At 46.2% G+C, this 144,179-nt stretch overlaps 1 protein-coding gene across 1 annotated transcript; it reads right to left on the bottom strand.

Moving 5' to 3' along the window:
• Positions 1 to 65,313: 65,313 nt before the first annotated feature.
• On the bottom strand, positions 65,314 to 114,205 carry LOC138248745 (putative gastrointestinal growth factor xP4). Its single transcript, XM_069202605.1, has 4 exons — positions 114,080 to 114,205; positions 71,615 to 71,755; positions 70,636 to 70,782; positions 65,314 to 67,166 (listed from the first exon to the last, which is right to left on the bottom strand). The coding sequence occupies exons 1-4, from the start codon at positions 114,168 to 114,170 to the stop codon at positions 67,153 to 67,155; spliced, it is 393 nt and encodes a 130-aa protein (XP_069058706.1). The 5' UTR covers positions 114,171 to 114,205; the 3' UTR covers positions 65,314 to 67,152.
• Positions 114,206 to 144,179: the final 29,974 nt, after the last annotated feature.

The following is a 144,179-nucleotide window of genomic DNA, read 5'->3' on the forward strand; positions in this document are numbered from 1 at the left end:
CACCTTGTGGACAATGTGGAAATATTTTCCAGTGGGCTCACTCCAACATTTCGAGTAGATTTACCACTTTCAAAGATTGACAAAGAATCAGAGGAGCCCTCCACAGAATCTGAGCCAGTTGTACTGAGGTACTCAAATGCATAAATTGACATAAGCATAATTTAATTCACAAATACACAAGGTATAAATAATGGTAAATAATTATTTTCAAATATATTGCTTTCCCCATATGAATCACCTTTTTCCTGTATAAGTCTTCCTTTACTGTCATCTTCAAATGCCAGGGATCTGTCTCTCCTTACCTATCAAGGAAAAGGGCGTACTCCGAGAGTACCTTTACATGAAACCTATGTGTAAAAAAGTGTTTGTTACTCCAAGCCATTATATCGGCAATAATATGCATTCTACACTTGGTCAGCACTTCATCATTTAATTTGTGTTTTCCTAAAACATTTCATTGTTAATACTTATCTCAACGTCTTCTCACTTCTCATCAGATTGCCGGATGACAATAGATCGATCTTTTTTTAAATCTTGAAGAGCTTTCCACTGTGCTTTTGATAAATTATTTTTACCATCCCTCCCCTTGTATCTCATTTTTTTCAAATGATTAATGACCTCACGTTCAAATACATTAATTGCATCACATTGAATCGCCGGTAAGAATGTGGACTTTGGCTTCAAATTACTAGGACAAGGATCATCTAAAGCAATGCCTAGTCCCTCCAAATTCAGAATGGCATCCTCATGTATTGTCATCCGGCAATCTGATAAGGGTGGCAATGTAGTAGTTCAGGAAGTCAGCAAATATGTTGCGGAAGGTTTAAGGCAGTTAAGTTCGTGTGAATGTTATAAACTAATTGGACATGAGGACATTAAAATGATGAACGATAAGTACCATGGCATGTTGGTTGACTGGAGGGAGAAAGGTTTAATAGATTGGGATGAAGTTTTGTTCCTCAAATGTGACCACCCCAGGATTCCAATATTATACCTCCTACCTAAGGTCCACAAGGATAAAAAGAACCCCCCGGGTAGACCGATAGTTTCGGCCATGGTTACTCTTTTGGAAAAAACATCAAAGCATATAGACCACTTTCCACGTCCTTTTGTTGAGGCATTACCATCTTATTTGAAGACACAATGCACTTTCTTAAGATCATTGAAGGCATCCAGTGGGAGGATGATTACCTCTTGTTAACGTTAGATTTTACCAGCTTATACACCTGTAAAGATCACGATTTAGGGGTGAATGCCACCAAACATTTCTTATGAGCAAGATCATTGTCATTATTTTTCGATTCAGAAATGCTGTGCGATATGATGAAGTTCTGCCTTCGGAATAATATATTTATCTTTGATAACAAGTTATATAAACAGTTGCAGGGCACAGCGATGGGTACATGTTTTGCCCCCAGCTATGCAAATTTATTCATGGGCTGGTGGGAGGAACAGGTATCTGTAACATTAACAGAATTTTATAAGAATGTAATTTTATGGTGTTGTTTTATAGATGACACCTTTGTGATCTGGAAGGGGGATGAGAAATCAGCAGAGCAGTTTGTACAGAAATTAAATGAAAATGAGTACAATTTGAGATTTTCAAAACAGTTACATCCTAAACATGCAGAGTTTTTAGATGTGGAAATTACAGCAACCACAGGAGGTCTGATTTCAAAATTACATAGAAAGGAAACAGCTGGTAACAGTCTGCTGGATGCTCGTAGTGCACATCCGAGGAGCCTGATAGAAAGTATTCCCAATGGGGAGTTACTTAGAGCCCGTAAGAACTGTGGTGATGAGTTGGATTTTCAACAAGTAGGTGATAAGATGTGAGAGAGATTCAACGAAAGGGGTTATGGGCCCAAGTCCATTGATTCAGCTAGACGTAAAGTGGAGAGTTTAAGAAGGGAAAATCTACTTTACCATGTTGATAAGCATGGAAATAGAAGTGAGGATAAGGTTAGATTTATAATTACTTTCAGCAATCTAGCCTATGAGGTACGGAAGGTATTGAATAAGAGCTGGCATATTCTACAAACCGATCCATTACTGGTCAATTGTATTGGAGATAAACCACAAATAACATTCAGGAGAAGTAGGTCCCTTAGGGATGATCTATGTAGAAATGAAATAGTAAGAGATAATGACACTAGGGGTAACCTTGGAAATGGTTTTTCATGTTGTATGAGGTGTAAAGCCTGTAGGACGAGTAACAACTGCAGTAAGTTACAAATACCAGGGAGAGATGAGGCCTTCATGATCAAAGGAAGTTACAGTTGTATGACAAGTTACTGTGTGTATTGCCTTATGTGTCCATGCAACAAATTATATGTAGGAAGTACGATACACACTGCTAAGAAATGTGTGCTGGAGCATAGGAGGGCAATCAAAAATGTAGATAAAAGATATCCAGTAGCAAAGCATTTCTTTAGTGATCATGAGGGCAATGAGAACCTCCTGAAGTTTGTGGTTATTGACCAGGTTAATCAGAGTAAAAGGGGAGGCAACAGAGAACGGAGTTTGAGGACATTGGAGTCTTGCTACATTATAGATTTTGAGACATTGGACCCTATGGGGTTGAACTCCAGCGAAGAATTAAGTATACATTTGGGATGATTAATGTAGTTTGAAGGGGGATATACATTCCTCTACTTTCAGATGTGGGTTGAACTTTTTCCATTTGTATTGTATTAAATTAGGAATATACATTTTCTTTGGTTCATATATTTTGTTAAATAAATTTTGAATTCATAAGAGATGAGGACTATATTAGTTCTGGAAAGGAGAGAAAGGTGTGAAGAAAATTTAAATGAAAGGAGGAAGAAAAGAAAAACTAGGTAGAAAACAGCGACATGGTAAAGTAATTTTGCCCACTTGGGCAGAACTCGTGTATAGATTCAATAAGTATGTATTGAGGATCAACACTAGTAATGATATTGGAAGTTCTTGAGCATTAGGTATTATATCATGTATTGCATTGTTAGGAATAGAAACTTTCTTTGATAATAATGGTTGAGTAAATTATTGAATTACCATTGTACATTTACATGTACATTTCTTTGAAGAAGCGCTCCATTAGGTAAAGGTACATCAAAATGGCTGCCATGGATATGAATTGATCTAGTCCTCTTTTTATTTTTATGGATCAGGATATTTAAATGAGGTGGAGGAATGTTGCTTCGTCTGTGATCAAGGCTTATTGCCGAAACGCGTTGGATTTAATTTGATTGATGTGAATAAATGTTTGGAACAGTGTACAGAGGTGTTCTGGCCCTCTTTGGAATCAACAAAGAATTTTGTGATTAATATTTGGGCGTCCCCTGCGCCAGACCGGGACCGCTGTGTTGAGCTGACACATTCTGGGGATTAATTTTGGAGAACATATATATATATATAATGGTGGTTCCATAAACTAAATAAAGCATATGACTATATTACATCGTAAAGGGCAATAAGTTCCATAGAAGGATGATAGAGATGTACAAGACAAGCAATATATCACAAATTACAGTTTTATTGTGTTCTTAATGTTAAAACAACTAGCAATGGATCTATGCAACTTGATTGTAAATGCTCCTGCTACTACAAGTTTAAAAAAAACTATGTTCTAGTGCCTGAATAGAATTGTGGTATAAACGCCATAATTAAGAGTTCAATATTTAACTTAGTTCTTTTTGGAACATTTGCTTCTTTCCTAAAATACTTTTCATATCTACTAAATCTAATTCAACAAGGGATATAAGGAATACATTCAGTACGATATTGTGATTCAGCAAAGTCATCTCCATGTTCTGGGATGTTAGAAAATCATTTGATTGCCTTGTAAGTTACACACCTTTGAGATTACAGCGGATATATTGCCTTAGTTCCAAAAGTAAACAAGCCCTGTTTAGATAAAAGGACAATTAGCAGATGACTCTCGCTTTTTCCACTGACTGATGCTTATATGGTTAAGAGTGTTATTAGCTAGACAATATCTGCCAGAGAATGCTTTGTCTTCATGGGATATATAATAGTGCTCTAGTCTGATCCCTAAAATCAGTATACATACACACAAGTATTGGTATTTTACAGTATTTAGATATTTATTATTCTCTATTCTTCTACGCATAATGTGAATGAGAAAGATTGTACAAGTTATGAAAAACAACGTGTAATATTCAGGTTAGGACAGAGACCGGATACTGTCAGGTTTCAAGATATGCTCCCCCGCTGACCTGATCTCCAGTGTTGTGATCTTACATGAAGCACATGTTGTAACCTTAAACTTTCCACTGACACTGACCGTCAGACATCTAGAAACTCTTAATAGGTGGAAGTGGATTGGTATGGGGCATAATAGGGATGAGAGAAAGAAACTGTGTCTTCTGTCACTATGTGCACTGCCATTCTTTTGGCACCTAGGCACTTCTGTCCAGTGTCCAGGGTGTGACCTGTTGTGTAGCACCACTGATGGTGTGCCCATAAAGTTGCAGCTGCCTAGCGCATTAAATAATGCACCATTACATGTGAGTTTGCTGGTGGTCTACACAGATGGGTCCCACTTCGCCTCCCCGACCATGCCTGGCAAGCAACAGTATTTATTTGGCTGGTCGTGTGGTCCTATTGGCTATTTCTAAATGGGACAAAACCCCGGGGGTATGTCCTAATTTTCCCTTTGGGATGATCACCTGGTCGTAGCTTCCGCTCTACAGTTGCTTTACTGGGTGCAACACTACATTCCTCCCCAAATTGAACAAAACATAATAAAATAACACACAGTCACTGCAGAGCACAGTGTTCTCTGGTAGAACATGGAAAAACACAATACGCTGGTGGGAAACTGGTGTGAGGCATCATAACAGGGGTGAGTCAGTTGTCAACGGGACAGAATCACAAATATAAAAGGCCTAGCGGTTGAAGTATGATCAAGTCACCTGCCCACTTCACACTAGGTAATCCTTTAGCCTGGTGGGTGGTGTAGGATTTTCCTCACAGTCCATACCTGATTCTGGTGGTGCAATCCACTTGAGATTCGGGTGGCATGACTATGGACTCCTTTGTAGGTTCCTCAGACGGGGACGCTGGGACCCTTGCTTGGCTCAGTAATAGGGACTGCATGGGAGATGCATACTCATTCTCCATCGAAGGCTCTGGCTTATCTGTCCAAGGGTTGACTTTTTATGGAGTGGTTGGCTGAGACAAGCTGGGGTAGTACCTCTTCTAATGGCAACCTAAATGTGCTCCCAGGAGATCGATCCTTTATGAGTACAAGATCTCTGGCTCTCGAGTCAGACACTTTAGCTCGCCAAAGACAGCAACTGGCCTTGTCATTTGATTTCCTCTGTTTTTCATATACCTCTTGGTCATAGATGGGAGTGGAAATCCAGACTGGGTGATGGGGACTGTCTACAACTACTCGTCCCATAGATAAGTGCCCAGGGGCATGCCCAGTAGTGACGGGGGAGTCTGGTGGTAGCTGCACAGGAATGAGTAGATAGCAAGTTACGGAGCCTGTTGGCAGGTTGTGGAGATGCTGATGAATTTGTTCTCATTAAAGTCTCAACCTCTTCATTCACTTGAGGCTAGTTACAAAGCTATCTCTTGACCTTGAAAGGGAGGTCAGTTGTCGGTCTTTATTTCTTGATCAACCCATAGGTGGCTTTTTGTTCAGTCTTGGAGATTACTTCGCTGACCATCAGAGACAATAGAATCTCTACTTCAAGATACTTTGTGTAGTTGTCTATCAGAACCATGGTGTGTCTGCCGTTGACAAGACTCCCGAAATCCAAACAGGCTGATATCTACAGCTGGTGCAGTCCTCGCTTGGTTTCAACTTGAGCAGGGGGGCTGGACTCTCCTGATGCTTGAACCAGGTGCACGACCTCAATATGGTCACCACTTTCTCATCCATCAAGGGGAACCACACTTTGGTCCTGAGCCTACTTTATGTCTTTACCATGCCTTGATGTCCAGCATGGGCAAGTTGGACTGCTCAATCAGTGAGATTGAACGGATTGACCGGTTGGTGAACATAATGTAGACTTTCCAAAAGGAACCTGGCATCTGGGGTGAGTTAATGCCATTGTTTCTTGAGCATGTGCCATTGGTTGTTCTGCTCAGCACTTAACGCCTTCTGGAGACAGTCGTCTTGGTTAGAGGCTTGGCAAATGGTCTCAGTGGAGAGTGGTAGGGGTCATGACCAATCAGCTACATATCTCACATACTTTTCTTTCTCCTGGGCTTCACCTTCTCATCTTCTTTTTCCACTGAGGCTTCTCGTGAGTACCAGGATAGCAAGACTGGGGGATTGTTGGAATAGGGGTGATATTCAACCTGGCAGTTAAATTCCTGAAGTTGGAGCATTCATTTTTCAATCCACTGAGGTGATTTCGATGCAGTCACTCTGAAGAGAGGTATCAGGGGTTTATGGTCAATCATGACGGTGAAAGGGTGACCATATACATAGAGATGGAAATGTTTGCACCCCGAGTGGGATGCAATCACTTCTTTTTCTATTTTGGTATACCTCTGTTCTTTGCTGTAAGGGACCTACTGGCGTACACAACTGAAGTCCACTCTTCTCCTTCCCTCAGTTGCATTAACACTGCCCCTAGCCCCTTTGGACCAGCATCCAGTGATATGGTGTTCTCCTTGTGCGGATCGAGGTATTTGAGGGTCGTGTCTGTAGACAATGCATTCTTGGTGGCCTTGAACGCAGCTTCTTGTTCTGGCCCTCATGTCCACGGTACTGCTGCTGCTACTGCTGCTACTGCTTCGTAAGTTTTCCGATCTGTTGTTTCAACAGTGTGAGATTTTTAATGAACCATCCACAGTAGTTGACCATCCCTAAAAAGCTGCGGACCTCTGTCACCATTGTTGGGGGAGGTGCTTCTTTGATGTTCTGAACTTTGGCGGCTTCTGAGGTGACCCCTTTAGAGGAGAACACATACTCTAAGAAATGGAGCCTTTGTTTCAGGAATTCTGGATCCATTACAGGACTTTCCTTAACCAAAGATTGTGCTCCGCTATGGTCTTGGCGTGAATGAGAATGCCATCCCTGATGTTTACGACACCAGGGAGGTCGATAAGGAGCACATTGGTCATGTTTTGGAACACCTCCACAGCACTGGAGATGGCAAAGTTTAGCCTGTGGTATTTCTGGAGCCCCATGTGTGTCGTAAAGGTGGCAATATAGTTGGACTCTTTCGTAATGATCAGCTGATGGTAGCCAGACCTGAGGTCTAACTTTGAGAACCAGCAGGCCCCACTTAGCTCGCCAATTAGGTCATCTATAGTGGGGGTGAGATGTTGTTCACTCCGGGTAGCAGCATTGTGCAACCTCATATCGACACAGATCCGCACCTCCCGAGGTTGTTTGGGCTTCTTGGATACTACAGTCGGGGATACCCAAGGTGTGGGTCCCATCACCTTTTCGATTATGCCTGCCGCTTCAAGCTTGTCCAGCTCTTTCTCAACTTGGGGACTCAGATGAAATGCAGTGCAATGATGCAGGAGGGCCACAGGTTGTACTGACTTGTCTCTTTATTCTTCAGACAGCCAGTGCCACTGAAAACATCAGGGAATTCTTCCAGCATGTCAGTTATGGACTCATGGTGAATTCTGAACACAAAAGTCACTATTGCAAGAGCATGTGTGGCTCAGCACTCTAATAGCATGTCATGGCCATCCTTAGTGACATAAACTTGAGACTCTATAGACTGCAGCCTGTATGCAATAGTTGTCTTGATTTTTATCGCATGGCAGGTGGCATGTTTTGACCATACACAAATACTTTAACCTACGTGGGGCTTAGGGCCGGGGGTGATGTCATCATCTCGTATGTGTCAGAGGACATAATGTTGTTGGAGGCTCCTGTGTTTACCATTGCAAGGGTCGAGTGCTCCCCACTCTTATCTGGCATTTGGGTAATCGATTTGCTGCTTGGGCTGCAGTTCCAATGGTGAAGATGGAGTGATGGTGTGTTCATCGTCGTCCATATCACTGCCTCTGTTGTGTGCCTCTAGAGTGACGTTCACGGCAGAGTTTGGGACTCATCCCTTCATTGTACGGTATACCTGTAGGAAGTGATTATCTTCCTGCACCATGCACATCTCCTCCCTCTTGCAAGGCACTATGTCAGGCGATGGGCTGGCCCTCCACAGTAGCTGCACATTCTGGGCGCTGTGTTAACTTTTCTGGGTTTGGGCTTGCCGGTCGTCAGTGCAACCAAGTTGACCTGTTCTACTTTCACTCGCATGTGCAATGCTGCTTCCTTGTAGGACATCCAGGCTTTCAGCAGCTCCTTTGTCCTCCCCATTGTTAGGATTTTGCCTGCGACCGCCAAGTCTCTTCCAGAATGTATTCATGCAGTTTTGCTCAGGCACAACCTTTGATAATTTGTCCTCTAATTTCTTCATTCTTGTTAGTGAACTAGCATGTGCTAGGCAGTTCTAGCAGTCCCATGTAGAAGATATTAATGGATTACTGTTTGTTGTGTCACTTGGTGAACCACAAATGTTTCGGAATCAGTGTTCGTCATTGGCTCAAAGTTGACATTAAGGGCAGAGATCAAGCTCTGGTGCATTTTGAGGGTGGCTTCTGTGATGTTTCTGTGCATTTTCTACCTTTGTAGTTTAAAAAAATAACAGCTCTCTTTCAACCCAGTCCTTCTACCTGGACGCTTAAGCTGATGGGGCACCGTCAACAATGAAAGGCTCTATGAATGGATTGGTGGCCATTGTATCACTGTGTACATTATTATTAGGGTGATCCTATGGAGTAGGTGTCAGGACTTGGCTGTGTCCTCTGTTTTCATGTGTTGTGTGTGCATGTGGCTTGCAGTCTCAGGCAGTGGCACTGCTTATTTTCTGTAGACCTTTCTTTTCTTTCCTTTTTTTAAATTTTAAACTGTCTCAGTCACTCTTTACCCCTACCTCTTAGGAGTAGCTGACTTTCCTGACCTGTGCGTGAGTATAAATTTTGGCATACCGCTAGTTGGGACAGCTACATCACAGTCTTCTTTCCAGGGCATACGCGCTCTGAGCGGTGCTCACCAGTAGAGGTCTCTCTTCTCAGATGGAGGCACACAAGTGGCAGCGCACCAGCCGTGAGTACCTGCTGCATCCCTGCAGCTCGGGTGACCCACACAGCTTTCTCTTATCAGTTGGAGATGCCGCTCGCCTGGGTCGGGTGGCTCTGCATGTAGCTCCAGGGCACTGCATAGGTGTGGTGGGGATTTAGGCCCGTATTTATACTTTTTTTAGCGCCGCATTTGCGCCGCTTTTTTACGCAAAACGGCGCAAACCTACAAAATACAATGGCATTTTGCAAGTTTGCGCCATTTTTGCGTCAAAAAACGACGCAAATGCGGCGCAAAAAAAGTATAAATACGGGCTTTAATGCCCACGTCATGAGCACTGCGCCTCTGTGGGAGAGAGGCGCGGCCGCCATGGCACGTTGCACAAAGTGGGCATCCCTTGTCACCAGTATTGTGTAGCACCACTGATGGTGTGCAAATAAAGCTGCTGCAGCCAAGCGCATTAAATAATGCACCATGACACAGAGTATGAGTTTGCTGGTGGTCTACATAGACAGGTCCCACATGCCTCCTTGATTACACCCGGCAGCCACCAGTATTTCTAGGCTGGTCACGGTGTCTTACCGCTATTTCTAAATCAGACAAAGCCCCAGGGGTACGTCTTGCTTTCCCCTCCGGTGCGATCACCTGGTGGTAGCACCCGACCTACAGTTCCTCCACTGGGCACAACACTACATAACCAATGGTAGCAATGGAGAACTTCTTATCACACAAGGATACAAGTTGAATTTTGAGTTACTTTGTAGCACTGACCTTTGCTTCTCGCAGTGCAGTAAATCACATTTTTGCTATTAAGAACTTTTACCTTATCACTTTAATGCCCTAATATTCCTGACAGCTGTTGATCGCTGGGTAGAGATGAGGAATGTTTTGCAGTTTTGCATCACGCATTTAACCTGGATTTTCTATCACTCCTAACCCAAATTAACTGGTATAAATCGAAGCAAATGTAGTAGAAATACTATACATATTAAATCTTCTTCAAAGACGTATACCGTGAAATACTGTGTCACGCCATCATAATTTCTTTTCACTGGGATGCAACATTCTTTCAAAATATTGAGTCAACTTAGCTCTACTTAAGGGTTACATCTCAGTGTCCTGGAGCACTTGGAAGTTTCAGGCATTGCAAAAAATCTTTCATGTTCATCCTGCACACTTTCTTTTAGCTCAAGAGAAACTGAAATATTACAGTTCATATTGCACAGCAAACACACAGTAAATACTCTTAGAATTTCCCTCCACCTGATGCTTGAAACATAATTATAAAGCCTTGCATTTTGCTTACATTTTGCCTTCTTATTTTCTTTGCATAGTCTCTCTGTGGAAAATAGCTAGGTGCATTACTGACAATTGCTTTTCAGACTTGAAGAATGCTCTTCAAGAATTCCTTACCATTAGGTCGGAAGAATATACCAAGCTAATAGACAAAGCAGAAAACCTCTGGCAATGTTAATCAGACCTCTTGAAACTTTTTGGTGCTCCCAGGTGCAAGTAAGGATGGATCTTCTCAGTTCAGTAGGGAAAGAACTGTGCAACACTCAGATGTGATTTATATAGGAGACCATGTCCAAGATGGTCACCGGCTCTCTTGAGGCCTTGACTTTCAGAGAGATCTTGCATCAAGCACATTTTTGCTGGAAGACAAAAGCCTGCTAGGATGTGGCTTGGTTGACTGGAGAGATGTTCTCTGGAGCTAAGTTTAAAGTAATTTTCCCCTAGGAGAAAGAAATTATTCAAATAAATACAGTACAATAGTCACTTTAATCATACATTTAGTCAGTTAATACCTGCAGGGAGATATATTATGAAACCCCTCTGAATACAACCAAATCTTATCCTTTTTAAGCAAATTCTTAATAAAAATTTATTCTTATGAAAATAAATCATCTAGCAGTTTTAAACAATCTGATAAGAATAATCAGTATATATAATAGGAAGAAATATTATAAACAAGCTCATACAATCAGCTAATATAATAATGCATATGTATCAATTGAGTCACTGTGTAATCATGAATTAATCAGACATACTTGGATACTCAGTGCTAGTGGATTATGGGCCAGATGTACAAATGTTTTTTAGTGGTTGCAAATGGAGAACCGGGCCATTTGCAGCCACCAAAAAGCAGTTCCCCATGTACCAAATCCTATTTTGTGATTTGGTATCCTATTACCGAATCACAATATGGTTTAGCAATTTGGTATTAGGAAGGGGTGTTAGGGGCATCCCTTCCTAATAGCGACTCGCAGTGGTATGTGTGAATGCTTTGCGACTGAAATGCAGTCGCAAAACTTTCACATTTTACTGACTCCTTGAAGCAGGTGGTAATCCATTTGCCTACGGAAAAGGTCCAGAGGGGTTCCCCTTTGTGAAGGTGGGTGCAAACATTTTTAAGAGCAGACAGTGGTCCCATGCACCATTGCCTACTCTTAAAAAATGAAAGAAAGACCTTTGATTTTTGTATTTGAAATGCATCCTATTTTCCTTTAAGGAAAACGGGCTGAATTAAAAAGAAATGCCTTATTTAAAAAGCAATCACAGACATGGTGGTCTGCTGAGCCCAGCAGACCACCATCCATGTGATTTCTGGCCATTTCCAATGGGTTGCAAATTGCTACCTACCTCATGAATATTGATCAGGCAGGTTCATTTGTGACCCTTTGGGAATGGCAAACAGTGTGAAACACTTTGGTACATCAGAGTTTGCGATTTCATAATAGCGAATCACCAACATATATCTGGCCCTAAGTCGCTTGTGCTCATTGACTCATTTCAGTGGCCAAAATCTTATTTCTTGAAAACCATCTTGTTCAGGACAATAAACAATAATATTCTTCAGTAGGAAACTATTGTTGGAAACACATAGCATAATCATGACAATCTACAAAAAAAACAATTTTACCAATAATACAAAATTATAATTATTTTTAAACATTAAACCATGCACTTGCTTACTTGTGTTAAAATACATATGTATTGACAAACTATTATATTTACAATGTTCAGAATAAACAACCTGTGGCCGTGTCTTCTACCATAGAGTCTCTTTTTGAATTTAGAAATCTTGATACAAAGGGCTATAGCTGAAGACAGATCCACAAGGCCTCATACCCTTTTGGTAAAAGACCACTAAAAAGGAATTGCAGCTACAGAGAAAAATGTAGTGAGAGAAGCCAATAATTCAGTGCCACAGGCAATGTACCTTGGGCAGAAAGGCACGCAAGTTGGCCCCGGTCTCTTCCTTTTTCTCAGAGAAGTTTTTGGCCCAAAAATGTCCCCAAGTTTCGGATTTGGGCATCTTTGGCCGTTTAGTATCACAGCCAATTATCCAAGACTGGACTGATTTAGCATTACTTGGGGGTTCAGGACCTGCTCAGGTTGTGTCCAGGTGTGGGTTCAAGATGGTGGGAGACTTTTTATCCCATTGGCCTGAACTGAAGGCCAGAAAGCTGTGGTAAAATGCACAGCGTTTTAAGGCCATCAAAAATAGATGCAGCAAAATGGAGGGGGAGAGGCAACAATTTCGGGGGAAGACCACTCTGAGGTTGACATGTCTAACAAGAGGTATTTCTCTACCCATCTGCTGTATGGCCAACAAAGGAAGACCCAGAAACTTTAATAACTTGAAAGGGCAACTGCCCTTTCACAAACAAATGTGAGGGGAGACCTTGAGAAATCCTTTGTCCCCATAGTCAGGTGAGCACAAGATCCAGTCGCAAGGAAGAACCCCCCACATAACTGGTTTACATAGGCAAAGGGACTGCTCATTTTCCTGACCACATCTCTGGGTGGCCACACAATCCCAGCAGAAAGAGACAGTTTACCATTCTCTGATTTTGAGAATGAGGTGCATGTTGGCATTGTTTGCAGGAGGGCAAATAGGAACTTCCCAAAAAGTAAATAGGCTTTCACCTAGGAACTTCAATTCCATTGATTAGGGAAGTGCTATTAGTCATTACCACCCACTAATTGGTACCAGGGATACATGTGGAACCCCAAAGTATAATCCTTAGAGCACTTTCTGCACCCCTGGAAGAATTTAGGCTAAAAGGTACAGGACTAATAGTGATTTCAGGGTTAAGCCTCAGTAATTAGGAATTACTGGGAAAGTATTATCTCTGGGCTTGATTCACCCAAGTAATAACTGCTTCTCCCCTTCCATAATTTCCACAATCTTCAGGATTTCCAAAGGCTTTGAAATTGCTGTTGAGAATCCCAAATGTGGACAGTAATTCTTATTGGCCCGAATTGGAAATTATGGGACACTTCAGTGCTTCAAGTGAAAGTGTCAAAGTTTAAGTACTTATCCCATAGTAACTGTTTGCTCCTGAGATCTGATGGTACTCTATCAATAAGAACTGTGGCAGTTTCCTGAAGGACTCAGTACCTGACTCTATCGGCACTTATACAAAGTCCCTTATCACATCATTGGCAGAAACGTTGAAACACTCTGAATGCAACTGTTATTTAAATCTGTACAGATCTTCCACGGGAAACATCCTGAACAACTAGGTCTAAACCACTACTTAACATACAAAAAGGTGTACACTGTTCCACACGTAAAAATAATAACTAGGGGAACATTAAAGTTCAGGAGCAAGAGCCCTCACACATCTAGGAGGATGTCATGCTTCATCATCGGGTAGTTCCTCGTCAGACCAGCACTGCAATGTCTGACGGGCTCCCCGTTAGGGGGCTCTTTGCCGGAGATCTTTTTAGGTAGCAGCCGTAGTAGCGGATGCTACAAGACCTAGTGTTGCGTCAGTTGCTACTCCTGGCAGGAGAGTGAATGATAAAATTGGTTCCCAGTCCTAATGAAGCAAATGAATTCAATTAATCAAAAGAATAAGACTGGGACCAAGATTAAAAACATAAGGAAAGTGTAAAATGAGAAATAATGCTCAACCACTTTCTGCATGGTGCTGGAGCTGGGGGAAATTATCGCAAGGCTCCTAGGACATGGTCAACATGTTTCACGTACAGTGGTCTAACAAGATCCTATGACGCTTCTTCAGGACCAATACATAACAAGACTTCTCCTGTCTATATTACAGAAAGTTTACAAAAATGTCAAACAAATCATGTAGTCACTTACATTGAAGTTCACTAATTGGCAAAAAGCTATAATGGTCGCCCTAGAAAAACAAATAAATCATTTTAATCAAAACACACGAAAAAAAAAAGAAGGACACCCGTGGCACAACAGTGTGTGGTAACCAGTCGTGTAAAAACATAATAAGACAATATGCTTACCATCCCTTGTTACATGGGGGGCCCTTTGGGAAGTTACATGCCGAAAGCGGTCACTACTAATAGAGTGGTAAAGCAAACCCAATGAATTCAACAAAATCAATGAAAACCAAGATAGTCACATTCACTGCTAGAGGTCAGATGATTAAAGTGATTGTAAACACAAAAAATCATTATTGGTCTATGTAACTCGGTAATACAAACAAAGTCTCGTCACTAGCATTTGTGACATTGTTGAGAGAAATCTGGGAGGAATATAACAATTTACCAAACAGGAGTTCCCATAAAGAGGCTTGGTAGATACTGTGGCTATGTGTGATTATCAGCGGAGTGATTTAAAAAGGGAAAATCACCCTGGCAAAGTACAGTAATCCATAGAACATTGTAGAATTACCCAAACCTACATCTGTTAGTTCATTATGAATTGACATTAATTGAGCTTGTTATCCGTCCCCAAAGCAAATAGGTAAAGGATAAATAAAACAAAAAAACGAGGCCACTTACTTAGTGGATGCCGGCAGTCTGCAGGGAAACCTACCCTGACGTGCTCTCCCGTATATGCGTCTGCCCGACTCGGTACGAGTCTTTTAAAGGGAAATTCCCAGGAAGAGCTGGGAGAGAGTAGTAAAAACTGTAGAAGGACTCTGCTCAGGGAACTATATCGGAGTGAGTCTTCGAAATAGAAGAAGGACGCAGAGAGAGTTGCGGCGGCCATCTTTGGAAGCTGAAATATGGAAAACTAGAAAAAGCTCTACTTCAACAGCATCGTGGAGGGAGTAGTAAAAATAGACAAGGGACTAGAGATTCCGGAGGCCATCTTGGAATGGCTAATGGTGGGGTAAACAGTATAGTGAGTGATGTCAGTTGATAAAAAATGGTCTCAAAATAATGATTTGAAGAGGGGAGTCACAAGTAACCGCCCTAGTAGACAAAGCAATGATATGGGCCACGATTGGGTCTACCAAATAATACAAAAGTAGGGCCCCCTAAAATCGTAGTCTGTTACAGTCAGTCCAAATAAAATTAAAAATAAAAATAAATAGGAGGCACTGGATACCAAGTGATATGTCCTCTTACAGGAGTAGGACGATAGTTAGAAGGCATTGAATGAGTCCTTAACAAATGTTGTTTAGGCGGACAATATTGTCCAGGGAATGGCATCATTCAACCCATCCGTGTCAGTATGTAGCTTGAAAACCCACCGTTGTTCCAGTCTGAACATGGAGTGTGGAGAGTCAGTCGTGATTCTTGGGGCATCAAGTACGACCCAACTTAGATCATCAGGACTATGGGGGGCGTCCAAAAAGTGTGCGCATAATTTTGTTGTGATTCGTCCACACCTAATGTTGCTCCTATGTTCGTTAATTCGTATTTTAACTGGTCTAGAGGTCATGCCTACATAGCGTAGCCCGCACGGACAAGTGATCATATAAATGCAATTTTTAGTGTTGCAATTCGTGTGTTTTGTCAGGTGCCATTGACCTATAGGTACCAAATCTAAAGTTTTTTTGGGGCTAGTCAATTGACAGACATTGCAGTGTCCACAGGGATAATGTCCAATTACAGGTGGAAGATTCCAAAGTGTAGTTTGTGTCTGTGTTCGCGGTGTATCTTTTGGACGGGTGTGGACTGTCAGGTCTTTAATGTTTTTAGATCGTTTAAATGCAAATAGGGGCCTAGGAATTGTATTGCCCCCGCTGTTAAGGATAGGCCAGCTCTGATTAATCAGTTTTTTATCTGGTTAGATAGAGGGGTGAAAGTACACATACAAGTCAACCGTCTATTAGAGACTTAAGTGTTAGTTTGAAGTAGAGAATCACGATTATTATTCCTTGCTCTCTTATGAGCTCGGTTGATGACATGTTGGGGATAATGTCGATCAAGAAGTTTTGTTTGAAGATCATCTGCTTGGGTACTGTATTCCTGTATTGAGGAGCAGTTTCGTCGTAGCCGCAAAAATTGGCCAAATGGTAGGTTGTCACGTAGAGATTTAGGATGATGACTCTTGTACATAAGCAAACTATTGTGATCTGTTGGTTTGTGGTAAGTACAGGTTAATAGTTTACCCTGTTCGATTGTAATCAGCAGATCCAAGAAATGTACCTCCTTATCCGACACCATAGAAGTGAATTTCAAATACGGATTGAGTGTGTTTACCCACTCAGTCAGTGAACCAGCTGTAGCCAAAGGGCCTTGCCATACAACCAAGATGTCATCAATGTACTGACGCCACAGTTTTATATTATCGGTGAAAGGATTAGTAGCTGGCAAAATGAATTGTTGTTCATAGTTATACATATAGAGGCATGCCAAGCTAGGAGCAAAGGTGCTTCCCATGCTAGTGCCTCTGATCTGATGTTAAAATTGATCTTCAAATCGAAATAAATTTTCTTTCATTGCTAATGTTGCGCACTGCATGATGAATGCAATGGGTGATGTCATATTGTCACTATTGTTCTGTAGTATAGATTCCACTACCTGTAAAATTGTGTCTTGGGGTATATTAGTATAGAGAGCCTCCACGTCCACGGTAATTAGTGCTTGGACATCTAGTATGTTATTAATAGTCTCAATCAAATTTAATACGTCTTTGGTGTCTTGTAAATATGTGGAGGAGCCCTTTACAAGTGGTTGTAGAAAGTGATCGCAAAAGATCGATAGGGGCTCGAGGATCGAGTAGTGAACCTTTCCACAATACCCCTCACGGACATTGAGACAACAGCACTCAATCGAGGATTAGGGTTTGTCCCAACTCCATCTGAGGATTTATTTCGACTCAATTGCAAACTTTCACAATTTTTTCGCAAAATCCAGCTACAATTCTACTTTGACGATCGTCCAGTGAAAAGCACACAGGGGGACTTTGGGCTGAGACCCAAGTCAACATTTGTCCCCCCACTGTCGCTGTCCCCTGCGAAGTTCAAACATTTGAAAAAGCTGTTCTCGCGGACCTCACATCCATACGCCCGCAACGTCCCTTTATTAACATCTCAACTAACGAGAGGAAGGCTCTTGAGGGACTGTCCAACGACAATTCTGTTGTTATAAAACAAGCTGACAAGGGAGGCGCTATTGTTATAATGAATACCGATGACTATCGTAAGGAATGTTTGCGCTTGTTAGAGGATGAGAACTATTACGCCTTGATTCCGCATCACCCTACCCCGAGACTTCAAACTCAGATAAGGGTTATGATCTCAGAGGCATCCAACAATGCATGGCTCACCCCTAAAGAAGCTTCTTTCCTAGATATAACCAATCCTGTAACTCCCTATATCTACTGCTTACCTCAAATCCACAAGGGAACACAACCCCCCCGGGGCGACCAATTGTGTCTGGGATTGGCTCGATCCTCGAGCCCCTATCGATGTTTTGCGATCACTTTCTACAACCACTTGTAAAGGGCTCCTCCACATATTTACAAGACACCAAAGACGTATTAAATTTGATTGAGACTATTAATAACACAGGAGATGTCCAAGCACTAATTACCATGGACGTGGAGGCTCTCTATACTAATATACCCCAAGATGCAACTTTACAGGTAGTGGAATCTATACTACAGCACAATAGTGACAATTTGACATCACCCATTGCATTCATCATGCAGTGCGCAACATTAGCAATGAAAGAAAATTTATTTCGATTTGAAGATCAATTTTATCATCAGATCAGAGGCACTAGCATGGGAAGCACCTTTGCTCCTAGCTTGGCATGCCTCTATATGTATAACTTTGAACAACAATTCATTTTGCCAGCTACTAATCCTTTCACCGATAATATAAAACTGTGGCGTCGGTACATTGATGACATCTTGGTTGTATGGCAAGGCCCTTTGGCAACAGCTAGTTCACTGACTGAGTGGGTAAACACATTCAATCCGTATTTGAAATTCACTTCTACGGTGTCGGATAAGGAGGTACATTTCTTGGACCTACTGATCACAATTGAACAGGGTAAACTATTAACCTGTACTTACCACAAACCAATAGATCGCAATAGTTTGCTTATGTACGAGAGTCATCATCCTAAATTTCTACGTGACAACCTACCGTTTGGCCAATTTTTGCGGGCACGACGAAACTGCTCCTCAATACAGGAATACCGTACCCAAGCAGATGATCTTCAAACAAAACTTCTTGATCGACATTATCCCCAACATGTCATCAACCAAGCTCGTAAGAGAGCAAGGAATAATAATCGTGATTCTCTACTTCAAACTAACACTAAAGTCACTAATAGACGGTTGACTTGTGTGTCTACTTTCACCCCTCTATCTAACCAGATAAAAAAGCTGATTAATCAGAGGTGGCCTATCCTTAACTGCCTATCCTTAAATACCATTCCTAGGCCCCTATTTGCATTTAAACGATCTAAAAACATTAAAGACCTGATAGTCCACACCCGTCCAAAAGACACACCGCGAACACAGACACAAACTACACTTTGGAATCTTCCACCTGTAATTGGACATTATCCCTGTGGACACTGCAATGTCTGTCAATTGACTAGCCCCCAAAAAACTTTAGATTTAGTACCTATAGGTCAATGGCACCTGACAAAACACACGAATCGCAACACTAAAAATTGCATTTATATGATCACTTGTCCGTGTGGGCTACGCTATGTAGGCATGACCTCTAGACCAGTTAAAATACGAATTAACGAACATAGGAGCAACATTAGGTGTGGACGCATCACAACAAAACTATGCGCACACTTTTTGGACGCCCCCCATAGTCCTGATGATCTAAGTTGGGTCGTACTTGATGCCCCAAGAATCACGACTGACTCTCCACACTCCTTGTTCAGACTGGAACAACGGTGGGTTTTCAAGCTACATACTGACACCCATGGGTTGAATGATGCCATTCCCTGGACAATTTGTCCGCCTAAAAAACATTTGTTAAGGACTCATTCAATGCCTTCTAACTATCGTCCTACTCCTGTAAGAGGACATATCACTTGGTATCCAGTGCCTCCTATTTATTTTTATTTTTAATTTTATTTGGACTGACTGTGACAGACTACGATTTTAGGTGGCCCTACTTTTGTATTATTTGGTAGACCCAATCGTGGCCCATACCATTACTTTGTCTACTAGGGCGGTCACTTGTGACTCCCCTCTTCAAATCATTATTTTGAGACCATTTTCTATCAACTGACATCACTCACTATACTGTTTACCCCACCATTAGCTATTCCAAGATGGCCTCTGGAATCTCTAGTCCCTTGTCTATTTTTACTACTCCCTCCACGATGCTGTTGGAGTAGAGCTTTTTCTAGTTTTCCATATTTCAGCTTCCAAAGATGGCCGTCGCAACACTCTCTGCTTCCTTCTTCTATTTCGAAGACTCACTCCGATGTAGTTCCCGGAGCGGAGTCCTTCTACAGTTTTTACTACCCTCTCCCAGCCCTGCCCGGGAATTTCCCTTTAAAAGACTCGTACCGAGTCGGGCAGACGCATATACGGGAGAGCACGTCAGGGTAGGTTTCCCTGCAGACTGCCGGCATCCACTAAGTAAGAGGCCTTGTTTTTTCGTTTTATTTATCCTTTACCTATTTGCTTTGGGGACGGACAATGAGCTCAGTTAATGTCAATTCATAATGAACTAACAGATGTAGGTTTGGGTAATTCTACAATGTTCTATGGATTACCGTACTTTGCCAGGGTGATTTTCCCTTTTTAAATCACTCCGCTGATAATCACACATAGCCACAGTATCTACCAAGCCTCTTTATGGGAACTCCTGTTTGGTAAATTGTTATATTCCTCCCAGATTTCTCTCAACAATGTCACAAATGCTAGTGACGAGGCTTTGTTTGTATTACCGAGTTACATAGACCAATAATGATTTTTTGTGTTTACAATCACTTTAATCATCTGACCTCTAGCAGTGAATGTGACTGTCTTGGTTTTCATTGATTGTGTTCAATTCATTGTGTTTGCTTTACCACTCTATTAGTAGTGACCACTTTCGGCATGCTACTTCCCAAGGGGCCCCCCCATGTAACAAGGGATGGTAAGCATATTGTCTTATTATGTTTTTACTCGACTGGTTACCACACACTGTTGTGCTACGGGTGTCCTTCCTTATTTTTCCGTGTGTTTTGATTAAAATGATTTATTAGTTTTTCTAGGGCGACCATTATAGCTTTTTGACAATTAGTGAACTTCAATGTAAGTGACTACATGATTTGTTTGACATTTTTGTAAACTTTCTGTAATATAGACAGGAGAAGTCTTGTTATGTATTGGTCCTGAAGAAGAGTCATAGGATCTTGTTAGACCACTGTACGTGAAACATGTTGACCATGTCCTAGGAGCCTTGCGATAATTTCCCCCAGCTCCAGCACCATGCAGAAAGTGGTTGAGCATTATTTCTCATTTTACACTTTCCTTATGTTTTTAATCTTGGTGCCAGTCTTATTCTTTTGATTAATTAAATTCATTTGCTTCATTAGGACTGGGAACCAATTTTATCATTCACTCTCCTGCCAGGAATAGCGCCTGACCACAACACTGGGTCTTGTAGCGTCCGCTACTACGGCTGCTACCTAAAAAGATCTCCGGCAAAGAGCCCCCTAACGGGGAGCCCGTCAGACATTGCAATGCCGGTCTGACGAGGAGCTACCCGATGATGAAGCATGACATCCTCCTGAATGTGTGAGGGCTCTTGCTCCTGAACTTTAATGTTCCCCTAGTTATTATTTTTCCGTTTGGAACAGTGTACACCTTTTTGTATGTTCAGTTATTTGGGAGACCGTACACTGGACCAACTAATCTCCCAGTCCCTCTCTTTGTTGATACTTTAGTACAGCGGGTTCGCTGTGGGACTTATAAACTAACGCGGGATTCCCCCGCATTAGTCTTGGAGATCATGTATACTTTCCAAGGTCTCAGCTTCGATGACGATGTGGTAGCAGCAATTCTGCAGACACCGTCCATTTTGAGAATTGATGGATCAGCACCCTCGGGCAGCTTGAAAGAGGATTGGGACAAATTGTCCACTCTGAAACGCGATTTCATCAAGACTATCATGCACGGAACCATAATGACTGAATACCTGAGAGCCAATATCGCCTCTAATGGCTTATTAGTTTCCAACATGCCCAGGATCTTTCTTCAAGACTTAGCATTTAGAAAAGACAGGGACCAGATTGCTTGGAAGTGTACCAGGGACTGGCTAGTCCTTATCATTAACACTTCCAAGCGTCTAGCAGACTCTATCGCTATTCAAATCAATCTTCTTGAAGGCACCTTAAAAACCACTGTGACCCTGGCTGCCTTCAAGAGCCGTTTAGCGGAGGTAAATGTGGATTTAAATAAAACCATAGAATTCTTGACTAATCAGAAAATCTCTAAACTCCAAAAGGATATCACTAGATTTAGTAGGGAAAAGATATATCCCTATATTCAAGACGACTTTAATTTTGACACACAATCACGTTCTTCAGATGAGTCACAGTCCTACCCCAGAAAGCCCCGCAATAACAGCAACAGTTCGTCCTCAGATGGATAGAGTACAGATGAGAGTACTTTCCCTCAACCCTTCTATAATTACCCTCAGTTCCCTGGTAGCCACCAAATGCCTTGGCAACCACCTTACCCATTCTATCAACCCCGCCCCATGATGCCATATATGCCTTTTTTAGGCCAAGGCCGGGGCAGAGGTAGAGGCAGAAGAAGAGGCAGAGGCAAACGTGTGCAATGGTCCAGAGAAGAACCACAAATGGTTACCAAGAGCCAGGGCAAGCACCAGCCCCCGAAAACTTAGTAGTGAACCTTTCCACAAGACCCCTCACGGACATTGAGACAACAGCACTCAATCGAGGATTAGGGTTTGTCCCAACTCCATCTGAGGATTTATTTCAACTCAATTGCGAAGTTTCACAATTTTTTCGCAAAATCCGGCTACAATTGTACTTTGACGATTGTCCAGTGAATAGCACACAGGGGGACTCTGGGCTTAGACCCAAGTCAACATTTGTCCCCCCCTGTCTGCTGTCCCCTGCGAAGTTCAAACATTTGAAAAAGCTGTTCTTGCGGACCTCACATCCATACGCCCGCAACGTCCCTTTATTAACATCTCAACTAACGAGAGGAAGGCTCTTGAGGGACTGTCCAACGACAATTCCGTCGTTATAAAACAAGCTGACAAGGGAGGCGCTATTGTTATAATGAATACCGATGACTATTGTAAGGAATGTTTGCGCTTGTTAGGGGATGAGGCCTATTACGCCTTCATTCCGCGTGACCCTACCCCGAGACTTCAAACTCAGATAAGGGTTATGATCTCAGAGGCATCCAACAATGCATGGATCACCCCTAAAGAAGCTTCCTTCCTAGATATAACCAATCCTGTAACTCCCTATTTCTACTGCTTACCTAAAATCCACAAGGGAACACCCCCCCCCCCCCGGGGCGACCAATTGTGTCTGGGATTGGCTCGATCCTCGACCCCCTATCGATCTTTTGCGATCACTTTCTACAACCACTTGTAAAGGGCTCCTCCACATATTTACAAGACACCAAAGATGTATTAAATTTGATTGAGACTATTAATAACACAGGAGATGTCCAAGCACTAATTACCATGGACGTGGAGGCTCTCTATACTAATACACCCCAAGACGCAACTTTACAGGTAGTGGAATCTATACTACAGCACAATAGTGCCAATTTGACATCACCCATTGCATTCATCCTGCAGTGCGCAACATTAGCAATGAAAGAAAAATTTGACCGCAACACTAGGTCTTGTAGCGTCCTCTACTACGGCTGCTACCTAAAAAGATCTCTGGCAAAGAGCCCCCTAACGGGGAGCCCGTCAGACATTGCAGTGCCGGTCTGACGAGGAGCTACCCGATGATGAAGCATGACATCCTCCTGGATGTGTGAGGGCTCTTGCTCCTGAACCTTTCAAACTGGAATCATTTCTGTCACGGCTGTTGTCATTGCTGTGCAACATGTGGGCTTGCAGCATAGGATTTTGAGGATTATCGGGAGTGAAAGAATGAAATGTAATGATTTTGAACAACATATGCTATAACTTTGTGGATCAGTACAGCATTATAAACATTTTCACAGAGCCGCGCTATGCTGCAATTGTGTACGAACTTCTAAATCCATAATGCAGCATATGAAGCATGATGAAAGGCGGTTGAATTAGGCCTCTGTCATCTGGTCTTGGCATACGTATGCGCGGATTTCGTGGATCGGTACATCATTGTAAACATTTTAAATCAACTTTTTTCAGAGGCGCGCCATGCTGCAATAACATATGGACTTTCAAACTCGGAATGCAGCATATGACATACAATGGAGGATGGTTGAATTAGACCTCTGTTATCTATTTCTGGCATACGTGTGCAGTGACTTTTCGAATACTAGTCGGCATGATCTGCTATTTATATAACTACGAACAGCAATAGATGAAGGCTGTGTAGAGAAAACGAAGTCTCTCGAGTATTGTTTAAATGTTGAAATGTTAAAATGTTTATATTTTTTGCGGTACAGGCAAGTGTGAATATTGACTTAATTTCAATCACATGCCTCTGGAAAGGGGGGAGTTTCCCTCACCAGCTGAAATCATTCATAATTGACTTTAAATTAATTATGCAGCTTATAAAATCTGACGTGGGGAGTAAATTTGTGGGACAGATGTAATCACTTGATAAAGACGTTATGTCGAAACGCGTTGTGATAGCTGCATATCGGATGCCCTCTGAGGAAATAAATAGATGACACTTTATTTGACAAGACCCCAGGAGTGCCACCTCTATTTGTTTGTTGGATATATATATATATATAGTAGTTGTTCAGGCGATTGTTATTCAGGCACAATTGTTTAGACAGTAGCTGTTCAGTGCTTAGTTGTAGAGACTTTTTAGTTGTTTGGCAGCAGTGGCTTAGGCTATAGTTGTTTAGGACCTGGTTGTTCTGTCACATATTCATCTTCCACATCTGTGTCGCTGGGACACAAAATGCCAGTTATTGTATGAGGAGCACACAATGCACACTGTAACGTAGGGTACCCACCATTTTCAGTGTACCCCTTTGTAATTTTAAATGAAAAATACATCTGTCTACCAAGAGCAAAACATGGTGGATAGTGTGAGTTATGGCATGCTTTGTGTGCATGACTTGTTTCAATTGGCAAACTTGAGGTATTTTAAGGGTTTCCATTTGTGGAACCATAACTAAATTGAACTGTATTTTGCCATTGAATGCCTGTGTTTTTTGTGTGTGTTTTTTTGCAATACACTTCGTTCACCTGCCCTTTACCCATTCAGCACTGTACACAGCACTTAGCTTTACATTGTAGGGATTGGGCACTGGACCTGGCCTTCGGGCAGGCTCCACCCATTATGCCACATGCAGCCACCTCCAGGGTGGATCTAAAATGTGAAAACACATCTTTTTTTGTCTCATTGCTCCCTTTTTTCCCCACATTGAAGAACCCCATATAATTTGGTATACTGAAAATGATCTAACCATGCTAAGCAAGTGCCAACCATTGGGGCATTAGCTATAGGAAAAGTATAACAAAATTATTTTTGAATGGAAAGTGTGGCTGGACCTTAATTACACCCTAATTACACAGCATATTATATATATATATATATATATGTCCTTACGTTCAGTCCCCTTCATGGACCTCCCATACGGTGGCACAACAGACTCCATCCAGACAAGATACCATGTTCAACGGATATTAAATTCTTTATTGAATGAATAATACTGAATTAAAAGACATTCGAAGTGCAAAAATTGTTAAAACACAACAAAGATATTTTCACTTGAAAAAAAAGTTTTTTTCGTCAAAACCTTTACTGCAACTCTTACATTGATGATATCAAAGATGTCCTGAGAGCTGTAATTTGTGGGATATTAGAAGTGCATGGCAATGGCGTGAGTTATAGTTACCTTAGGACGTGAGTTATAGTTACTTGAGAAAACTCAAACTATAACAGGTGAATTTCAATGGTTTGGTATGTTTATAATGTGAGCCTAACTACAACGCCCCTGCAACCTTTGTTTTTTTAATTGAATTTCTTTTTTTTTAAATTCTATTTCCTAATTAGAATGTCTCTGTAACCTCAGCTTTTTTCAGTGAATTTCTATGATTTTTTTAACGTGTAGTAATTTTCATTACTATACATAAATCCAACCACCCTGCACACGGCCTCCAGCCCTTAGTGTCATATTGGGTGCATCAGTGTCTCTGTGGGTCTGTGAGTGGGTGTGTGAGGGTTTCAGTGGGTCTGTGAGTGGGTGCATGAGGGTCTAAATGGGGCTGCGAGTGGATGAATGAGGGTCTGAGTGGGTCTGTGAATTGATGCATGAGTGTCTGAGTGGGTCTGTGATGGGTGCTTATGGGTCTGAGTGGGTGAGTGGTAGAAATAGACTGAAAAAGAGAAATTGAGAGAGAGAGTGAAAGCGAGTTAGAGGGCGAGAGATAGAGAGCTTTTTAGACTTTGATTAATGATATACTTACTTACCAGGTCTGCGTGTGGCATGTTAGTTTCGAATCGCTTTTAACATAGACGATGTTAAAACGTTTTTAACATAGACGATGAATAAATGAAATTTGTGAAATGAAGCATCTGGGAGTGCAGCGTTTTCTTTCATTGGCAGTTAATAGGGTCGGTGGTCTTTACCCCTACACTGGCACCAGCAGTTAGAACGCCCCGCTTTTGGACCACGTTTTTTTGGGATTTAATATATAGCGGAGAGCGCTCGGTATTGGAGATGACAAACTGCGCACTGTAAAGGAGTCGCGAGGAAATACTTATCTCCTGTGTTTGTATTTTACAATTGAAGATTATATGACTATGTAGTCAGAACTTCAATATCACCTTGCGCTATCTGGTGGTTGATGTGACAGTTTTTCACTATTAATACCGATGCGGCCCTTGAATGGAATATTTATTCGGTGATAGAAAGGGCCCGGAGGAGTGGTGCAATATTAATCGTCTATGTTAAAAGCGATTCAAAACTGGGATTATATTATCAATACTGAGTTGTTGTGAGAAGGTGGCTGGTTCAATAGAATAACTCACAGATTGCTGTGTAATCAATTAATTATGCCACAGCTTCAAGAACGGTCTCCAGGTGAGCCACATTTTGAACTGAAACTTCGAGGATGCTTTGGTGTTGGCAATAAGCGAATGAATAGTAGCAACGCATGATTGATTAAAACCACTTGAGACTGGGATTATAATTTAATTACTGTGTTACTGTGGGATTGTGGCTGTTTTGTAGTAATATTGTACAGACTGCTGCATTTAAAATTTTTGGAATATCTTAGTGAAGAACTGCATATGAATAACACTGAATTTGCACAGCTATAACAACGGTCTCCAGGTGAGCCATATATCAAATTGTAATTCCGAGAATGCTTTGATGCTGATAAAACAGCGAACAAGGAGTAACAACAGATGATCATGACCAAAACCACTTGAGAAAGACATAAGTCGAAACGCGTCGTGGAGTTTGATGGATTGATGGTTGACGAATAATTGAAATTTGCAAAATGAAGCCTCCGGGAGTGCAGCGTTTTCTAATTTTAGGAACTGTGGTGTGTTCTAAATTGATTTTACACTCAGAAAAAGTTTGCTGCTGGCATTTCATGGATCATGTCTGATATAAAACTGTCATCTCATGACTTTCCCTTAGAGGTTATGGAAGGTGCTATAATAGCTGAAATTAAATCATATTTTCTATAAATTCACAACACCTTTCTCAGCCATATGAGAATGAAGTCTGACATTCTCAGCAAAACATGTACTTCCAACAGGAGCAGCATGTCAGTTGATTCCCTTGTTTTCTACTGCAGCCTGTCAGAGTGTTCTAAAGAACAACTAGAGGTCTAACAGTCTTACTTATGACAAACTTGTGCCACACCCAAAGCCATCTTGATTCAATCAAACTGATAAAATGTAAAACATTTAATTTAGAAGGGAACAATTTGAAGGGGGGCATGGTCAAGGCAAAGCAAGTGTTTTTTTCTTTGCATTTCTACTTTGAAAAGTTATCTGTAATCCTCCATGGAGGTGTTTCCATCTTTGCTTTTTTCAAGCACAATATCTCATGTAGTGACTGTGATGAGAGGGTTCTTTCTTTTCAACTGCTGCAGAGACCCAACCCTCACGGTGCAAAGGTCGTGCAAGACGCATGGTTGGGTGGTGTTAGGGGGTTGGCCACAAGGCCAAACTACAGACCGGGCCCTGCAACTAACCCCGGCCATGCAGCAGTGGTTGGAAAAAAGCCCTAGAAATTCACTGAAAACCTAAGGTTACAGGGACGTTACGGTTAGGAAATAGTTAAAGAAAACATTGAAATTCCCTTAAAAAACAAAAGGTTACAGGGATGTTATAGTTAGGCTTACCTTTTAAATGTACAAACCCATGGAAATTCGCCTGTTATAGTCAGAGTTATTTCAAGCAATGATTGCTTATGCCCTAGGGTAACTATATCTCATGCTGTCACCATGCACTGCTAATTACCCTAGATATTACGGCACACATGACATATTTTATAACTTCATTGATAATATCACTGTACTGTAACATTTGTTGTAAAGTTATGAATGAAAAACAGTGTATTTCCTATTTGCGGTCACCAATGGGTAGTTATAGTTTAGGTCCATGTTTCCATAAGAAAAGCGTTTTTTGACTTGCCTGTATCTTTGGCACCGTTTGACGGATCCTCATGAGGTATTCCAAAAAAAGTGTGCTGGTAATTCTTATTGCACTTGGAAAGTTTTTTGGTGATCCATCAACTGGGGGATGTGAAAAGGGGAGGTCAAAGAAAGTCTGTTTCCCATGTTAATTCCCTTATGAGATTTGAACACAATTACAGCCCGAAACACTTGATGGAATTACACTAAATTTGGGGGAAAAGTAGATTCTGTTCTGCAGATTGTGCTCTCTGCTATTTGGTGTAATTCTGTTTAGTAGTTGTTGAAAAATGTAAGGAAATCCAAAATTGTATATCTAGGGCCGTGGCTCCTCCACAATGTCTTTGCAAAGAATAACAAGCTTGTGCAGGGAAATGCAGAGCTCTGATTGGCTGCCAACACTTCAACCAGGAAGTGTTGGTAGCCATCTTGGGACTCAGCTTCAGCCGAGTCCAAAAAAAAAAGAAATGTGAAAAAACAGAAAAGGGAGCAGGGCAGGAATACTCTGACCCCCAAGCCTTGGTCTTGAGGCACCAGAGGAACCCTAGTAGGGCAAAAAAGCATTAAAAAAAAAATATTGTGAATTCGCAAAAATCGCTGTTTGATGACAAAAATGAAAAAAAAAAAAATGTGGTCTCCTGCGCTTGTTTTTGATGTAGGAAGAATAGGAATACATCACATACAAACAAGCATAAATTCCCGAATCCCAATACAAGCATTTTAGGCTAGATAGTTGTAAACCAATGTAAGTAGTGAAAGGCTTAATACATGACATGTTAAAAAAAGACAGACTGTGGGTTCAATAGAAAAGGCAGGTCATATTTAGGACAAACAAACACTTATTAGTTAGGAAACATATATACATGCTGCATTGTTAAGTTAGCTGTGCTGAAACACACAAGAGGCCCCAGCCACATTAGAATGAGAGTTTTTCTTTAAAGCTGCACCAACTGTTGCTTTCATAATGTTCACTCAGCATGAACAGGGTGGAACAGAAGGGTGTATCCTTCCTTAGCACAGGGGTCCTAAAAAACACAAGTCATTCATATCGTGTTAAGGGGAATTGGGTAAAGGGTCAGATAAGTATTTGCAAGGCAGGGCTACCATGAGCAGCACGCAACATATAATCTCTTGTTGTGCAGAAAGATAGATATGGTGAATGACGTCAGTGTAACTTACCCACCCATGAGGCCAACAAGTGCATGTGCTTCTTTCCAGAGGCACCTCATTATCTTATCTGTACTGCTTGTAGTTGCTTACGTCAATGGTGAACTCTTCACCACAGTTTTTTGTGTTTTTTACAGTATAAATGCTACTGGTGTTTGAACCAGAACTTTGAACTTCAGTCATGGCCTCTATGTTGAGACTGCCTGTTGTTCCCAGCTGAAAATCGATTAAACCTATATTATTGTGTCAAATTGATCTGTCTCATTTTGTTAACAGATTTCCCTCTAACATTTTTAACTAAGCCCCTGGGTAAGCCAGGTCCCAGGGGCATTCCCCCTTAATTAGACGACTAAAGCAAAGGGCACACATGACCCCCTCCATGGGCATTTTTATGTACTGGGAACCACCACCTCCCCAGGGCTCTTGGTAATTATACTCGGGGGGCCTTGTAGACCCCCCCCAACCGCTGGGACCACCACCTTCTTGTGGCCACAATGTAAAAAATACCTGGAGGGTCATGCTGACCCCCAGGGCCCAAGGGACCACGACCTCCCTGGGGCCAAAGTAAAAAAAAAAACATTAGGGGGGCCAGGCAGATCCCCCCCACCTTTCCCACGCCCTGGGGACCACCGCCTCTCCTGGGACATTTCTATTTTTTTTTAAATGAGGGAGGGGGCCTGCACAGCCCCCCTTCTGGGCCACATACCTCCCCAGGGACCACCACCTCCCTGGGGACTGCCACCCCGCAGGGCCGACTTCTGCTATGTGCTTTGGTGCCCACCCCCAGGACATAGCTGTGACAGCTTCCACCATGCAAAAGCAAACACTCTGGTTTCAGTGGGCGAGAGCTGTCAAAGTGCTCCTACTTGCTGGAAGGTGACATTGCGTCTTTTTCCCTGCATGAAGACATGGTTAGCAGCTCCCTGTGTGCAATAGCAATGCTGGATCCCGTAGGAGGCAAAGAGCCGGCTGGGACCACAGGGTCCTTGAGGCTCCTCCGCAGTCCCATTGCACACTGGGTGCCTGGGGGACACCCAGGAGACATAGCCGGGCCCCAGGGGATGTGGTTCCAGGCACAGAAATTGGCCCGGGGAGGGGGGCCAGGTGGCCCTCCTTCCCCATTAATAAATAATATGTTTTAAGGACAGGCCCTGGGGGGTGATGTCCCCAGAGTCGAAAATAGCCCAGGGAGGGGAGGGGAGGAGCGCAGCCCCCCTCTATTGAATGAAGGCCGGGCCCCAGGGGATTACATAAATTAGCCATGTCCACACCCAGTCTCATAAGTCTGAAAGAAAAGAGAGATGGCCTAGGCTGTCCAATTGCATGTTATCCAGTAATTCTTGAATTCAACAAAAAAAAAAACTTTTAAGAAACATATGTATTCACATGCAGCAGCGAGAAGACAGAACAGTACCTCACTAAGGGCCACATGTAAAAACTTTTGGATTTGCGACCCGCAAATTGTGAGTCAGAGCGACTCGCAATTTGCGAATCTCAAATTCCGAATGTTGGATGGGGTCCCTGACGCCATCTGCGATTCGCAAGGGGCTCGCAAATGTCCACCTCATGAATAATCATGAGGAGGGTCGCAATTTGCAACCCCCTTGCGAATGGCGGCCCTCCAGGGATGGTGGCTTGCTGCGGACAGCAGACCACCATGTCTGTGACTGCTTTTCAATAAAGCATTTTTTTTTTTGTAATGCAGCCCGTTTTCCTTAAAGGAAAACGAGATGCATTACAAAAACAAAAATTGAAACGTTTTCATTTAATTTTTTCAGAGTATGCAGTGGTCCGAAATTTTTTTACAGTGACATTCACAACGGGGAAGGGGTCCCCTGGGGACCCCTTCCCTTTTGCGAATGTGTTAGCACCCATTTGAAATGGGTGCAAACTGCGATTGGTTTGCGACCGCATTCTCTGTCACAAAACAATCCTACATTGCACTGTGAGTCGCAATTAGGAAGGGAACAACCCTTCCTAATTGCGAGTCGCAAACCCGTTTTGCGATTTGGTAACCAGGTTACCGAATCGCAAAACTGGGTTTGAGCATCACAATGTGCTTTTTGCACGTTGCAAACAGTGAAATTCGCTGTTTGCGACGTGCAAAAAGCTACCTACATGTGGCCCTAAGTTCACTAAGGATGTATGCCCATGTTTCCGCTCCCCCAGTGTGGGGGGTGGAGGGTGCATTTTTGCAGAATGGGGGTGGTAACACAGAATGCTAGAAAACAAAAAAGCATGTTGGTTAGGTTCTAGGTGGGCGTGAGTCACAGGATGCGGAGCCCAGACCCCCCAACTACATTGCAACTGAAGCTGCATCTCCATCTTACCCTTAATATGCTGCGTATACTTAGTTGCTCTCAATCTTGGTATTATCCCTCTCTTCTACCCCTTTGGGGGTCTCATTCACCCGACCCCAGGAGGTGTCAGTGGACTCTCTCTCCACCGGGTCCATGTCGAACAGGGTCTCCGGCATGGTGCCCCATACTTCTAAGTCGTGGTCCTCATTCTCATCTGTTCACATAGCGAACAGTCAACGTTCTTGTGCCTTGTCCCATTCAGGCAAGTCTGGTGTCCATTTATCAACCACCGGGGCAGTGCTCTGCAGCCAATAAATGGCCACCCACCTATTTGCAGGACTAGCCCCTATGAACCTGGTATTCATTTTGCTGCAAAGGAGGTACCCCTGATAAACAGTGGTTGATGGACATCTTCACATGCACACGTGTTACCTCCGGTATGACCTGCATTATCTCACACCAAAACCCCAAAGTTCGCTACAAGTCCATGTGATATCAAGGAACGAGGCCGATGGGGTCCCGCACCTGAGGCAGTGCTCCAAGCGGGCTCTATCAATTCTGTGCAACACTGTGGGTTTATATAAGATTGGTGCAGGAAATAAAATTGTGGAAAACAACATGAGTGACTGCCCCCACTTCGATGCCCCATCTGACCCTGTTGTATTCTCAAATTTGGGGTCTCCCAGCTATCAGACAGCACACAGGACAGCATCCTTGCCTCTGTAGTTAAGTATTTTTGCTATCACAGTCCAAAGGAGCACCCCTACAGGAGACATTGGCACCAAGCCGTGATGAGCTCTCTTGACCCCAAATACTGGTGACAGTTGGGCCGATGGGATCATCTCTTTCACCAAGTGCTCAAGAAACAGCTCCAGGTCTCACCCCTCCACCGACTCCGGGAAGCCAATGAAGCAGAGATTACAACAGCGGGGCCAACCTTCTGAGTCTTCGGTTCTCGCTTCGATCTGTTTGTCCTAGTCACAAGGGCATTTAGTTCAGCCAACATCAAGGCCACTTCCCTCTACATCTTGGAGACATCCTCCTCTGTGGCCAGTGAGTGCCGCACCACCTTACGGAGGTCCACTCTCAAAAGGTCAATATTGTGGGAGACAGCTTCTCTCTTGGCCTGTACAGTTGTGCTCGAGGCCTCTATTGCTGCCAATATCTGTAACCCAATGGACTCCTGTAGGCCCTGTGCAGTGTCTGGACAGTCCTATGGAGGGGGGTTCATCGCTACGGTCAACCCTGGTGCCGTAAATCGATCTATCTTAGTCTGCTTTGCCCCTCTGTGGTCTCTTCTTCCCAATGATGGCCCTGACTCAGCAAATACAATCAGTCAAGGTAAACCACCACAGCATCCACAGACATCCACTATCCCCGTCTGCAGGTCACAGTCCAGGGGAAACAAGGTACCGTCCACATGTTCAATGTGAAGTGGGCTCCCCCTTAAATCCAGCCACTGTCAACTGAGCTCTGCCAGGATCAGTAGTTTATTGCAGATGCTCATTGGATGCAGTCAGACAAGGGGGCACCAGCTGCCTCTCGAGGGTGGTATTCCCCAGAGGGCCAGGTCTGTAGGCAAACAGTCCAGCTAATACAGTTGGGTCTCAATCCATGGGCCCACTTTGTCATCTGTCAGTACACAGGAGGAGGAGATAATAATCCACTAACCAAATCAGCTTCCAAGGGCCGCATGTCCCTGGCAAAAGTGGAGCCCTAGGCATCCCAGGGAATTCTAAAGTAAGACCAGTACAGAACAAAAGGGAGAGGATTCCCAGGTCAGTTAATCCATCCGCAGGAGGGTTGAAGTCCTCAGACAGTGTGCATCTGCCCTGCGGTGCAACACCCCTCAGGTCCCTTCAATAGTAGCAAGGGGCAATAAGGCTGTCAATGAGCTGAAGCCAGGCAGTTGTATCGTGGGCTGAGAGTCAGGGAATGCAAGCATGCATTACCTATGTAGGTGCTGTTAGTGTCAATGAAAAGGGCTGATGCATGTGTGTGCGATGAGCTCACCCACATCTCTTCCCCATATTAGTTCCCCGTAGTGGGTTCGTACCCTGCTGAGTCCAAGGAAGGGTGTTACAGACCACAGAAGTACATCAGACTGTCAGGGAAGTCCCCAGTCAGCAGCAACCTCTCCCGCTCCTCATCAAAGGCTACTGGATGACCAGCACTAAGTTGGAAAGGTGCTGTCTGCATAGTGGTGGTCCATACAGCTTTTAGCAGGAAGGGAGGGCTTATCCATTGTTTTGTAAATATGGGGCAACATGGAGCAGAAATGTGCCACCAATGTTTAAAATAAAATGATGCAATGGCGGTCCAAGCTCCTTTTTTATTTTATTTAATAAATACGGTGCATTCCTGCCTTCTCCCTGTAACATGCACAAAACACATGAGTTGGGAGTTGTGGAGCGCCAGCCTAGATAGAGAGCAATGGTGCACTGCAAGGGGTATAAATGGTATCATTCTGCACTTTTTCCTTATTGTTGGTCTGGGTTTTTGGCTATATGTTATTGCTTTAATTGTTGTGGTGATATCTTGACAAAATCAATTGACCTGACTTTTAGTAGCTGCATCCCAAAGTATTGTGTTTGGAATATGTGGCGGAAAATGTAGTTTTAAGGTTCAGGGCCCACTAGGGGGGCTAACTGTTATGAGTGGCTGCCATAGGTATTATAACCTGCCATCATGTACATATTTGCAAATAATGTGTAGAATTGATACGCTGTGCATAGCAATTCATGTTTCCTTTTTATAGGCACTGGCTGGAGAATTAAGTGTGGTTTGTTTTATGTTTTACGACTACATCGCTAGCCCACACTACCTCCCTGAGTAGGACTTGGACGGCCCTGCCTTGCTACAATGAAACAGTCAGGTACTGTAAAGGGATTCTTAGTTACTAGTAGAAAGACGGCTGTAGATATATTACTTATTAAGGACACACATCCTCCCTACCTAATAACCTACTTTCCTAAATTGCTGCATTTGTCCACTGAAGTATTGACTGTTGGTTCTGGGATTGGATAGGTGAAGTGACAGCATTGAAAAGGGATTTGCTTCTACTGGTTGCCACACTTTCAGATAGGGAGGTCTTTTAATTAAACAAGCTAATCACTCAGTGTTACTATGTCTTAAAAAGAACAATAATACACGAATAAAATTAAGGCACTAATAATGCAAAACTACTGTACAGTATAAAATAGGTTAAGTGTTAGTTAAGAAAATGAATGAAGCAGATCAGTTTACCTCAAAAAATCCTATTCAAATGTTGAAATTCAGAGGCACATAGAGATTACGGTAGTGTCACATACGCCATGAGGCAAAAGGTTTGATTGATATTAATGTATCTACAGGGAGTGCAGAATTATTAGGCAAATGAGTATTTTGACCACATCATCCTCTTTATGCATGTTGTCTTACTCCAAGCTGTATAGGCTCGAAAGCCTACTACCAATTAAGCATATTAGGTGATGTGCATCTCTGTAATGAGAAGGGGTGTGGTCTAATGACATCAACACCCTATATCAGGTGTGCATAATTATTAGGCAACTTCCTTTCCTTTGGCAAAATGGGTCAAAAGAAGGACTTGACAGGCTCAGAAAAGTCAAAAATAGTGAGATATCTTGCAGAGGGATGCAGCACTCTTAAAATTGCAAAGCTTCTGAAGCGCGATCATCGAACAATCAAGCGTTTCATTCAAAATAGTCAACAGGGTCGCAAGAAGCGTGTGGAAAAACCAAGGCGCAAAATAACTGCCCATGAACTGAGAAAAGTCAAGCATGCAGCTGCCACTATGCCACTTGCCACCAGTTTGGCCATATTTCAGAGCTGCAACATCACTGGAGTGCCCAAAAGCACAAGGTGTGCAATACTCAGAGACATGGCCAAGGTAAGAAAGGCTGAAAGACGACCACCACTGAACAAGACACACAAGCTGAAACGTCAAGACTGGGCCAAGAAATATCTCAAGACTGATTTTTCTAAGGTTTTATGGACTGATGAAATGAGAGTGAGTCTTGATGGGTCAGATGGATGGGCCCGTGGCTGGATTGGTAAAGGGCAGAGAGCTCCAGTCCGACTCAGACGCCAGCAAGGTGGAGGTGGAGTACTGGTTTGGGCTGGTATCATCAAAGATGAGCTTGTGGGGCCTTTTCGGGTTGAGGATGGAGTCAAGCTCAACTCCCAGTCCTACTGCCAGTTCCTGGAAGACACCTTCTTCAAGCATTGGTACAGGAAGAAGTGTGCATCCTTCAAGAAAAACATGATTTTCATGCAGGACAATGCTCCATCACACGCGTCCAAGTACTCCACAGCGTGGCTGGCAAGAAAGGGTATAAAAGAAGGAAATCTAATGACATGGCCTCCTTGTTCACCTGATCTGAACCCCATTGAGAACCTGTGGTCCATCATCAAATGTGAGATTTACAAGGAGGGAAAACAGTACACCTCTCTGAACAGTGTCTGGGAGGCTGTGGTTGCTGCTGCACGCAATGTTGATGGTGAACAGATCAAAACACTGACAGAATCCATGGATGGCAGGCTTTTGAGTGTCCTTGCAAAGATAGGTGGCTATATTGGTCACTGATTTGTTTTTTTGTTTTGTTTTTGAATGTCAGAAATGTATATTTGTGAATGTTGAGATGTTATATTGGTTTCACTGGTAATGATAAATAATTGAAATGGGTATATATTTTTTTTTGTTAAGTTGCCTAATAATTATGCACAGTGATAGTCACCTGCACACACAGATATCCCCCTAACATAGCTAAAACTAAAAACAAACTAAAAACTACTTCCAAAAATATTCAGTTTTGATATGAATGAGTTTTTTGGGTTCATTGAGAACATGGTTGTTGTTCAATAATAAAATTAATCCTCAAAAATACAACTTGCCTAATAATTCTGCACTCCCTGTAGTCTAAAGCCTCAACAGGTGGGCACAGACACCCTAACACATATGACTGACCTTTTTCCAAGTGCCTAGGATCATGCGTTTACAACAATGGGTTTATAAGTATGAGTTTATAGGGAATCATAAATATTTATGAATTGGCCCCAGTGTATCTAAAATGAGAATACTCAGTGAATAGGCATATACGAATAGTACAAAAAGAAAGGTCTAGCCCCCTTTTTGCACTTTTGGTAGAGGGACGTTTGACACTAAGAGGCCCGTTCATGAAAGTACATAGGAGTATGTAAGGTTGTATTTCTATAGTACCTGTTTGCTTACTCCTAGATGGCTTTGCGACTTGGCCCAGAGACTCTACTAGAAAGGTACCAAATGGACAATTACATTGAAGTCATAAGAGGTTGAGTGGATATTTGCAAGGAGCTTGCGCTGCTGCTGCATCATTTTTTTTGTAACACATCAAAGGCTCATTCTCTGTTCCATGTTGCCCCATATTTACAATATGATTAATTGGGCCCAATGGACTGTGCCAAAACAACTTGTGCTGGAACCAGCTGCCCCACTCAGTTTATAATGTTTGCAGGGTAGGCGTTACGCTGTAAAAACTCACCTAGGACTGACGCAGTGATATTATCAAGTTTTCCAATGTGTGACGCAGCTTTGAGATGCGTCACTTCAAGCCTGGAATGTGTCAAAACTCCTACACCTCCTTAATGCAGGTGTAGGAATTGACAAAGTGGTTTTCAATAGGAATCTGACCAGTTGAAGTCAGTTTATACACTGAAAATGTCTGTATTTCACTTCCTCTCTACTAGTAGTGGGTCTACACATGTGGCAATCATGTTGTAGGACCCCTTGACCAAACTGGGATAATGGCACCTGTGATTTCATCATCCACTGCAGCAAGGCAATGTGACTTTGTGTACTTTTTGTAAGAGACAGACCAGGATTGCCACTTTTCCATGGAGGAAGGGGTCTTCAAGTTCAGGCCTGCATTCTGCAAAGGACAACAGGTAAATACACACATAAGGTAGGTAATAAATGTAATGTCACTTGACATTCCAACATATACTTGTATTCACTGACCTTAAACTGTCACTCGCTATGTCACACATACTTAGGTCTGTACATACACATAGGTAGAGTATGCCCACTGTAATGTGACATATAGACATACTGCATACATTATTGCTTACATCCAGGACCAATGTAAAAGTGTAGAAGGTGATATTCAACTACTTTACAGTCTTTCCTATTGGTCCTCACACATTAGGCTCCTTGCAATAAACTGTACTGACACATAACCTCAGATTTTGACGCATTGCCGAAGCTGCGTCACATCTGACACCAACTTCAGCAATGTGCCACTTTTTGAGTGGATGCGGTGCGGCATTCTTCCTTTGGATGCATCAGAATTTCTGATGCATCCTGGGACCCAACGCTATGGTGTGCCGTATTGTAAATACAATGCATCCATGGCATAGTATTCTGTTGTACCGAAGCACAAGATATTTAGATGCATCACTGACACAACACAGCGATGCGTCATTTTTTGTAAATATGCTCCTTAATCTGTAGGGTGAATTTAAGTGTGATAGAAACTGCACCCTCCTAATGTATTACTTTAGAGATAAAGGGTACGGCATATGTGAGTATTTTGTAACAATCAGGCTTTGGCCTGATGGTGTAAAATGTGCTTGAAAAAATTGATTGCACCCACGGAGAAAGCCTCAAATTGCAATTTTGGAGACCAAGTCAAGGTACAAAATAGGAATCAGGTACAACACTACCTATAGCTGTAAAAACATCTTATGTGTAGTGAATTGCCATTAGTTTAGAATAAAACACACTATTGATTATGTATTGTACACATTGAGCCAGGAAGTTGGCCAAAGAGAAAGATATGGGAAAGACTGGAATGCACACATGTAGAACTTCACAATGCAGGTAGAATACCACAGTGAGGATTGTTAAACCTTGCAATAAAGGGGGTGTTGTGTGAGGTGATTCTACATGAAGGTTTGAGGTATGCTAGACTCTGTTAGTGTGCACCTGTCAAAGACTATTCAGTAACTAAAATATGATGGTGAATATGTCTTGGTTGTGCTTATTTATAGATAAAATGTGTCTCTTAATATAGCATCTTAGAATGCTAAACATAAATCTTCAGAATAGAACAATTGTAGTTGTGGCCAGGGGGTTCCACCTGCGCTGCTTGATTCACACAGGATGGAAAACCATCTCTGAGATGGGAGTTCAGTAGGAAATGTACCTTCCTATACTACCCACCTTACTGAAAAGAGAGCACACACTGCTCCAATGTATTTATCCAAAACAGAGACTCATTTTCGCCACAAAGGCCTTTCTCACTTTGAGAAAAGACATCACAAAACACTATGGCCTTTATTGACAAAAGTAGCTTACACTTTTGAGTAAATGTACTTCTTTTTGGCTATTCACAAAATCTGAGAGTAAACTTATGCTCAAAGTGTAACTTAGCCAATTACTTTGTGAATAGTTAAAAAGTGGTGAATTTACTCTGAAGTGTAAGTTAACCATCGCATGCAGCACAAATCCAGAGGGGGACCTTGTAGTGGTAAGCAAGCATGGGAATAGTGAGTACTTATTGAAACGTGTAGCTCTCATCTATCATTTTAATTGGGCCCCTTTCAATTAGCCTCATCATTCACCCCTCAAGCAGCAACACCTAGATATAACTCAAGGTATGCCAGCTCAGTACTGATTATACAGTGTTCCAACAATCTTAGGCCCTCATTATGACCCTGGCGGATGGCGATATTTTGGAGAAAAGTAAGGCCAACAGGCTGGCAGTACCTTTCCCCAAAATATTACATTGGCGGTTTGGGTCATGCCAAACCGCAAATGTACCACTCCGTCCGCAAGGGTGATAACAGCTGCCGGGCTGGAGACTTCATTCTCCAGCCAGGCGGCCATCACTGTCCCACCCGCAGGATTATGACCCCGCCTACGGCATGGTTTTCGTGGCTTCCGTACCGCCACGAAAACCATGGCTGTAGGTACTATCAGTGACAGGGAATTCCTTCCCTGTCACTGATAGATGTCTTCCCTGCCCTCCTCCCCCTCCCCAGAGTACTTTCCAACCCTCACCCTCTCTCTCCCGACCCCCCGACATACATGCACATTCACGCACTATCATGCACACACATACACACACTCATAGCAACATTCACCCACGCATACATCCATTAACACACACATCCAGACACACTTACATTCATACAAGCACCCATGCATTCACACAACACAAGACACGCACACTCACATCTACACATGCACACACATACCACACGCAACGCACACCAACATTCATGCACACACAAACATACAAACAGACTTACCTGATTTCAGGGGGTCCTCCGGCAGGAGACAGGGCGGGGCACTGCTGTCAGCAGCAGTGTCCGCCAGCAGAACACCGCCAAGCCGTATCATGGGTCATGATACGGTCTGCTGCGGTCTACTGGCGTGGGGCTGCTGCTGGAAGCAGCGCCACCATACCGCCATCTGCCGCCATGACCGTCATCGGAATTCCGCCAACCTTCTGGCGGAATTCCGGCTACGGTCATAATATGGCGGTCAGCTGGTAGCCACGGCGATAGTGTATTGGCGGCCGTTGCCATCGCGGTAGGCGGTTTTACCACCACTGTCATAATCAGGGCCTTAACATCTTAGTGGTTATAATGATATGCAAACCTTCATACAAAGGCCTGTTAGACTTGGCATCCTTGGCGTGGTCTCCCCTAACCTTGTGCCTCTGCTTTCTCTGCTGGAATATGTTTTTGCTGTTTTTGATGCTCTGGGCACTTTACCAGTGCTAACCAGTGCTAAAGTGGAGGTGTTTGTAGGAAGTTGGCTCTGTATGTACTATTTCAAAGTAAAAAATAGCATGCACAGAGTCCAAGGGTTCCCCTTAGAGGTAAGATAGTGGCAAAAAGAGATAATTCTAATGCTCTATTTTGTGGTAGTGTGGTCGAGCTTATCAGAGGGTAGTGTTAAGCATTTGTTGTACACACACAGGCAATAAATGAGGAACACACACTCAAAGACAATTCCAGGCCAATAGGTTTTTATATTAAAAAATATATATTTTCTTAGTTTATTTTAAGAACCACAGGTTCAAGATTTACAAGTAATACTTCAAATGAAAGGTATTCCACTCAGGTATCTTAGGAACTTTAATGAACACCATATCATGTACAGTTGTGACAAAAATGTCAATAAGCTATTTTAAAACTAGACACAGTGCAATTTTCAACAGTTCCTGGGGGAGGTAAGTATTGGTTAGTTTTTCAGGTAAGTAAAGCACTTACAGGGTTCAAAGTTGGGTCCAAGGTATCCCACCGTCAGGGGTTTAGGGCAACCTCAAAGTTACCACACCAGTAGCTCAGGGGCAGTCAGGTGCAGAGGTCAAAGTGGTGCCCAAAACGCATAGGCTTCAAAGGAGGGGTGTGCCCCAGTTCCAGTCTGGCAGCAGGTAAGTACCCGCGACTTCGGAGGGCAGACCAGGGGGGTTTTGTAGGGCACCGGGGGGGACACAAGTCAGCACAAAAAGTACACCCACAGAGCCACAGGGGCGGCCGGGTGCAGAGTGCAAACAGGTATCAGGTTTGTAATAGGTTTCAATGGGAGACCCAGGGGTCTCTTCAGCGAAGCAGGCAGGCAAGGGGGGGGGCTTCTCGGGGTAGTCACCACCTGGGCAAGGGAGATGGCCACCTGGGGATCGCTTCTGCACTGGAGGTCGGATCCTTCAGGTCCTGGGGGCTGCGGTTGCAGTGTCTTTACCAGGCGTCGGGTTCTTTGAAGCAGGCAATCGCGGTCAGGGGGAGCCTCGGGATTCCCTCTGCAGGCGTCGCTGTGGGGGCCCAGGGTGGTCAACTCTGGCTACTCACGGGCTCGTAGTCGCCGGGGAGTCCTCTCTGTAGTGTTGTTTCTCCGCAGGTCGATCCGGGGGCGTCGGGTACAGAGTGGAAAGTCTCACGCTTCCGGCGGGAAACGTGCAGTCCTTTAAAAGTTGTTTCTTTGTTGCAAGTTTCAGTCTTTATGGAACAGGGCCGCTGTCCTCAGGAGTTCTTGGTCCTTTTAGATGCAGGGTAGTCCTCTGAGGCTTCAGAGGTCGCTGGACCCTGGGGGACATGTCGCTGTTGCAGTTTTTCTTGAAGTGGGGAGACAGGCCAGTAAGGCTGGGGCCAAAGCAGTTGGTGTCTCCGTCTTCTCTGCAGGGCTTCAGGTCAGCAGTCCTTCTTCATCTTCAGGTTGCAGGAATCTAGTTTCCTAGGCTCTTGGGAACCCCTAAATACTGAATTTAGGGGTGTGTTTAGGTCTGGGAGGTTAGTAGCCAATGGCTACTAGCCCTGAGGGTGGCTACACCCTCTTTGTGCTTCCTCCTTGAGGGGAGGGGCCACATCCCTAATCTTATTGGGGGAATCCTCCATCTGCAAGATGGAGGATTTCTAAAAGTCAGAGTCACCTCAGCTCAGGGCACCTTAGGGGTTGTCCTGACTGGCCAGTGAGTCCTCCTTGTTTTTCTCATTATCTCCTCCTGCCTTGCCGCCAAAAGTGGGGCCGTGGCCGGAGGGGGCAGGCATCTCCACTAGCTGGGATGCCCTGAGGCCCTGTAACAAAGGGTATGAGCCTTTGAGGCTCACCGCCAGGTGTTATAGCTCCTGCAGGTGGAGGTGAGAAGCACCTCCACCCAGTACAGGCTTTGTTACTAGCCACAGGGTGACAAAGGCACTCTCCCCATGTGGCCAGCAACATGTCTGGTGTGTGGCAGGCTGGTAAAACTAGTCAGCCCACACTGGAAGTCGGGTATGTTTTCAGGGGGCATCTCTAAGATGCCCTCTGGGTGTATTTCACAATAAAATGTACACTGGCATCAGTGTGCATTTATTGTGCTGAGAAGTTTGATACCAAACTTCCCAGTTTTCAGTGTAGCCATTATGGTGCTGTGGAGTTCGTGTATGACAGACTCCAAGACCATATTCTCTTATGGCTACCCTGCACTTACAATGTCTAAGGTTTTGCTTAGACACTGTAGGGGCATAGTGCTCATGCACCTATGCCCTCACCTATTGTATAGTGCACCCTGTCTTAGGGCTGTAAGGCCTGCTAGAGGGGTGACTTATCTATGCCATGGGCAGTGTGAGATTGGCATGGCTCCCTGAGGGGAGTGCCATGTCGATTTAGTAATTTTCTCCCCACCTGCACACACAAGCTGGCAAGCAGTGTGTCTGTGCTGAGTGAGGGGTCCCCAGGGTGGCATAAGACATGCTGCAGCCCTTAGAGACCTTTCCTGGCATCAGGGCCCTTGGTACTAGGGGTAACAGTTAAGAGGGACTTACCTGGATGCCAGGGTGTGCCAATTGTGGAGACAAAGGTACAGTTTTAGGGAAAGAACACTTGTGCTGGGGCCTGGTTAGCAGGCCTCATCACACTTTCAAATCATAACTTGGCATCAGCAAAGGCAAAACGTCAGGGGGTAACCATGCCAAGGAGGCATTTCCTTACAGTGCTCCTGTTTAAAATGTATGTGTATTTGGCTATCCATGATTGACATATTCAATTTACTGGTAAATCCCTAGTAGATTGCACTAGAGGTGCCCAGGACCTGTAAATCAAATGCTACTAGTGGGCCTGCAGCACTGGTTGTGCCAGACTTCTCTTCGAAGTTGGGCAACTTCAAAGGCAGAAAGGGGTATTGGCCCCAAAACCCCTGAAAATGAGATCCCTTCTGGTACCAAGAGGAACCTCTGCTGAGGAGAAGAGCTGAAGAGCTGGGGAGAAGTGCTGCCCCTGCTGGTGACTGTGCTTTGTTGGGCTATCCTGTAGTTGCTGCTTCTGCCTTTGAAAGGGGACAAAGACTGGACTTTGTGGTATATTCCTTCTTGTGAAGAATCTCCAAGGGCTTGAACTGTTCTTGCCTCCTATTTTATAGTCTCAGGGCCATCAAGGACTTTCTCTGCCAGCACCTGGCCTCTCTTCTGAAACTCCTTCCCTGCCAAGTGGTGCCCTATCCAGTTCCTGGGCCCTTGAAAGGTGAAGTTGGCAGAACAAGAGCTGAAATTCCACACACAGAATGCGTGCGGGGAAATTTTTGAAGCACTATCTGCAATGCGGCTGATAAATTACGCACCGTCGGCTAAAATCGCCGGTCCACCTGCATCGCGGCTGGGAGATCGACGCATTGCAGCTGGAGAAACAATTCACAACCCCTGCTTGTGGCTGCTGATAATGATGCAAACTCATGCAGCGTGGTTTCTGTAACACTGGATTTGCCATGCATCGTCCTTGGGCATCAAAGTCATCCCAACTCTGTGCGGATCCAAGGTGCCCTGTCCGGAAATTGACACATCGCTCTCTTGCAAGTGAGAAAAATTATGCTTCGCCGACCCGACCAGAAAAGAAATGACACACGCCCTCCCTTGCAACGAAGGAATCCACGCATCACTGACTTTTCCCACCCACGCTCGGCCGTGCAACTTAATTTTTTTATGTTAACCAGATACTTTGTGTAAAATCAATGTTTCCATTGTTTTCTATGTTTTCTAACTTGTGTATGTTGGATTTCTGTCGTTTCATACTTGTTTGATTTAGATAAATTTTGCCTATTTTTCTAAACTGGTTTGGTGTCCATTTTGTAGTGTTTTCACTGTATTACTGTGTGTGGTGGTACAAATACTTTACACATTGCTTCTGAGTTAAGCCTGCCTGCTCGTGCCAAGCTACCAAGGGGGTCAGTGAGGGTTAACCAAGAGTCTTTCTCCTTTGCCCTGACTAGAGTGAGAGTCCTTGCTTGGACGGGGGTAAACTGACTTCCAACCAAATACCCCATTTCTAGCAAGGCCTAGCATAAAAAGGGTAGGAAGTAAGAGATTGTAAGTTCATGGATGGCACGAACATTTGTTAAAGGGTGGGAGTTATAGAGCATTATTTTTATAACCAACTAAGCAACAGACTAATCAGCTCATTTTGAGTCCTGTTAAACTCAAATCCTGTTTAAACATTGCTCGCTTTCAATTTGACAATTCAGCTCAGACATAAACTGTGTTGTAATATTTTCCGTTTGATATCCCTTCAGTTTATTCTTGTAGAATAATGCCCAAGGGAAACAAATTTGAAAGATGAAAATCATGCTAGAAAACCAAAACTACATGTTTTCCCTAATTCGACCTTTGATACCCATAGTTTTTGGGTAAAAACATCGAGGGTAATACAGCAAAACCAAGGATTATACAAGGGAATGTGTCCATGCAACTCACCAGGAGGGGCCAGCTTGTGACATTCATTCTGCCATGATAGCGTTATTCTAATGTTTCACTCTCCTCGTGACTATATCAATCCTACTGTGTTGTATGGTTCTGGTTATTGCGGCTCCCGCCTTAATATCTAAAATGCAGTCGTTTTATTAAAACAATCTATAAAACTCAAACTGCCTTTGTCATTTGTATATGAGATTTGTTGGAAAATGGGTTATTGGTAGGGCAGGTAGGTACCTACACCTAGCAACAAGCCACTAACCTCCACATAGGTACAGTTAGGTCTCAGTAAATTAATCCCAGCTCAACCCTTAGTAGCTTGGCAACGAGCGTCAAGGCTTAACTTAGGAGACAAAGTGTAAAGCATTCAAATATCACAAAACAGTAATTAAATAAAACACAGGAAACAGTTTAAAAATCCAAAACCAATTTATAAAAATAGTTTATATTTATATCTTTAAAATTACACAAAAACGATTAATATCGGTTCAGGGGAACCGGAGATATGAATTTTTAAAGAATTATTACTTTTCTAGCGCTTAGAAACAAAAAGCGCCAATCGGGTCATCTGGTTGCACCTCGACCGGGGCAAAGTCAAACTTTCAGGCCGACCGCGATGGAGCCCTGCTCGGCTACAGGTCGCGGGAGGCCTCGGTTAAAAAGTTACCTTCTGACTTAGTCTTTATTTTGAAGTTTTTCTTTACCGGGACGAACCACGAAGTCAGGCCGGGTCGCGGTTGAGGCAAGCCGGCTAGAATTTCCGCGGCGGGTCGGTCCCTCTCTGGAGCTTTTTTCCAAAAATTCTCAAATCTTTTCCAAACTTCTGGGGCTTCACCCAGATGTTCTTTTAAGGTTCTTTTAGGGTCCACAGCTCACCCCAAGGGTCCAGAAGTTCTGTGATGGTCCTTGGGGGGTGCGGACTTCAACTCCTAGAATGCACCTGGCGCAAACTCCTTTTTGGCCACTGGACAGTGGTCAGCTGGTCGCTTTCTTCAGGAGTTGGTGCAGGGGACTCTGGTTTAGCAATTTTTCACCTGTAGCAAACAGGGAGTCCCTCCTTGAACCAGTTGAAGCCAGGCAAAGTCCTTCTTGTGGTGAAGCCCAAGTGTGCAGCTGGTGCAGTCCTTCTGAGTGCAGGGTCCAGGTGCAGGCCAGGGGTCCAGCAGGGCAGTCCTTCTTCTTCTTTAGTTCCTTTCTTGTTGAATTCTGGAGGGGATCTGAGGCGTGGGTGCAGGTCTGCCAGTTTTATCCTTGCTCCTGGGTGAAAAGCAGGGGGGCCCTGGTTCTCCAATCAGGGACAGGGTCGTCTCCCTGTGATGACCACTTCCTGGGAAGTGTGGCAAAAATCCATCCCAGAAGGCAACAGTCTCTAAAAATCCAACATGGATGAATCTGATTTTTGGAGGTTACATCTGGCTGAGCCCACCCACTGGTGTGGCTAAAAATCATAAACACACCCCTCTCCTGCCCTCTCCTAATCTAATCAAGGGGGCACCTAATTGTCTGGGGTTGCAGGATGTGGGGGTGTTGCTGGGTGCTCCAAATGTCCTTCTCTGCCTTTGAAGACCAGTTTGGCCGCCCTCCCCCTTCCTGCCTCACCATCTGCTGAGGGGAGATTTCTCTCCCCCAAGCACATTCCTTTGTGTGAAGTCAGGCCACTTCACACCTCATCAAGGTAGCCTGGCAGAAGCTGCTGCAGGCTGGCCAATCAGAGCACAGCAGCAAAAACAATGCAGAGCTGAAATTGGCAACTTTTTAGGTAAAGTCTAAACTTTTTACCTGGACAAGTTATATTAAATCCAACAACTGGAAGTTGTGGGATTTATTACAACAATCAATTTGATACCAAATTCTTGGTATGTAACATTTAAGGAGACTTTAAAATTTAAAATAAAGTCTGCCCATTCTAGCCTATGAAGGCCATTTACTTCAATGAGGGAAAAACGAATTTGGCTGTTTTTACCTCACCAGGGCTTATAAATCTATTTTTATAAAGTCCCTGCTTATAGTTACATGGCACCCAGCCCTAGGGGCACATAGGGCACACCTTAGGGGTGACTTATATGTAAAAATAAGGTAGTTTAAGACTTTGGAAGTACCTTTAATTCCAAAGTCGAATTTGCATATAACTTTAATTTAAAAGCAGCCAGCAAGGCAGGCTTGCTTTTAAAATGACACTGGGCACCTCAGCAGTGCACCTAGGTGTGCACCACCTATGCTGTGGTCCCTAAACCTACATGCCGTACCATATACTAGGGACTTATAGGTAGGTTAACTTAGCCAATTATAATTAGCCTAATTTGCATATCCATTTTACACAGAGCACAGGCCCTGGGACTGGTTAGCAGTACCCAGGGTTCCATCAAAGTCAGGAAAACACCAGCAAAAAGAGGAAAATGGGGGCAAAAAGTTATGGGGCCTCTGCAATCAGCCCTGTTTTCTCACACAACCCCCCCCAGCCCACACGCCCAGGAGACTCAGCCCAACCCTGGGAGAGTCTTCCTGGCTTGTTAGGCGAGGAAGACAGTGAAGAAAACTGGCTGTCCCTTTGCGGGGCCTACTCTGCCTTATATCCTCCTGTCAGGGTCACTCCCTATGGGTAGTGAAGCCATCCCAACAGTAAAAGGACCCAACTCAAACTGAAACTTTCCTCTAGGGGGGTCTTCCTCCTTTCTCTCTGCCAACTTGGGTAGTGAGGTGCCCACCTCCCCTACTCCAAACTTTGCTAGGGCAACACCTAGCTTACCCAAAGAGGTCACCCAACACTTGAGCAACCCCACCATGACCAATAGGGTCAGGGGGCCTACTTTGCTATTGGCCCTGGGGTCTGCCTCCCAGGCCAAGTACAGTGCTGCCAGGAAGGCTAGCACCCAGCAGAGGCTACTGACAGCTGTCAGTACCCAGAACCACACCCTAAGCTCTCCACTGACAGGTGGCTGAGCTGCTTTAGGGGCATCTTTGGGGTCCTGGCACCCCTCTTGCTGTCTAGAGTGGGGGGCTACCACCTCCTGTGGCAGACACCCTCCTTCCACTCTCCCTTCTGTCAGTGCAGGGGCAACACCTTGCATCTGGACAGCTGCCTGACTACTCAGGACTTCCTTGGGGTCAGGTGAGGCCTCACCAGTGCCAACTCTGGGCTCCCCCCCTACTGGGGCAGAAGGTCTTTGGCTCCCTGGAACTCTCTTTAAGAGTGGCCTACCCTTCCTTTTAAAAGTGAATTGGCTCGGGGCTCCCCCTCCCTGAGAAGTTTTTGGGGACTCTTGTGAGGACTCTTTGGGCTTTTTATCATCTTTCCCCTGGTTCTTCCCCTGAGAAGAACCATGTCCTCCCTTTTTCTGATCACCCCCTGGGGGTTTCTGGTTAACCCTAGTTCTTAACCAGTCATCTGCTGCCTCCCCCAGCTCTCTGGGGTTGGTCAACCTAGAGTCTACTAGATACTGGCGAAGCCTCTCTTGGACACAATTAGTTAGAAGGTGCTCCCTCATAATCAAATTGTACAGCCCCTCAAAGGTACTTACCCTGTTGCCCTGTATCCAGCCCTCCAGTGCCTTTACTGAAATGTCCACAAAGTCCACCCAGGACTGGGTGCTTGTCTTTTGGGTGTCCCTAAACTTGAGCCTATACTGCTCTGGGGTCAGACCAAACTTTTTAGTCAAGCAACTCTTCATACTGGGGTATGAGTCTGCATCATCCCCACTCATGGTTAGGAGCCGATCCCAGAGTTGGGAACTAACTCCCAAAGAAGTGAACCCCAGTACTGAGGCTTGACTTTCCTCATCTGGAGGGCCCTCTCAAAGGCCCCCAGCCACTTATCTATGTCATCCCCCTCTACATAGGCAGGAACCACCCCTTTGGGTAATCTGGGGGCAAAACCCCCACCCAGGGACACCTCAGCCTCTTTATCGCTGCCACCATCTCTTTTCTCTTTGCTTGCCCACTTTTTCTTTTCTAGGGCCAGCTTCTCTGCTTCCAAAGCTATGTATGCTAGCTGGGCCTCCAGCTCTCTTTCTCTGATGGATGGGTTCTCTCCTCCTGAAGGGACCCCCTTCCTACCACTAGCTTTGGGCCTGCCCCTAGTGACTGTATCTACTGAGGACCGTTCTTCCTCTTCCTCACTTAGGCTCGGATGCCTTCCCTCCCCTGAGTGGTTAGAGTTAGCATCTTCCCCTTTTTCTTCCTCCTCTGGAGCTTCCTCTGTCTCTACCTCTTGGGCCTCAGCCCATGCTGTCAGGGATTTAATCAGGATTTGCTTCCTGAGATCAGTGGTTGCAGGCAACCCTCTTTCAATACACAACCCCCTAAGCTGGACTACTGTCAGTGTGGGTAGGCTAGCCAGATCAAGCTCCATGGTTCCCTAGTTTTGTGTCAACAAAAACTTTTTGCAAAAATTGGAAACAAGAATTTAGAAAAATTACAAAAATTCAATAATTGAAATTAATCCAAATTAAAAATTACAATTTTTTTTTGCACTAGGACAATTTAAAGGATTTTTAATTTGTTTTACCTAAAACTGTAACGTGATATTGAACACAAGTACAGGATCCCGTCGCTGCTTCCAATTATGTTGGAAAATGGGTTATTGGTAGGGCAGGTAGGTACCTACACCTAGCAACAAGCCACTAACCTCCACATAGGTACAGTTAGGTCTCAGTAAATTAATCCCAGCTCAACCCTTGGTAGCTTGGCAACGAGCGTCAAGGCTTAACTTAGGAGACAAAGTGTAAAGCATTCAAATATCACAAAACAGTAATTAAATAAAACACAGGAAACAGTTTAAAAATCCAAAACCAATTTATAAAAATAGTTTATATTTTTATCTTTAAAATGACACAAAAACGATTAAAATCGGTTCAGGGGAACCGGAGATATGAATTTTTAAAGAATTATTACTTTTCTAGCGCTTAGAAACAAAAAGCGCCAATCGGGTCATCTGGTTGCACCTCGACCGGGGCAAAGTCAAACTTTCAGGCCGACCGCGATGGAGCCCTGCTCGGCTACAGGTCGCGGGAGGCCTCGGTTAAAAAGTTACCTTCTGACTTAGTCTTTATTTTGAAGTTTTTCTTTACCGGGACGAACCACGAAGTCAGGCCGGGTCGCGGTTGAGGCAAGCCGGCTAGAATTTCCGCGGCGGGTCGGTCCCTCTCTGGAGCTTTTTTCCAAAAATTCTCAAATCTTTTCCAAACTTCTGGGGCTTCACCCAGATGTTCTTTTAAGGTTCTTTTGGGGTCCACAGCTCACCCCAAGGGTCCAGAAGTTCTGTGATGGTCCTTGGGGGGTGTGGACTTCAACTCCCAGAATGCACCTGGCGCAAACTCCTTTTTGGCCACTGGACAGGGGTCAGCTGGTCGCTTTCTTCAGGAGTTGGTGCAGGGGACTCTGGTTTAGCAATTTTTCACCTGTAGCAAACAGGGAGTCCCTCCTTGAACCAGTTGAAGCCAGGCAAAGTCCTTCTTGTGGTGAAGCCCAAGTGTGCAGCTGGTGCAGTCCTTCTGAGTGCAGGGTCCAGGTGCAGGCCAGGGGTCCAGCAGGGCAGTCCTTCTTCTTCTTTAGTTCCTTTCTTGTTGAATTCTGGAGGGGATCTGAGGCGTGGGTGCAGGTCTGCCAGTTTTATCCTTGCTCCTGGGTGAAAAGCAGGGGGGCCCTGGTTCTCCAATCAGGGACAGGGTTGTCCCCCTGTGATGACCACTTCCTGGGAAGTGTGGCAAAAATCCATCCCAGAAGGCAACAGTCTCTAAAAATCCAACATGGATGAATCTGATTTTTGGAGGTTACATCTGGCTGAGCCCACCCACTGGTGTGGCTAAAAATCATAAACACACCCCTCTCCTGTCCTCTCCTAATCTAATCAAGGGGGCACCTAATTGTCTGGGGTTGCAGGATGCGGGGGTGTTGCTGGGTGCTCCAAATGTCCTACTTTTTACCTGGACAAGTTATATTAAATCCAACAACTGGAAGTTGTGGGATTTATTACAACAATCAATTTGATACCAAATTCTTGGTATGTAACATTTAAGGAGACTTTAAAATTTAAAATAAAGTCTGCCCATTCTAGCCTATGAAGGCCATTTACTTCAATGAGGGAAAAACAAATTTGGCTGTTTTTACCTCACCAGGGCTTATAAATCTATTTTTATAAAGTCCCTGCTTATAGTTACATGGCACCCAGCCCTAGGGGCACATAGGGCACACCTTAGGGGTGACTTATATGTAAAAATAAGGTAGTTTAAGACTTTGGAAGTACCTTTAATTCCAAAGTCGAATTTGCATATAACTTTAATTTAAAAGCAGCCAGCAAGGCAGGCTTGCTTTTAAAATGACACTGGGCACCTCAGCAGTGCACCTAGGTGTGCACCACCTATGCTGTGGTCCCTAAACCTACATGCCCTACCATATACTAGGGACTTATAGGTAGGTTAACTTAGCCAATTATAATTAGCCTAATTTGCATATCCATTTTACACAGAGCACAGGGCCTGGGACTGGTTAGCAGTACCCAGGGCACCATCAAAGTCAGGAAAACACCAGCAAAAAGAGGAAAATGGGGGCAAAAAGTTATGGGGCCTCTGCAATCAGCCCTGTTTTCTCACAAGATTATACTGTAAATGAGAGAGCTGGTTTGTATCTGAGTGACCACGACTTCCCTGAGAAGTTCCAAATATGTCATGCGCTCGGCTGCCCAATCATCTCTTCCCCTTGGGAGAGATGAGGCACTGCTAGTTAGCCGGAGCAAAACCGGATTTGGGGTGACAGTGGTCCTTCCAAGTGGGTAAGACTTAGTCCCCCACACTAGGAACAACCCTGCTACCTAGAAATCCAGTAGTCTCATCTAGGATGATGAGAGCCCACGCGACATGGCGCCCTAAGTGTGGTCAGTTTTATGTATCCTTTGCGCGTTAGCTTCAGGCGTTAGGCCTTTGTACACTTTGCCCTGGATGTATTTTATTCCTTTCCTCGCAGCATAGAGCCTCTGTGCACTTTGCTCTAAATGCTTGTTATTCAGCTTCATACTGTTATTTTTCAAATAGCCAGTTCTACGGTCTTGTTTTATTTTTTATATCACACTGTTTAGCCTACTTCAGCACTGGGGTTTTCAATAACACATTCTTGTTCACTCTGTGCTTCAGTCAAGGATACAGTCTGGTTCTTTGCCGATAGACGTGATAGGAGTTTAGTCTTTGGCATTTCTTGCTTAGGGACATTTTGTGATCACACTGACATGTTAGTTATAAAACACTTCCTTGTCCTAATACAGGCAAGAGGGAGATTCCAACCAGGGAACCACAACTAGACACGGACTGCCTCGTTGCAGATGCTGAACCAGATCACAGGCCTTTGCTCAGGTATGAGGGTTGATGGCTTCCCAGGGAATCTAAAAGGCAAGTTAGAAGCTTAAAATGCTGTGTTCGAAATAGAACTATCTGAGAGAGAGTAGAATTTATTAACACCATGATAGCGTTATTCTTATGTTTCACTCTCCTCGTGACTATTTCAATCCTACTGTGTTGTATGGTTCTGGTTATTGCGGCTCACGCCTTAATATCTAAAATGCAGTCGCTTTATTAAAACAATCTATAAAACTCAAACTGCCTTTGTCATTTGTATATGAGATTATACTGTAAATGAGAGAGCTGGTTTGGATCTTAGTGACCACGACTTCCCTGAGAAGTTCCAAAGATGTCATGCGCTCGGCTGCCCAATCATCTCTTCCCCTTGGGAGAGGTGAGGCACTGCTATTTAGCCGGAGCAAAACCGGATTTGGGGTGACAGTGGTCCTTCCAAGTGGGTAAGACTTAGTCCCCCACACTAGGAACAACCCTGCTACCTAGAAATCCAGTAGTCTCATCTAGGATGATGAGAGCCCACGCGACACTAGCATCCATGCATCAAAACTTTTATACAAATATATGTAGTGTTTTCAAACCTAGGGATGTGCCAAATATTGGGAATTGGGAACATTTGGTATCTGTCAGTCAAAGCAACAAGTTCATCTTAAAACTACACCCACTATTCCGACTTACTGAAAGCATCCTCTGAAGCGATACTGAATACATACATAAGTATATATAGATATGAAAAGACTCTTTGGAAACATAGAACGTTTGTAATCTAGAAGCTCTCCAGTGGTTGGAGGAGTCATTCCAGCTAGTGTGAAAAACGAAAATGTGTGGGATTCTGGACCCAGAAGACAGGTGAACTAGATGAGTGCTGATAGAGCGGTCCGTAGTAATAATTTACCTGTGTTCGGATGCTCTTTAGGCCGATGAATCTTTTGACTAAGTGGGAACACTCCGTACTCTTATATCGATCAGTTGCATCGAATCAATAATCAATAACGAACATAAGCAATACCCTGTTCAACATAACACTTAACAATTAGTCCAGAATACATTTCGGCGAACCCTGACCTTTCAGTCAGGAATAACCACACCAGTTTATTGCAAAGTTAGTGAATTTATTTCCCTATATTAACAAAGCTAGCACAATATAAATGTGTCTCAACACCAAATGATAAACGTAAATGAACATTAATAGCTGTCCATAACGGCGAAACAAGTGTAATCTATGTAGCATTTGAATCACAAGGCATTCGATAATAGCAATGCAAATCACTAATACGATAATCTGTAAAGAGCTAATTGCGTACATTTAGTCAGCATAACAAGATCTCAAATTGCATCGTGCGACATATAGAATCCTCGTCTAACCTCAAATTAGCATCGGCATGTGGGACTTCATGCAAAAACAATTTAGCAACATAAATTTAGAAAAACTCCTAACTAGGGCTCTTATCAAAATCAGCAGTTGGTTACCTAAAAGAAACACAATGCAATTTTACAATTTCCTTTCATATTTACCAATTACGATCAGCATACAAGGAAGTCTTCGTCTCACAGGTACTGTTTCTCGATCAGCATTGATACCGTTTCGATCGGCATGGGACGGGGCAAAGGGGCAGGGGTGGACGGGGCAATTGCCTCACGGCGGCAAGGTAAACTACTACTTCATGCAAAGGGACAAATCAAAGTTAAAGTCTCTAGGGCAAGAATCGTTAAAGTCTCTTTCTCCCGATCAGAGAAAGCATCAAAGTCTCTTTCAAAATGGCGTCGCAGCAAAGTGGGCCATAATAGCTACGAAATAACGCAATGTCGGGCAATAGCTGGTAATGGCTGTAATGATCTAATTTCTTCTCGTGCACCTGGTTTTTATAGACAACAGTTCGAATCCAGTAGGGTCTTCCATTGGAGGGTTCATAGGTTAGCTCCAAATTGTCCAATCAAAAACACCAGTTCTCAAGCTTTTACTTAAGCATACATTATCCTTGGAGATGGGTACGCAAGTTGCAACATAGTATACCAATTAGCTCACTTTCAGAGCCTCCATTGTCCGCACCTGCAAATCGACCTTGGAGTAAAAGAGAAAATATGCCAGGCTGGCACGAAACTTTAAGATAAGCATGTGAACGGTTTCAGTGGAAAAGTACAGCTTCAAGCAAAAATACACGTTTAATAGCTCATTGGAAAAATACGAACATCTAAACCGTGAGACCAGGCCACTAGGCCAAAGCCTCCGCTAAAGTTATGCTAAGCTAAAACATTTCAAGCAGGCAAATCATAGCACACGTTTACGATTATGTCGGATATAAAGCACGCTTATAAATGTTGGCAACTACTCTAAGGGCACATTTTGTCCCCGTACAATCTTTATTAGTTCGGTTAAGTCACACACGATTATTTCAACACTACGTTTAAGCGCAAATAAATGTAAAACCTCCATTTTCTGCTTCATCAATCCCTCCTCTGATGACTACTTGTCATCACACCAAATCATGCCCACAAATTTTATTCCATTAAAATTCTGTCAGTTCTCTTTTGCTTTTAGTTCCCCTAGTTTGCGCTTTGTATTCTTCTGCCATTCTTTTCATAATTTTCTCTTCTTTTCTTCTTTTAATTCTTTCCATGATCATTATTATTCCCCTTTTTATTCCCCAAATTCCAAATACACAAATTATCACTATTAAAATTCCCTCTATTATTTTTAACAATATTCCATTCCAAATTCCCCCAATCCAATGTCCCACTGAAGCAAGTCCTTTTCCAACCCTCTCCCACACTCCTTGTTCTTTCAGTTCCTTCAAATCTGCACTTTCTTTTGTTAGATTAGCAAGCATAGTTTTAATTTTCACACTATTGTCGGGAATATAAGTACAACAGTGTCGTGCACCAAGCATTTTGCAAACGCCACCATCCTTTGCTAAAAGAATGTCTAAAGCAAGCCTATTTTGAAGAGTCATAGCTCTTTCCGCTGCAAGTTCAGCATCTATCAGGATTATAGCACCTGAAAACTTTGTCAACATGTTATCCACTATAGTAGACAACTTTCTTATTTTGATGGAATTCAGCACAACTCCCAATGAAGGAATCATGGCTCCAAATATATCTCCTACCACAGCAGCTGCGGTCTCTCTTTTCTGGATACGATGGGATCCAGATGTCTTTTGAATCATCGATAGGTCATCCAGTTGATAAACCTTTGGGAACACTATACCCAAATAACATCTCCCCCACCATCCCTTTGGAAGACGATAATAGGCATTATACCCACAAATGTAATATACACCTGGAATGACAGGGTCAAGTCCGTTCATCATGAATGTCCATTTGGCCTTAAAGATAAACGTATGTTTACATTCACTTGCTCCTACAAAAATATTGTCATAATAGGATTCTCCTCGATATATACAAAATTTCCCTACATGCCAAGCATCTAAAGCAATTCTCCCTTGTGTCTTTATTGCAGCAAAATCATAATTATCTACTGAAGTCCTCTTATGTAACTCCTTTTCTAATTTCGCCTTCATTTGTGCCCTTCTATCATCTGTGCGATCTAAAAAGCTTATCTCTACTGCAGAGAGCGAGCAGGTAAGATTTTCCCTATGAGCGTGAGCCGTTTCAAAAGGTAGCATTGGCTCGAAAAATTCCCTCATTATTTTAGCATCCCAATCTTTAGCAATCTGGCTTAGCTGCGCTATTATAGGAACATAAGCAAAGGTAACATCATAATTTGAGTAAAAATACTGTATGTTAGTTTGACCATAGAACCTAGACATTACTATACTACATGTAATCCCGTATGTAAGAGGCATGTGGTGATATGTCACCCCTTCCTTCACTGATGTCGGTATCTGTGTACACACATAACAATCTTTCGCATCCATAGTCTCAACATATTCTGTTAGCAAGCGATAGAAAACATTATACGAAAGCTCTTTCTTATCATGCAAGTGTCTCTCATCTAATTCTAGTATTTTCAATGCAGTTAGTTCAGTGACAGTGACAGGAGCAAAAGTAGAAGCAGCAATTCTCTCATTCTCACCCTTTCCATGCATTGCAAGCACTATTGCCATTATTATTAATACACATGCAATTATCAAGCCTATACACACATATTTACAATATTTCTTTCTATTGTTTTGCGTCATGATCTGTATAGAATCAGAGAGCTAGAAGCACTTGTAAAAGAAACTATTTAGCGATTCGGTTACAAAGCTGAGCGAGCGCAATGTTCACACCGTCTTCTTCAAGAGGCCAGTCACTTATCGGTTAGCAGCATTTGTCTCAATTCGGCAATAACTCAGTCTTTATTGGTTTAGCAAATGTCTCATCCGGTTTAGCAATATGTCTCAGCTGGTTGTTTGTATCACGTTAGATTGTAGCAAGCAATATCATTTATTACCCTTTCAATCGACAGAGTCCATAAAACTTTTCTTTTCTATTGGTATCTCTTCCTCTTCTTCGTTCTCGATGCTTAGAGATACAAATTCGTCAGTCCAATCGTCATTGGCTACATATGCCCATTCAGGACCGGAATACCTCCTGTTTGGTATCCTTTTCCTTTTCAATTTTGCTTCTCTTTTCGATTCTGCTTCGCTGGTACTCTCCTCTTTTGTCAAGTCCTTTTCTTCACTTGAGGATTGTTCCACAACAGTCACTTCCTTTCTTTTCTCTTTCACTTTTGGCCTTTCTCCGTCGTTCAGACTTTCTTTAGCCCTTTCTTTTATTGGTGATATACTTAGTCTCCTCTTTGCACCGTGACCATTTGATGGACCTGCGATCTTTTCTGAGGAAGCTTGAACTTTTTCGTTCTGTTCTGCCTTGTCCCCTCCTTCTGGGGAATCAATCACGTTCTCTTTTTCTTTTTCTGTACCGTCTGCCTCTGGGAAAGCCCTCCTCTGATCAGGATCTCCTGCTTTTTCACCTCTTTCGAGCCCTTCGTCACCGTTACTTTCGTCAGGCTCTTTATCACTTTCAGCTGCTTCAGGTTCTTTGTCACCTTCAGCTGCTTCAGGCTCTTTGCTACCCTCAGCTGCTTCAGGTTCTCTGTCACCTTCAGCTGCTTCGTCGCTGTCTGAACTTTCTCCTTGGTCTTCCCCAAGTGAGTTGGTCTCTTCGTCCTCAGAGAATATCTCTCTCTCTTCCGTTCCTGCCTTTTCGCCTTCAGTTCGGTTTTGCTCTGTCTCAGCACTCAGCACTGCTTTGTCAGGCACTGGTAGTTTCAGCGCTTCAACTTCCTCATCTGTGGGACACAACACCTTCTTTGTGTGACTGGCGTGAATCCAGTTGGGAACCCCCGCACACTTCACAGCGGTAGTTGTCGTCAGGATCACTTGGAAAGGGCCTTTCCAACGGGGTTCCAGACACGACTTCCTCACGTGCTTCTTTACCACGACCCAGTCACCTGCTTTCAGTGCGTGTCCTGGACCTTGGATCGGTGGCAAGGTGGTTGCTTCCACCTGGTGAGAGAAAGAGCGAACCACGTCAGCCAGACTCTTGCAGTAGTCTAACACCATATCATCTGTAATATTCAAAAGCGCGTTTGCGGGAACTGCAGGAAGTCTCATAGCCCTGCCCATGAGAATTTCGTGCGGAGACAATCCAGTCTTTCTATCAGGGGTGTTTCTCATTGACATTAGCACTAAGGGCAATGCGTCAGGCCATTTCAAATTTGTTGATGCACATATTTTCGCCATTCTTGATTTCAGTGTACCATTCATCTGCTCCACCAGTCCTGATGCTTCAGGGCGATAGCTACAATGCAGTTTTTGCTCAATGTTCAGCGCTTCGCAAAGTAACTTTATCACCTCGTTATTGAAGTGACTTCCCCTATCTGATTCTAAAGAGATCGGGAATCCGAAACGTGGTATTAATTCTCTCAACAGTAGCTTTGCAACTGTAAGGCTGTCATTTCTACGTGTGGGGTATGCCTCAATCCAGTGACTAAAAATGCACACAATCACCAACACATACTTTAGACCTCCATGCACAGGCATCTCAATGAAGTCCATCTGCATTCGGCTAAAAGGACCGCTTGCCCTACCAATGTGGCTCGCGTTCACAACTGTTCCCTTTCCTGGGTTCATCTGCTGGCAAGTGACTCATCGATGGCAAACTGCTTCTGCAGCTTGACGAAATCTGGGGTTAAACCAATCAGTTTTGAACAATCTTATCATGGCATCTCTCCCTAGGTGAGCTTGCCCATGATAGAACCGCGCAAGCTGTGATAAGAGACTGTTTGGCAAAACAAATTTTCCCTCATTTGAAACCCATAACTCGTCTGGTCTCTTTATACATTGTGATTTAATCCAGGAATCTCTCTCATCCTCCCTGACGTTATTCTGCAATGCTTTTAGTTCATCTATTGTATCTACAACCTTTAAGGCAAATGCTTCAGCTGGTTCGAGTTCTGGCTCAGTTATCGAATTCCATTCATCCCTGAGTAATATACAGTTCAAGGCACAAAATCTTGCGACTTGATCTGCATATGCATTTCCCAGAGAAACATAGTCCTGTCCTTTTGTATGAGCACTGCACTTTACCACTGCAACTTCAGCTGGCACTTGAATGGCGTGTAACAATTCCCTTATCCTTTCCCCGTTCTTCACTGGGGATCCTGAAGAAGTCAGGAAACCTCTCTGTGACCATAGTTGTCCAAAGTCATGCACAATCCCAAACCCATATTGACTATCAGTGTAAATGGTGACTTTCATCAATGCAGACAGTTGACATGCTCTGGTAAGGGCTACAAGTTCTGCTACTTGTGCAGAATAGACTCCTTGAAGCCATCCCGCTTCCAAGACACCTGTTACAGTACATACAGCGTATCCTGCTTTCAAAATCCCCATCCCGTCTCTTAGACATGAACCATCAACAAAAAGAATTTGGTCATTTTCATCAAGCTTAGTATCCTTAATGTCCGGTCGGGGTTTTGTGCAAAATTCAGTCACCGGAAGGCAGTCATGCTCGACGTCTTCAGCGTTCTCAATTTCAGCATTTTCTCCAGGGAGCAAGGTTGCTGGATTCAGCGTAGTGCACCTTTTCAGCTGCACATTCGGTGAGCCCAGAATTATCGTTTCATACCTTGTGAGTCTTGCTCCGGTCATGTGCTGTGTTCGGGAGCGGGTCAAAAGTATCTCAACTGAGTGAGGGACCATGACTGTTACTGGGTGTCCCATCACTATTCCTTCACTCTGAGTGAGGCTGATACCAACTGCTGCTACGGCGCGCAAACACCCTGGGAGTGCTGCTGCGACCGGATCCAAAGTAGCTGAAAAATACGCTACTGGTCTGTTTACGCCACCATGGGCTTGAGTCAAGACAGACAAAGAATATGCATCACGTTCGTGGCAAAACAATGTGAAAGGCTTTGTGTAATCAGGCATACCTAAAGCCGGAGCCCTGCACATGCACTCTTTCAATTCAACAAAAGCATCCATCTCATCTCCTTTCAGTTCAATTTGATCCAAGGCATCCTTCTGGGTCAGTTTCAGTAAAGGCTTTGCTAGAGTCGAGAAGTTGGGAATCCACTGGCGACAGTAGCCCACCATTCCCAAAAACTTCCTCACCTCCTTTCTCGTCTTGGGTGGACTCATTTGAAGTACACTCGTTATTCTTTCCTTCATTATTCTCCGTGACCCTTTCTCTATCTGGTGACCCAAGTATTTCACTTTCTTCTGACAAAACTGCAATTTGGAAGGAGACACCTTGTGTCCATTCCTTCCCAAATGGTTCAACAGAGCAATGGTATCGGCCGTGCAGCCACTTTCTGTCTTTGATGCAACCAGTAAGTCGTCAATGTACTGTACTAGGGTTGACTCGAATGGCAATTCTAATGCTTCCAAATCTTTCTTTAGAATCTGATTGAAGATTGACGGTGACTCAGAAAACCCTTGAGGAATTCGACACCAACTGTACACTCTGTCTAGGAATTTGAAACAAAAGAGAAATTGGCTGTCCTCATGAAGAGGCACAGAAAAGAATGCTTGTGACAAATCGATGACTGAGAACCATTCGGCATCGCAAGGGACCTGAAACATTATCACAGCTGGATTCGGTACTACTGGGCAACATTTGACTATGATGTCATTTATTTTCCTCAAGTCCTGCACAAGTCGGACCTTTCCACTTGGCTTTATTAGTCCCATTATTGGTGAGTTACATGGGCTGCTTAACACTTCTTTCAGTACCCCCTGTTTTACAAATTCATCAATAAGTTGAGCAACTTTCATGAGGGTGTCTTGTGCCATGTGGTATTGTGGGGTCTGGGGAAAGATTGCATTGGGCTTTACAGTCACTTTCACTGGTTCCACTCCTTTCATCAATCCCACCTCTTTCCCTGTCATATCCCACACTTCCTTTCCGACTGTCTCCCGTAATTCAGCTGGAATATCTTCTTCAGTTATCATCGGGAAGAGACAAATCAGAGGATACTCTTCATCGACAGTTTCCATCTCATCCCCCTCTACACTGTCCTCTTCTTCCCCATCACTGCTCGTCTGGATTGTTATTCCTTCGTTCGAACACATGATCGAACAACCCAATTTGCACAACAAGTCTCTCCCTAACAGTGCTATCGGGCTTGAGTCACATACCACGAACTGATGTACCCCTTGATAGTTACCGATGCTGACTGGTACCGGATCTGTTATTGGGTTCGTCAGGTGCCTGTTTGCTACTCCCACCACTTGAACTGTCCTCCCTGAGAGTGGCAAATTTGGTACTTCACTGCTCTTAACAGTTGAACGTGTGGCTCCTGTGTCAACCAAGAACGAGACACGATGACCCATTACTCTTCCCTCTACGTACGGACCCTTTTGATCAACTTCCAAGGATGCTGCAAGCACACAATCTCCTTCTTCTTCTGAGCTTTCACTCTCCCATACATTGTTTATTCCACTCTCACTGTGTAGTGGGAACTGTTGTACGGTGCCATTTGTACTCATTACCTGACCCGAGACCTGTGGAGGAACCATCACTTGCTGCTGACTCATTGGTGCCAAAGGTATTTGCATTTGCTGATTAGGTACCATGGGTAACTGCTGTTGCATTGGCTGCATTTGCGTCATCTGCATACGAGGCATCTGCATCTGCTGCGGCTGCATAGGTTGTAATCCCTGCAATTGATTTACGGTCTGAAAATTTGGGTTTGGACCTCTCATTTTCGGTCCCCTCATTGTCTGAAATGCATTGACATCATTGTTTTGCTGACCAATGCCTGCACCTGCACCTGCACCTTCCTGCACCACCATCGGGCACTCGCGTTTCCAATGACCGACAATTCCGCACACGTGACACGGCATCACCTTCTTCATTGCCTGCACACCCGTTACAACAGTGTTCAAATCCGGACCATTATTCGCAAAACCTCCTCTGCCTCTGCCTCTAGGCTGTGACTGAAACGCCATGTTTCCCTGCAACTGCGGCTGCGGTTGCGGTACCTGCTGTTGGAACCCTTGCATCCCTTGCAAACCTTGCAGACCTGTCTGAGCTGCTTTAAGTTGCATCATCATCACCTTCTCTTTCAACCTTTTCTGCTTCACTTCAATTTCGTCGCTACAGTATTTCGCATAAGTCAAGACCTCGTCAATCGGTTTAGACTGCCAACAAATCAAATGCGACTTTATCATCTGACTTATCTCCGGTCTCAGCCCTTCCACAAATCTGAACACAAAATGAAGCATGTCCTTCGCCTCTATTGTTTCTGTGCCACTGTAGTTCTTAAACGCCTTCAACAACCTCTCATAGTAACTATGAATCGACTCTTTAGCCTCTTGGGCAGTTCGATCGATCTTCTGCCAGTCTACATTTTTCGCGGCAACCTTCGTCTTCAAATGCTCAATCACCTTGTAGTACAAGCTCATCACCATAGGTCATGGTGCACCCGTCTCCCTGTCTCTTTCTGGTTCACTTGTTGGCCAACCTACAGCACTTTTGCAATCCTCCCACAAATCTGCTGGAACCACAATCTCAAAGAGAGTGTTCAGATCTTCCCAGAGACATTTTGCAAGCTTCACAAACCTATCAGTCTGCTGATACCATTCAATCGGCTTCTCTCTCAGTTTGGGAAAATCGTCCGTAAAAGACTGAATATCGCTTCTGTGCCATGGTACATGTATTAATTTTCCCCCTGCTGTCTCCCTCATTGGTAACATGGTTACTGTCTCACTGCTTTGTGGTCTTTTCTCATTATGCTCTGTAGCACTATCCCTCCTCTTTTCCTTTCTCTTTACCCACCTGCTTTCCCACTTGTCTAAGCACCTCCACACTTGTGCACTCTGCAGCAATTCTCTAAGGTGCGCCTTCATGCCTGCTGACCTTATATGTTCAAAATCTGTGGCCCCAAAATCCAACCTGTAGCTTCTGCTCAAGTGTTTCATCTTGTCTATGTCAATCCCGTTTCTGTCCGCTACTTCCCGCAAACTTTTATGTACCTTGTTCACTTCTTTCGTAATCTTTGGACATAGGTATCTCAGCTCTTCTTCCGTGTAGGACTCTAACCTATTCACACCCATAGTCCCTTCCACCAATTCTTGTGCTTCCATGTTCAGCCTCATCCTATTCAGGTAATCTTCTCCTTTCCCACTGTCTGAACTTTGTGTGGAATTCAAACTGTTGAACCACTGTGTCAGCTGTTGCGCATTTACCCCCATCAGTGTAGCATTCACATCGACTGCCATTGATGGTTGCGGCAACTTTTCAGTGTTCGATGTTAGAGGTATTATCAGTGGGGGGCTCGACCTCACCAGTGTCGACTGAGCACATATGGGACTAAACTCCATCAGGGTCCCAGATCCATTTGGCTGAGCCGCTATAGGAGTTATCCCTGGAGTGTTTTCTATGCACCTCCTCTCTGTCCCATTCTGCAGCATTGATCCCTGACCGCTCATACCTAAATTAGGCTGACTATACAAAGGTACCGGTGGACCTACAGTAATGGGTAGCGATATCGCATCTGGGTTCTGTCCATTTCCCATGTTCTGAGGCACGTTCATTCCCACACTATGGGTCATCATTGCCGGCATGCCCATCTGACTCCCCGTCATCTGAGCATGTGCTGTTCCCCCCTGCATCTGCTTCTGAGGCATCAAAAACTGAGTTGATTCAGCTTGTGTCATTGTTGGATTGTGACCATTCTGTACTCCCCTTACGGTTGGATCTAGAATCATTCCTGCACCGTTGTCACTGCTGTAGTACCCTGGGATCTGCGGCTGATAATTTTCTGCTGGTTTCAACATGGGCACATCTGGATATATTCTCCTAACCTGCGGTATCTGCGGGGTAAACAGTAAACTCGGGTCCTTAGATCCCGATGACGCTCCTGAACTCTGAGTTTCACTGTTCCGTACCGATGCCGGAGGGGCAGAACTGGTACTTGGACCTTGTCCATTCTCCGCATAAGGTGGTGGACGGTCGTTCAGCAATTGCATGATTAACTCCTCATCCTCTAGCTCCTCTTCTCTTCTCAACTTTTCCTCATCCTCTTTATCCTTGGAACACTTTCTGTCTGTCTTACAGGTAGCTTTCTTACCTGTCTCCTCTTCTTCCTTAGTAATTGCCGGAAACAATTTTATCCCCTGCAGTACATCTGACCTCCACACCTTCTGTGCATTATCCCACCTAGCGTCCGCTAGTGTCTTTTCTACCTTCCTTATCCTGTTCTCGAACTTATTTTGCTGTTGCTGTCTAGCCATCAGTTCCCAAATTGCTAGAGCCTCAAACTGTGCTGGCCTTGGAGGTACCTTCATGTCGTACATCGTGAATCTCAAATTCTCTAGGATCCTTATATTGAATGTCCCATGTATCGGGAACGCTACGCTCCCATGTTTCTCTGTCAGTTTGTGCCATTGCTTTAGCCAAAGACACGGAGCTACCCCCTTCTCTTCCATTACAATGTAAGCTGGTGTACCTTTGGGCGGCGTCTCCTCTCCTACGCTCGCTTTAATGTAAGACTCCCCCTTCATCGCACTCCTGAATGCTTTAAAGAATTTCATTTTCTCGTCTTTTATTTCACAAAGTTTGTAATCAATAGGTGACTTTAATTCCCGGAATACTCTTCGTTTGCCTTTCCCCTTCCAATCGAGCCCCACGGACTGCGTCCAATCCGTGCGCGACCCTTCTCTGCAACCAACCTATCCCAGCGCGGTTCCTAGTGACGTCACACTCACACACACTGCGGCTGACAAAGCCTCACGGCAAGTCCTCCTTCGCTCACCTCTTTTCGTGACAACTTTTTGCATGTATCGCGAGCTACCAAAAATAAAACAGATCTGTCGGTTTACTACAGGAAGGGTAACACAGTCGCTTCAGGACCTTAGGGACCTTTCACTAGCCTCGGCCGCTATTCCGTCTTTCTCGGTCCCCATGTTCGCAAGCAAATCTGACCCGCAGACCTACTCTCAACTTGTCAATGATCTATTCTAGTGCACTTAGAATCTTGTCAAAGCCCGAAGTCGAAGTTCCTTTCACTCCCTAACACACGTATCGACTTGTTGACTACGCCCGATCAACCTACTAAACCGCCCAGACCACAACATGGATCAACATACTCCGGAGTCTCTTGACCTCGCAGGGCCCGTCTCAACAACAACAACCACGTGGACCTTTTTATGCACAAAGTGCCACACGCACATGAAGTTCGACGACTTCCCTACTCTCACACTCGGAGCTGCACCTCCGCTATTTCTATGAAGTTCGACGACTTCTCTACTTCTACACTCGGAGTCGCACCTCCGCTATCCTCTATAAAGAAAAAAATCCTCGCAACCTTTTCACACACCCTGCGGCAATAAGCTGTGCAAGCGCAAAACCCTAACTTCACTCATACCATCACTAGTACCGCCAACGCTGTTTCCACACCTCCGTTCTCTCCATTCGCAAGCTCCGAGATCCCGGGAAAGTCGCGGTGGACCTAGCCCATCATCATTCTGTCAATCAGTTTTATCCAAGAAAAATCTAATTCAACTCCTCGAATGGGGGTCTCAAAAATGCGTAACCGTTAATTCAACACCATGTACTTTAAGAGTACAGGGTCCCAAAAGACGAAACCGTCCTCTGCTACCATCTACTGATAGAGCGGTCCGTAGTAATAATTTACCTGTGTTCGGACGCTCTTTAGGCCGATGAATCTTTTGACTAAGTGGGAACACTCCGTACTCTTATATCGATCAGTTGCATCGAATCAATAATCAATAACGAACATAAGCAATACCCTGTTCAACATAACACTTAACAATTAGTCCAGAATACATTTCGGCGAACCCTGACCTTTCAGTCAGGAATAACCACACCAGTTTATTGCAAAGTTAGTGAATTTATTTCCCTATATTAACAAAGCTAGCACAATATAAATGTGTCTCAACACCAAATGATAAACGTAAATGAACATTAATAGCTGTCCATAACGGCGAAACAAGTGTAATCTATGTAGCATTTGAATCACAAGGCATTCGATAATAGCAATGCAAATCACTAATACGATAATCTGTAAAGAGCTAATTGCGTACATTTAGTCAGCATAACAAGATCTCAAATTGCATTGTGCGACGTATAGAATCCTCGTCTAACCTCAAATTAGCATCGGCATGTGGGACTTCATGCAAAAACAATTTAGCAACATAAATTTAGAAAAACTCCTAACTAGGGCTCTTATCAAAATCAGCAGTTGGTTACCTAAAAGAAACACAATGCAATTTTACAATTTCCTTTCATATTTACCAATTACGATCAGCATACAAGGAAGTCTTCGTCTCACAGGTACCGTTTCTCGATCAGCATTGATACCGTTTCGATCGGCATGGGACGGGGCAAAGGGGCAGGGGTGGACGGGGCAATTGCCTCACGGCGGCAAGGTAAACTACTACTTCATGCAAAGGGACAAATCAAAGTTAAAGTCTCTAGGGCAAGAATCGTTAAAGTCTCTTTCTCCCGATCAGAGAAAGCATCAAAGTCTCTTTCAAAATGGCGTCGCAGCAAAGTGGGCCATAATAGCTACGAAATGACGCAATGTCGGGCAATAGCTGGTAATGGCTGTAATGATCTAATTTCTTCTCGTGCACCTGGTTTTTATAGACAACAGTTCGAATCCAGTAGGGTCTTCCATTGGAGGGTTCATAGGTTAGCTCCAAATTGTCCAATCAAAAACACAAGTTCTCAAGCTTTTACTTAAGCATACATTATCCTTGGAGATGGGTACGCAAGTTGCAACATAGTATACCAATTAGCTCACTTTCAGAGCCTCCATTGTCTGCACCTGCAAATCGACCTTGGAGTAAAAGAGAAAATATGCCAGGCTGGCACGAAACTTTAAGATAAGCATGTGAACGGTTTCAGTGGAAAAGTACAGCTTCAAGCAAAAATACACGTTTAATAGCACATTGGAAAAATACGAACATCTAAACTGTGAGACCAGGCCACTAGGCCAAAGCCTCCGCTAAAGTTATGCTAAGCTAAAACATTTCAAGCAGGCAAATCATAGCACACGTTTACGATTATGTCGGATTAGTGCAATTCTAATACATCACGTTATATAAAGCACGCTTATAAATGTTGGCAACTACTCTAAGGGCACATTTTGTCCCCGTACAATCTTTATTAGTTTGGTTAAGTCACACACGATTATTTCAACACTACGTTTAAGCGCAAATAAATGTACAACCTTCATTTTCTGCTTCATCAGTGCCTCGCTTTAATTCCAAAAAACAATACAGCTCTGAGGACGTTACATACACAGTTTGCCCTTAATGTTGGTAGTAGGTGAATTAAAAGATTAAGAATGTGAAAAGAACATTCATTACCCTTTAGTCAGTTCTTTTTCATAACTGTGATTGTCAAGACACGTTTTTTGTCGGCAGAAAGAAATTGCACTTTCAGCTCAATGTACGTTTATTGGCTTTATTTTGATGCAAACATTGTGAAGTTCAAGTAGATATTAGGAAATATTTACCTAGTAAAAGCATTAGAATAACCGATGGACTGACTAGTGGAAAGACAGCAAGACATTTGGCAGAAAAGAGCAGTGTCACCATCCACTGCTTTCTGAAAAGCAATGTTGAGATAAAGTAACTGTAGCTTGACGAGGTGGTGCCCCCTGAGAGATCCTGGGCTTTCAAGGTCCTTCAGGAATGTCGCGATTAGAAGGAGACCACTAAAACAAGAGGACAGAATAGTAAATACAACTGCCTTCCTCATAGAAAAAGTAACAATTCTAGCTCTTGAATATTAGGAATGTTGAAAGTTCATCATATATATGCCTTCATTGGGCAAAGGTCTTATCATTAGTAAACTCAGGCATATAGCTCCTACACAATAAATACCTATCCACCAGAGTTGTAGGAGTAAAATCTGAGTGGTTTATTTACATGCATGCTAGTTATTGTCTTCATGTCCTCCATAGGACCACCGGGGTAAAATGTTTTTTTCCTGGTGGAAAAATCTGCCCACTGATAAAGATCCCGTGTTGTATGGAGCAGCGCTCTGCATTGATAAGGGGTCTTTCACACACCAGAGGACTCAATCTCCCAGCTGTCAGGGCACCAGGAGCTGGTCCCTGCACCAGCTGTTCCCCTTCTCAAGAGCACTACATAGCGGAAGGAGTACACCCGCAGCCGGGTATTCCATGCACCTGAGGACTCAATCTCCCAGCATTCACGGCCCCAGGAGGTGGTACATGCACTAGCTGGTCCCCATGTCAACAGCACTACATACTGCAAGGAGCACTCCTGCAGCGCGTGTATTCCACGCACTAGAGGACTGCATCTTCCAGCATTCAGGGCCCTAGGAAGTGGTCCCTGCACCAGCTGTTCCCCATGTCAACAGCACTACATAGCGCAAGCAGTGTTTGGCAGCACGGGATGCAGGCATGCCAAGCCCGAGCCAAGGGGTGGCCCGTTCTGTACCCACCACTGACAGGAAGAGGCAGGGCAGGGCCACCCCCCTTGGTTCTGCTTTTGCGCCCTGGCTTGTCCTCTGAAGTCACAATTTGTAAACTCATACTTCCTTGGACATTGTGGTGATAAGGTCAATAACTTATTATCCCTACCTTATTTATAGCCCAGTGTCCATACATATTACATATCTGACTCAAATGAGAACAAACCTTAGAACTAACTTTTTCACCAATATTTTTTAATAGGTTTAAGATAAGGGCTGGTCGAGTTGACGCTGCCTCCCCTCACATATGTTTTGTAACAATCATTGTCAGATCTCAAAATATTAGCTTGTTTTAACATTCTGGTACCCTATGATGTGGTGCATACACATACCCTGAGACACATCACCTCTACTCTCTTGAGCTGCCTGTTTGCATCTTGAGTTTGCAGTGTTACTGCTTGTGTTGGGGTGCAGAGGGGTATTTGAAGAGGTCTTGCTTTTTTTGCATTTTGTTATCTTATATTCTGAGCTACTCATTCTCCCTGTTGTTTGTCTTGCACAAGAGCTGTGGGACCCAGGAGTACTTTCCAGTAGGAAGCAAGCAATACAAAAAATGAGCAAAAGGAAGGCCACTGAAACCGCAACAGGCAAGGGGAAATGCCAAAAATAAGAAAAAGTGTGGGGGAGAATTGTACTCTAGATGCAATTGATGACCTAATCAAAGAGCTTAAGTCAATTTTAAGTACCAAGCGGAAAGTGTAAAATCACAACTTTTTACAAGAAACATGGTGGCATACATCGCCCAGATGTATAATGTAGACATTATACACCAAGCCATCAGCCCCCCAAGATCAGCTGAGTGCAACACTCTAGTAGATTCTACACACCAAGCTTCAGTCCATCCGGGCTTAGGAACTAACCCAAGTGGAATTGAGGGGACAGAATGGCCTTGTTGTCCCAATGCAGCACCCACCTCTAAAAGTACGGGGGGACATTGCAATACCTTGTAAAAATAGATTTGAGCTACTAGCCTCATTGGAAGAACCACAAAAGAGTGAAACCCGAGCACAAGGCCAGAATACTATTGCATAAATAAAAAATGACGGTAGGGTGGCGCTAGGTGGCTCTAGGGGCTTGTAAAGATTCCCCTTAGGTTGATGTAGAAGGAACTCCTAAAGAGTTCAGGAGACTTTAGATAGTCTTGAGATGTAGGCAATCTTTTTTCTTTACAGGGTTGCAATGCATTTCTTACCGTAAACAGTCCCTCACCTCCTTTCTTTGTGGCACCGCGCGCAATATAAATAGTGCCCCTCTTTGTAAGCACAGTCACACAAAAGTTGGAATGTGAGTAGATTCCGGGTGAGAGTGAGGCTACATCGGGGTGTTGTCATTCTGTAAATGTCTGTGTCGGTTATTGGAGACTCATGAAATGAATAGCCTTATGTTATTCCCACTCCAGTACAGATATCTGACTTCTGACAACAGTTGTTTGTTTGATTCATCACCTTCTAGGCACTTTGACAGATTTTTATGAAGTTATGCGAGTCACACGGATACTGGCATTATTACCAGCATCAGGTGCACCATGTGGTAAAGCAATGTTGTGAGGCAAGTATGGTATGCATGATTCAACTTACAAACAAGGCGTCTGCCAGGGAAAACAAAGCTGTGATGTACTTCGCTCTGGCTTTGCTCCATCTTTCTCTTGTACACATCCCTCATCCTGTGGCTTTTCTCTTCATGCTATTTCAAAAGTGTTACTTTCCTCATCTGATTGTTGAAATGTTTTATTTGTATTTTCTCTTTTTCTGCATCACAGTGCTCTTTCTGAGTTGCCAAGTTGCTCTTTCATCTTGTGCCTTCAGAAGATTTGGATAATTTAGCCGAGTCCTTGCATTCTATCCAACAGCCGTTCGCTGCTATAAGGTTTCATTTTTCCACCGGGGCATGGCTTCAACGGGTGCAGCAGGTGCAGTGGTACCGGGACCCTCTGAACCCTGATTTTTGCTGTATTTGACAGTTCAGACAGCAGCCAGGGCGTCCATTTACTTTTTTACACTAGGGCCCCTGACGCTATGGTTATGCCACTGAATTTCCGTTGTGACTGTTCTAACTATGTCCATCAGTCACTATACGTCAGACTGAAGAGAGCTCTTTGAAAAAAAAACAGGAATGACTGAAGGTGCCATACTTGGCACGGACTAGAAGCTTTTCCTGAATATTTAACAGTTCAAAGTCTGCTTCTACGTGATCTCCTGGGGCACGAGTGTTGGGTGTGAAGAATATTGGGCATGTGACCCGTTTGCACTGGACTGAATTCTGTCTTCCCACAACCTCTCCTGTCCTAGACTTAGGGCCCATTACGTGTTATGAATTGATTCTGATGACACTGGTAACTCAGATTACCAGCCTCATTAAAATTACAAGATCCGTGGCTTGACTGCAGACCTGGTACATTTCACACCGAGATTTCAGCTGCTGAGAGCCGCCAACATTGCTGCGAGAAATTCTAGGGAATATGAGAAATTGCTGATGGAATGTGACCCGGAATCGGACCCAAAATTACATATTCTCTTTGTAATTTTTCATTTCTTTCATGTCAAACACAGTTAAGCGTACATTCAAAATCCCTTAACTAGGTATCAGGGTGCACACTTGTCTTAGAGTATTCTGACCACACCAGGTACCCTACTTGTGGAGTGCAAACACACAAAGATGTGATCTTCCATAAGAATATATATTACCCGATTGCATGGTGGGCTGGAAGCACCAGATGACATCAGGAACACTGGAATCGAAGCAGCATCCTTTGACCCTGCAGTCTTCGGTGCTGATGCCTGGATAGCCACAGTTGACCCTTGCGTGTGGGTCCTGCGCCTGGCACTGAAATTCTGTCAACAAAAATAAGGCATAGCTTACATTACATTGCAACAATCGCTTTCTTACTCCAATATTATTTTGCTTTTTGTGCATGTTCCATGTATCATGATGTCATATCGATATTAGAAACAAGACTGTATCCTTTGGAAAGAATAGAGAAAGGGAACAATATTATATCATATCTTAATTTTTGAGGAATTAATCTAATGTTTTCCAACGGAGCCACTCTCATAATTAGTGTGGTGCCTAATTTGATTGCATTTCATATTTATCTAATAAAGAGATGTGTGGAAGAGTATTCAAGATGAAGGCCGTAGTTTCACACAACAGAAATCAGCACTGCTTGGGAAGGAATACTGCTTAAGAGTGGTGAACAAACCCTCTCACCAGACAATTCAATGGACCCGTGAGTAAACCATTAATGAAGCTACCTGAGGATCATCGAGGCTCTAATTCTTATAGCATTTAGCTTCATGCTTGGGCATAGATACACAGCTCCTTTCCCTTATAAGGTTTATCATGGAGAGAGAAGCATTTTGGGAGGAATGAGTTATGTTTTTGTGCCCAGAAAAGGAATCAGATGTTGTTTCAAATTATTCCTAGTCTAAGGAAAAAAAGAAACAACTTCTGGCTCCTTACTGGGTGGGGCATAGGCATGCAACTGTCCTCAACATTGAAAGAAATGAACCAGGAAGAAGGTATAGGAAAGGAAGGATCATGGAACAATCCGAGTTCTTCCAATTCTAATAACCACTTAACCACTTAACCACTAACAGTTCACAAACTCTCTGGGTGCTGTCGTTGCCACAAAAAACTTGAATAACACTTTACATGATACTTTACCTTGGAGCTGGAGAGGGATAAAGCACCAGATACTATAAGGATCACTGGAATCAAAGCAGCAACCTTTGTTAACGCACTCCTCTGCAATGATGCCTGGGTAGCCACAGTCGACTCTTAATTTTGGTTCAATCCCACACCTGTCTGTTGAAGACCAAGTAGATATTTTAATCAATCAGTTTAATTTCGGTAAGCTCTGATAGTTTCTTTCAGGTATTTGAAGTCCCACATGATAGTTCTTGTATTGCCAAAAAGGCTGAGTGCTTAATTAATTGTTAGCTTTATTCTGTATAGTTATTATATTTATTTATGTACTTCAAAGACACAAAGGTAACTTAGACTTTTGAGTGATGTATACTTTTGAGTAAATTAGTACTTTATGGCTATACGCAACATCTGAATTTAAATTTAGTCCAAAAGTGTGAATAGCTTAAAAGTAGTAAACTTATTCAAAGGTGTAAAATACTCAAAAGTGTGTAGTCTCCAGGCCCTTCAGTTTGGTGGATAGATGTAAGTTACACTTTTGGAGCAAATTCACACTTGAATTGTGTCAATAGTCAAAAAGTAGTAACTTACTTAACAGTGTAAACTTATAAAAGTTTAAATTACCTTTGTGAATCAGGACAGATGAACAAGATTCACAAAGGAAACATACACCTTTGTGTATGTTTAAACGTTTGAATAGGAAAACTCCTTTTCTGCATTCATAAAGTCCGACTTTAAGTTACTCCAAACAAAATATTATTAATAGTAAGTCCGAAGCTACACATTGCAAGCCAGTGGTAGAGCAACACCATCCCACAGAAAATAATGGAGCTAGGCACTTTAAACAATACTGCCTAGGAAATAATAATAAATTAAATTATTTATTATAGTTAAAATATAACTAAATACACACTAATGTTGAAAATATATGAACATAGAACATATTTGTTATTTAACTATAAAATATTGTAATTGTAATTGTAAAAGTATTTTGAATTTAAAAAACAATGTAACACATTAAAAAAAATAATTCGATTAATTTTATTTAATTCTATACATTACTTTTAATATTTATTAATCCACATTCAAAACTATGTTTTTCTTTAAGTAGGAATTTGTTTATTTGATTAAAATGTTCAAAACATAATTTTAATTATACTTATTATATTTACAATAATTAAAGTTTGAATTCTAATTAATGGTATAGTGCTGTATCTTTTTGTGTTCTACAAGTAAATATACCAAATGAACTGGTATTAACATTTAACATAAAATATTTTAAATATTATTTTCTAGTTAAATAGCATTTTTTTCACTATACTTTACCCTGCAGAGATCTCCACCCCGTCTGTGAAGTCTCCCTATGGTAAAGCATAGGGAGGCATAAAAATGTTTTTACTCACAAATATTAAAAATATTTTTCGTTTAAATATGCATGTGAATGAAGGCCTTTCTATTTGCGCCTTGGGATTTAGGATGGACCAAATATTCGTTATAGAGGCCTGTTCATCATTGAGGCCCAGCTTGTGTGTGTCTTCTGAAAGTTCAGTCACAGGGCTCTTATTAGCCTCCCTCCCTTAGTATAATACTCCCTGGAGTAAGGTCAAAACACTTTTGTTTATTCCATGGTGCAAAACTAAGGCATTGTGTCGTTATAAAATCCCTGATAATTATGAATGTCCATGCAGTACAAAAGTAGGTTTCTTCATAGTGGAAAATCCATGACATATACTGAGCTGATTGATATGTGTGAATCCAAGTGTTTTATTTAAATTTCATTTTTCCCAACCAGGATAATATTTTTTCCATTAAAAAATGTCATTTACCACCTAAAAAGGCAAGTGCTCCTACGTTTTATAGAAGCAGGTTTAAGTGCATATACTTGGAGGAAAACTATCTGTAACAGTAAATATGCATTAATTGAATGTCATGAGAGCCAATACCTTAAAGTGGCTTTGAGTATTGAAGGCAACAATGTTAAAAGCGTGGCTAGTGGGTTTTTCACTTGCCTATTCAATAAAGTACTACAAACAAGGGCCATATTTTCTATAAAACTTACAAATTAAGGGCAATATGCCTATTGTTTATGGACAAGCGTAAGTTTTTTTTTTACATTTTCACTTAAATATTGTTTTGTTGTTCTGTTTGTTTAATTATACCCAATGGATATGGCCACTAGATTAACTCTGCTCTGGCAACATGTTTAAACTAAAAATCTGCACTGATTCGTATTCATTGCAGATGTAAACATTGTAGAAATGTACCTTTTCCTGTACTCCTGAACGTTGCTTCGTAAAGGACAACCTTAATTACAAAGAATGAATGAAAGACATGGCTATTCTCTTTTGCTGTAGTAAAATGGAATTTCGTAGACAGGTTTCCACTTACCGATGGCTCATTCATTTACTTTGAAAAACTAAGGTGGACTGTAAAATGTGGAAACTTACAGAGATCTGGCTGGCTGCTCCCAGTTGCAGTGGCTTTCCTAAGGTAAGGGCAAGAGCTGCTAAGAACATCTTGGCTGCCATTGCTGTCTTGTCGAAGTCTGCCCACGGCAAAGGATGCTTCGGTGAGACCTGGCTGCCATTTTATACTCTCAGCCGTGTTTGTGGTACAGTTAATCTAGATAGCCTTTTTCAGGTCATGTTTGTGTTTTGAGTGACTGGCGTTTAGATTATCAGTAGTTTATGCAGCCATAACTACGTGGCAACTAATCTAATCCCCTAGGTCATCGTTATCAGCCATAGTCTCTAACAGTAGTGTTAGAAATGGGGTTTTTGGTTGGCAGTTAGGTTACCCCCTGTCCAAGCAAAAGCCCTCACTGTAGTCAGGGTAAGTCACACACAATCCAAGATTATCCTGTGCCCACCCTCTGGTAGCTTGGCACGAGCAGTCAGGCTTAATTTAGAAGGCAATGTGTAAAGTATTTGTGCAATAAATCATGCAAAACCACCATATAGCACCACAAAAATACACCACACAGTGTTTAGAAAAATATATAATATTTATCAGGATAATTGTAGGTCAAAACGAATAAAGTTGCAATGTGAATTTGTAGAGATATCACTGAAAAGTGATATACAGTGTCTTAAGTCTTTAAAAAGCAAACAAAGTCTCTTTCAAGCACAAAGTACCTGGTTTGGAGTGGAAAATCTCCTCAGAGGGCCACAGAAGAAGAGATACGTGGAAAAAGGGTGTGTGCGTCGATTTCTCCCCAGCACACACGGACTTGCGTCGTTATTTTTCACGCGGGGAAGTCCTGCGTCGTTTTCCAGCGCGCGGACAGTCTCTTTCTGTGGATCGCGGGGATTACCAGATGTCCCGGGTCTGTGCGTGGATTTTCCTGCTTGTTTTCCGGCTGCGCGTCGTTCTGCGGGGCTGCGCGTCGAAATTTCGATCTCACAGGAGGCGTCACGTCGATTTCTCCTCTGGAGGTCAGGCGGCGTTGTCCTTGCGAAGCCGTGCGTCGAAGTTCCGATCGTCCCGAAGGCGTCGCGTCGATCAGCATCAGTGTGTGGCGTTTTTCTCGCCGTGGAACAAGCTGTGCGGTGAAAATTTCGGCGCGCGGAGCGTCCAAGTGAAAAAGAGAAGTCTTTTTGGTCCTGAGACTTCATGGAACAGGAGGCAAGCTGTATCCAAGCCCTTGGAGAGCACTTTCACAGCCAGACAAGAGTTCAGCAAGGCAGCAGGCCAACAGCAAGGCAGCAGTCCTTTGTAGAAAGCAGACAGGTGAGTCCTTTGAGCAGCCAGGCAGTTCTTCTTGGCAGGATGTAGTTTCTGGTTCAGGTTTCTTCTCCAGCAAGTGTCTGATGAGGTAGGGCAGAGGCCCTGTTTTATACCCAAATGTGCCTTTGAAGTGGGGGAGACTTCAAAGAGTGGCTAAGAAGTGAACCAGGTCCCCTTTCAGTTCTATCCTGTCTGCTGGGGTCCCAGTAGGGGGTGTGGCAGTCCTTTGTGTGAGAGCAGGCCCTCCACCCTCCCCGCCCAGGAAGACCTATTCAAAATGCAGATGTATGCAAGTGAGGCTGAGTACTCTGTGTTTGGGGTGTGTCTGAGTGAATGCACAAGGAGCTGTCAACTAAGCCCAGCCAGACGTGGATTGTAAGGCACAGAAAGATTTAAGTGCTAAGAAATGCTCACTATCTAAAAGTGGCATTTCTAGAATAGTAATATTAAATCCAACTTCACCAGTCAGCAGGATTTTATATTACCATTCTGGCCATACTAAATATGACCTTCCTACTCCTTTCAGATCAGCAGCTACCACTTCAATACTGTATGAGGGCAGCCCCAATGTTAGCATATGAAGGGAGCAGGCCTCACAATAGTGCAAAAACGAATTTAGGAGTTTTACACTACCAGGACATGTAAACTACACAGGTACATGTCCTGCCTTTCACCCACACAGCACCCTGCTCTAGGGGTTACCTAGGGCACACATTAGAGGTGACTTATATGTGGAGAAAGGGGAGATTTAGGCTTGGCAAGTACTTTTAAATGCCAAGTCGAGGTGACAGTGAAACTGCACACACATGCCTTGCAATGGCAGGCCTGAGACAAGGGAAAGGGGCTACTTAAGTGGGTGGCACAACCAGTGCTGCAGGCCCACTAGTAGCATTTAATCTACCGGCCCTATGCACATAGAGTGCACATTACTAGGGACTTATAAGTAAATTAATAGTCCAATCAGGTATGATTCAAGGTTACCATGTTTTAAGGGAGAGAGCATATACACTTTAGCACTGGTTAGCAGTGGTAAAGTGCGCAGAGTCTAAAAGGAAGCAAAAACAGTGTCCAAAAAGTGGAGGGAGGCAGGCAAAAAGTTAGGGGTGACCACCCTAAGGCTGTCAGGTCTAACATGTGTCCCCCCCACCTGAAAGTGGGGAGAGCTACCCGACCTCCTGGGAGCTCTCATCGCTAAGGCGGAAGTATCTGGAGAGACCATCAGCATTGGCGTGGTCAACCCCTGGGCGATGTTCCACCGTAAAATCCATCCCTTGTAGGGAAATGGACCACCTCAAGAGTTTTGGATTCTCACCCCTCATCTGCATGAGCCATCTGAGGGGCCTGTGGTCTGTCTGAACCCGGAAGTGAGTCCCAAACAGGTAGGGTCTTAGCTTCTTCAGTGCCCAGACCACAGCAAAAGCTTCTCTCTCAATAGCACTCCACCTCTGTTCCCGTGGTAATAGCCTTCTGCTAATAAAGACTACTGGTTGGTCTAGGCCCTCCTCATTTAGCTGTGCTAGGACTGCCCCTATGCCATGCTCTGAAGCGTCTGTCTGCACGATAAATTCCTGGGAGTAGTCAGGGGCCTTGAGCACGGGGGCCGTGCACATGGCTTCCTTCAGGGAGTCAAAGGCTTTTTGACAAGCCTCTGTCCAATTCACCAACCTAGGTTGTTTCTTGGAAGTGAGTTCTGTCAAGGGTGACACAATGGTACCATAGCCCTTGACAAATCTGCGGTAGTATCCTTTGAGGCCTAAAAAGGCTCTCACCTCAGTCTGAGTTCTAGGTGGTTGCCAGGCCTTGATAGTTTCAATCTTGGCCTGGAGTGGCTGCACCTTGCCACCACCCACTAGGTGTCCCAAGTACACCACGGAACCCTGCCCAATCTGGCACTTACTAGCCTTGATGGTAAGGCCTGCCTGTTGCAGGGCCTGAAGCACCTCCTTGAGGTGGAGCAGGTGTTCCTCCCAGCTGGAACTGTAGACAGCTATGTCATCCAGATAGGCTGCACAGAAGGCATCCTTGCCAGCTAGAACCCCGTTAACCAACCGTTGGAAGGTAGCGGGGGCATTTTTCAATCCAAACGGCATCACCCGGAACTGGTAATGGCCATCAGGGGTTGAAAGGGTGGATCTTTCTTTAGCCCCCTCAGTCAGGGCGATCTGCCAGTACCCTGAAGTAAGATCAAACGTACTCAGGAACTTGGCAGCGCCCAGCCTGTCAACGAGCTCATCGGCTCGGGGGATGGGGTGAGCATCAGTCCGTGTGACTGAGTTGAGACCCCGGTAGTCCACACAGAACCGGAGTTCTGGCTTCGCACCTGGGGCAGTAGCCTTAGGGACCAACACCACTGGGCTGGCGCAGGGACTACTGGATTTCTCGATAACCCTTAGAGCTAACATCTTGGAGACCTCCTCCTTGATGCTGGCCTTCACCTTATCCGATAACCTGTAAATTTTGTTCTTCACAGGGAGACTGTCACCGGTGTCAATGTCATGAACACAGAGGTGGGTCAGTCCAGGAGTAAGGGAGAACAGGGGGGAGAACTGCTCCAACAGCTCATAGCAGTCTCCTTTCTGGTTTAGAGTCAGGGAGTCAGAAAGAATGACCCCTTTCACTGACCCATCACCTTCTTGGGCAGAGAGGAGGTAGGGGAGAGGTTCACTCTCCTCTTCCATTCCTTCATCTGTGACCAGAAGCATGTTGACCTCAGACCTCTCAAAATGAGCCTTTAGTCGCTTAACATGGAGCACCCTTAGGGGGTTCCTAGGGGTTTAGAGGTCCACTAGGTAAGTGGCCTCCCCTTTCCGCTCCTTTACTTCAAATGGGCCAGACCAGCGGTCCTGGAGAGCTCTAGGCTCTACTGGCTCCATTACCCACACTTTGTCTCCAGGTTGAAACTCTACCAGGGTGGCCTTCTGGTCATACCAGCGTTTCATTACCTCTTGACTGGCCTCAAGGTTACCTTGGGCCTCTTTCCAGAAGCGGGTCATTTAGTTGGGGAGGGCCAACATGTATCTGACCACATCCTGAGGGGGTGCCTTTGGAGCTTTCTCCAACCCCTCCTTGACAATGCTTAAGGGTCCCCTGACAGGGTACCCATAGAGAAGCTCAAAGGGACTGAACCCCACCCCCCTCTGTGGGACCTCTCTGTAAGCAAAGAGAAGGCATGGTAAGAGGACGTCCCACTTACGCCTCATGGCCTCAGGGAGGCCACCAATCATGCCTTTCAAGGTCTTGTTGAATCTCTCCACAAGACCGCTAGACTGGGGGTGATAGGGTGTGGTGAACTTGTAGGTTACACCACACGCATCCCACAGAGACTTCATGTATGCAGACATGAAGTTAGTGCCTCTGTCAGACACTATCTCCTTTGGGAATCCCACACGGGAAAATATCCCCATCAGAGTTTTGGTCACCACCGGTGCAGTTACTGTCCTCAGAGGGATTGCCTCTGGGTAACGGGTGGCATGGTCCACCAAAACCAGGATGAACCTGTTGCCTAAGGCAGTTTTGGGGTCCAATGGTCCAACAATGTCGATGCCCACCCTTTCAAAGGGGGTGCCAACGACAGGAAGTGGAATCAGGGGGGTTTTAACCCTTTTTCCTGCTTTACCACTGGCCTGGCAGGTAGGACAAGATCTGCAGAACTTATCTGAGTTTGTCCTCATTCTGGGCCAATAAAAGTGGGTGACAAGCCTGTCAAAGGTCTTGCCTTGCCCCAAATGTCCTGCCAGGGGAATGTCGTGAGCCAGACCCAGTAGGAAGGTTCGGTAACACTGGGGGACCACCAGCGTACGCGCTGCCCCAAAGGCCGGAACCTTAGGCTCACTGTAGAGGAGATCATTCTCCCAATATATGTGGTGATCGCCAGAGGCTTCACCTGCCGCCTGGTCTGAGGCTTGCTTCCTCAGACCCTCCAGAGTGGGACATTCTTTCTGCGCCTTGCAGAATTCCTCCCTGGTGGGTCCACCCTCAACTTGCCAGCCAGCAAGCTCAGGTAGGTCACCTAGGGTGGCAATGTCTTCCCCAGTTGGCTCGGGAGCCTCCTCCTCAGGAGGCCCGTCAACCACTGCAGGTTCTTCTGGGGCCGGTTTCCCGCACCCCTTGCCCCTCCTCTTGGCAGCTCTCTGGGCCATTGTTCCAGGCTCCAGACGCCCTTGACTTCCCTCTCGGTCTGCCATTGACCATGTGGTCATGCAGACTCACTCAGGTAACCCTAACATCTATAGGTGAGATCTGAGCTCCACTTCTTTCCAAGCAGTATGCTCAAGATCATTGCCTAGCAGACAATCTACAGGCATGGCAGGACTCACAGCTACTTTCAGAGTACCAGAGACCCCCCCCACTCAAAGGGAACCAGAGCAACCGGTAGGTGACTCTCACGATTGTCAGCGACTATGACCTGGTGGAATGTATTAGGGACTATCTGCTATGATGACACCAGCTGACTCTTGATAGTAGTCATACTGGCTCCTGTGTCACGCAGAGCCTCCACCTTCTGGCAATCAATGGTGACCCACTGCCTGTACTTGGAAGTATTTTGGGCCATGTGTGCTTTGGGCACCATTTCTCCTTCTCCCAGGGACACTAGGGAAATCTCTACCTGTTCCCCAAAGCTATCTGGGTCCATCTCCCCCCCGAGCGCTACACTAGTCAACCCAGGTGTCTGTCCGGTAGTGGACGGTGCTCTCTTGGAGCACTGGGGGTCGCCTTTATAGTGACCATACTGGTAACACTCCATGCATTTGGGGTTGGATTTTCCTGACCTATCATATGCCCCTGGTTTTTTCCCAAATCTGGAAAAGGAATGGTTGCCAACCCCTCCCTGGGAATTCTTTTGGGGGCCTTTGGAGAGTTCCTTATCTGTAAGTTTATCTCCCCCCTCTTTCTTCTGTTGGGAACCCTGACCACCTTTGTGGGTGTCCCCCCCAGGTACCTTCTTGGACACTCTGGTGCTAACCCAGAGGTCTGCCTCCTCAGCAAGCTTCCTGGGATCAGTCAACTTACTATCCACTAAGTGCTGGCGCAACTCTGTAAAAGTAGTATTAAGCATATGCTCTCTCAGAATCAAGTCATATAAACCTTTATAATCATCTACTTTGTTGGCCCGCACCCATCCATTCAGTGCCTTACTGGAGAAGTCAAAGAAATCTACCCATGTTTGTGTGGTTTGTTTGGTGCTGTCCCTGAACCTCTGACGGTATCCCTCAGGGGTCAGCCCAAACTTGGCAAGTAAAGTGGCTTTCTGAAGTGGGTATGTGTTTTGATCAGGTTGATCCAATGTGAGAAGTGTGTCCCTCCCCAATGGCGGTACATAACCCCACATAGCTACCCCCATTGCCCTTCAGGAACCTCATGAGCCCTTAGTGCAACTTCATAAGCTGCTAACCATTTATCTATGTCATCTCCCACCACAAAACTGGGCACCACATTTTTGGGTATACGAACCTTCTTGTCTCCAGCAGGTCCTGTCAGTATGCTGCCACCATTATTGCGGGATTCAGACTGCTTTGCCTTGAGATCCAGCTCCTTGAGACTCAGTTCATGAGCCAATAACAGTTTCTTTTCAGCCAAGGCTCTCTCAGCTGCAGCTTCAGCTCTTTCAGCTTCAATCTGTTTGGCTGTTCTTTCAGCCTCAGCTTGCTTGGCTTCTCTCTCTGCCCTTCTTTCCTCCTGTTGAGCCTCAATTTTCAGTTTTGCCATTTGCAATTGGAACTCCCTTTTCTCTCTCCTTTCCTTTCCCTGGTCTGGAAGGGGGCACAATTGCAGTGGTAACACCATCCACAGATAGTAACAAATCCTCTGAGGGGCCATTTTCTGGCTCCTCTTCCTCATCATCCTTTTCTAAATGGGCTTCTGCCCAGGCCCTCAGCGCCACTTGAAAGTCCTCCTTTTTGGAGGCCCCTTGGGTGGGTACCCTCATTGCCCTGCAGAATCCTTTAAGTTGTTTGACCGTATATGTATCCAACAGGACTAGGTCAAAGTCTCCTATCTGAGACCCAGTCAGAGACATGTTGAGTGAGGATTTAGTTTTTGAAAATTGTCAGGAAAAAACGAATTTCCAAAAAGAGATAAAAATCAAGTTGACCTTCAACTGTGGGTAGGTAGTGAAATACTTAGCTACTGTATGTCACTGCACAAATACAAGTCCTATCTTCACTGCTGATCACCAATGTTAGAAATGGGGTTTTTGGTTGGCAGTCAGGTTACCCCCTGTCCAAGCAAAAGCCCTCACTCTAGTCAGGGTAAGTCACACACAATCCAAGATTATCCTGTGCCCACCCTCTGGTAGCTTTGGCACGAGCAGTCAGGCTTAACTTAGAAGGCAATGTGTAAAGTATTTGTGCAATAAATCATACAATACCACCATATAGCACCACAAAAATACACCACACAGTGTTTAGAAAAATATACAATATTTATCAGGATAATTGTAGGTCAAAACGAATAAAGTTGTGATGTGAATTTGTAGAGATATCACTGAAAAGTGATATAAAGTGTCTTAAGTCTTTAAATAGCAAACAAAGTCTCTTTCAAGCACAAAGTACCTGGTTTGGAGTGGAAAATCTCCTCAGAGGGCCACAGAAGAAGAGATACGTGGAAAAAGGGCGTGTGCGTCGATTTCTCCCCAGCACACACGGACTTGTGTCGTTATTTTTCACGCGGGGAAGTCGTGCGTCGTTTTTCGGCACGCGGACAGTCTCTTTCTGTGGATCGCGGGGATTACCAGATGTCCCGGGTCTGTGCGTGGTTTTCCTGCTTGTTTTCCGGCTGCGCGTCATTCTGCAGGGCTGCGCGTCGAAATTTCGATCTCACAGCAGGCGTCGCATCAATTTCTCCTCTGGAGGTCGGGCGGCGTTGTCCTTGCGAAGCCGTGCGTCGAAGTTCCGGTCGTCCCGAAGGCGTCGCGTCGATCAGCGTCGGTGTGCAGAGTTTTTCTCGCCACGGAACAAGCTGTGCGTCGAAAATTTCGACGCACGGAGCGTCCAAGTGAAAAAGAGAAGTCTTTTTGGTCCTGAGACTTCAGGGAACATGAGGCGAGCTCTATCCAAGCCCTTGGAGAGCACTTTCACAGCCAGACAAGAGTTCAGCAAGGCAGCAGGCCAACAGCAAGGCAGCAGTCCTTTGTAGAAAGCAGACAGGTGAGTCCTTTGAGCAGCCAGGCAGTTCTTCTTGGCAGGATGTAGTTTCTGGTTCAGGTTTCTTCTCCAGCAAGTGTCTGATGAGGTAGGGCAGAGGCCCTGTTCTATACCCAAATGTGCCTTTGAAGTGGGGGAGACTTCAAAGAGTGGCTAAGAAGTGCACCAGGTCCCCTTTCAGTTCAATCCTGTCTGCCAGGGTCCCAGTAGGGGATGTGGCAGTCCTTTGTGTGAGAGCAGGCCCTCCACCCTCCCCGCCCAGGAAGACCCATTCAAAAATGCAGATGTATGCAAGTGAGGCTGAGTACCCTGTGTTTGGGGTGTGTCTGAGTGAATGCACAAGGAGCTGTCAACTAAGCCCAGCCAGACGTGGATTGTAAGGCACAGAAAGATTTAAGTGCAAAGAAATGCTCACTTTCTAAAAGTGGCATTTCTAGAATAGTAATATTAAATCCAACTTCACCAGTCAGCAGGATTTTATATTACCATTCTGGCCATACTAAATATGACCTTCCTACTCTTTTCAGATCAGCAGCTACCACTTCAATACTGTATGAGGGCAGCCCCAATGTTAGCCTATGAAGGAAGCAGGCCTCACAGTAGTGCAAAAACGAATTTAGGAGTTTTACACTACCAGGACATGTAAACTACACAGGTACATGTCCTGCCTTTCACCCACACAGCACCCTGCTCTAGGGGTTACCTAGGGCACACATTAGAGGTGACTTATATGTGGAGAAAGGGGAGATTTAGGCTTGGCAAGTACTTTTAAATGCCAAGTCGAGGTGACAGTGAAACTGCACACACATGCCTTGCAATGGCAGGCCTGAGACAAGGGAAAGGGGCTACTTAAGTGGGTGGCACAACCAGTGCTGCAGGCCCACTAGTAGCATTTAATCTACCGGCCCTATGCACATAGAGTGCACATTACTAGGGACTTATAAGTAAATTAATAGTCCAATCAGGTATGATTCAAGGTTACCATGTTTTAAGGGAGAGAGCATATGCACTTTAGCACTGGTTAGCAGTGGTAAAGTGCGCAGAGTCTAAAAGCCAGCAAAAACAGTGTCCAGAAAGTGGAGGGAGGCAGGCAAAAAGTTAGGGGTGACCACCCTAAGGCTGTCAGGTCTAACAAGTAGCAATCGTTACCTGGAGGCAGTTTCCATAATGCTCATTATTACTGTCGCCTTGCAGCATTCATAGGTAAAATGCTGAAAGCTAAAGTACATATGATGTTGCAAGGGGATTTGAGAGCCTTGCAATTAGTGGAACTACCAGCTTCCTGCTTCAGTAAAGCAGTTTAGCTTCTTTACAACATTCTTCAAAAGGCACCCGCTGTTATCAATTGTTTGGCGCTGCTAGTTTCTTGGTGTTTATACTTTATGGTGATGAATGCTGATGAGCATAGATAGTCTGAGGAAAAAGCCAACTTGTCATCTTCTTCTTAAAAATCTGTTCAGACTTTACAAGGCGCAGGTCAAGGGGAAGTTTATTCCAAGCAGACGTCCCCAGAAAGGAGAAGGAGCGGCCACCTTTTCTAGAGTTATTGACCCAAGTTACCAATGCCATATTAGAGGAGTGTAACTCCCTACAGGGAGAATATTAATGAATTCTTATTGCATGATATTGAGGGCCTACATGATTTAAGACTCTGATGTTAAGTACAAGTGTCTTAAACAAGATCAGCTTCTTCACTAGGAGCCAATGCAAAGATTGGAGATGTGGGATGATGATTGAAAAGCAGCCATGCCGTCACATTTTGTACAACCGGGACCCTATTAATTAAGTAATATAGAAACCCAAATATAGAATATTGGCATAATTCAGCCTCGATCATAGTTTTCCTGGCTGGTAAGAGGAGGACGTACATTTTGTTTAACGCACAGAGGAGGCTAAAACAGGTCCCCACAGGTGCCAAGACTTGAGGCTGAAAAGAGCTGGGGCCAGATGTAGAAACGAAACATTTTGCGACTTGCAAATAGCGAGTCATAGCGACTCGCTATTTGCAACTCGCAAAATGTTATGCAGTACGGTGTCTCAGACACCGACTGCGACTCGCTATGGGGTCGCAATGACCCACCTCATGAATATTCATGAGGTGGGTCGCAAATTGCGGCCCCATAGCGAGTCAAGGCACTCGCAAACATGGAGGCCTGCTGTAGTCAGCAGACCTCCGTGTTCGTGACTGCTTTAAATAAAGCAGTTGTTTTTTTTTTTAAGTGTAGCCCGTTTTCCTTAAAGGAAAACGAGCTGCACTTAAAAAAAAAAACGAAACCTTTAGTTTCGTTTTTTTTTCAGGGCAGGAAGTGGTCCCTTGGACCACTACCTGCCCTGAAAAAAATGTTTGAGGTCCATTCACAAACTGGAAGGGGTCCCATGGGGACCCCTTCCAATTTGCGAGTGGGTTACCATCCACCTCAAGTGGATGGTAACTGCGATACGATTTGCTACCGCGGTATTGCATCCCACTCAGACTCGCAAATAGGAAGGGAACACCCCTTCCTATTTGCGAGTCGGAAATGCATTTTGCGAGTCGGTCCCGACTCGCAAAATGCATTTCTGCATAGGAAACTCACATTTGCGACTCGGAAACGTCAATTTTTGCCGTTTGCGAGTCGCAAATCGTTTCCTACATCTGGCCCCTGGTTATCAAACTTTAACCATTTCAGATTGAGGGAACAAGAGGGGGACACTCTCAGGTCAGCAAGCTGACCAATCCAAAGGTGAAACAAGGCCAAAGAGGAGGGATTCAGTCTTATCTTCAATGCACGTCAGCTGATTCTGACACATCCAGGAGAAAACTGCAGCCAGACATGGCTTAATAAGGTCAGGAGATTTCCTTCAACCTTTATTAAAGTAAAAGATCAGCTGAGTATAATCAGTGTAAGAGATTATCTTTGCTCCGGAGGATTCTGGAAGGTGTGATAGATCTTAAACAGTGAGGGACTTGGAGCAGAGCCTTGTGGCACCCCTACTGTTAAAACCTTTGTACCTGCTGAGAAAGGGGGTTCCAACCCTCTTGGCTGTATTTGCCTGATAATGTATTTGGTATCAGGTGTTGGACTGTGGGAGAAAGAGGCCACAGTCATCATATAAGGTGTGACTGACTACCAAGAAGAGCCATCTATCAGAACCACCAACGTAAACCAGATTTATGAAGAGCCAATGGCTAGTCCTTGATGGCTCGACTCAAAGAGCAGGACGATCACAGAATAAATACATGTGGTATATGTTCAATAACTAGTGAAGCAGTTAACATAAAAGGCTTAAATGAAAATTTTAATGGGAAAATGTTACAAAGAATATGAACATCTTTTATAGAGGTTAAAAGGTTTAAAAAAATCAAAGTTGTTCAATGTTGTGCTATTGCAATGCAAACAAATTGAAGAAAATGTAACTAGTCGGATACAAGGTGGTGGTTGGTCCTGCTAAAATTGAGAAGTTTTCTTAAGAAACTATATTTCACGAGGCAAACCACAATTTAATGCTTGATTTCATAATAACATGCATGATTGGTGTGGTCCCATGATTGATTCATAATTTTCAAGAATCTTCAATAGTGAAAATTCCAAATCTGACCCTACTGCAGTTGCATCCTTTGTTGGCAGGTTGCCCCATGTCCATAAATACTTCTGAAAATGGCCAAAGCTCTTCCACCATTTCTAGTAATTGTGATTATGGTCACATCAACTCAAATTCCAAGTCCACATGAGTTGTCCAGTATGCTCAGTTGGAATTCTTATAGGTAGTTTCCAATATCTCAAACCCATCTTAAATTGTGTATGGCATGCAGCCAGTATTGGTGAGTGCAGTAAAGTTGTTGGTTCTCTTAACATCCAGGTAAATGCTATCCATGCACTGAATAAGCAGGATTTTCAAAACCTACACCAGTCATTCACTGGTTATGAGATCTATGCAGTTGTAATACAATTCTCAGGCTTCCCACTCCCAATTCTGCAGCAGAGTGACGTACTTCCAGTTGTGGAAGGATGCATTGTGGCATCAAAACTATTCTACAGTTCCACACTCCAAAATCTACTTTTGTGATTTCCTGTCCTAAATGCATAGATCTCCTCTGTGTCTCTCAGATCCACCCTGGCTTTACCCAGACAAGGTGTGGCCTAGTGGCTACAGCTGCTGACAATTAAACCTGGAGGTCTATCTTTGCATTCATATCCCAGGTGCATTGATCAACATCATGTGAGTCGTGGCAGTTTACTTAATCCCCCTTTGCCTAAATATTTGAAAAATATTTGGGTAATCTCCACTTGCTATGTGCAATCACATGATTGTTTTCTAATCAGCGCATTACCCCATGTAATGTTTATCAATCTGTTGCTTTCTAGCTAGGTTTGCACAATATAAATACTTTTATATACATACTGCCTTCTGTTCTCTTCAGACATGGACAAAGGTTCTATACCTTCTATACATTCACACAGCCCCTTTTGGCTGATAGAATATTCCCTCCCATCATGGGCTATGCCTGACCAGTCTTCAGGAGAGACATCTAGAGTGTGGTATAATTAAACAGTATGAAGTGAGGTCAAACCGAAATGGAGAGACATAGGCCCTCATTACAACCCTGGTGGTCGGTGTTAAAGTTGCAGTAACACCGCCAACAGGACGGCGGTAAAAAGAATGGAATCATGACCATGGCAGAAACCGCCAACACATACAGCCACTTCAACACTCCGACCGCCACGGCAGTAGCAACAAAACCGCAGCGGTAACCGCCAACAGCCAGGCGGAAGACAAGGTTTTGCCCACTGTATTACAAGAGGCCTATCCGTCACCTTTTCCGGGGCAGTACCAACGCCATCAAAAGCACAGCAGAAACAGTGTTCTGAAGGGAAACGACTCACCTCTCGACACTCAAGGAAGAACCAGGACACCATGGAGCCCGAGCTGCAGGTCTTCCCCATGCTGGTGTATCTGCTCATACACCAGGAGCACCAACGCTGGCGACGACGACCACAGTGAGTACTGCACCAAGTACACAAGGGAGGGGGGGGAGACAGGGACACACACACGCAACACGCAACACGCAACACCCCCACCTTCACCCCCAACACCATACACACAAAGACATTCAACAACATTACATATACACCCCGTAACCCTCTGGAATATCGCAAGGACAAAAGGAATGGAGTCAAATGAGTCTAATATTAGAAATACTTAGAATTACGTTCAGAAATCAAAAACAGTATATAAAATATATACAATATTTACAAAAGGCGGGACAATGCCCACTCAAAATGTCCGTGGCCCACTGGGCCAAAACACATAGGCCAAGCCCACATTTGACTCCTGCCTCAATATGGAGAGAACACTGCAGGGGCATCAGGTTGAAAACACACAGGCACCTCAGGGGGATGGGGAAGGGGGGGCACCTCAGCTGGAAGATGGTACAACGCCACTGCTCCTGGAGGGGGGTCCATGCCCACTGCTTGGTCCTGGGGAGTGCAAGGCCACAGTCTCTCAAGTGGGTGGTTTGCCCACTGCTTGGTCCTGGGGAGTGCAAAGCCACAGTCTCTCAAGTGGGTGGTTTGCCCAGTGCTTTGTCCTGGGGAGTGCAAAGCCACAGTCTCTCAAGTGGGTGCTTTGCCCATTGCTTGGTCCTGGGAGTGCAAACCCACAGACTCTCAAGTAGGTGCTTTGCCCACTGCTTGGTCCTGGGGAGTGCAAGGCCACAGTCTCTGAAGTGGGTGGTTTGCCCACTGCTTGGTCCTGGTGAGTGCAAAGCCACAGTCTCTCAAGTCGGTGCTTTGCCCACTGCTTGCTCCTGGGGAGTGCAAGGCCAAAGTCTCTCTAGTGGATGCCGTCTTCCACTGGTTCTGGAGAGGGCTTTGTGTCCAGTGTGCTTTGTCCTGGCAAGGACAGGGTGAGTGGATGCCTTCTTCCACTGGTTCCGGAGGGGGCCTTGTGCCCAGTGTGCTTCATCCTGGCAAGGATAGGGTGAGTGGATGTCTTCTTCCACTGGTTCTCGAGGGGTCTTTGTGCCCAGTGTGCTTCATCCTGGCAAGGAGGGGCTGAGTGGATGCCTTCTTCCACTTGTTCTGGAGGGGGATTGTGCCCAGTGTGATTCATTCTGGCAAGGAGGGGTCGAGTGGATGCCTTCTTCCACTCGTTCTGGAGGGGGCTTTGTGCCCAGTGTGCTTCATCCTTGCAAGGTGGGGCTGAGTGGATGCCTTCTTCCACTGGTTCTGGAGGGGGCTTTGTGCCCAGTGATGCAGGACATGGGGAGTGCAATGTCACAGACTCTCACCTGGATGTCAGATCCACAAGATGTTCTGTGGGCAGGATGCATGACACTCCTTGGAGGCAGGACTACAGTCCATCTGCCGGTGGGGACGGCTGTACAGTGGTGGCAGTGCCGGTGCTGGTGTCGGTGCTGCCAGTGGTGGGGGGAGGCTCCAGCCCTTCTCCTGCAGCCTTGGACGGGTGCCCACTGGGGCTGCTGCTCCTGGCAGTGGTGCTGCTTGCGGCAGTGCAGGTGGCGGTGCAGGTGGCGGTGCTTGCTGCGGAGCTTGCGGCGGAGCTTGCGACGGTGCAGGTGGCGGTGCTGGCCGCAGTGCAGGTGGTGGTGGTGGCAGTTGTGGTGGTAACCTCCTGACCTTCACCTGCAGCCTCGGATGGCTGGAGTGCCCTGGCTGATGTTCTGTGCCCCTTCCTGCCCTTGGCAGATGGTGGTGCTTCCTTGCTTCTGGCAGCTGGAGTCATTGACTTGGCCTTGCTGGCTGGTTGTGCCTCCTTCTCCTTGCTGGATGCTGTCCCCCTCTTGCCCTTACCAGGTGGCGGAACCTTCTTGGCCTTCGCAGGTGTTGGTGGCACACTGGCTGGGCAGACGGGTGCCTCCTTGGAGCCTCTCACAGCTGCAGAAACCACAGGCGACGTGGACTTGGTGGCTGAGGTGCTGGGCTGGGTTTTGGCCACCCCGGCCCGAGGTGACAGACAAGGGGGGGAGTGGTAGGGAAGAGATCAATGTTGGCTTGGAAAAGCTTCTTAGGGACATTGGGGCGGGAAGAGGGGGACGGTTTGGAATGGAGGAAGAGGGAGTGCTTGTAGGAGGTGTCAGTCTACTGTGTTTTGGTGCAGGTGCATGAGCTGGATGTTGTTGTGAGGTGGATGGCTGTTGGGTGTGTGTGTGCTAGCGTTTGTGTACTTTGAGAGGAAGGGTCACAGACACAGTAGGAGAGGACACAGGGGACGTGTGCATGGATGTGGGGGTGGTGGCTGCCAGTGAGGGGCGTGTAGTGATAGGCGTGCTGGTGATGGAGGTAGTGGATGAGGATGTAGTGTATGCAGGTGTGAGTGGAGACGCAACTGGGAGGGAGGTGGACGAGGAGGAGGAGCGGGGCACAGTGGAGGCAGTGGATATTGGTGTGTCTGCATGTGGATGGTGCTTGTGTGTGTGCCTGTGAGATGAAGTGTGGTGCTTGTGTTTGCCTGAGCCACTTCTGTGTGTTGATTTGGGTGAATGCTGGTCTGAAGGTGTGCTTGGGATAGGTTAGGGTTGAGGGGATTGGGACTGGGTAGAGGAAGTTGAAGGGGGGAGGCTGGAGACAGGGACAATGTCTGCCATCAGTGCAGAGGCCAGAGCCATTAATGCTCTCTGTTTGGCAGCCACGCCAGAGTGAATGCCCTCCAGGTATGCATTTGTTTATTGCAAATGCCTTTCAACACCCTGGATGGCATTCAGAATGGTTGACTGCCCAACAGTGAGGGATCTCAGGAGGTCAATAGCCTCCTCGCTGAGGGCAGCAGGGCTGACTGGGGCAGGGCCTGAGGTGCCTGGGGCGAAGGAGATTCCCACCCTCCTGGGTGAGCCGGCATGGGAAACACACTGAGAGGCTGCTGGGAGGGCAGTGCTGGTACGGGGGTGGCGGCTGTACCTGTTGGGTTGGGCACAGAGGTGTCCGCCACCGCCAGGGAGCTTCCATCGGAGGAGGGGTCGCTGTCTGTAGTGTCCCCTTCTGTCCCCGTCGTGGTGCTCCCCTCACCCTCTGTTCCACTGGTGCCCTCACCGTTGGTGGATTCGGCCTCCAGGCCCATGTGGGATGCAGCTCCCTCCGTCGGCGGTGCCTCTGCTCCTCCGTCAGATGATGCTAATGCACACAAGGACAGAGTGACAAAACAAGAAGGGGGGGGAGACACAGAGGATACACTTGGTCAATGCCAGCAACAACACTACCGTTAGCATACACAACACATAGGGATCAGCCCTATGTAATAGGTCATGCACTACCAGTTACAAAGCTAGTCAACAGCCCATTGGTACATTGCCCAATGCCATTGGCTGCACACCTGAAACCAACAGGACCCTGCCCAGTAGTAGATGCCCACTAACACTATTGGGGTTGAAGTGCTTCAGAGCCTGCCCAACAAGGGTCCTACCCTGCCAGTTCACCCTGGCCTAGGGGCACCCACAGCCCACATCCCCCACCCAGGTACAACCTTAACACGCGCAAAGTCATGATTCTAAATCTGTACTCACCCCCTTGTGGCTGCTGTGATGCCTTCAAGGGTCCATCCAGCTCTGGATAGGCCACCGCCAGGTTGCGGAACATCACGGGGGTCAGGGTACGAAGGCCGCCCCTTCGTCGTTGGGAGGTCAGCCCCGGCTGGGCCTCCTCCATCTTCCTTGCCCAGCGGACAGGTCCACCAACCATTTGCAGCAGTGGGGGCTCTGCCCGTCAAAGACCCCCAAGGTCCGCACCTCCTTCGCGATGGCACGCCAAATACCCTTTTTCTGATTGCCACTGACCTGCAGGAAAATATGCATGGAAAAAAGGGATTAGTCATATCGACCAGACTGTTACACTCAGTCGTCGACCTCCGACCGCAACGGCACACAACGCCAGCAGAATTACCTCATTTCCACTTGTCTCTCCTCACAGGTCAGGCAGCCACCATTTCAGGGGGGCACAGACTAAGGCACCTAACTGCGTCACAGCAGACATTGTCAACTGACTTTCGTATTCACATACTGTTTCTGTAAAGGGAAAAATGCATTTTTAATTCCACATATGTGTGAATATGGCCCTCTGCTCACCATTTTCCACCCTAGAGTTCAACCGGTGAGGATGAATAGGAGATGGAGATATCCCTCGTGTACAGACCCCTTGTGGACCTGGCGACAATGGAGGACAGACACATTGGTGGTCATTACAACCCTGGCGGTCGGTGTTAAAGCGGCGGTAAAACCGCCAACAGGCCGGCGGTAGAAAAAATTGAATCACGACCATGGCGGAAACTGCCAACATAGACAGCCACTTTAACACTCCGACCGCCATGGTGGTACAAACAAACACCGCGGCGGTAACTCCCAACAGACAGGCGGAAGACAATGTACCGCCCACACTATTACAACCCACCAATCCGCCACCTTTTCCGGGGCGGATTCACCACGAACAAAAACACGGCAGAAACAGGACTTTGAAGGGAAAACGCTCACCTCTACACACCCCACGAGGAACCAGGACGCCATAGAACCCGAGCTCCAGATCCTGCCAGCCTTCATCTTCCTGCTCCTCTACCAGGAGCACGAACGCCGGCGGCGAAGACCACGGTGAGTACTGCACCTACGACACAGGGGAGGGAAAAAACAGTGACACACACACGCAACAACCCCACCCCCACCCTCACCCACTACAACACACACTCTAATACATATTGATACATTACAGTTACACCCCCTAAACCCACCTGGAAGAATGCAAGGACAAAAGGAAATGAGTCGAATAATTGTGATATATTCAATTACATACATCAAAAATAATTACAAATATATACATTTATACTATATACAATAATATATACCAAGAACACAAGTCCAAGGGATTCCACCATCATAGTCCGTGGATCACTGGGCCCAAAAGGCATGGGCGAGGCCCACACTCAATACCCGAACAAGAAGGAGAGAACACTGCAGGGGCATCAGATAGAAATAAAACAGGGACCTCAGCGGGAAGGGGGGGCACCTCAGCCGGTTGAGTGCACAACGCCAGATCCACAAGGGGGCTCCATGCCCACTGTTTAATCCTGGGGAGTGCAAAGCCACAGTCTCTCAAGTCTCTACAGTGGGTGAGTTGCCCACTGTTCAATCTTGGGGAGTGCAAAGCCACAGTCTCTCACGTCTCTACAGTGGGTGGGTTGCCCACTGTTCAATCCTGGGGAGTGCAAAGCCACAGTCTCTCAAGTCTCTACAGTGGGTGGGTTGCCCACTGTTCAATCCTGGGGAGTGCAAAGCCACAGTCTCTCAAGTGGATAACAGTCTCCACTGGTTCTGGAGGGGGTTTTGTGCCCAGAGTGCTTCATCCTGCCAAGGACTGAGGTAGTGGATGTGATACTCCACTGGTTCTGGAGGGGGCTTTGTGCCCAGAGTGCTTCATCCTGCCAAGGACTGAGGTAGTAGATGTCTTTCTCCACTGGTTCTGGAGGGGGCTTTGGGCCCAGAGTGCTTCATCCTGCCAAGGACTGAGGTAGTGGATGTGATACTCCACTGGTTCTGGAGGGGGCCTGGTGCCCAGAGTGCTTCATCCTGCCAAGGACTGAGGTAGTGGATGTGATACTCCACTGGTTCTGGAGGGGGCTTTGAGCCCAGAGTGCTTCATCCTGCCAAGGACTGAGGTAGTAGATGTCTTTCTCCACTGTTTCTGGAGGGGGCTTTGTGCCCAGAGTGCTTCATCCTGCCAAGGACTGAGGTAGTGGATGTGATACTCCACTGGTTCTGGAGGGGGCCTGGTGCCCAGAGTGCTTCATCCTGCCAAGGACTGAGGTAGTGGATGTGATACTCCACTGGTTCTGGAGGGGGCTTTGAGCCCAGAGTGCTTCATCCTGCCAAGGAATGAGGTAGTAGATGTCTGTAAGGAAATGCCTCCTTGGCATGATTACCCCCTGACTTTTTGCCTTTGCTAATGCCAAGTTATGATTTGAAAGTATTGCTGAGGCCTACTAACCAGGCCCCAGCACCAGTGTTCTTTCGCGAAACTGTACTTTTGTCTCCACAATTGGCACAACCCTGCCATCCAGGTAAGTCCCTTGTAACTGGTACCCCTGGTATCAAGGGCCCTGATGGCAGGGAAGGTCTCTAAGGGCTGCAGCATGTCTTATGCCACCCTAGGGACCGCTCACTCAGCACAGACACACTGCTTGCCAGCTTGTGTGTGCTGGTGGGGAGAAAATGACTAAGTCGACATTGCACTCCCCTCAGAGTGAACTACCAAGACCCCTTTTTGCTTTCAAACGCACAGCTAATATTAAGGACATTGTAGTACATACCCGACCATGACTATTACGCGAAGTACCAAGTCAACGGACACTCTGGGATCTTCCCCCAGTTGTGGGGAATCATCCTTGTGGCACATGTAATGTATGTCCTTTCACCAGTCACTTGAAAACATTGCAGTTAAACCCTATAGGTACTTGGTACCTTAAGAAACACACTAATTGCCACACAAAAAACTGCATCTTCATGATTCAATGCCCCTGTGACCTGCGCTATATCGGCATGACCACTAGGCCTGTCAAAATACGCATTAGCGAACACAGAAGTAACATTAGGTGCAAGAGAATTACCACAAAACTTTGTGCTCATTTTCTCGAAGCACCCCATACACCTGACGACCTACGGTGGGTGGTTTTGGATGTCCCTAATATCAACTCTAATGACCCAACAGGTCTTTTTAGAATTGAACAAAGATGGATATTTAAATGAGGAACTAACGCCCATGGATTGAACGATGAAATTCCATGGACCTCTTTATCCTAATACCTATGACTTATACTACTACTACTACTACTACTATTACTGTGATTCCCTTCTGTGCAATGTCCAAATAACCGATGAAGTCACCTTGATCTCTTTATAATTTTACAGGTCATGATAGACTCCACTTATTCCACGTATTGACGGTCCAGACACTTCCACATTGGTTTAATATTGGCAATTGTTTACTTTTACCCTGGGCTAAAATAAGCGGATGACTACATATTTTTCTATTTTTCTTTTTCATTTTTTCACCTTGTTGGGCAACAATGACAATGTTAAGTATCCTTGTGGTTCTTTATAACAAGATGCTTTTCGTGTATAATTCACCGTTCGGCTGACAATATTGTTTTTGTATTTTTTCCCCGACTCGAGAGCACGTACTTTTTTAGCTCCGAGTCTTTTTTCTATCTTTTTAGCCGTACAGACGCATGTCCTTCTTTTATTTTTATTGCCCTAGACGCGCACGAGCCGGAAGGAATTCCATCCCGGTTCCCGCGGCGTCTTCTTAAAAGAGACTCTAACAGCGCCCGCTTGTTATTATAAGCGGGACGCCGTCTTGAGGGTAGGTCCACTACGCGGGACCGAAGACATAAATGTAAGTCTACTGCCAATTCCGTTGTTATGCAATTTTGTTAACTACTCCGAACACTTATAAGTACGCCGCAACTCTCTCACTTTGTGTCAATCAGGTGAATGAAACGACCACTGTGGTTTTTTATAATTCTGTGCGTGTATTTTTATTTTTTCTGACATATAGACTTTAGAGTGATTAGCTACTTGGGAAATGTTACCTCATCCGTTTAACTTCAATACTGAAATATACCTTTACGTTTAAGTATCAAATACATATCAACAGCAATTTTTTTACATATAACACAAGGCCTTGTTTATATATCTTCAACTAATTGTGGAACACCATGCATACTTTGCTGATGATTTTGTTTATTTATTGATTATGCACAGTGGTCTTTAGCATCCATAGAACGTGCGTCCAAAGGAGCCTGGTCTCAATTTTGGGGATGGTAAGCCTGATGACCCATGTGTGTCTTATCATTAATTCTTCTTTTTTGACGTTTGACCCATGATAATTTTACAGTCTTTATACTTGAACTACTGTATTACCACGTGATAGTTTTCTCTGGCCTATGCATATGTTTGTTCTTTCTTTTAGGGCGACCTGACTTTCCCAGTTGACTTTAATGTAAGTGACTGTCTTTAAATCTAAAAAGTTAGGATATATAGTATTTTTGGAGAAGAAGTTTAACCCTTTTTTGGTCCTGATGAAGCGTCAATGGATCCGGCTGGACCGTTAGGACGCGAAACATGTTGACCTTGGTATAGAGGTACTATATGAATTATAGTCCCCCAGGTTTTGTTTTTTGAGAGTCACTTGATCATTGTACTTTTGCGTGCCTCTCACTGATACATTATTTTAGTCTTGGTCTTCATCCACCCCATACTTATTAAAATTATGATGTTTTGGCGCGATGAATAACCAATTTTAATTATTTTCTCTGTTCTCTCCAACTCAATATCTACTCCGAGTGTAGGTTTACACACTTAATTAAGTAGAACAGTACAGCTTAAGAGCCCCCTCGGGGAGCCCATTAGGCGTTGCAGTGCCGGCCTGGTGAGGAGCATTTCCCGATGATGATGCTAGTCATCCATTGTGATGCTTGAGGGCTCTTGCTCCTGAGACTACAGGTCCCCCAGGAGGTCAGAGTATTTTGGAACAGTGTACTCTAATTCATAGGACTCCCCTCAGAGTGCCATGCCAACCTCACACTGCCTGTGGCATAAGTAAGTCATCCCTCTAGGAAGCCTTACAGCCCGAAGGCAGGGTGTACTATATCACAGGTGAGGGCATAGGTGTATGAGCACTATGCCCCTACAGTGTCTAAGCAAAACCTTAGACATTGTAAGTGCAGGGCAGCCATAAGAGTATATGGTCTGGGAGTCTGTCATACATGAACTCCACAGCACCATAATGGCTTCACTGGAAAATGGGTAGTTTGGAATCAAACTTCTCAGCACAATAAATGCACATTGATTGTAAAAATACACCCAGTGGGCATCTTAGAGATGCCCCCTGAAAACATACCCGACTTCCAGTGTGGGCTGACTAGTTTTGCCAACCTGCCACACACCAGACATGTTGCTGGCCACATGGGGGTAGTGCCTTTGTCACTCTGTGGCCAGGAACAAAGCCTGTACTGGGTGGAGGTGCTTCTCACCTCCCCGTGCAGGAACTGTAACACCTGGCGGTGAGCCTCAAAGGCTCACCCCCTTTGTTACAGCGCCACAGGGCATCACAGCTAGTGGAGATTCCCGCCCCTCTGGCCACTGTCCCCACTTTTGGTGGCAAGGCTGGGGAAGATAATGAGAAAAACAAAGAGGAGTCACTCCCCAGTCAGGACAGCCCCAAAGATGTCCTGAGCTGAGGTGACTCTAACTTTTAGAAATCCTCCATCTTGCAGATGGAGGATTCCCCCAATAGGATTAGGGATGTGCCTCCCTCCCCACAGGGAGGAGGCACAAAGAGGGTGCAGCCCTCCCAGACCTAAACACACCCCTAAATTGAGTATTTAGCGGCCCCCAGAACAAAGGAAGATAGATTCCTGCAACCTAAGAAGAAGAAGGACTGCTGACCGGAAGCCCTGCAGAGAAGACGGAGACAACAACTGCTTTGGCCCCAGCCCTACTGGCCTGTCTCCCCACTTCGAGAAAAACTGCAACAGCGACGCATCCCCCAGGGTCCAGCAACCTCTGAAGCCTCAGAGGACTACCCTGCATCTAAAAGGACCAAGAAGCTCCCGAGAACAGTGGCCCTGTTCAAGAAACTGCAACAACTTGCAACAAAGAAGCAACTTTTAAAGACCACACATTTTCCACCGGAAGAGTGAGGCTTTCCACTCTGCACCCGACGCCCCCGGCTCGACTTGCAGAAAACTAACACCACAGGGAGATCTCCCGGGCGACTACAAGCCCGTGAGTAGCCAGAGTTGACCCCCCTGAGCCCCCACAGCGACGCCTGCAGAGGGAATCCTGAGGCTCCCCCTGACTGCGACTGCCTTCTTCAAGGAACCTGACACCTGGAAAACACACTGCACCCGCAGCCCCCAGGACCTGAAGGAACCAAACTCCAGTGCAGGAGCGACCCCCAGGCAACCCTCTTCCTAGCCCATGTGGTGGCTACCCCGAGGACCCCCCCCTGTGCCTGCCTGCAACTCTGAAGAGACCCCCAGGTCTCCCCACTGACTCCTATTGGAAACCCGACGCCTGTTTGCTCTGTGCTCCAGGCCGCCCCTGTGCCGCTGAGGGTGTACTTTCTGTGCCTGCTTTTGTCCCCCCGGTGCCCTACAAAACCCCCCTGGTCTGCCCTCCGAAGTCGCGGGTACTTACCTGCTGGCAGACTGGAGCCGGGGCACCCCTATTTCCATTGAAGCCTATGTGTTTTGGGATCCACTTTGACCTCTGCATCTGACCGGCCCTGAGCTGCTGGTGTGGTAACTTTGGGGTTGCCTTGAACCCCCAACGGTGGGCTACCTTGGACCCAACTTTGAACCCTGTAAGTGTTTTACTTACCTGTGAACTTAACATTTACTTACCTCCCCCAGGAACTGTTGATTTTTGCACTGTGTCCACTTTTAAAATGGCTTATTGCCATTTTTGCCAAAACTGTACATGCTAATGTGATAATTCAAAGTTCCTAAGATACCTGAGTGAAATACCTTTCATGTAAAGTATTGTTTATAAATCTTGAACCTGTGGTTCTTAAAATAAACTAAGAAAATATATTTTTCTATATAAAAACCTATTGGCCTGGAATTTGATGAGCTCTAGGTTGAAGCGCCTGCGCACCAGTGAGTGGTACATAAACCTGAGCGGAATTTTGGCAGCATTTCCAGTTACCCAACAGACAAAGCTGCTCTCTGTTGATGAAGAGCTGAACCCAGAAACACGTGTCCAGAAATTTACAGCACTTTCTTCACCTACTAAGGTGAAAAACTACAGTTTACTTTAAGGATATAAAACAAACTTGTACTGCATTTACCAGGATGCATTGGGGCTGACTACATGCTGGAGTGTGAGGCAGAGTGCTCCCTTTTTCCATTTTGCCTGGTTAAGCAGGCTCCCTTGAGCCAACAAGCTGACGAGCTCTAGGTTGAAGCACCTGCACACCAGTGAGTGGTACATAAAACTGAGAGGGTTTTTTACAGCATTTCCGGTTATCCCACAGACGAAGCTGCTCTCTACTGATGAAGGGCTGAACCCAGATACACGTGTCCAGAGATTTACAGCACTTTCTACACCTAATAAAGTGAAAACCTACAGTTTACTTTATGGATATAAAACAAGCTAGTACTGCATTTGCCAGAATGCATTGGGGCTGACTGCATGCTGGAGTGTGAGGCACTTGCTCCCTTTTTCTATTTTGCCTGTTTAAGCAGGCTCCCTTGAGCCAACGAGCTGACGAGCTCAAAGTTGAATCACCTGCGTGCCAGTGAGTGGTACATAAACCTGAGAGGACTTTTGGCAGCATTTCCAGTTACACAACAGACAAAGCTGCTCTCTGCTGATGAAGGGCTAATCCCAGAAGCACATGTCCAGAGATTTACAGCACTTGCTGCTCCTACTGAGGTGAAAAACTACAGTTTACATTAAGGATATAAAACAAACTTGTACTGAATTTACCAGGTGAATTGGGGCTGACTACATGCTGGTGTGTGAGGCAGAGTGCTCCATTTTTCTATTTTGCCTGTTTAAGCAGGCTCACTTGAGCCAATGAGCTCTAGGTTGAAGCACCTGCATGCCAGTGAGTGGTACATAAACCTGAGAGTACTTTTGGCAGCATTTCCAATTACCCAACAGACAAAGCTGCTCTCTGCTGATGAAGGGCTAAACCCAGAAACACGTGTCCAGAGATTTACGCCACTTGCAGTACCTACTAAGGTAAAAAACTACAGTTTGCTTTAAGGATATAAAACAAACCTCTACTGCATTTATCAGGATGCATTTGGGCTGACTACATGCTGGAGTGTGAATCAGAGTACTCCCTTTTTCTATTTTGCCTGTTTATGCAGGCTCCCTTGAGCCAACGAGCTGACGAGCTCTAGGTTGAAGCACCTGCACACCAGTGAGTGGTACATACCCCTAAGAGGACTTTTGGCAGCATTTCCAGTTACCCCACAGACGAAGCTGGTCTCTACTAATGACGGGGTGAACCCAGATACACATTATCAGAGATTTACAGCACTTTCTCCACCTACTAAGGTGAAAAAACACAGTTTACTTTAAGGATATAAAACAAATGTGTACTGCATTTACCAGGATGAACCAGGGCTGACTACATGCTGGAGTGTGAGGCAGAGTTGTCCCTTTTTCTATTTTGCCTGTTTAAGCAGGGTCCCTTGAGCCAACGAGCTGACAAGCTCCAGGTTGAAGCACCTGTGTGCCATTGAGTGGTACATAAACCTGTGAGTCCTTTTGGCAGCATTTCCAGTTACCCCACAGACGAAGCTGCTCTCTGCTGATGAAGGGCTAAACCCAGAAACATGTGTCCATAGATTTACAGCACTTGCTGTACCTACTAAGATGAAAAACTACAGTTTACTTTAATGATATAAAACAAACTTGTACTGCATTTACCAGGATGCATTGGGGCTGACTACATGCTGGAGTGTGAAGCAGAGTGCTCCCTTTTTCCATTTTGCCTGTTTAAGCAGGCTCCCTTGAGCCAACGAGCTGACTAGCTCTAGGTTGAAGCACCTGCACGCCATTGAGTAGTACATAAAACTGAGAGGACTTTTGGCAACATTTCCAGTTACCCCACAGACGAAGCTGCTCTCTACTGATGAAGGGCTGAACCCAGCTACACGTGTCCAGAGATTTACAGCATTTTCTCCACCTACCAAGGAGAAAAACTACAGTTTACATTAAGGATATAAAACAAACTTGTACTGCATTTACCAAAATGCACTGGGGCTGACTGCATGCTGGAGTGTGAGGCAGAGTGTTCCCTTTTTCTATTTTGCCTGTTTAAGCAGTCTCCCTTGAGCCAACGAGCTGATGAACTCTAGGTTGAAGCACCTGCGCGCCAGTGAGCGGTACATAAAAGTGTCAGGACTTTTGGCAGCATTTCCAGTTACCCCACAGATGAATCTGCTCCCTGCTGATGAAGGGCTGAACCCAGATTCACATGTCCAGAGATTTATAGCACTTGCTGCACCTACTAAGGTGAAAAACGACAGTTTACTTTAAGGATATAAAACAAACTTGTATTGCATTTACCAGGATGCATTGTGGCAGACTACATGCTGGAGTGTGAATCAGAGTGCTCCCTTTTTCTATTTTGCCTGTTTATGCAGGCTCCCTTGAGCCAACAAGCTGACACGGTCTAGGTTGAATGACCTGCGTGCCAGTGAGTGGTACATAAACCTGAGAGGACTTTTGGCATCATTTCCAGTTACCTCACAGACAAAGCTGCTCTCTACTGATGAAGGGCTGAACCCAGAAACACGTGTCCAGAGATTTACAGCACTTGCTCCACCTACAAAGGTGAAAATCTACAGTTTACCTTAAGAATATCAAATGAACTTGTACCGCATTGACCAGGATGCATTGGGGCTGACTGCATGATGGAGTGTGAGGCAGGATGCTCCCTTTTTCTATTTTTGCCTGGTTAAGCAGGCTCCTTCAAGCCAACGAGCTGACGAGGTCTAGGTTGAAGCACCTGCGCGCCAGTGAGTGGTAAATAAACCTGAGAGGACTTTTGGCAGCATTTCCAGTTACCCCACATACAAAGCTGCTCTATGCTGATGAAGGGCTGAACCCAGAAACACGTGTGCAGAAATTTACATTACTTGTTGCACCTACTGAGGTGAAAAACTGCAGTTTACTTTAAGGATATAAAACAAACATGTACTGCATCTACCAGTTTGCATTGGGGCTGACTATGTGCTGGAGTATGAGGTAGAGTGCTCCTTTTTTATATTTTATCAATTCACAAGTGTTTCAGGATAATAGTGTTTTCCAGCAGTTACCTATGTTTTAGACGTTTGAGAACTTTGGCTCTGATCAATCAGCCTGACAGCCCCTGAGGGGGGAGGAAGGTTGCATACTTGGAGGTAGACCAGAGTGGTCCATTCTTATATGTTAATGTGAGTGGCCATCGTGTGTCATTTTTGGTTGAAACTAGTACTGCCCGTTCTACTCTGAGAACAGTAGAAGTCCCAAACCTACCCTTCTTGGGGAAAGTGGTAAAAGTTATAGGATTTGCGAATAAACAAATGACTACACAAGAGACAACAAAAGTGCTTGTGAGAATGGGATCCTTTATGGAGAATCACCTTTTTGTGGTGTGTAATCTGTTATTGGTTTGTGTCAGGCTTACTTCTCCATACCCTTGCATGAGGATAGTCAGTTCCTCTTGCATTTCAGTTCGGCAATCGTGTTTTGGCGTGGTGCTGAGTCCCACAAGTGTATATAGAGAGTCTTTCCATTTTAATCAGATTCTGAAGAAAAATCTGGAGTCTTTGCTCATGCCTTGTAACTCAGTTTTGGTCGAATATATCGATGACCTATTGGTGGCATTGAACACAAAAGAATCCTGTAAGCAAGATACTATTGAGCTTTTGAACCACCTAGCAGAGAATGGACATACATTTTCCCCAGGAATGTTGCAATTTCATCAAAAAGAAGTCAATATCTCAGACAACATATTGAGAAAGGAGCGATAAAAGTGTCACAAGAGAAGGTTTCAGCCATTGTGAAAATTAATCCTACAACTACTCAGAGATAAGTCAGAATATGTTTGAGAATGGTGGGGTGCCCAACTTTTCCTTTGTGGCCAAGCCTTGCCAGAGTCTGACACACAAGGACGTGTCTGATCCAGTACCATGGGATAACTATTGCTTGAATGCCTTCCTAGAGCTGAGAGAAAATATCTGTCATGCCCCAGGCACGACAGACATGCACTGTTCTGCATTGAAAGGGAGGGCTGGGTTCTCAGAGTACTTACACAGTTACATGGAAATGCCAGGAGGCCTGTGGCCTACATTTCTGCTACTCTTGATCCCTTAGCTTGAGCACTGCCAGGTTGCCTTAAAGCAGTAGCAGTGGGTAATGTCAGCTTTGCAAAGTGTGAAAACATTATCATGGTTCACCAACTAATGGTTTATGTTCCCCATTCTGTTGAGTTATTGTTGACAAGAACTAGAACCCAGAATCTCACAAGTAGTTGTATTACTAAATACGAAACCCACCAGACCGCTTTGTCTGCAGGAAATGTGACTGATAAACAAATGTTCTGAATCCTGCTACTATTTAGCATTTTCCACCCCTAGTGATGCCCTTTTGTTGGAAAATGCACCTGGCACTCTCCAGAGGCTGGTGAATAAAGTTCTCCAGGGGTTGGGAAGTTTCAGTGCAGCATATCTACATGATATAGCTGTTGTTAGCTCCATCTGGGGGGCACACCTGGTCCGTCTAGGGAATGTTTTGGAGGCTCGGCAAAGGGCAGGCCTCACTATCAAGTCCTCTAAGTTCCAGATAGAGCAGGGGAAAGTGGTATATCTGGGCCACCTGGCAGGTGGAGGCCAGATTCAGCCATTACAGGGTAAAATCCAGACTATTCTATATTGGACAGCCCCTACTACTCATACCTAGGTAAGAGCCTTTTTAGGCCTCACTGGGTACTACAGGATGTTCATTAAGAACTATGACTCCATTGTACCACCTCTTTATGACCTCACCTCCAAACGGATGCCTAGGAAAGGATTGTGGAAAGCTAGCTGTCAAAAAGCTTTTGATGACTTGAAACAAGCCATGTGCTCTGCACCTATCTTAAGAAGCCCTGACTACTCCAAGCAGTTCATAGTACAGAAAGATGCTTTTGTGGTAGAGACTGGGGCAGGTATATCACAACTGAATACAGAGGGCTAGGATCAACCTGTAGCTTTTATCAGCAAAAGGTTGACCCCCTGGGAAAACCGTTGGGCAGCCATAGAAAGGGAGGCCTTTGCTGTGGTCTGGGCTCTGAAGAAGCTGAGGCCCTACCTATTTGGCACTCACTTCCTTGTTCAGACAGACCACAAGCCACTTCTATGGTTAAAACAGATGAAGAGTGGAAATCCCAACCTTTTACAGTGGTCCATATCCCTCTAGGGAATGGACTATACAGTGGAACATAGACCTGGGAGTAACCACTCTATGCAGGTAGACTCTCCAGATATTTCCACTTAGACAATGAAGACCCATCTGGACAAGATTAGCCTCATTGTCCTTTGCTGGGGGAGGGTGGGTTATGTAGGAAAGAACCTCTTTTTGGCATGGTTACCCCCACTTTTTGCCTGATGTCAGTGTGTTTTGGACTGTGTTCACTGGGATCCTGCTAACCAGGACCCCAGTGACTCGGCTCTTTTCCCCAAAATTTAGTTGTTCATGGTTTTACAGTCCACAATTGGCATACTGGTGCCCCCATGTCAGTCCTTAGTATATGGTACCCAGGTACCCATAGCATTGGGGCACCAAGGGTCCCCCATGCGCTGCAGCATGTATTATGCCACCCATGGTAGCCTATGCAAAACATCTCTGCAGGCCTGCCATTGCAGCATGTGTGAAACGTTGTATGCACCCTTTTCACTACAGGTCACTGTACCATTTCAATGTAAGTCACCCCTATGGTAAACCCCTCTACCCCAGAGTGAAGGGTGGGGGTACCCATGTGTGTGGACCCCCATACATGAGCAGAAGTGCCCCCACGAACTCCAGCTCCATTTTCATGGACTTCTTGAGGGCGGGGAAGCCATTTTACATGTGTACTGGACATAGGGCACTACCTATATCCAGCTACATAATGGTAACTCTGAACCTAGGCATGTTTGGTATCAAACATGTCAGAATCATATCCTAATACTGTTGCCATTATTAGTTGTATGATTCCATGTGTTCTGGGAGATCCTTACAGGACCACTAGCATTGCTCCTACCAGCTTTCTGGTTTTTTTGGGGCACCCCACGCTGCTGCCACTCCAAAAGCAGGTTTCGTCCTTCCTGCTGCTTGATCAGCTCAAACCCAGGAAGGCAGAACAAAGGATTTGGGAGAGGGGGGTAACACACACTCCCTCTGCAAATAAGTGTTACATGGCTTGGGAGGTGTACCTCCCCAAGCCACTAGTGTACTTTGAAGGGCAAATTTGGTACCCTCCTTAGATAAACAGTCTGCACCAATTGAGGGACCTCCAGTCCCTGCTCTGGCACGAAACTGGACAATGGGAAGGGGAGTGAGCACTCCCCTGTCCCTCACCACCCTAGGGGCGGTGCCCAGAGCTCCTCCAGAGGGACCGTTGAATCTGCCATCTTGAATCCAAGGTGAGCAGAGGCCTGTGGGAGCATCTGAGTGGCCAGTTCAGGCAGGTGACGGCAGAGCCCCCTCCTGAAATGTGGTCACCTGGCTAGGTGACCAAACCCCTTACAGGGCTATTTAGGGTCTCCCTCTTGGGTGTGTCCTCAGATTCGGCTTCCAAGATTTTAGCAGGACTCATCTGTAACCTCTTCTTAGACTTCTGGCCACTGAAACTGCAACTGGACCCTCCAGGAACTGACAATCTGCACCCACAACAAAGACTCTGCTTGCAACATTGCTTCCACGGCTCCCTCCAGCTTCTGCAACATTTCCCCAGCTGTGCATCCTCTGAGGACAGCAAGTCTTCAGTCTGCATGGGAAAGAAGAAGGAATCTCCCTTGGAGTCACTCCCCTGCAGCTGCAAACACCAACAGCACAGATGACCGGCTGTGTGGATCTCCTCTCACCTTGCTGCATGGATCCTGCATCATGGGTGATCGTCTGGAGTGGTCCCCTTGGTCCTCTCTGCCAGCTGTCCAAATTTGGTGGAAGAAAGCCCTTGACTTCCCATGCAGGTCGGTACCCCGTGCACCGCATCTCTTGCAGCTTCCAAGGATTGTTGGCATCTCCTCCAAGGGATCTTCAGGCTCCGTGTAGCCACTGGTCCCAGCACTCTTCCCAGTGATGCACTGCCCTTTGTGTGCTTTTCCTGCAGCGTGGGACCCTTCTTCATTTGTGCTGTGTGGGCTCCTCTGTGACTCCTGGGTCATCTTCCAGCAACTCTCCTGTGGGCACTGCCATTTCTTCTATTGACTCTCTGCATCACTGAGAGTCCCCTTTGCCTCCCCTCCAATGGTTGAGTCCTCCTGGACCTTTCTGGTCCCTGGCAGCTCCACTTTTCTACCACTGTGACTCTTGCCTTTGCCTAGGCGTGTTGGTGACTTTTCCCCACCAGAGACTGCAATCTTCCCCCCAGCATGGGATGTCAACTTCATCCTCCAGGAACTCTTAATCAACTCCAGGTCTGCGTTGCTGACCATCTTCGTCCTACCATCAACCAACTCCTGCAACCACAGGCGGGTAGGTAGTGGCTCCTGCCACTACCGGGCACTCCTGTGACTTCTGGACTTGGTCTCCTTCTTTTTCTGGTCTTCCTCTTAAGGAATCCACCGCTGGTGTCTTGCAGTCGTGTCTGGGTGTTGCATCATCTTCTTTTTAGTCCTTATGGGTGGTTTGGGGAAAACCCAGTACCTTACTCCCTTCTTCCTGGTCGCTGGCGGTCACTGTGGTACTTACCTTTGAGGTTTTCTCTTTTCCCCAGCTCCCCTCTACACATCCCACTTACCTAGGTGGGGGTTCTGCATTCACATTCCATTTTTTAGTACATGGTTTGGGCTCCCGTAGGGTCAATATTGTCTATTGCTATTTGCAATGTTTTCTACTACTTTTAATGCATATTTCTGTTTACTAGTGTAAAAATCTAGTGTGTTACTTACCTCCTCCTAGTACATTTTGGTAATTGTGTCACTAAAATAAAATACCCTTATTTTTGTAAAACTGAGTGTTTTCTTTCATGTGTTCAAGTGCTGTGTGACTACAGTGGTGTGGCATGATCTTTGCAGGTCTCCTGGATAAGCCTGGGTTGCTCATCCACAGCTACCTCTAGAGAGCCTGGCTTCTAGACAATGCCTACACTACACTAATTGGGAATGCCTGGACCTGGTGTAAGGTGTAAGTACCTTAGGTACCCACCACACACCAGACCACCTTCCTACAAGTGTCTCTAACAGTAACTCTCTTCCTTAAATTCTGAGAAAAAGGTCAGATATGCTGAGTGAAAGATGTTCCTGCTTCAGCTGGTTTTGTTATTTTAATTCAATTATTCTATTGCAAAGGAGTATCCAGGAAAGCATACCCTAACTTTATACACATTCTAAATTGTTTTGAGCTATTAAAGTTATCCTGCAAGATTTTTTTCATAAAAGGGGGCCAAACTTTCATTCAGCTGAGCATCCCAATAGTGAGGCTTTTAATAAGTAACACACAGAGGTGTGCACAGACATTTGCCACAAAAACACTCACACCCTGAGCAATTTACCCCCTTTTCACCATGAGATGTGAAACGTGGTGCACCAGGCACCCTTACTGGACCACATGTTTAATCTAGGTCCACTTCTCCTGTGGCCAATACTTTGTCCCAGAGTTGCCTTGGAACCAGGACCTGTCACCACTCTCAGCCAGTCTCTCATAGAACTCACATTCCCTTGTTGGTTGATGGAAATGTCATATCCTGATGAATGTGGCCCACATAAGCACGCTAAGCTGTATTGGACCATTGGTTCAAATGCCTTAATGCGTGGTGCTCTGAATATCGTTATAAATTTGCAGAAAATATTTTTGTTCCTTTGATTTCAATGGAACATCAAACTCGGAATGTTGGCAAAAATACATCAGTTGTCACAGGCCAGGAAAGAGGTATGCTAGCAAAGGTCTTTCTGTGGTATCAGTACAATTCTAGCATTAAGTCAATTTGTCTACATGTAAGGTCATTTGACAAAGCTTTGCATAGGTGTCCGAAAAGGCAGCATAGTTGAAATTGTTGAAAGAATACTTACTTGTCTGCTCTCATTGCTCCCTCTGACCCATCCTCCCCTCATCCACAAGTTTTTGATCATCTTTGCCTGATTAATTCAAGATATACTACATTTCTTTCAAAACATATGGGAGAAGGGAATATCACAGTTTTAGGTATGGCAATAACTTAACCTCATTAGTGTGGTTGTCGGCCACTGACATCCAGTTTTTCTGTAGTGAGAGAAATGAAGTTTTGATGTCAAAAGCGCATTCGCTGTAGCACTTTACCTTGCACCACCAGCAATTTGGAAGCACACTGGCACCCGTAACTGTGAGTGTTGATGAAAAGGTCAGAGTGCCCCCGGAGCCGAGGTAGAATATATGTATATATATTAACCACCAGTTCTCTTGCAGTTGCAGCTTGTGTCTTCAAAGCAATGCACATACTTCAACTGACGCGTTTCAATTGTAGCTTTCAGGCAGAAATAAAAAAGACAAGTAACTCTTGTGATTATGTTTCTGCTACAAAAGGATTTGACTTTTGTCTAGTGGCACTTTTGATACTATAAAGTAGCGCAGAAGGTTTATATGCCTACTGCAATGATCAAATCTATTTTTTATGTAAATATCTGAGTGGATCAGTAAAGTCAGTCATTAACTGCGCTATAATGCAAATGAAATGTATGTGCAAAAGGGGCTATGGAGAGATGGGCCCTTTTGCTGGGTGGTACTGAGGGAATCCGCGGAGAAGGTCATGGGAGTGGGATCACCAATAATGATTGTTGGACTGGGCGCCAGAAGTATGTGACAAGGTGAAGTAATAGTGTGTCTTTTTAGTTTTTTTACTTTTTGAAATAACATGCTGAATAAGGGAAGAAGTAAAGGTAAGGTGACTGACCTTTACTGCTGCAGGCATCTCGCACACACACCCACCAGCAATTTTGTAACTGTCTACATAGGCTAGTGTTTTAGAGTAAGAGTTTCACCAGTAGCAGAGATGACGTCTCGTTGGGTGACTGCTGCTCAAGCCCTAACTCAGGTTATAGAGGACAGCTCTGACGTAGGATCAGAGCCTGAGACAGCAGATACTGAGATAGCATCTGAGGGATAGGACAATGGTGCAGACTCTAGGAGTGATTTTTCCCACAACTGCTCTTCCAGTGATTCTGAGGGAGGCAATGAGGACAGTCTTGCTGTCCTTTCACAGGCACAGTCTGAGCAGCGGGACAATAGCGGGTTAGCCCAACCCAGAGAGCAGGTGCATGTGGGGGCAAGCACAAGGAGAGAGTGCTCTCTTGGGAGTTCCCCAATTTAGTCTGCCCCAAATTCTACCACCCAAATCGTATTGTGGAGAAATCAAAATTATCTATCAGAAAACAACCTGGTCTTGTAAGGCAGGAACCTGTGTTTTTGGTCCTGGGCTCAGCAGCTATATGGGGAAACCTACCAAACCCAGACATTTCTGGAAACTAGACACCCGTGGGAGTCCACAGAGGTGTAACTTGTCTGGATTCCCCCAAAGTTTTCTTACCCAGAATTCCTGATTCCCCCAGGTGTCTAGTTTTTAAAAATGCACAGGTTTGGTAGGTTTTCCTAGGTACGGGCTGAGCTAGAGACCAAAATCCACAGCTAGCCACTTTCCAAAAAACACGTCAGATTTAAATGTGTTCATTTTGCGTTTTGGGGCATTTCATGTCCAGGGCACTAGACCTACAAACACAAGTGAGGTACCATTTTTATCGGGAGACTTGGGGAAATGCTAAGTGCAAAGAAATGTGTGGCTCCTCTCAGATTTCAGAACTTTCCGTCACTGAAATCTGAGTTTTTTTGCCAGATTTTGAGGTTTGCAAAGGATTATGGGTAACGAACCTGGTGGGACACCCACAAGTCACCCCATTATAAATTTCTGCTTGATGTTTAGTTTTCAAAAATGCACAGGTTTGGTAGGTTTCCCTAGGTGCCGGCTGAGCTAGAGGCCAAAATCCATAGCTATGGACTTTCCAAAAAACACGTCAGATTTCAATGTAAAAATGTGATGTGTCCATGTTCGTTTCCTGTCGCAGTAAGTAGGCCTACGCACACAAGTGAGGTACCATTTTTATTGGGAGAGTTGGGGGAACACAGAATAGAAGAACAAGTGTTATTGCCCCTTGTCTTTCTCTAGATTTGGTCTTTCCTAATGTAAGACAGTGTGTTAAAAAATAAGTCTATTTGAGAAATGCCCTGTAATTCACATGCTAGTATGGGGTCCCCGGAATTCAGAAATGTGCAAGTAATCACTGCTTCTCAACACCTTATCTATTGCCCATTTTGGAAATACAAACGTTTCCTTGATACCTATTTTTGACTTTTTATATTTCACCAAATGAACTGCTGTATACCCGGTATACATAAAAAACAATTGCAAGGTGCAGTTCATTTATAGGCACTGGGTACCTAGGGTTTTTGATAAACCTACAAGTCCTATATATCCCCAGAAGAGTCCAGCAGACGTAACAATTTATTGTTTTAAAAAATCTACCATAGCTGGAAAAAGTTATAGAAGAAAACGTGGACAGAAATGGGTCTTTTTTTCACCTCAATTTCATTTTTTTTTTTATTTAAGCTGTTACTTTCTGCAGGAAAACCTTGAAGGATCTACACAAATGACCACTTGCTGAATTCAGAATTTTGTCTACTTTTAAAAAATGTTAGCTAAGGCAGGGTGCACTATACCACAGGTGAGGGCATAGCTGCATGGTGACTATGCCCTTACAGTGTCTAAGTCAATTCTTAGACATTGTAAGTGCAGGGTTGCCATAAAGAGTATATGGTCTGGGAGTTTGTCAAACACGAACTCTACGTTTCCATAATGGCTACACTGAAAACTGGGAAGTTTGGTATCAAACTTCTCAGCACAATAAATCCACACTGATGCCAGTGTGGGAATTATTGAGAAATGCACACGGAGGGCATCTTAGAGATGCCCCCTGTATGCCAGCCCAGCTGCTAGTCCTAGGCTGACCAGTCTCTGCCAGTCTGCCACATCCAGACTAGTTTCTGGCCACATGGTGTGAGTTCCTTTGTGCACTCTGTGGACAGGAACAAAGCCTGTCCTGGGGGGAGGTGCTCACATCTCCCCCTGCAGGAACTGTTGCACCTGGCAGTGAGCCTCAACGGCTCAAGCCTGGTGTTACAACGCCCCAGGGCATTCCAGCTAGTGGAGCTGGCCACCCCCCGGACACAGCTCCCATTTGTGGCAGCAAGCCCGGAAGAGATAATGAGAAAAACAAGGAGGAGTCACCTTCCAGCCAGGACAGCCCCTAAGGTGTCCTGAGCTGAGGTGAAACCTTCCTTAGAATCCACCTTGCTTTTGAGGATTTCCCCCAATAGGATTTGGAATGTGCCCCCCCCCCTCAAAGGGAGGAGGCACAAGGAGGGTGTAGCCGCCCTCAGGGACAATAGCCATTGGCTACTACCCTCTAGCCCTAAACACACCCCTAAATATAGTGTTTAGGGGCGACCCTGATCCCAAGAAAACAGATTTCCTGACAACAATAAGCAGGACTTCTAAACAAGAAGCTGGACTGCTGACCTGAAAGCTCCACAGAGAATACGGAGATGACAACTGATTTGGCCCCAGCCTTACTGGCCTATCTGTAGACTCAAAGAACTTGCAACAGTGACGCATCCAGCGGGACCAGCAACCTCTGTCAACTTAGAGGAACGCCCTGCAACCCAAAGGACCAAGAAGCTCCAGTGGATAGCGGCTCTGTCCGAGCATCAAGGAAGAAACCATCTTTAAAGCGACTCCAGCCTCACTCATGAAGCATGAGTCCCCAACATTCTGCACCTGATGCCCCTGGCTCGTGTCCAGAGGAACCAACACTGCAGCGAGGATGCCCTGGCGACTCCCATGATGTGTACACCCTGAGACGACCTCCCTGCACCCCCACAGCGACACCTGCAGAGAGAATCCAGAGGCTCCCCCTGACCACGACTGCCTGGTAACAAAGAACACAACGCCTGGAAGAAGCAGTGCACCCGCAGCACCCAGGCCCGAGAGGAAACAACTACTGGTGCAGGAGTGACCAGCTGGAGTCCCTCATCATGGCCCACTCAGTGGCTGGCCCGAGCAGCCCCCCATGCTCTACCTGCATCGCCAGAGTGACCCCCGGGTCCCTCCATTGATTTCTATTCAAAACCCGACACCCAATTTGCACACTGCACCCGGCCGCCCCTGTGCCACTGAGGGTGTATTTTGTATGCCTGTTTGGGACCCCCACAGTGCTCCACAAAACCACCCTGGTCTGCTCCCTGATGAAGCAGGTACTTACCTGCTAGCGAACTGGAACTGGAGCACTCCAAGTCTCCATAGTTATTTGGGCCCCTCTTTGACCTCTGCTCCTGCCGGCCATGTGTTGCTGGTGTTGGGTGTTTAAGGTTGGCTTGAACCCCCAACGGTGGGCTGCCTATACCCCAGAGACTGAACTTGTAAGTTCTTTACTCACCTGCTAAACAAACTTGTACTTTCTTCCCCCAGGAACTGTTCAATTTTGCACTGTCTACTTTTAAAATAGCTTATTGCCATTTTTGCCAAAACTGTGTAGCAAACTTTTTTCTTTCAAAGTTCTATATTTACCTATGCCAAGTACCTCACAATTTACGTACTTACTTAAATTCTGAATCTTGTGGTTCTAAAATAAATTAAGAAAATAATATTTTTCTACATAAAAACCTATTGGCCTGGAGTTAAGTCTTTGAGTGTGTGTTCCCATTTATTGCCTGTGTGTGTACAACAAATGCTTAACACTACCCTCTGATAAGCTTACTGCTCGACCACACTACTACAAATAGAGCATTAGTATTATCTATTATTACCACTAACAACCTCTAAGGCGCACCTTTGGACTTTGCGCACACTATCACTCACTTTGAGATAGTATATACAGAGCCAACATCCTACAGTAGGGTGTTGGTTTAGGGACCCCGGTATAGATAGTTCACCCATAGGTGCACTGCTGAGGTGCCCAGTGTCATTTTGAAAGCAGGTCTGCCTTGCTGGCTGCTTTTAAATTAAAGTTATATGCAAAATCGACTTTGGAATGAAAAGTACTTCCAAAGTCTTAAACTACGTTATTTGTACATGTAAGTCACCCCTAAGGTGTGCCCTATGTGCCCCTAGGGCTGGGTGCCATGTAACTATAAGCAGGGACCTTATAAAAATAGTTGTATGAGCCCTGGTGAGGTAAAACAGCCAAATTTGTTTTTGCCTCATTGTGGTGAATGGTGTCCATAGGCTAGAAGGGGGAGACTTTATTTTAATTTATAAAGTCCCCTTAAGTGCCAGACACCTCAAGTTTGGTATCAATCAATTTATAAATCCCACACTTTACAATTCTTGGATTTAATATGACTTGTTCAGGTAAAGAGTTTTAAACTCTGCCTAAAAAGTTGCCAACTTCAGCCCTGTAGTGCTCTGCTCTGATTTGGCCAGCCTCTGGCAGCCTGGCCAGGCTGCCTTGATTAGGGGGGAAGTAGCCCTGGCTGAACCACACAAATGAATGTGACTGTGGGAGCAGATTTTCCCTCAGCAGATGGAGAAGCAGAAAGGGGGAGGGCTGCCAAACTGGTCTTCAAAGGCTGGGAAGGACATTTGGAGCAACCCAGCACCTCCCTCACATCCTGCAAACCCAGAGAAATCTTTGCCCCCTGATTAGATTAGGAGATGGCAGGAGAAGGGTGTGCTTAACATTTTTAGCCATAATAGTGGGTGGGCTCAGCCAGATGTAACCTCCAAAAATTAGTTTCAGCCATGATGGGTTTTTGAGGAATGCTGCTTTTTGCCCTGTGGTTATCACAGGGAGAAGGACCCTGCACCTGATTGGAGGACCAGGATCCCCCTGATTTTCACCCAGGAGCAAGGGTAAATATAGCAGAGCTGCACCCACACCTCAAATCCCTACCAGATTCCAACAAGGAAGAACTACAGAAGAAGGTCTGCCATGCCGGACCCCTGACGTGCACCTGGACACTGCACTCTGGAGGACTGCACCAGCTGCACACTTGGGCTTCACCACAAGAAGGCTTTTGCCTGGCTTCAGCTAGTTGAAGGATGGACTCCCTGTTTGCTACAGGTACAAAGGAGTTGCCCAGAGTCGCCTGCAGCAAGTCCTGCAAGCAGAGCCTAGCTGACTAGCATCCAGTGGCCATTGGGGGATTCTGACCAGGTGCATTGTGGGAGTTGTAGTCCCAGACCCCAAGAGCAAACCAGAGCCTCTGAACCCATGGCTGGTGTTGTGGACCATTTTCCTGAATCAAGAAACACTTCTGAAAGTAAGTGTGACAGTTTTACCTCGTGGGTGGCTTGAACTCTGGACTTTGGTGTCATTTTAAAGATAAAAAGAGAATCTATTTTTACAGATTGGTGTTGGATTTTTATTGTGTTTTAGAGTTTTGTTTAAAAAAGGCCATGTTGTCAATGCCACATTGCAGAAAATATTTATAAAGTGATGATATAAGTTAGTACTTTTAGAACATGAAAAAGCTTTTAGCGATAAATCAATATTAGAGTGTTCAAAGGTTTTTGTATTTTGCCACATCCCCTGAACATATTTTTTGTTGACTCTTTCAAAGACACATTGCATCAAAGGCCCTCCAGATGTGTCCTACCTTGAAATAAACACCTTTCTACTGTAAGTAAGCTACTCAAATGAGACCCATGTTCTACATGGACAAAAATGAAGGAACACATTATATGAAAATAAAAAACTAAATCTCATTACGTGTTACTCCCCGACAACATTTTTGTTCACTTACTGCCCCAGAAATTATGGGTCAACCTAGAGATTTGCTTTGATGGTAAAACTACTTTTTAGCACTATGAATCGTATTTTTAAGTTGACTGATCTACACAAAATAGATAAAGGAATCATACATTACCCTGGCGAGATTCAGAAGGTTGAATATTCAAAAGTATGACTCCTATGATAAGAGCCAGTGCCAGGCCAAAAAACACCTTGTGAGTCGTCATGGTGTAGTGCAGTCGTAGTTCAATCTGTTTGGTGAATTCTGAATGTGGGTTGCTCTTCGAGGCGTGAACGCCGCTTTTATATCCTCAGATCTGATTGTTTAACTCCTTCGCTGCCAGGCCTTTTCCCCCTCAGGTGCCAGCCCTTTTTTTGGCAATTTGGGGCAGTTCGCGCTTAGGCCCTCATAACTTTTTGTCCACATAAGCTACCCACACCAAATTTGCGTCCTTATTTCCCAACATCCTAGGGATTCTAGAGGTACCCAGACTTTGTGGGTTCCCATGAAGCAGACCAAGAAATTAGCCAAAATACAGTGACAATTTCATTTTTTTAAAACAAATTGGAAAAAAGGGCTGCAGAAGAAGGCTTGTGGTTTTTCCCCTGAAAACGGCATCAACGAAAGGTTTGCGGTGCTAAAATCACCATCTTCCCAGCTTTCAGGAACAGGCAGACTTTAATCAGAAAACCCCATTTTTCAACACAATTTTGGCATTTTACTGGGACATCCCCCATTTTTACTATTTTTTGCGCTTTAAGCCTCCTTCCAGTTAGTGACAGAAATGGTTGTGAAACCAATGCTGGATCTCAGAAAGCTAAACATTTCCGAAAAGTAGATAAAATTCTAAATTCAGCAAGGGGTCACTTGTGTAGATCCTACAAGGGTTTCCTACAGAAAACAACAGCTGAAATAAAAAAATATTGAAATTGAGGTGAAAAAAACAGCCATTTTTCTCCACGTTTTACTCTGTAACTTTTTCCTGCAATGTCAGAGTTTTGAAAGCAATATACAGTTACATCAGCTGGACTCTTCTGGTTGTGGGGATATATAGGGCTCGTAGGTTCATCAAGAACCCTGGGTACCCAGAGCCAATAAATGAGCTGCACCTTGCAATGGGTTTTCATTCTCTACCGGGTATACAGCAATTCATTTGCTGAAATATAAAAAGTGAAAAATAGGTATCAAGAAAACCTTTGTATTTCCAAAAAGGCCACAAGATAAGGTATTGAGAAGCAGTGGTTATTTGCACATCTCTGAATTCTGGGGTCCCCATACTAGCATGTGAATTACAGGGCATTTCTCAAATAGACGTCTTTTTTACACACTGTCTTCCATTTGGAAGGAAAAAATGTAGAGAAAAACAAGGGACAAAAACACTTGTTTTGCTATTCTGTGTTACCCGAAGTCTCCCGATAAAAATGGTACCTCACTTGCGTGGGTAGGCCTAGCGCCCGCGACAGGATATGCCCCAAAACACAACGTGGACACATCACATTTTCAGAAAGAAAACAGAGCTGTTTTTTACAAAGTGCCTAGCTGTGGATTTTGGCCTCTAGCTCAGCTGGTACCAGAGGAAACTTAGCAAACCTGTGCATTTTTGAAAACTAGACACCAAGGGAAATCCAATATGGGGTGACTTGTGCGGCTCAGACCATGTTCTGTTACCCAGAATCCTTTGCAAACCTCAAAATTTGGCCAAAAAAACACTTTTTCCTGTAATTTCGGTGACAGAAAGTTCTGGAATCTGAGAGGAGCCACAAATTTCCTTACACCCAGCATTCCCCCAAGTCTCCCGATAAAAATGGTACCTCACTTGTGTGGGTAGGCCTAGCGCCCGCGACAAGATATGCCCCAAAACACGACGTGGACACATCACATTTTCAGAACGAAAACAGAGCTGTTTTTTACAAAGTGCCTAGCTGTGGATTTTAGCCTCTAGCTCAGCCGGCACCTGGGGAAACCTAGCAAACCTGTGCATTTGTGAAAACTAGACACCTAGGGGAATCCAAGATGGGGTGACTTGTGGGGCTCTGACCATGTTCTGTTACCCAGAATCCTTTGCAAACCTCAAAATTTGGCCAAAAAAACACTTTTTCCTGTCATTTCGGTGACAGAAAGTTCTGGAATCTGAGAGGAGCCACAAATTTCCTTCCACCCAGCGTTCCCCAAGTCTCCCGATAAAAATGGCACTTCACTTGTGTGGGTAGGCATAGCGCCCGCGACAGGATATACCCCAAAACACAAAGTGGACACATCACATTTTCCCAAAGAAAACAGACCTGTTTTTTGCAAAGTGCCTAGCTGCGAATTTTGGCCTCTAGCTCTGCCGGCACCTAGCGAAACCTACCAATCCTGTGCATTTCTGAAAACTAGAGACCTAGGGGAATCCAAGATGGGGTGACTTGTGGGGCTCTGACCAGGTTCTGTTACCCAGAATCCTTTGCAAACCTCAATATTTGGCCAAAAAAACCCTTTTTCCTGTCATTTCGGTGACAGAAAGTTCTGGAATCTGGGAGGAGCCACAAATTACCTTCCACCCAGCGTTCCTCCAAGTCTCCCGTAAAAATGGTACCTCACTTGTGTGGGTAGGCCTAGCGCCCGCGACAGGATGTGCCCAAAAACACAACGTGGACCCATCACATTTTCTGAAAGAAAACAGACCTGTTTTTTCAAAGTGCCTACCTGTGGATTTTGGCCTTTAGCTCAGCCGGCACCTAGGGAAACCTACCAAACCTGCGCATTTTTGAAAACTAGAGACCTAGAGGAATCTAAGATGGGGTGACTTGTGGGGCTCTGACCAGGTTCTGTTACCAGACTGCTTTGCAAACGTCAAAATGTGGCTAAAAAAACACTTTTTCCTCACATTTCGGTGACAGAAAGTTCTGGAAACTGAGAGGAGCCACAAATTTCCTTCCACCCAGCGTTCCCGCAAGTCTCCCGATAAAAATGGCAACTCATTTGTGTGGGTAGGCCTAGCGCCCGCGACAGGATATGCCCCAAAACACGACGTGGACACATCACATTTTCAGAAAGAAAACAGAGCTGTTTTTTACAAAGTGCCTAGCTGTGGATTTTGGCCTCTAGCTCAGCCGGCACCTGGGGAAACCTACAGCTCTGTTTTCTTTCTGAAAATGTGATTTATCCATGTTGTGTTTTGGGGCATATCCTGTCGCGGGCACTAGGCCTACACACACAAGTGAGGTACCATTTTTATCGGGGGACTTGGAGGAACACAGAATAGCAAAACAAGTGTTACTGTCCCTTGTCTTGCTCTACATTTTTTCCTTCCAAATGTAAGACAGTGTATAAAAAAGACGTCTATTTGAGAAATGCCCTGTAATTCACATGCTAGTATGGGGACCCCAGAATTCAGAGATGTGCAAATAACCACTGCTTCTCAACACCTTATCTTGTGGCCTTTTTTGGAAATATCCTGTCGCGGGCGCTAGGCCTAACCACACAAGTGAGGTACCATTTTTATCGGAAGACTTGGGATACGCAGAGAGATACAGGTCTAATTGAACATAACATTTCAATTTTTTTCTTATTCACAAACTTTCCCTATGGTAATCCTGAAAAGCAGTTCCAGGTGCAGGTTTCCCAACTTGGGAATGTTTTGTGACATCTCTGATGGACTCATATTCCCCCTGTGCACAAATATACATATTAGAGACTTTAGCATGAGGGGTGGAGTTGATGTGAAAATGCACATTTTCTGTATTTTTTTTAACTTTGTGGGGAAATTATTTTTCCCAGTAGAGGAACCACTTCTCCTACAGCATCACTAAATATTATGTCATATTGTATGTTGTGTGTTTTTGTCAGCCCACTATCATCAGTGAGGGTATCCTGGCACTGAGCAGGCGTGTGTGTGCTTAGCCCTGCCTATAGCAGATTGGTTAATTGAAAAGCTCGGTTTTCATCTTCTTGCGGAATTCAAAAGAGAGGAGGAGGCCCTGTGGGGAGTGGGAGGTTTTACCATGCTTTAGGAGTGCAGAAGCATTTTAAAATAATGAAAATAAATGCAATAACATGTAGAATTATCATGTAGGCTTTAGACGAAAATGCAGTGCCTTTTAATTCAAGTAAAACAGTAGTCTATCACATTTACACGTATTACGCAATTGACCTAGATTATGAATGTATAATGTTAAACTTCTGACAAGCTAACATGATGTGAAAACGATGATTTAATGTAAAAGAAGTTCGTTTTGACTTTCCCATAGGTATATTTTTAGTAGAATATTATAATTTATTAAAATGTTTTAGCTGAACTCTGCAAAATGTTTCTAATCATACAATAACTTAGTATAAGAAATCAAATAGGTAGATTGTACTTTAGTAAATTAATTCAATGCTTAACCATAAAACTGAAGTTTTCTTAAGCAAAGTAAATGTTGAGAACCCTCATGGAATTATATTAATTGATACAAATGTTTCATTTCAACATTTTTCGATGGACTACTGTTTCTGCAGTGAGACGCTGATGAAATCACCCTTTTCCCAAGAAGACACCAATTGCTGATTGGCTGATGAAAGGAAGAGTAGGCTCAGATACTTTTTCTGAGGCACTCTGCTTGGCACCCTTGCTCAGACATTCTTTCCCAGACTATTCCTGCAGGAGATTTTCTCATTTGGCCCTCACTCACTTTCTTTCCCGAATCTATGCTGCTCCGAAACTGTACTGAGTTTCTTGAGCATCTCTTCTTGGGAAGTTCTGCTTTGAATGCTATGTGCTATTTGAATCTAAAGCTTCATTCTTGAACCTATTTGGAGCTCTTTATGGGTTCTGACACACCTTTTTCTCTTCTTTCCCAAATCCATCCTGAGATTAGTATAGGGATTGTTTCCTTCATGGAACATGCCTTATTGATTGATTATTATGCTAGGTTAGCTATTGATTGATATATTGATGATATTCTATGGTGGGTTAATTAAAGATTGAGCAACTAATGCAATTGATAAATAAAGCTCACACCAAATCTCGTTATTGACTGAGAAATAATAATTAAAACAGTGATGACTGTTTGATTGATGTGCAAGCATAATTAATCTCATATATGTCCAAGGCCTGCTGGTCTGTGATGCAGGGATTTCTTCCCTGATGAGTTGGTAAGCATTAGTTCATAAACCAATATTTAACTGATACTCCCGCTCCTCCAGCAGTGATGTAAGAGAATGCCTGCCTTCCTTATCTGGCTCTGTAAATGCGTGATCTGTGTGCGAAAAGGAGATCTGCAGAGCTTGGGTGTCTGGCTCCTTGGTAGAAGGAGATGCAACTATTCAGGTAGGTGGGGTGAGAGTGAATTGAATTGAGGGCATTTGTGTATCAGGAGCCAGTGTCAAAGATTGAGGATGAGTCTGGCTGTCAAGTTCTGGATTGCTTATAGTCTTCAAGTGAGTTGCTTGATGATCATGGCATGGAGAGTCCAACTTGCTGGTGATGAGAACATGAGTGACAGCTTTCCTAGTGTTGCTTGGGAGCCATTTGAAGATCTTCCTTGGCATCTTCAGGGTGTAGAAGCAGGATTCAGTGATGGTATTGACTTGTGCAGTCAAGTCCAGTTTGCTGTTGATAATTATTCAAAAGGTTCCTGGCATGGGTTATGAGTGTGGGTCTGAGTTTGGATGGCCACCAGTTGGAGTCCCTTGATGAGGTGTTTTTGCAAAAGATCACTACGTCTTTATTGTCAGTGTTGAGCGTGAGACACTTGGCTTTCATCCAGTTAGCGACTTTGGTCTTGCAGGAGGTAAACTTGATTCTTGTTTTGAACTCTTATCCAAGTCCATGGGACAGTATGAGTTGTGGTCATCTGCGTAGGGCAGGATGTTGATGTTGTGTGTGCGAATGACATCGGCCAGAGGGATCGTAAATGTGTTGAAGAAGGAAGAACTGAGCGAAGAGCCTTGAGGCACTCAGCAGATGAGCTTGTGGGCTTCTGAGAAGTAAAGTGCCAAGCTGACAGCTTGTGTTAAATCCATTAAGAACTGGCAGATCCAGCAGAGAGCAGGTCCTTTAATGCCAATCTCGTGCAGCCACCTTATGAGAATGGGGTGTGAGACCATGCCAAATGCTGCAGAGAGGTCCAGGTTTATGAGGACTGCGGTGTCTCTTCTGTCAAGGGCGAGCTGGATCTCAACTTGGGAGGTGATAAGTGCTCTTTCTATACTACGTGGCGTCGAGTAACTGGTGGTTGCAGAGGTGGTCAATGAGACATAATTTGATTAGTTTCTCTAAGAACTTTACCAGGTATGGTAGGAGGGAGATGGGTCTGTAGTTGGAAAGCTTAGCTGGGTCAGCGGATCGTTTCTTGAGTAGGGACATGACGGCGGCATGTGTTCAGGTTTCCTCGAATGTGACCGAGTTGATGGAGGTGTTGAGGATGGGTGCTAGTGTTTCGCTGATTGGTAGGAGTCCTTTGGTGAAGGTGTGATGGGAGCAAGGATAGATGGAGCTTCATCTGGATAGTATTCATTGTAGCGTGGTGGTGATGGAGGGCCATGAGGTCAGGATTCATTTATTGGTCATGATGGGAAGGTGAGCTGAGATGGTGGTGGGGTACATATAAGTGTTGAAATTGTAGTATATGGAGGGATTTTGTTACAGAAGAATTCCAAGAGTGCATTGCAAATGTCTTGTGAGGGGGTGATGTTGCTGAAGGGGGCAGGAAGCGCAGTTAAATATTTGATGATGGTGGAGATTTCCTAGCTGCTGTTAGTGCTGGTATCGATGCAATCTACAAAAGCTGTGCACTTGGTTTTGTGTATCTGCTGGTGATAGTGCCTCAAGATGGATTGGAAGAAGTCATTATCTACAATGTCTGGATTTTGTTCTCTATTTGCGCTCCAGTTGCATGCAATGGCATTTTGTCAACCTGAGTCAGTAGAGTAACAAAACATTAGGGTGCCCTCTTGCAAGAAATGGTGAGAGTGCCCCCCACAATGCTTAAGCCCTTGCAATAATCAACCACTCTGTTCAAGTACTTCACCCTTGACACTTGCACCCACACAACATCATCAGGAATTTGAATGATATATTTAGTGCCAAAGATAAAAAAGTTATCCTTGTTGGATGAGCATGTTTTACATACATAAAGACTGAAAATTGAGTTCTGTTCATTTTTAATTATCTTATTATAGTTATTAACAAAATTTAACTAAAGGGGTTAAGTGTATGTTCTCTCACTGACTCTTAAACAGTGTAGGTTTGTAAGGGATGTGCTGATGCAAATTATATTGTATCACCAAAAAATGAAGATTAAGTGGTTCATTCAAATTTTGGCAGAGTGAGGTAATCTACCATAAATTCATGGAGCTCACATTCTTTGAGACTAGCAGTTCTCCTTTCCATGTAAGACCTCAATCTCAGTTTTCAGGTGTAGCACCTGGTAATTCTGGTGATTCCACATTTTAGCATTCCTAATATGAGAGTTACCAGTAAATCTAGGTGGCAGAGTTAATAGGTACTAAAATTAGAGCCTTAGTCTGCCATAGGAAGTAGTCTACCACAACAGGTTCCCCCGTCAGTATATCAAGGAGGTGTGCCCTATTTTCCGTGACTTTCCTGATGCAGACCCCTGTCAGGGTCTGCCTTGCCAGGGAGGGAAAATCAACATTGACTTTCAGTTACTGGGGAAAAAACTCTCTTTCTGAGGAGACCATTGTTTTTTTTGGTTTTCAGAAACAAGTGGATATCTATTCTAGTCATTGTCTGGGATGGGCTCATCCACCATTGATCGCATACCCATTTTGTATTGTTGAAGGGCAGGGTTAAAAAGTAGGTACTTTGTATGACTGATCCCCAAATGCCATGCTCCTCCTTCTTGGCAAGGAGACAGGAGGAACAGACCAGACAGCTTGTGACTGTGATATCATGGGCAAGAATTGAACCACATAATTTATTTGTATACAATTTCTTCTTTTTTTTAACTGTGTATTTATTTATTATAAATCTGGAAAGCAGACCAAACAATTGTGTTCTGAGTCAGTGGCACCACTAAATCCCTTTCACTGTAGACCTGTAGTAGTGTTTGAAAAAGTGCTAGCAGGGCCTGATGTTGCTTTCGTAAAGTTAGTGAACAATGAATATGAAACATCTCAAGTCTGTTGAAGAGATGTCTGGCATATCTCAAAGTTTGAAGGTATGTTTGCTGTCTGCAGTTGTATTTCACACTATCTCGTAGTGCTACCTAGTCACTCTACAATAGGATTAAAGGACATTGACAGATATGGTATTGCAAAAATGCTGGTATGGCTGAGGCAAAATAAATTACATATAGGAACCGTCTATTATACATGACTTACTCAAGGGCAAGTCCCAACCAAAGAGAACAGCACATAGCTCAGAATGAAGGAGGCAACCTCCATGGCAGTTAAAGGAAAGGTGCAAACTAAGGAGAGCGAGGGAGAGCTCGCACCCTGGAAGCACAAAAAGAAAGTAGAGTAGCGTGCCCTTCACCTGAGGAATGCAAGGGTAGACACAGTAGCCCATTTGAGGAAGAGTCTGGTCTGAATCAGAAGTAGAGGAGATGCTTTAGGATGGGATCCTAGCCTCACCAGTCAATCAATAAATCAACCAAATCTTAGGAAGCGCAACTTCTCGCCCATAAGGGTCTCAAGGCGCTGTGGGGGGTTGGGTCCTCTGTGGTTCAGTTGAAGAGTCAGGTCTTCAGGTCCTCCCTCAATTGTAGTAACAATGCTGACTGTCTAAGGTGAAGAGGCAAGGTGTTCCAGCTTTTTGCTGTGATGTAGGCAAAGGATCTTCCTCCAGCCGTGGTCTTCCGTATGGAGGGTACGGTGGCCAGTGCTTGTTGAGCAGAGATGTCTGGTGGGGGAGTAGAAGGTGATGCGATGATTGAGGTAGGTAGGTCCTAAGTTATGTAGAGCCTTGTGTACGTGGATGAGGAAATTGAAGTTGATTCTTCTCTTGATCGGGAGCCGGTGGAGGTGTTTCAGGTGTTTGGTGAAGTGTTCATGGACAAGGGAAGGGCAGGGTGAGTCTGACAGAGGTGTTCAGGATGTGCTGTAGTTTCTTCACGTTCTTCTGGATGGTGCTGGCATAGAGGGCATTGCCATAGTCGCGCCAGAAGGTGGCCAGGGCGTGGGTTACAGTCTTGTGGCAATCGTTGGGGTTCCATTTGGAGAGTTTCCAGAGAACTCAGATGTGTGTGTGTCAGACCTGACAGTTTTAGGGTGGTCACCCCCAACTTTTTGCCTGTCTCCCTCCACTTTTTAGATACTGTTTTTGCTGGTTTTAAAACTCTGCGCCCTTTACCACTGCTAACCAGTGCTAAAGTGCATATGCTCTCTCCCTTTAAACATGGTAACATTGGATCATTCCCAATTGGATCATTTAAATGACTTATAAGTCCCTAGTAAAGTGCACTATATGTGCCCAGGGCCTGTAGATTAAATGCTACTAGTGGGCCTGTAGCACCGATTGTGCCACCCACTTAAGTAGCTCCTTACCCTTGTCTCAGGCCTGCCATTGCAAGGCCTGTGTGTGCAGTTTCATTGCCAATTCGACTTGACATTTAAGAATAATTGTCAAGCCTGAAACTCTCCTTTTTCTACATATAAGTCACCCCTAAGGTATGCCCTAGGTAACCCCTAGGGCACGGTGCTGTGTAGGCAAAAGGCAGGACATGTGCCTGTGTAGGTTACATGTCCTGGTAGTGTAAAACTCCTAAATTCATTTTTACACTGCTGTGAGGGCTGCTCCCTTCATAGGTTAACATTGGGGCTGCCCTCATATATTGTTTGAGTGATAGCTGCTGATCTGAAAGGAGTAGGAAGGTCATATTTAGTATGGCCAGAATGGTGATACAAAATCCTGCTGACTAGTGAAGTTGAATTTTGCATTACTGTTTTAGAAATGCCACTTTTAGAAAGTGAGCATTTCTCTGCACTTAACTCCTTCAGTGCCTTACAATCCACGTCTGGCTGGGTTTAGTTGACAGCTCCCTTGTGCATTCACTCAGACATACCCCAAACAAAGATATTCAGCCTCATTTGCATACATCTGCATTTTGAGTGGGTCTTCCTGGGCTGGGAGGGTGGATGGTCTGACAATTACATGTCAAAGGACAGTAGCCTGCCCTCACACAAAGGACTGCCACACCTCCTACTGGGACCCTGGCAGACAGAGGACCTGGTGCACTTCTAAGCCACTCTTTCAAGTCTCCCCCACTTCATAGGCACATTTGGGTTTTTAAACAGGGCCTCTGCCCCTACCAACTCAGACACTTCCTGGAGAAGAGAACCTGAACCAGAACCTGCAACCTGCCAAGAAGAACTGCCTGGCTGCCAAAAGGACTCACCTGTCTGCTTTCTGTGAAGGGCTGCTGCCTTGCTGTTGCCCTGCTGCCTTGCAGCTCTGTGGCTTTAGTGAGAAGTGCTCTCCCAGTGTTTGGCTAGAGCTTACCTCCTGTTCCCTGAAGTCTCAGGAGCAAAAATACTTTGGCCCTCATTACAACATTGGTGGTAAATGCCGCTTACCGCCGTGCAGAAGACCGCCAACACACCGCTGCGCCCGCGGAATTCCGCTACAGCTATTACGACCCACAGCACGGAATCCGCCAAAATACAGACACCCACACAAGTCTGCCACACCAAAGGTCAGTGATAAACTGGCGATAACAAATACTCCACCGTCACGCCAACAGGAATACGCCCACACTATCACGACCCACTAGTCCACGCAGCGGTCTTTCAACCGCGGTAAACCATTGATGGTACAAACCACCACGCTCAAAATACACACACATTTACAAAACACAACCACATTGGACAATTCGAAATACACACACCTGATACACATACACACACCACGCCCACACACTCAATACAATATAAAACACCCCCCCACATCACCCACAATCCCTTATGACCAGAATTGCGACAAAAGGCCAGAGAGAGACACCAGGCACTCAACACCATCACTCACACAACACACACAAACACATCCCCTCACACGTCACAACACACACCACCTCATACATCACCCACACCACCCCATGGCACTAAAAAGACACCCCAGGTTTTCTGAGGAGGAGCTCAGGGTCATGGTGGAGGAAATCATCCCGGTAGAGCCACAGCTATTCGGATCACAGGTGCAGCACACCTCCATAGCTAGGAAGATGGAGCTATGGCGCAGAATCGTGGACAGGCTCAACGCAGTGGGACAGCATCCAAGAACACGGGATGACATCAGGAAGAGGTGGAACGACCTACGGGGGAAGGTGCGTTCCGTGGTCTCATGACACCACATTGCAGTTCAGAGGACTGGCGGTGGACCCCCACCTCATCCCCCACATCTAACAAAATGGGAGGAGCAGGTCTTGGCTATGCTGCTTCCTGAGGGCCTCGCAGGAGTAGCAGGAGGAATGGACTCTGGTAAGTCAAATCTTTAACTACCATATCCCCCACCCTACCTACATGATATCACATACCCCCACCATCGCCCTCTCCCCCATTACTCCCACTCCTCACATATGTCCCATTATCACAAACCACACATCCCAACACCAAGCCCTGCATGCAACACCAAAGTATGGACACCCATCACCAAAGCATGTCCACTACAGATAACCACACATACCCCAAAACAATTATCACACAAGGTCCTACACAAGAATGTAAGCACTGGGGTACAGGGTCACCCACCCATTGCACACCATGGCACACACAGATGCAATAATCATGCCTTTACACCCCTGCAGGACCCCTACCCAATGTCACCAGACAGGAGGTTCCAGACATGTCCACCCCCCCACAGTAGAGGCCCACAGTGATGACAGCAGCTCTGTCCATCTGGATCTAGATGACCAGCCCGGCCCATCTGGGACCTCGGGACAGTCGGTTCCCCTGACACATAGGGGGTCATTCTGCCGCCCGCCAAAGTCCCGCTGGCAGAATACCGCTGCGCGGTCAAAAGACCGCCGCGGTTATTCTGGGTTTCCTGCTGGGCTGGCGGGCGACCGCCAGAAGGCCGCCCGCCAGCCCAGCGGGAAACACCCTTCCATGAGGATGCCGGCTCCGAATGGAGCCGGCGGAGTGGAAGGGGTGCGACGGGTGCAGTAGCACCCGTCGCGATTTTCAGTGTCTGCATGGCAGACACTGAAAATCTTGGTGGGGCCCTGTTACGGGGGCCCCTGCAGTGCCCATGCCAATGGCATGGGCACTGCAGGGGCCCCCAGGGGCCCCACGACACCCCATACAGCCATCTTCTGCCTGGCGGCCAAAACCGCCAGGAACAGGATGGCGGTATGGGGGTCGGAATCCCCATGGCGGCGCAGCAAGCTGCGCCGCCATGGAGGATTCCCCAGGGCAGAGGAGAACCGGCAGTACACCGCCGGTTTTCCGTTTCTGACCGTGGCTGTACCGCCGCGGTCAGAATGCCCAAGGGAGCACCGCCAGCCTGTTGGCGGTGCTCCCGCGGTCGTTGGCCCTGGCGGATTTTACCGCCAAGGTCAGAATGACCCCCATAGTCTATAGTTCCAGGGATGAACACCTGCTCTACCTCAAGGATGTGATTCAGGCTCTGCAACAAGAAGGCCTGACCATCAAAGCTATTAAGTGCCAGATTGGGCAGGGTTTAGTGGTGTACTAGGGACACCCAGTAGGTGGTGGCAAGGTGCAGCCACTCCAGGCCAAGATTGAAAAAGTGGTTTATCTGGGACAGCTGGTAGGTGGAGAACAGATTGCACCACTTCAGGGGAAAATCCAAACAATCATGGATTGGTTTCCCCTACAACAGAGACCCAGGTGAGAGCCTTCCTAGGCCTCACTGGGTACGACAGGAGATTCATTAAAAACTATGGCTCCATTGCAGCCCCACTTAATGATCTCACTAGTAAGAAGATGCCTAAAAAGGTATTTTGGACAGCTAGCTGTCAGAAAGCTTTTGAGGAGCTCAAACAGGCCATGTGCACTGCACCTGTCCTAAAAAGCCCATGTTACTCAAAGAAATGCATTGTTCAAACTGATGCATCTGAATTAGGGGTAGGAGCAGTCTTATCACAACTTAACTCTGAGGGCCAGGATCAACCAGTAGCTTTTATCAGCAGAAGGTTGACCTCTAGAGAAAAGCCATGGTCTGCCATTGAGAGAGAGGCCTTTGTTGTGGTCTGGGCACTAAAGAAGTTGAGGCCATACCTGTTTGGCACTCACTTCATTGTTCAGACAGACCACAAACCTCTATTTTGGCTAAAACAAATGAAAGGTGAAAACCCTAAACTGTTGAGATGGTCCATATCTCTACAGGGAATGGACTATACAGTGGAACATAGACCTGGGAGTACCCACTCCAATGCAGATGGACTCTCCAGATATTTCCACTTAGACAATGAAGACTCATCAGGTCATGGCTAATCTTATTGTCCTTCGTTTGGGGGGGTTGTGTAGGAAAGTACCATCTTGCCTGGCATGTTACCCCCAAATTTCACCGTATATATGTTGTTTTAGTCTATGTGTCACTGGGACCCTGCTAGGCAGGACCCCAGTGCTCATAAGTATGTGCCATGTATGTGTTCCCTGTGTGATGACTAACTGTCTCACTGAGGCTCTGCTAACCAGAACCTCAGTGGTTATGCTCTCTCGGCTTTCGAAATTGTCACTAACAGACTAGTGACCAATTTCACCAATTCACATTGGCATACTGGAACACCCTTATAATTCCCTAGTATATGGTACTGAGGTACCCAGGGTATTGGGGTTCCAGGAGATCCCTATGGGCTGCAGCATTTCTTTTGCCACTCATAGGGAGATCTGACAATTCTTACACAGGCCTGCCAGTGCAGCCTGAGTGAAATAACGTCCACGTTATTTCACAGCCTTTTACCACTGCACTTAAGTAACTTATAAGTCACCTATATGTCTAACCTTCACCTGGTGAAGGTTGGGTGCAAAGTTACTTAGTGTGAGGGCACCCTGGCACTAGCCAAGGTGCCCCCACATCGTTCAGGGCAAATTTCACGGACTTTGTGAGTGCAGGGACACCATTACACGCGTGCACTGTACATAGGTCTCTACCTATGTACAGCGTCACAATGGTAACTCCGAACATGGCCATGTACTATGTCTAGGATCATGGAATTGTCACCCCAATGCCATTGTGGCATTGGGGGGACAATTCCATGATCCCCAGGGTCTATAGCATAGAACCCGGGTACTGCCAAACTGCCTTTCCAGAGGCTTCACTGCAGCTGCTGCTGCTGCCAACCCTTCAGACAGGTTTCTGCCCTCCTGGGGTCCAGCCAGGCCTGGCCCAGGAAGGCAGAACAAAGGTCTTCCTCTGAGAGAGGGTGTTACACCCTCTCCCTTTGGAAATAGGTGTCAGGGCTGGGGAGGAGTAGCCTCCCCCAGCCTCGGGAAATGCTTTGCTGGGCACAGATGGTGCTCATCTCTGCATAAGCCAGTCTACACCGATTCAGGGATCCCACAGCCCTGCTCTGGCACGAAACTGGACAAAGGAAAAGGGAGTGACCACTACCCTGACCTGCATCTCCCAGGGGAGGTGCCCAGAGCTCCTCCAGCGTGCCCCAGACCTCTGCCATCTTGGATTCAGAGGTGTGCTGGCACACTGGACTGCTCTGAGTGGCCAGGGCCAGCAGGTGACGTCAGAGACTCCTTCTGACAGGCTCTTACCTTTCTTACTAGCCTGTCCTCCTTCTTAGGTAGCCAAACCTCCTTTTCTGGCTATTTAGGGTCTCTCCTTTGGGGAATTCTTCAGATAACGAATGCAAGAGCTCACCAGAGTTCCTCTGCATCTCTCTCTTCACCTTCTGCCAAAGGTTCGACCGCTGACTGCTCAGGACGCCTGCAAAACCGCAACAAGGTAGCAAAGAAGAATACTGCAACCTTGTTTCGCTTCATCCTCTCGGCTTTCTCACCTGTTTCCTGGTGGTGCATACTCTGGGGGTAGCCTGCCTCCTTCTTGCTCCAGGAGCTCTGAAGAAATCTCCTGTGGGTCGATGGAATCTTCCCCCTGCAACCGCAGGCAACAAAAGACTGCATCACCGGTCCTCTGGGTCCCCTCTCAGCACGATGAGCGTGGTCCCTGGAACTCAGCAACTCTGTCCAAGTGACTCCCACAGTCCAGTGACTCTTCAGTCCAAGTTTGGTGGAGGTAAGTCCCTGCCTCCCCACGCTAGACTGCATTGCTGGGTACCGCGTGATTTGCAGCTGCTCCGGCTCCTGTGCACTCTTCCAGGATTTCCTTCGTGCACAGCCAAGCCTGCGTCCCCGACACTCTAACCTTGTAGTGCACAACCTTCTGAGTTGTCCTCCGGCATCGTGGGACTCCCTTTTCTGACTTTGGATGGACTCCGGTTCACTCCTTTTCTAAGTGCCTGATCCGGTACTTCTGCGGGTACTGCCTGCTTCTGTGAGGGCTCCCTGACTTGCTGGGCACCCCCTCTGTTTCCTCATCCAAGTGGCGACATCCTGGTCACTCCTGGGCCACAGCAGCATCCAAAAACCCTAACCGCTACCCTTGCAGCTAGCAAGGCTTGTTTGTAGTCTTTCTGCGTGGGAACACCTCTGCAAGCTTCTTCACGATGTGGGACATCCATCCTCCAAAGGGGAAGTTCCTAGTCCTCTTCGATCTTGCACAACACCAAGCTTCTTCCATCCGGTGGCAGCTTCCTTGCACCCTCAGCTGGCATTTCCTGGGCTCCTGCCCACTCTCGACACTGTCGCGACTCTTGGACTTGGTCCCCTTGTCTTACAGGTACTCAGGTCCAGAAATCCACTGTTGTTGCATTGCTGGTGTTGGTTTTCCTTGCCGGTTCCCCCTATCACGACTTCTGTGCTCTCTGGGGGTTGTAGGTGCACTTTACACCTACATTTCGGGGTCTTGGGTTGGGCTATTTTTCTAACCCTCACTGTTTTCTTACAGTCCCAGCAACCCTCTATAAGCTCACATAGGTTTGGGGTCCATTTCTGGTTCGCATTCCACTTTTGGAGTATATGGTTTGTATTGCCCCTATACCTATGTGCTCCTATTGCAATCTATTGTAACTTTACACTGCTTGTATTACTTCCTTTTGCTATTACTGCATATTGTTGGTATTGTGTTCATATATCTTGTGTATATTTGTCATCCTCGTACTGAGGGTACTCACTGAGATACTTTTGGCATATTGTCATAAAAATAAAGTACCTTTATTTTTAGTATATCTGTGTATTGTGTTTTCTTATGATATTGTGCATATGACACCAGTGGTATAGTAGGAGCTTTGCATGTCTCCTAGTTCAGCCTAAGCTGCTCTGCTATAGCTACCTTCTATCAGCCTAAGCTGCTAGAAACACCTCTTCTACACTAATAAGGGATAACTGGACCCTGGCACAAGGTGTAAGTAACCCTGGTACCCACTACAAGCCAGGCCAGCCTCCTACATTGGTTGCGCAGCCGTGGGATAAGTAGTTGTAACTACTTACCACTTTGTCATTTTGTACTTTTCAAAAGAGAAAAATATACACAAAATGTTCAGTGTATGTACACCTAACCAAAAAGTTTTGCTTTTCTTCTCTTACACTATCTGCTAAGTGCTGAAAAGTACGTCTAAACTTTCTAAAAGTTTGAAAAAGGTTTTTTTCTGTTCTTTAAAAAGTCCTGACATTTTTTCTCTCTTCTATCTGTCTCTAAACCTCCTTCTATCATTTCTGATGTAGGTACTGCTCTTACATTAGTCAATACAACTTATGACAATTTAAATTTCAAGAGCTTAAGGAGTCTCTGCATTGATAGAGGTTTAGTGGTAGGAAAGAACCCTTCTAGAGAATTTCTGTCTAATATGCTCATTGAGAATGAGAAGTCCCAGGGTGGCACATCATCTGAGAAGTTAGTATGTAGCTCACACTCTGACCCAGGGGAACCCCTTGAGGGAGGTGTACAGGGTTCTCTTCCAAATCTGCCCCTTAGCAGACCACCTAGCAATGTTGGTAGCAATAGAGGCTCCCATCATAGTAGGGATGCTTTTGTTCCTGAAGGCCAGGTTGTTAGAGTGCAAACTGTTAGGGACAGGTCTCCCTCTGTGAATTCTAATATTTCCTCAGTGTCTAAACATTCCCAACCGACCTGCCCTGAAGACAACATGTTAGAAAGGGAACTCAAAAAGTTGAGAGTGGAAGAGACCAGGCTGAAGCTTAAACAGCAACAGCTGGCTCTAGACAGGGAATCCCTAGACCTGGAGAAGGAGAGACAGAGATTGGGGTTTGGACCCCATGGTGGCATTAGCAGTATTCCTGATAGTAATCCTGTGAGAGAGCATGATTCCAGGAACCTGCACAAGATAGTTCCCCTTTACAAGGAGGGGGATGACATTAACAAGTGGTTTGCTGCACTTGAGAGGGCATGTATGGTACAGGGGGTCCTTCAAAGGCAGTGGGCTGCTATTCTATGGCTATCTTTCAATGGAAAGGGTAGGGATAGGCTCCTTACTCTTAGAGAAAGTGATGCCAATAATTTTGCAGTTTTGAAGGATGCACTCTTGGATGGATTTGGCTTAACCACTGAACAATACAGGATTAAGTTCAGAGACACCAGAAAAGAGTCCTCACAAGACTGGATAGACTTTGTTGACTGTTCAGTGAAGGCCTTGGAGGGGTGGTTACATGGAAGTAAAGTTTCTGACTATGAAAGCCTGTATAATCTTATTCTGAGAGAGCATATTCTGAATAACTGTGTCTGCCTTGTTACACCAATATCTAGTGGACTCAGATCTGACCTCTCCCGAAGAATTGGGAAAGAAGGCAGACAAATGGGTCAGAACAAGAGTGAACAGAAAAGTTCATACAGGGGGTGAGAAGGACGGCAAGAAGAAGGATGGTAAGTCTTCTGACAACGGTGGGGACAAACCTAAAAATTAGTCTTCATCAGGCCCACAAAAAGACTCTGGTGGGGTTGGTGGGTCCAAATCCTCTTCTAATCAAGTAATAAAGCCTTGGTGTTATTTATGTAAAGTAAAAGGCCATTGGACAACTGATGCCAGTTGTCCAATGAAAAACACCAAACCTCCCACTACCACAACCCCTACTGCAACCTCTAGTGCCCTAGTAATAGCAGTAGTGGTGGGAGCAAACCTACTAATAGCCAATCCAAGGGAGTAGCTGGGCTCACTTTTGGTAATTTAGTTGGAGTTGGTCTTGTTAGGGAGACCACAGAGGGTGTGCTAGTCTCTGAATGTGCCATTGATTTGGCTACCTTGGTTGCTTGTCCCCTTAATATGGATAAGTACAAGCAACTTCCCCTAATAAACGGTGTTGAGGTTCAGACCTACAGGGACACAGGTGCCAGTGTTACCATGGTAATAGAGAAACTGGTACACCCTGAACAACACCTACTTGGTCACCAGTACCAAGTGACAGACGCTCATACCAACACTCTTAGCCACCCCATGGCTGTTGTGAATCTCAACTGGGGGGGGGGTTTAATAGTCCAAAGAAAGTTGTGGTTGCTTCAGATTTACCTGTAGACTGTCTACTATGAAATGATTTAGAGACATCAGCTTGGGCAGAAGTGGAGTTGGAGGCTCATGCAGCAATGCTGGGCATTCCTGGGCATATTTTTGCTTTGACAAGGGCTCAGGCCAAAAAGCAAAAAGGACAGGGTGACTTAAATCCTGGAACAATGGACCAAGTGCTCCCTAAATTTAGGGGTAGCAAGGGTAAATCCCTACACACTATCCCTCCCTCTACAGATGATTCTCCTTCTGAGGAAGAAGAATTTCCTCCCTGTGCAGAACCTTCACCAGATGAGCTGGCAGCAGATACTGCTGAGCTTTTGGGTGGATGGGGGCCTGCCAGGGAAGAGCTGAGTGTGGCACGGCAAACCTGTCCCACATTAGAGGGTCTCAGACAGCAAGCTGTCAAACAGCAAAATGGGGATGTCAGTGACTCACATAGAGTTTACTGGGAGGAAAACCTCTTGTACACAGAGGCAAGGGACCCAAAACCTGGAGCAGCCAGGAGATTGGTCATTCCCTTGCAATACAGAGAGCTTCCCCTAACTCTGGCACATGACATTCCTTTGGCTGGACATTTGGGTCAGATAAAAACATGGGAAAGGCTTGTCCCCCTGTTTCACTGGCCTAGGATATCAGAGGACACAAAAGATTTTTGTAAGTCTTGCGTGACCTGCCAAGCCAGTGGCAAGACAGGTGGCACTCCAAAGGCACCCCTTATTCCACTATCAGTGGTTGGGGTTCCCTTTGAAAGGGTAGGGGTTGACATAGTTGGCCCCCTTGACCCTCCTACTGCTTCAGGCAATAGGTTTATCTTGGTGGTAGTGGACCATGCCACAAGATATCCTGAAGCAATTCCTCTAAGGACCATTAAAGCACCTGCAGTGGCAAAAGCCCTCCTGGGAATCTTTTCCAGGGTGGGTTTTCCAAAATAGGTTGTATCAGACAGGGGTAGCAACTTTATGTCTGCATACTTAAAGGCCATGTGGAAGGTATGTGGTGTAACATACAAATTCACCACACCTTATCATCCACAAACAAATGGACTGGTAGAGAGGTTTAATAAAACTCTCAAAGGAATGATAATGGGACTCCCTGAAAAACTCAGGAGGAGATGGGATGTCCTGTTACCTTGCCTCCTTTTTGCTTACAGGGAGGTACCCCAGAAAGGAGTGGGCTTCAGCCCCTTTGAACTCCTCTTTGGGCACCCTGTAAGAGGTCCCCTAACACTTGTAAAGGAGGGTTGGGAACAACCTTTAAAAGCTCCCAAGCAAGACATAGGGGGTTATTCTAACTTTGGAGGAGTGTTAATCCGTCCCAAAAGTGACGGATATACCACCAGCCGTATTACGAGTTCCATAGGATATAATGGACTCGTAATACGGCTGGTGGTAAATCCGTCACTTTTCCGTCACTTTTGGGACGGATTAACACCTCCTCCAAAGTTAGAATAACCCCCATAGTAGACTATGTACTCGGCCTAAAATCCAGAATGGCTGAGTACATGAAAAAGGCCAGTAAAAACCTTCAGTCCAGCCAAGAGCTCCAAAAGCAATGGCATGACCAGAAGGCTGTTCTGATTCAGTACCAAGCAGGGCAGAAGGTGTGGGTATTGGAGGCTGTGGCCCCAAGAGCACTCCAAGACAAATGGAGTGGACCCCATCTCATTGTTGAAAAGAAGGGCGTGGTCACCTACTTGGTTGACCTGGGCACTGCCAGGAGTCCCCTTAGGGTGCTCCATGTCAATCGCCTAAAACCCTACTATGACAGGGCAGATCTCACCCTGCTCATGGCAACAGATGAAGGACAGGAAGAAGAGAGTGACCCTCTCCCTGATCTCTTCTCCTCCACTGAAGATGATGCTTTAGTGGAAGGAGTAGTTTTGGCAGACTGTCTTACTGCTGAGCAGAAAGCCAACTGCATAAATCTCCTAGGTCAGTTTTCTGTACTCTTTTCAACTATGCCAGGCACCACATCTTGGTGTGAACACACAATTGATACTGGAGACAGCTTGCCTGTCAAAAGTAAAATCTATAGGCAGCCTGACCATGTCAGGGACTGCATAAAGCGAGAAGTTCAGAAAATGCTTGAACTTGGAGTGGTTGAACACTCTGAAAGCCCATGGGCCTCTCCTGTGGTGCTTGTACCAAAGCCTCACTCAAAAGATGGAAAAAGGGAGATGAGGTTTTGTGTAGATTACAGAGGTCTCAACCAGGTAACAAAAACTGATGCTCACCCTATACCCAGGGCAGGTGAGCTCATAGATACACTGGCATCTGCCAAGTATCTAAGCACCTTTGATTTGACTGCAGGGTATTGGCAGATCAAATTATCAGAGGATGCTAAAGCAAAAACTGCATTTTCAACTATTGGAGGGCACTACCAATTCACAGTAATGCCCTATGGTTTGAAAAATGCACCTGCCACTTTTTAGAGGTTGGTGAATACAGTCCTGCAAGGGTTGGAGGCTTTTAGTGCAGCATATCTGGACGATATAGCTGTCTTTAGCTCCACCTGGGATGTTCACCTGGTCCACCTGTGGAAAGTTTTGGAGGTCCTGCAAAAGGCAGGCCTCACTATCAAGGCTTCAAAGTGCCAGATAGGGCAGGGGAAAGTGATTTATCTGGGACACCTGGTAGGTGGAGAACAGATTGCACCACTTCAGGGGAAAATCCAAACAATCATGGATGATTCCCCCTAAAACACAGACCCAGGTGAGAGCCTTCCTAGGCCTCACTGGGTATTACAGGAGATTCATTAAAAACTATGGCTCCATTGCAGCCCCACTTAATGATCTCACTAGTAAGAAGATGCCTAAAAAGGTATTGTGGACAGCTAGCTATCAGAAAGCTTTTGAGGAGCTCAAACAAGCCATGTGCACTGCACCTGTCCTAAAAAGCCCATGTTACTCCAAGAAATACATTGTTCAAACTGATGCATTTGAATTAGGGGTAGGGACAGTCTTATCACAACTTAACTCTGAGGGCCAGGATCAACCAGTAGCTTTTATCAGCAGAAGGTTGACCCCTAGAGAAAAGCGTTGGTCTGCCATTGAAAGGGAGGCCTTTGCTGTGGTCTGTGCACTGAGGAAGCAGAGTCCATACTTTTTTGGCACTCACTTCATTGTTCAGACAGACCACAAACCTCTATTTTGGCTAAAACAAATGAAAGGTGAAAACCCTAAACTGTTGAGGTGGTCCGTATCTCTACAGGGAATGGACTATACAGTGGAACATAGACCTGGGAGTACCCACTCCAATGCAGATGGATTCTCCAGATATTTCCACTTAGACAATGAAGAGTCATCAGGTCATGGCTAGTCTTATTGTCCTTCATTTGGGGGGGTTGTGTAGGAAAGTACCATCTTGCCTGGCATGTTACCCCCATATTTCACTGTATATATGTTGTTTTAGTCTATGTGTCACTGGGACCCTGCCAGGCAGGGACCCAGTGCTCATAAGTATGTGCCCTGTATGTGTTCCCAGTGTGATGACTAACTGTCTCACTGAGGCTCTTCTTACCAGAACCTCAGTGGTTATGCTCTCTCAGCTTTCCAAATTGTCACTAACAGGCTAGTGACCAATTTCACCAATTAACATTGGCATACTGGAACACCCTTATAATTCCCTAGTATATGGTACTGAGGTACCCAGGGTATTGGGGTTCCAGGAGATCCCTATGGGCTGCAGCATTTCTTTTGCCACCCATAGGGAGATCTGACAATTCTTACACAGGCCTGCCAGTGCAGCCTGAGTGAAATAACGTCCGCGTTATTTCACAGCCATTTACCACTGCACTTAAGTAACTTATAAGTCACCTATATGTCTAACCTTCACCTGGTGAAGGTTGGGTGTAAAGTTACTTAGTGTGAGGGCACCCTGGCACTAGCCAAGGTGCCCCCACATCGTTCAGGGCAAATTCCCCGGACTTTGTGAGTGCGGGAACACCATTACACGCGTGCACTGTACATAGTTCTCTACCTATGTACAGCGTCACAATAGTAACTCCGAACATGGCCATGTAATATGTCTAGGATCATGGAATTGTCACCCCAATTGACAATTCCATGATTCCCCGGGTCTCTAGCACAGAACCTGGGTACTGCCAAACTGCCTTTCCGGGGTTTTCACTGCAGCTGCTGCTGCTGCCAACCCCTCAGACAGGTTTCGGCCCTCCTGGGGTCCAGCCAGGCCTGGCCCAGGAAGGCAGAACAAAGGTCTTCCTCTGAGAGAGGGTGTTACACCCTTTCCCTTTGGAAATAGGTGTCACGGCTGGGGAGGAGTAGCCTCTCCCAGCCTCTGGAAATGCTTTGATGGGCACAGATGATCTCTGCACAAGCCAGTCTTCACCGGTTCAGGGATCCCACAGCCCTGCTCTGGTGCGAAACTCGACAAAGGAAAGGGGAGTGACTATTCCCCTGACCTGCACCTCCCAGGGGTGGTGCCCAGAGCTCCTCCAGCGTGCCCCAGACCTCTGCCTTCTTGGATTCAGAGGTGTGCTGGCACACTGGACTGCTCTGAGTGGCCAGGGCCAGCAGGTGACGTCAGAGACTCCTTCTGATAGGCTCTTACCTTTCTTACTAGCCTATCCTCCTTCCTAGGTAGCCAAACCTCCTTTTCTGGCTATTTAGGGTCTCTGCTTTGGGGAATTCTTCAGATAACGAATGCAAGAGCTCACCAGAGTTCCTCTGCATCTCTCTCTTCACCTTCTGCCAAAGGATCGACCGCTGACTGCTCAGGACGCCTGCAAAACCGCAACAAAGTAGCAAAGACGACTACTGCAACCTTGTTTCGCTTCATCCTACCGGCTTTCTTGCCTGTTTCCTGGTGGTGCATGCTCTGGAGGTAGCCTGCCTCCTTCTTGCACCAGGAGCTCTGAAGAAATCTCCAGTGGGTCGGAATCTTCCCCCTGCAACCGCAGGCAACAAAAGACTGCATCACCGGTCCTCTGGGTCCCCTCTCAGCACGACGAGCATGGTCACCGCAACTCAGCAAATCTGTACAAGTGACTCCCACAGTCCAGTGACTCTTCAGTCCAAGTTTGGTGGAGGTAAGTCCTTGCCTCCCCACGCTAGACTGCATTGCTGGGTACCGTGTGATTTGCAGCTGCTCCGGCTCCTGTGCACTCTTCTAGGATTTCCTTCATGCACAGCCAAGCCTGCGTCCCCGACACTCTAATCTGCAGTGCACAACCTTCTGAGTTGTCCTCCGGCGTCGTGGGACTCCCTTTTCTGACTTTGGGTGGACTCTGGCTCACTCCTCTTCTAAGTGCCTGATCCAGTACTTCTCCAGGTGCTGCCTACTTCTGTGAGGGCTCCCTGACTTGCTGGGTGCCCCCTCTGTCTCCTCATCTAAGTGGCAACATCCTGGTCCCTCATGGGCCACAGCAGCATCCAAAAACCCTAACTGCAACCCTTGCAGCTAGCAAGGCTTGTTTGCAGTCTTTCTGCATGGGAACACCTCTGCAAGCTTCTTCACAACGTGAGACATCCATCCTCCAAAGGGGAAGTTCCTGGTCATCTTCGTTCTTGCAAAACACCAAGCTTCTTCCATCCGGTGGCAGCTTCCTTGCACCCTCAGCTGGCATTTCCTGTGCTCCTGCCCACTCTCGATACTGTTGCGACTCTTGGACTTGGTCCCCTTGTCTTACAGGTACTCAGGTCCGGAAATCCACTGTTGTTGCAATACTGGTGTTGGTTTTCCTTGCAGAATCCCCCTTTCACAACTTCTGTGCTCTCTGGGGGTTGTAGGTTCACTTTACACCTACCTTTCAGGGTCTTGGGGTGGGCTATTTTTCTAACCCTCACTGTTTTCTTACAGTCCCAGTGACCCTCTACAAGCTCACATAGGTTTGGGGTCCATTCGTGGTTCGAATTCCACTTTTGGAGTATATGGTTTGTGTTGCCCCTATACCTATGTGCTCCTATTGCAATCTATTGTAACTTTACACTGCCTGCATTACTTCCTTTTGCTATTACTGCATATTTTTGGTATTGTGTACATACATCTTGTGTATATTTGTCATCCTCATACTGAGGGTACTCCCTGAGATACTTTTGGCATATTGGCGATCATTCTGCCCTGGCGGTCGGTGATAAAGCGGCGGCCAACGCACAAACAGGCCGGCGGTCAAAAAAATGGTATTCTAACTCCGGCGGGAACCGCCAACACAGGCCGCCACATTAACACTCCGACCACCACGGCGGGACCGACAAACAGCGCGGCGGTCACCGCCAACAGGCAGGCGGCAGACAATGTACCGCCCACTCTATCACAACTCACCAATCCGCCACCTTTTCCGGGACGGGAGCCCCGCCAATAAAAACACGGCGGAAACAGACTACGAACGGGAAAACGCTCACCTATACACACTCCACGAGGAAGGAGGACAGCATGGAGCCCGAATTACACATCCTACCAGCTATTGTCTACCTGCTCATCTACCAGGAGTACGAACGCCGGCGCAGACGACAACGGTGAGTACTGCACCTACGACACAGGGGAGGGGGGAGGAGGAAAGCTTACGGGCACACACATGCGCCATACAACCACCCCCCCCACCACAAATACCTACACCCCAATGCCGAGCAACAAGTCAGAGTGACACCACACAAACCCCCCGGAATAATGCAAAGACACAATTAAAATGTTCGTTAAAATATATGTATAAATAGCTCCATTGAAGGAATGGAAGGGCCCAGCGGAGCGGTGCTTGAGACGGCGGGGCCCAGCGGAGCGGTGCTCGAGATGAAGGGCCCAGCGGAGCGGTGCTTGAGATGAAGGGCCCAGCGGAGCGGAGCTTGACAGGAAGGGCCCAGCGGAGCGGTGCTTGAGATGGCGGGGCCCAGCGGAGCGGTGCTTGACACGAAGGGCCCAGCGGAGTGGTGCTTGACAGGAAGGGCCCAGTGGAGCGGTGCTTGAGACGGCGGGGCCCAGCGGAGCGGTGCTTGAGATGAAGGGCCCAGCGGAGCGGTGCTTGACAGGAAGGGCCCAGTGGAGCGGTGCTTGAGACGGCGGGGCCCAGCGGAGCGGTGCTTGAGATGAAGGGCCCAGCGGAGCGGTGCTTGACAGGAAGGGCCCAGTGGAGCGGTGCTTGAGGCGGCGGGGCCCAGCGGAGCGGTGCTTGAGATGAAGGGCCCAGCGGAGCGGTGCTTGAGATGAAGGGCCCAGCGGAGCGGTGCTTGACACGAAGGGCCCAGCGGAGTGGTGCTTGACAGGAAGGGCCCAGTGGAGCGGTGCTTGAGACGGCGGGGCCCAGCGGAGCGGTGCTTGAGATGAAGGGCCCAGCGGAGCGGTGCTTGACAGGAAGGGCCCAGCGGAGCGGTGCTTGAGATGAAGGGCCCAGTGGAGCGGTGCTTGAGACGGCGGGGCCCAGCGGAGCGGTGCTTGACAGGAAGGGCCCAGTGGAGCGGTGCTTGAGACGGCGGGCCCAGCGGAGCTGTGCTTGAGATGAAGGGCCCAGCGGAGCGGTGCTTGACAGGAAGGGCCCAGTGGAGCGGTGCTTGAGACGGCGGGGCCCAGCGGAGCGGTGCTTGAGATGAAGGGCCCAGTGGAGCAGTGCTTGAGACGGCGGGGCCCAGCGGAGCAGTGCTTGACAGGAAGGGCCCAGCGGAGCAGTGCTTGAGACGGCGGGGCCCAGCGGAGCGGTGCTTGAGATGAAGGGCCCAGCGGAGCGGTGCTTGAGATGAAGGGCCCAGCGGAGCGGTGCTTGACAGGAAGGGCCCAGCGGAGCGGTGCTTGAGATGGCGGGGCCCAGCGGAGCGGTGCTTGACACGAAGGGCCCAGCGGAGCGGTGCTTGACAGGAAGGGCCCAGTGGAGCGGTGCTTGAGACGGCGGGGCCCAGCGGAGCGGTGCTTGAGATGAAGGGCCCAGCGGAGCGGTGCTTGAGATGAAGGGCCCAGCGGAGCGGTGCTTGACACGAAGGGCCCAGTGGAGCGGTGCTTGAGACGGCGGGGCCCAGCGGAGCGGTGCTTGAGATGAAGGGCCCAGCGGAGCGGTGCTTGAGATGAAGGGCCCAGCGGAGCGGTGCTTGACACGAAGGGCCCAGTGGAGCGGTGCTTGAGACGGCGGGGCCCAGCGGAGCGGTGCTTGAGATGAAGGGCCCAGTGGAGCGGTGCTTGACAGGAAGGGCCCAGCGGAGCGGTGCTTGAGATGAAGGGCCCAGTGGAGCGGTGCTTGAGACGGCGGGGCCCAGCGGAGCGGTGCTTGACAGGAAGGGCCCAGTGGAGCGGTGCTTGAGACGGCGGGCCCAGCGGAGCGGTGCTTGAGATGAAGGGCCCAGCGGAGCGGTGCTTGACAGGAAGGGCCCAGTGGAGCGGTGCTTGAGACGGCGGGGCCCAGCGGAGCGGTGCTTGAGATGAAGGGCCCAGTGGAGCAGTGCTTGAGATGGCGGGGCCCAGCGGAGCAGTGCTTGACAGGAAGGGCCCAGCGGAGCGGTGCTTGACAGGAAGGGCCCAGCGGAGCGGTGCTTGAGATGAAGGGCCCAGTGGAGCGGTGCTTGAGACGGCGGGGCCCAGCGGAGCGGTGCTTGACAGGAAGGGCCCAGCGGAGCGGTGCTTGAGACGGCGGGCCCAGCGGAGCGGTGCTTTAGATGAAGGGCCCAGCGGAGCGGTGCTTGACAGGAAGGGCCCAGCGGAGCAGTGCTTGAGACGGCGGGGCCCAGCGGAGCAGTGCTTGAGATGAAGGGCCCAGCGGAGCGGTGCTTGACAGGAAGGGCCCAGCGGAGCGGTGCTTGAGATGAAGGGCCCAGCGGAGCGGTGCTTGAGACGGCGGGGCCCAGCGGAGCGGTGCTTGAGATGAAGGGCCCAGCGGAGCGGTGCTTGACAGGAAGGGCCCAGCGGAGCGGTGCTTGAGATGAAGGGCCCAGCGGAGCGGTGCTTGAGACGGCGGGGCCCAGCGGTGCGGTGCTTGAGATGAAGGGCCCAGCGGAGCGGTGCTTGAGATGGTGGGGCCCGTTCAGCGGTACTTGTCCCGGCGGGGCCCTGTTCAGCGGTGCTCCTCCCGGCGGGCCCTGTTCAGCGGTTCATGCCCCGGCGGGGCCCTGTTCAGCGGTGCTCCTCCCGGCGGGGCCCTGTTCAGCGGTTCTTGCCCCGGTGGGACCCTGTTCAGCGGTGCTCCTCCCGGCGGGGCCCTGTTCAGCGGTTCTTGCCCCGGCGGGGCTCTGTTCAGCGGTTCTTGCCCCGGCGGGGCCCTGTTCAGCGGTTCTTGCCCCGGCGGGCCCTGTTCAGCGGTGCTCCTCCCGGCGGGGCCCTGTTCAGCGGTTCTTGCCCCGGCGGGGCCCTGTTCAGCGGTTCTTGCCCCGGCGGGGCCCTGTTCAGCGGTGCTCCTCCCGGCGGGGCCCTGTTCTGCGGTTCTTGCCCTGGCGGGGCCCTGTTCAGCGGTGCTCCTCCCGGTGGGCCCTGTTCTGCGGTTCTTGCCCCGGCGGGGCCCTGTTCAGCGGTGCTCCTCTCGGCGGGGCCCTGTTCAGCGGTTCTTGCCCCGGCGGGGCCCTGTTCAGCGGTTCTTGCCCCGGCGGGGCCCTGTTCAGCGGTGCTCCTCCCGGCGGGGCCCTGTTCAGCGGTTCTTGCCCCGGCGGGGCCCTGTTCAGCGGTTCTTGCCCTGGCGGGGCCCTGTTCAGCGGTGCTCCTCCCGGCGGGCCCTGTTCAGTGGTTCTTGCCCCAGCGGGGCCCTGTTCAGCGGTTCTTGCCCCGGCTGGGGCCCTGTTCAGCGGTGCTCCTCCCGGCGGGGCCCTGTTCAGCGGTTCTTGCCCCGGTGGGACCCTGTTCAGCGGTGCTCCTCCCGGCGGGGCCCTGTTCAGCGGTTCTTGCCCCGGCGGGGCTCTGTTCAGCGGTTCTTGCCCCGGCGGGGCCCTGTTCAGCGGTTCTTGCCCCGGCGGGCCCTGTTCAGCGGTGCTCCTCCCGGCGGGGCCCTGTTCAGTGGTTCTTGCCCCGGCGGGGCCCTGTTCAGCGGTTCTTGCCCCGGCGGGGCCCTGTTCAGCGGTTCTTGCCCCGGCGGGGCCCTGTTCAGCGGTGCTCCTCCCGGCGGGGCCCTGTTCTGCGGTTCTTGCCCTGGCGGGGCCCTGTTCAGCGGTGCTCCTCCCGGCGGGCCCTGTTCTGCGGTTCTTGCCCCGGCGGGGCCCTGTTCAGCGGTGCTCCTCTCGGCGGGGCCCTGTTCAGCGATTCTTGCCCCGGCGGGCCCTGTTCAGCGGTGCTCCTCCCGGCGGGGCCCTGTTCAGCGGTTCTTGCCCCGGCGGGGCCCTGTTCAGCGGTTCTTGCCCCGGCGGGGCCCTGTTCAGCGGTGCTCCTCCCGGCGGGCCCTGTTCAGCGGTTCTTGCCCTAGCGGGGCCCTGTTCAGCGGTTCTTGCCCCGGCGGGGCCCTGTTCAGCGGTGCTCCTCCCGGCGGGGCCCTGTTCAGCGGTTCTTGCCCCGGCGGGGCCCTGTTCATCGGTTCTTGCCCCGGCGGGGCCCTGTTCAGCGGTTCTTGGCTCGGCGGGGCCCTGTTCAGCAGTGCTCTTCCCGGCGGGGCCCTGTTCTGCGGTTCTTGCCCCGGCGGGGCCCTGTTCAGCTGTGCTCCTCCCAGCGGGGCCCTGTTCTGCGGTTCTTGCCCCGGCAGGGCCCTGTTCAGCGGTGCTCCTCCCGGCGGGCCCTGTTCAGCGGTTCTTGCCCCGGCGGGGCCCTGTTCAGCGGTTCTTGCCCCGGCGGGGCCCTGTTCAGCGGTGCTCCTCCCGGCGGGGCCCTGTTCAGCGGTGCTTGTCCTGTGTGTCTAGGGAGCCAGACCTGGGCAAGACTTCCCGCTCATTCACCATCCGAACTTGCGGTCGCGGCGCCCTCCTGTGATGGAGTCCTGGGCCCGTGGGTGTCGTCCGTCACACCCGGAATGGGGCTGGTGGGGCCCTCCTGGGCAGCTCGTCTGCTGCCTGACTTCTCCGCCCTGCTGCCCTTGCCCTCCTTCGCTGGAGCTCTGTGGCCCTTGCCTCCCTTGGATGATGTGGCAGGTGACGGGGCAATGCTACTGTCCTTGGTGGCAGCCGTCTCAGGCTTGTCGCGCCTGGCCTTCTTCTTTTTCGTCCTCTTCCCAGGGGGGGGGCTGGCTGTCCCCTTGCTGCTGGCCGATGTTCCTGCCCTAGGATCTGGTGGACTCCAATAGCCCTGCACTATGGTCACAGTAGATGCAGGGCTGGTGGTGGCTGAGGTGCTTTTTTTACTCTTACCAGATGGAGGGGGTGGGTCAGGGATTGGAATGAGCTCAAGGTTGGAAAGGAAAACGACTTGGGAAGGACAGGGACGGGTAGCTGTAGTGGGTATGGGAGTGGAGGAAGAGGATGTGGTTGAAGGAGAGTCAAGTGTGCTGTCTTTGGGTGCAGGTGCTTGTGACGGAGGCTGTCGTGAGGTGGATGGCTGTTGGGTGGGTGGCTGCCTGCGTTTGTGTGCTTTGGAAGAGGGGGTGACAGACACACTGGGAGAGGACACAGGGGACGTGTAAATGGCAGTGGGGGTGGTGACTGCACGTGTGCGGACTGTAATGGAGGGTGTGCTGGTGATGGAAGTACTGGCTGATGGTGGTGTGCATGCAGGTGTGAGTGGAGACGTCACAGGGAGGGAGGAGGGAGATGAGGAGGTGGGGGACACAGAGGTGGTAGTGACTGTTGGCATGTCTGCATCTGGATGTTGCTTGGGTGAATGCTTGTGGGATCTGTGGTGCTTATGTCTGGATGAGCTGGCCTTGGGTGTAGAGGTGTGTGCAGGCTGGTCTGATGGTGTGGATGGGATAGGCAGAGGAACAGGAGACTG

Source organism: Pleurodeles waltl, chromosome 8 (genome assembly GCF_031143425.1).
Source record: "Pleurodeles waltl isolate 20211129_DDA chromosome 8, aPleWal1.hap1.20221129, whole genome shotgun sequence".
Lineage (NCBI taxonomy): Eukaryota > Metazoa > Chordata > Amphibia > Caudata > Salamandridae > Pleurodeles > Pleurodeles waltl.

Coding starts and splice junctions, on each gene's coding strand:
- LOC138248745 (XM_069202605.1), bottom strand. CDS start 114,170: ATGACGACTCACAAGGTGTTTTTTGGCCTGGCACTGGCTCTTATCATA. Junction 71,756..114,079: donor ACCTTCTGAATCTCGCCAGG/GTAATGTATGAT, acceptor GGTCTTCAACAG/ACAGGTGTGGGATTGAACCA. Junction 70,783..71,614: donor TATCCCTCTCCAGCTCCAAG/GTAAAGTATCAT, acceptor TTTTGTTGACAG/AATTTCAGTGCCAGGCGCAG.